This window comes from Arachis hypogaea, chromosome 19, assembly GCF_003086295.3.
Source record: "Arachis hypogaea cultivar Tifrunner chromosome 19, arahy.Tifrunner.gnm2.J5K5, whole genome shotgun sequence".
Taxonomy (NCBI): Eukaryota; Viridiplantae; Streptophyta; class Magnoliopsida; order Fabales; family Fabaceae; genus Arachis; species Arachis hypogaea.
Window position 1 is genome coordinate 81,448,312 of NC_092054.1, and position 137,873 is coordinate 81,586,184.

Consider the following 137,873-nt stretch of genomic DNA (forward strand, 5'->3'; position numbering starts at 1 on the left):
AAGAAGATGATGCCAATGTTAATGACACTCACCTTTGTCACTAACGTTGGACTAAGCCCATATTGGCTACGTTAAAAGTCACGTTAACCCAGTTAACGTGGACTCTAACGTGGAGGAAGCAAGAATCACCAACGTTAGTGACACTCACCTTTGTCATTAACGTTAGATTGAGCCACTATGAGCCACATTAGTTGCCACGTTAATTACATTAACGTGGAAGCTAACGTGGAGAAGAGAGATGATGAGCCAACGTTAGTGACACTCACCTTTGTTACTAACGTTGGAGATGCCTATCAATACCACGTTAGAAGTCACGTTAACCTAGTTAACGTGAACTCTAACGTGGGAAGTAGGGGCGTTCTGAAGCGTTAGTGACAAAGGTAAGTGTCACTAACGCTCTCGAAGATTTGGCAAGCCTACGTTAAAGGCCACGTTAACTATTCTAACGTGAACTCTAACGTAGGGAGAAAGGGGTACTCTCAATGTTATTGAAAAAGGTAAACCCCAGTAATATTTGCGAAGGGCCAAGGGTCAACGTTAGTGGTCACATTAGTGCCACTAACGTTGAAGTTAATGTGGACCACTTTGGGTTAGGAACGTTAGTAAAAAAGGTGATTGTCACTAACATTCTCAACCCCACATTTTCACTTAACGTTAACACCACTAACGCCCTAAGCTAAAGTCCCTGCCTACTTCACACTTTCTCTGCAAGTAAAGCTGAGCCCACTGAAGAAGATAACTGCTTCAACTCAAGATCCAAAGGCCCATATTCAAGAATTGAAGAGCCAACTAGAAGATTAGAAGAATAGTATAAATAGGGAGAGCTTTGAACTAGAAAGAAGCTTTTGGGTATTATTAGAATTACTCTCCGTATTTTACTTTCTCTGCACTTCTAGTTTAACTTTCAGAATGTACTCTCCATCTTTGCTTTCCATTCCCAGAGCTATGAACAACTAAACCCCTTTCATTGGGTTAGGGAGCTCTGTTGTAATTTGATCGATCCATAATAGTTTTCATTATTCTTCTTCTTTCTTTTCTCTTGATTTTACTAGAAAGCTTTCAATCTTCATCCAATTGAGTAGTTATCTTGGAAAAGAAGCTATTCATACTTAGATCTCTTCTGAACCTTGGAAAAGGGATGAAGAGATCATGCTAGAAATGTTTTCTCATGTTGGACCAAATTGGGGTTTGGACGGATATGGTGACATATAATTCTCCCAATACTTTGATTTGGAAATACATGTGGTATAATCAGTGACCACACTTCATCTCTTATCATGAGCAATTAGACCAAGGAATTGGCTATTGATTTGATTTGAGAGATTGAATTACCAAGGAATTGGAATTCAATCACTTAAGATTGCCAAGGAGATCAATGAATGCATTGATTGAGGAAGAGATGAAAATGAACTTGATCCGGAGAATGCAACATCTCCTAAGCCCAATGAATTCCCCATTTCTGATCTTACCCATTCTCTTTACTTTATGCCATTTACCTTTATGCTAAACTTCCCTTCCCCATTTAAGATTCTACAATTTACTTCCCGTCATTTATTTTCTGCTATTTACTTTTCGGCATTTAATTTCCTGCAATTCTCAACTCACTTTCTGCTTAGCTCAACTAGAACATTCTTCCAATTAAAGTTGCTTGACCAATCAATCCCTGTGGGATTCGACCTCACTCTACTGTGAGTTTTTACTTGACGACAATTCGGTATACTTGCCGAGGGAGATTTGTTAAGGGACAAGTTTCCGTGCATCAAGTTTATAACGCCGTTGCCGGGGATTGATTTTGTATCAATAATGATTAAATTGGTGGATAACTAGATTGAGAATTTGTTTTTATTTTGTTTGATTTAAGTTCATTTGAGTAATTTACTTTCTGTTTAGCTATTTTCTTCCCTTTCCCTTACCCATTTTCTTAGTTGTTTACAATTCAGTCACTAACCCACTAACTGTTTGATATATTGCATCACTCACACTAACAGCATTTCTGTAGAAGTTACTGTCTGCACCTATCCTTCTTGCTTGTGCCTTGTTGGTTGTATGACAGGTAGAAGAAGCGGAGCTTCAACTTCCTTTGATTCTGAACCTGAGAGGACCTTCCTTAGATTAAGGAGGGAAGCAATAGGCTCGTAACTATGGTAGAGAAGGTCCAGCGCATCAGGCTGGGCAAGAGAGAAGAGTTCTGGTTCTTACATCAACCCAAACCCAGGAAACTGTGGGAGTAGCATCCAAAGGCCAACCATACATGCCAACAACTTTGAACTAAAGCCACAGCTCATCACCCTTGTTCAGAATAATTGTTCATTCGGAGGAAGTGTCCAAGATGATCCCAATCAACATCTAACCACCTTCCTGAGGATATGCAATACTGCGAAGTCTAATGGTGTTCATCTTGACAGACTACTTCTGTTTCCCTTCTCGCTCAAGGACAAAGCATCTAAATGGCTGGAATCCTTTCCGAAGGAGAGTTTAGCAACCTTGGAAGATGTGGTGAACAAGTTCTTGGCAAGATTCTATCCTCCTCAACGGATCAACAGGTTGAGAGCTGATGTACAAACATTCAGGCAACAGGATGGTGAGACTCTATATGAAGCATGGGAGAGGTTTAAAGACCTGACAAGAAAATGCCCGCCAGATATGTTCAATGAATGGGTACAGTTGCACATTTTCTATGAAGGCCTTTCGTATGAATCAAAGAAGGCAGTAGACCACTCATCCGAGGGATCTCTGAACAAGAAGAAGACCATTGAAGAAGCCATAGATGTCATTGAGACTGTAGCAGAGAATGACTACTTCTATGCTTCTGAAAGAGGCAACACTAGAGGAGTGATGGAGTTGAACAATGTGGATGCACTGCTAGCTCAAAACAAGACGATTACCAAGCAATTAGCTGACCTCACCAAGAAGATGGAGAGGAATCAAGTAGCAGCAATCACCACTTCAGCAGCAACCCAAGAAGGAGTGAATGAAGAAGCAGAGGGTGATCAGGAACAAGCCAACTATATTGGGAATTCACCTAGGCAGAATCATGACCCATACTCCAAAACGTATAATCCTAGTTGGAGGAACCACCCAAACTTTAGGTGGGGAAATCAACAAGACCAAGGCCAAGATCAGAGACGCCACAATCCCAACAACAATAAAACTCACCAACACTCCACACAGAGGTCATACCAACACCCACCCAACAACACTTCTCAACATCCATACCAAAGTCAAAATGGCCCTTCTCATCCTTCCAATCTCAACTCTCCATCATCGGAAGAAAGACTATCAAGGATTGAGACTCTACTTGAAGGCATATGCAAGGAGATTCAAGATAACAAGGTGTTGAAAGAGGAGGTGCGAGCCAATATCAAGAATCAGGGAGACACCATCAAGAGGCTGGAATTTCAAGTGGGATACCTATCTGAGAAGATTCCCAAACCTACTGATAGCTTCCCAAGTGACACAGAGAAAAATCCGAGAGGTGAAGCAAAGAAAGTCAGATGGGAAGATTGCAAGATGGTTACTATAAGTGATATGAAGACTGAGGAAGAGCCGAACAAACCATCAGAACAACCTGAAGATACATCAGCAGGAAAGCAGGAAGAGAATCATCAAGAAACCACAATTACACAGAAGGAGCTGCTGAGACCCTATACACCCTTTTCCCAATTACTCAATGGTGGTGTAGAGAAGAGAATATACTCAAGGTTTCTTGACATATTTGTATCTCTCTATGTAAACATACCATTCATCAAGGCCCTCCAACAAATGCCCTCATACATTAAGTACATGAAAGAGCTGCTGACTAGGAAAAGCTCACTCAAGGGAGGACAAACCATATTGATGAATAAGGAGTGCAGTGCTCTCATTCAACTAGAGCTGCCTATAAAAAGGAAGGACCCAGGGAGTTTTCACATCCCCTGTGCCATAGGAGAAACAATGTTTGATAAAGGACTCTGTGATCTGGGAGCAAGCATCAACTTAATGCCTTTATCCCTTATGAAGAGGCTGCGAATCAATGAGCTGATGCCCACAGACGTAATCATCAGGCTGGCGGACAAAACTTAAAAACAAGCAATAAGAGTGGTTGAAAACGTGCTGGGGAAGGTTGGGAACTACTTCCTTCCGACAAACTTTGTCATATTGGAAATAGAAGAAAGTCATCTTCACCCAATCATATTGGGAAGACCATTCTTAGCTACAGACAGAGCGCTCATAGATGTGGAGCGAGGAGAGCTAATACTGAGGGTACATGACGAACAACTCACCTTCAATGTCTTCAAACCCTCACAAGAAGCAAGTCAAGAAGGCAAGGAACTAAGGACAGAGCATGACAGAGCAATGGTGGGAGAAATAAGCATTGAGGCACAAGCTGTACACTCAGGAATTCCTTTGGGTGATGAACAAAATAATCAGCAGCTGTCACAGCTAGAGGAAACTCAAGTGGAGCCAAAACCACCAGAATCATATGGGACCAGCAACAAAATCCCCCTAGGAAAAGAGACCACAAAGAGTAGGATAACAGCAAAAGAAACAAAGAAGAAGATACCAAGGAGATGGAGGAACAAAAAAATCCCTACAGAAGATTTCTCTCCAGGGGATAAAGTGATCTCAGCTTACTTCCTAGATATCCCACCTCATCTCCCCACCATCCCATCTCAGTTACCTAAGGTTTTCACCATCAACAAAGTTCTCTCCCTAGAACATGTAGAGATCATTGATGAAGCCAATGGATATAGGTTTACTGCAAGAGGGGAAGATTTGAGACATTACCAACCACCCTGACAAAGGAAAAACGTCAAGCTAGTGACGCTAAAGAAGCGCTTCATGGGAGGCAACCCATGTTTTACATGCTTTTAAAGTAGTTAATAAAGCAAGGTTCATGGATCGCAAATCAACTTTGACATATCCTTGAATAAATCCTTTTATGCAACATATAGTGAAGAACAAGTTTGGTGTTCCAAGCACACTAAGAGGACATGAATGCAACTCATAGCATGTCACTCTTAGCACCTTGAACAAATCATCGTACACCACATTGCCACAAACTAAGTTTGGTGTCACCAAGGTTGCATACATGGAAATTTAATTAGTTAGTTGGTTTGCATTTGTGAATAGCACTTAGTAGTTAACAACAAAAACTTTAAAAAGTAGTTATTCTCTTCTTTTTAAATTTTGCCGCCACTTTCCACAAGTTTTCTTTTAGTCATATTTCTTTTATTTTGTAGGAGAATTGATGGAACAATTGAAAGGTTCGGCCACCACAAAAAGAGAAGACTATACATGTGTTTCCAGGGGGATTGCATTGGAAATTGTTGCCATGCAACATTGAAAGGAGAACAAGCTTGGAAACTGAACCAACCCCATCATAAAGTTGATGATCCTTGTGCTCATCCCATGTAAAACCCCATCTGTCCATCACACAACCACCCCATCAATCCACACCTTTCATTTACTCATCATTTTCTTATATAAGTGACTCCTAGTCCGTACTTCCCTTCACATTCCAGCAACAACTTCTTCAAACTTCTCACTCTCGAAGTACAATTCTCCAAGCTACACCCTATCCAAACCCAACCGAATTTCACCACTCATCACTAACCTCAACACCTTTACTTTTCAAAAATCATTCATGGCATCATCAAGCTCCAAGAGGCAAAAGAGAAAGGAACCGGTTGAGAGCAGCCCTTTTGATGAAGGGAAATTCAAAACAGCATTCCATGAACGTGAATTTGAACAGATAAAGCTCAAAAAGATATTGCCTGAGTTAACATTCCAGTTCAACAAAGATGAATGCCCACAGATTCGAGAGAAGATCAAACAAAGGGGTTGGCAAAGGCTCACGAACCCAGAAGCAAAGATAAATGCAAACCTCATCAAAGAATTCTATGCAAATGTGGTCAGAGAAGACAAAACCAAGGCCCCACCTTCAAAAGTTACGTGAGAGGAACAGAGGTGGACTTCAGCCCCAATGCCATAACAAGGGTTCTTCAGCTGAAATCACCACATTTTGATGAGCCCAGTTATCACGTGAGAATAAGTAATGGCCCCGAAAATGATGAACTTGAAGAAATTGTGAATGATATGTGTGTTATAGGATCTGACTGGGAAAGGTATTCAAATAGAAGACCTCGGCTCATCAGGAAAGGAGACCTCATCCCAGAAGCCAAGGGATGGTTTGAACTTGTGAGGAGATCTATCCTCCCAGCTGCAAACAATTATGAGGTCAACGTTACTCGAGCTACTATGGTACACTGCTTAGTAAAGGGTGGAGGCATCAATGTGAACGAAATTATAGCTGAAGGGATTCAAGAATCAGCCAAGAAGAATAATCCAGGTGCTAGACTTTGGTTCCCCAGCACCATCCATAGGCTGTGTACGAAAGCCAAGGTAGTCTTCGAGGACAGCAATCCAACTTGGGTAAACCCTGGAAGGATGGTTACACTCCAGCGTATAACGTATGTGACACCCGCCCAACAACAAAGAAGGCCTCAAATAGGGAGAAGAACACCACAAGAAGAACCTCACCAAGAAGAACCTCAACAGGAATAATATCAGCAAGAAGAGTACTATGATCCAACCAATATAAATCTGGGACACATTCAAGGAGCCATTGAGGACTTGGCAAGGAGATATATGGAAGGGCAAGAGCAACAACTGCACGTTCAATCCCAGAGGATGGATCGTCAAGAAGAACTCCTTTCTAATTGGATGAATCAACAAGGGGAGTGGCAGAAACAGCAAACGAAACATTATTCCCAGCTCACTCAAGCCATCAATCAAGTGACTGAAAGGCAAGAGCGTCAAGATAAACGCCTTCAAGAACTCAACCAACGTCAGCTAGCTCAGACGAAGGCATTCAATGAGTTCAGCGTACTTAATGAAGGACGGCAACTACATAGGGAGGAGTTCAACATAAACACTCAAGCCAAGTTGAACTATATGTCTAGTCATATGCATAATCTACACTCTTCAATCACTAGGTATGATGAGGTCCAAAAAGATCTCACAGAACAAGAGGAAAGGAAGGTGAAACAGCAGAAGGAAACATTGAAAAAGAAGATGGAAGATGCTGGCTTCTGGAAGAAGTTGATTGGAAAAAGCAAGGGAAGTGGGAGTGCAAGCACTCAAGAAAAACACAAGGAGGACAAACAGGAGGGAGAGCATGAACAACCCCATGAGTAAAAGGTGGTGGAGTTCCCTCATTGTTCCATCTTTGTTTTTCAAGTCTTTTAAATAAGGAAAATCATGTATGAAATAGAACATGCTTCCATAGTAGCTTAGGAATTTTCAATTCTGTCTTTAAGTTTGTTTTTGCTTAGGTCTATGCTTGCTAGTCAAATTGCCTGCCTTCATTTTCATCTTGCTTATTGTATGCTTGTCCTTTTAAGTCCAAAAAAAAGAAATGTTATGAAAGACCAGAGTGATGTTCAAGTTGTGGAGCAGGTCCTTAAATTTGTGGTGTAGTAATCACTTAGCTAAGTTAGTTCACCAATAAGGTGGGAAGGCAACTATCTGTCCTGAATCATATACTTGAAACACACCCCATGAGACTAGCTAAATAATAAGATCCTAATAAGAAAAAGGAAAAGAACAATAAGAGTTGAAAAAGAAAGAAAAGTTAATAAAGAATAAGGCTAGGCACCAAGGGCTTGAAACTTGAGGGATGTGTCAGTGGTGCTCTTGTACCAAGGATCTGCTTGGATGAATAAGTTCTTAGGAGTGCTTCATCACTTGGTAACTTGGGTTAACTAACCCGGGATTATCAACTGAAAATCCACTATCAAGAGCAACCTTGCTACAGAACATTTAGTAACCCAAAGAGGTGCTAGACACCAAGACCTCAAGGAAAGAAAATAACAAACCATGTGCCTGTGGTGTGCATGTATGGGGGAGAGAGACTTGAGGGAGTAAATCCTTAGGGGTGTTTCAACACCTAGCACCTTGAATCAACTGGTTCAGGAGTGTTGGCTAAAATCTTATCTTAAAGAGTCGCCCCCTTACAGAACACTTAGCCTAAGGATGTAATAAACCTTGGAAAGACAAATGGATCAATAAATAAAAGTCTCAAAGGGTTCAATCAAGTGAGTATTCCAAGGCATGATAAAGGTCTGAAAGCCAGTAAAGGAATGAACCTAAGTTGCTATGCATGAAACCCCATAAAATCAAGAACATAACTTCCACAATAATGATTCATTCATCTTGTCATTTCATTCATCATTCTCTTGTTCCAGTACTTGATTAGGGACAAGCAAGCTTTAAGTTTGGTGTTGTGATGTCAGGGCGTTTTGGCCAGTTTCACTGACCTTTTCTTTATGGTTTTAAGGTAGTTTCATGCAATTTCTTAGGAAATAAGCAAGTTTTGGGTAAATAATCACTTACATCTTGATTCAAGCAAACATTGTGAATTTTACATAATTTCATGAGAATTATGCATGAATTAAAGGACAAATTGAATGATGCATGTCTCATAACTTGGATTAGAGCTTTGATGCACTTTATTGCTTGATTTCAGGATAAAGGAAGCAAGGAAGAACCACGTTAGTAGCCACGTTAGTCTAGCTAACGTGACCACTAACGTCGAATGAAGGCAAGCTCGCAACGTTAATGAGAAAAGTGATTGCCAATAACGCCTTCGTAAGCCATCATAGCCCACGTCAGTTGCCACGTTAACTATGCTAACTTGGCAGCTAACGTGGAAGAGAAGTAGAACTCCAATGTTAGTGGTAAAAGTAAGTGCCACTAACGTTCCAAAAGGGGCAATTGGCCACGTTAAGAGCCACGTTAACTGGTGCGCAGAAATTGTGATTACACTTTGATTATGTAAAATTCATTGCTCTTTCTTTCCCTGGCAATGGCACCAAAAACACGATGCCAATACCATGGTTCACAACTTCGCACGACTAACCAGCAAGTGCACTGGGTCCTCCAAGTAATACCTTACGTGAGTAAGGGTCGAATCCCACGGAGATTGTTGGTATGAAGCAAGCTATGGTCACCTTGTAAATCTTAGTCAGGCGGATATAAAATAGTAATGGGGTTTTCGAAATTAATTAATAAAATAAGGATAGAAATACTTATGTAACTCATTGGTGAGAATTTCAGATAAGCGTATGGAGATGCATTCGTTCCTCTGAACCTCTGCTTTCCTGCTGTCTTCATCCAATCAATCTTACTCCTTTCTATGGCTGGCTTTATGTAAGGGTGTCACCGGTGTCAATGGCTACTTTCGATCTCTCTTGGAAAAATGGTCCAAATGCTCTGTCACAGCACGACTAATCGTCTGGAGGCATCACCCTTGTCGTTGGTTGCATCCTATTCCTCTCTGTGAAAATGGTCCGATGCGCTGTCACTGCATGGCTAATCATCTTGGAGGTTCTCGATCATATTGGAATAGGATTTACTATCCTTTTGCGTCTGTCACTACGCCCAGCACTCGCGAGTTTGGAGTTCATCACAGTCATTCAATCCCAGAGTCCTACTCGAAATACCACAGACAAGGTTTAGACTTTCCGGACCCTCATGAATGCCGCCATCAATCTAGCTTATACCACGAAGATTCTGATTAAGAGATCTAAGAGATACTCATTCAATCTAATATAGAACAGAAGTGGTTGTCAGGCACGCGTTCATAGGGAATGATGATGATTGTCACGTTCATCACATTCAGGTTGAAGTGCGAATGAATATCTTAGAAGCGGAACAAGTGAATTGAATAGAAAACAGTAGTACTTTGCATTAATCTTTGAGGAACAGCAGAGCTCCACACCTTAATCTATGGAGTGTAGAAACTCTACCGTTAAAAATACATAAGTGAAAGGTCCAGGCATGGCCGAATGGCCAGCCCCTCTGATCTAAGAACCAGGCGTCCAAAGATGTCTAATACAATAGTAAAAGGTCCTATTTATAATAAACTAGCTACTAAGGTTTACAGAAGTAAGTAATTGATGCATAAATCCACTTCCGGGGCCCACTTGGTGTGTGCTTGGGCTGAGCTTGAATGTTACACGTGCAGAGGTTATTCCTGGAGTTGAACGCCAGCTTTTGTGCCATTTTGGGCGTTGAACTCCACTTTGCAACTTGTTTCTGGCGCTGGACGCCAGAATTAGGCAGAGAGCTGGAGTTGAACGCCAGTTTTCGTCATCTAAACTTGGGCAAAGTATAGACTATTATATATTGCTGGAAAGCCCTGGATGTCTACCTTCCAATGCAATTAGAAGCGCGCCATTTTAAGTTCTGTAGCTCTAGAAAATCCACTTTGAGTGCAGGGAGGTCAGAATCCAACAGCATCAGGAGTCCTTCTTCAACCTCTGAATCTGATTTTTGCTCAAGTCCCTCAATTTCTGCCAGAAAATAATCCCAGAAAAACACACAAAATCATAGTAAAGTCCAAAAATGTGAATTTAACATAAAAACTAATGAAAACATCCCTAAAAGTAACTAGATCCTACTAAAAACATACTAAAAACAATGCCAAAGAGCGTATAAATTATCCGCTCATCACAACACCAAACTTAAATTGTTGCTTGTCCCCAAGCAACTGAAAATCAAATAGGATAAAAAGAAGAGAATATACTATAAATTCCAAACTATCAATGAAACATAGCTTCAATCATATGAGCGGGACTTATAGCTTTTTGCCTTTTGAATAGTTTTGGCATCTCACTTTTATCCATTGAATTTCAGAATGATTGGCATCTATAGGAACTCAGAGTTCAGATAGTGTTATTGATTCTCCTAGTTCAGTATGATGATTCTTGAACACAGCTATTTTATGAGTCTTGGCCGTGGCCCTAAGCACTTTGTTTTCCAGTATTACCACCGGATACATAAATGCCACAGACACATAATTGGGTGAACCTTTTCAGATTGTGACTCAGCTTTGATAAAGTCCCCAATTAGAGGTGTCCAGGGTTCTTAAGCACACTCTTTTTTTGCTTTGGACCTTGACTTTAACAGCTCAGTCTCAAGTTTTCACTTGACACCTACACGCCACAAGCACATGGTTAGGGACAGCTTAGTTTAGCCGCTTAGGCCAGGATTTTATTCCTTTAGGCCCTCCTATCCACTGATGCTCAAAGCCTTGGGATCCTTTCTATTTGCCCTTGCCTTTTGGTTTTAAGGGTTATTGGCTTTTTGCTCTTGCCTCTTGGTTTTAAGAGCTTTTGGCTTTTTCTGCTTGCTTTTTCTTTTTCTTTCTATTTTTTTTTTCGCCTATAAATTTTTTTTTTCTGCAAGCTTTGTTCTTTGCTGCTTTTTCTTGCTTCAAGAATCATTTTTATGATTTTTCAGATTATCAAATAACATGTCTCCTAGTCATCATTCTTTCAAGAGCCAACATATTTAACATTCTTAAACAACAACTTCAAAAGACATATGCACTGTTCAAGCATACATTTAGAAGACAATAAGCATTGTCACCACATCAATATAATTAAGCTAAGTTCAAGGATAAATTCGAAACTCATGTACTTCTTGTTCTTTTGAATTAAAACATTTTTCATTTAAGAGAGGTGATGGATTCATAGGACATTCATAACTTTAAGACATAGTTACTAACTACTAATGATCATGTAATGAAGACACAAACATAGATAAGCACATAACATAGAAAACGAAAAACAGAAGAAATAAGAACAAGGAATGAATCGACCTTAGTGATGGATGCGTTTCCTTCTTGAGGAACCAATGATGTCCTTGAGCTCTTCTATGTCTCTTCCTTGTCTTTGTTGCTCCTCCTTCATTGCTTTTTGATCTTCTCTAATTTCATGAAGGATGATGGAGTGTTCTTGATGTTCCACCCTTAATTGTCCCATGTTGGAACTTAATTCTTCTAGGGAGGTGTTGATTTGCTCCCAATATTTATGTGGAGGGAAGTGCATCCCCTGAGGTATCTCAGGGATCTCTTGATTTGCAGCCACATGTTCTACCACTGAGCTATAGACCCTTGAGATGAATCTTTCCATCTCCCATGACTCGGAGGTGGAAGCAATTGTCTTCCTTTTCCTCTTTCTTGAGGTTTCTCTAGCCTTAGGTGCCATTAATGGTTATGGAAAAACAAAAAAAGCTATGCTTTTACCACACCAAACTAAGAATGTTGCTCGCCCTCGAGCAAAAGAAGAAAGAATAGAAGAAGAAGAAGAAGATATGGAGGAGATGGAGGGATATGTGTATGGATGTGAGTGGTGAAAGGAAAACAGAAGGGATGACCATCAATGGATAGAGAGAGGGTGAGGTGGGTGGGGATCCTGTGAGATTCACAGATCCTGATATGATCCTGTGGTGTCCACAGATCCTGAGGTGTCAAGGATTTACATCCCTGCACCCATTAGGCATGTAAAATGCCCTTGCACAAAACTCTGGGCGTTCAGCGCCAGGTTGGTGCCCATTTTGGGCGTTCAACGCCCATTTGTTGTCCATTTCTGGCGTTGAACGCCAGAATCATGCTTGTTCTGGGCGTTCAGCGCCAGCTTCTCTCCAGGGTGCAATTCTGGCGTTCAGCGCCCAGATGATGCCCATTTTGGGCGTTCAGCGCCTATATACTGCCCTTTTTGGGTGTTCAGTGCCAGAACCATGCTCTGTTCTGGCGTTGAACGCCAGGCAGATGCTTCCTCCAGGGTGTGATTTTTCTTCTGCTATTTTTGATTCCGTTTTCAATTTTTATATTTATTTTGTGACTCCACATGATCATGAACCTATAAAGACATATAACTAAGAAAAATATAGTTAGATAAATAAAAATTGGGTTGCCTCCCAACAAGCGCTTCTTTAATGTCAATAGCTTGACAGTGGGCTCTCATGGAGCCTTACAGATGTTCAGAGCATTGTTGAAACTCCCCAACACCAAACTTAGAGTTTGGATATGGGAGTTCAACACCAAACTTAGAGTTTGGTTATGGCCTCCCAACACCAAACTTAGAGTCTGACTGTAGGGGCTTTGGTTGACTCTGCTTTGAGGGAAGCTTTTTCTACTTCCTCTCCATGGATGCAGAGAGAAATCCTTGAGTTGTTGATGAGCGGATAATTTATACGCTTTTTGGCATTGTTTTTAGTATATTTTTAGTAGAATCTAGTTACTTTTAGGGATGTTTTTAATAGATTTTATGTTAAATTCACATTTCTGGACTTCACTATGAGTTTGTGTTTTTCTGTGATTTCAGGTATTTTCTGACTGAAATTGAGGGACTTGAGCAAAAATCAGATTCAGAGGTTGAAGAAGGACTGCTGATGCTGTTGGATTCTGACCTCCCTGCACTCAAAGTGGATTTTCTGGAGCTACAGAACTCGAAATGGCGCGCTTCCAATTTCGTTGGAAAGTAGACATCTAGGGCTTTCTAGCAATATATAATAGTTTATACTTTGGCCAAGAATAGACGACGTAAACTGGCGTTCAACGCCAGCTCTCTGCCCAAATCTGGCGTCCAGCGCCAGAAAAGGATCCAAAACCAGAGTTGAACGCCAGAAATGGATCAAAACCTGGCGTTCAACTCCACAAATGGTCTCTGCATGTGGAAAGTTAAGGCTCGACCCAAGCACACACCAAGTGGGCCCCAGAAGTGGATTTATGCATCAATTACTTACTCATGTAAACCCTAGTAGCTAGTTTATTATAAATAGGACCTCTTACTATTGTATTTGACATCTTTGGATTACCTTATGATCCTTTGATCACGTTTTAGGGGGCTGGCCATCTCGGCCATGCCTGGACCTTCACTTATGTATTTTTAACGGTAGAGTTTCTACACTCCATAGATTAAGGTGTGGAGCTCTGCTGTTCCTCAAAGATTAATGCAAAGTACTACTGTTTTCTATTCAATTCATCTTATTTCGCTTCTAAGATACCCATTCGCACCCAAGAACGTGATGAAGGTGATGATTATGTGTGACGCTCATCACCATCTCTCCTATGAACACGTGCCTGACAAACACTTACGTTCTACATGAAATAAGCTAGAATGAATATCTCTTAGATCTCCTAACCGGAATCTTCGTGGCGTAAGCTAGATTGATGGTGGCATTCAAGAGAATCCGGAAGGTCTAAACCTTGTCTGTGGTATTCTGAGTAGGATTCGATGAATGAATGACTGTGACGAGCTCCTAACTCGCGATTGCAGGGCGTTAGTGACAGACACAAAAGGATAGTAAATCCTATTCCAGCATGATCGAGAACCGACAGATAAATAGCCGTGCCGTGACAGGGTGCGTGAGCATATTATTCACTGAGAGGATAAGATGAAGCCATTGGCAAGGGTGATGCCTCCAGACGATTAGCCGTGCCGTGACAGGGCATTGGATCATTTTCCCGAGAGATGACCGAAAGTAGCCATTGGCAGTGGTGATGTATCACATAAAGCCAGCCATGGAAAGGAGTGAGACTGATTGGATGAAGACAGCAGGAAAGCAGAGGTTCAGAGGAACGAAAAGCATCTCCATTCGCTTATCTGAAATTCCTACCAATGATTTACATAAGTACCTCTATCCCTATTTTATTATTTATTATTCGAAAACTCCATAATTATTTTATATCCGCCTGACTGAGATTTACAAGGTGACCATAGCTTGCTTCATACCAACAATCTCCGTGGGATTCGACCCTTACTCACGTAAGGTATTACTTGGACGACCCAGTGCACTTGCTGGTCAGTTGTATCGAAGTTGTGACAAATTATGAATGTGTAATCACGATTACGCGTACCAAGTTGCTCACGTGCCAGGAATAGTTTGAGCCTGGACATCACAATTTCGTGCACCAGTTGTAAACACAAGGTTGTCCTTATTTAATTGAAGGATCAATTCTCCTCTGTCCACATCAATCACAGCTCTTGCTGTGGCTAGGAAAGGTCTTCCTAGGATGATGGATTCATCCTCTTCCTTTCCAGTATCCAGGACTATGAAATCAGCAGGGATGTAAAGGCCTTCAACCTTTACTAACACGTCCTCCACTTGTCCATAAGCCTGTTTTCTTGAATTGTCTGCCATCTCTAATGAGATTTTAGCAGCTTGCATCCCATAGATTCCCAGTTTCTCTATTACAGAGAGGGGCATGAGGTTTATTCCTGAACCAAGGTCACACAGAGCCTTAAAGATCATGGTGCCTATGGTACAAGTTATTATGAACTTTCCAGGATCCTGTCTCTTCTGAGGCAATGTCAGTTGATCCAGATCACTTAGTTCATTGGTGAACAAGGGAGGTTCATCTTCCCAAGTTTCAATACCAAATAATTTGGCATTTAGCTTTATGATTGCACCAAGGAACTTGGTAGCTTGCTCTTCAGTAACATCCTCATTCTCTTCAGAAGAGGAATACTCATCAGAGCTCATGAATGGCATAAGGAGGTTTAATGGAATCTCTATGGTCTCTAGATGAGCCTCAGATTCCTTTGGTTCCTTAGAGGGAAACTCCTTATTGATCAATGGATGTCCCAAGAGGTCTTCCTCCTTGGGATTCACGTCCTCTCCTTCCTCTTTGGGTTTGGCCATTTTGGTCATGTCAATGGCCTTACACTCTCTTTTTGGATTCTCTTCTGTATTGCTTGGGAGAGTACTAGGAGGGATTTCAGTGATCCTTTTACTCAGCTGGCCCACTTGTGCTTCCAAATTTCTAATGGAAGACCTTGTTTCATTCATGAAAGTCACAGTGGCCTTAGATAGATCAGAGACTAAGTTTGCTAAGCTAGATGGATTCTGCTCAGAATTCTCTGTCTGTTGCTGAGTGGATGATGGAAAAGGCTTGCTATTGCTAAACCTGTTTCTTCCACCATTATTAAAGCCTTGTTGAGGCTTTTGATCCTTCCATGAGAAATTTGGATGATTTCTCCATGATGAGTTATAGGTGTTTCCATAAGGTTCACCTAAGTAATTCACCTCTGCTATTGTAGGGTTCTCAGGATCATAAGCTTCTTCTTCAGAAGATGCCTCTTGAGTACTGTTGGATGCAGCTTGCATTCCATTCAGATTCTGGGAAATCATATTGACTTGCTGAGTCAATATTTTATTCTGAGCCAATATGGCATTCAGAGTATCAATTTCAAGAACTCCCTTCTTCATAGGCGTCCCATTACTCACAGGATTCCTCTCAGAAGTGTACATGAACTGGTTATTAGCAACCATGTCAATGAGTTCTTGAGCTTCTGCAGGTGTTTTCTTTAGGTGAATGGATCCACCTGCAGAAGTATCCAATGACATCTTTGCCAATTCAGACAAACCATCATAGAAGATATCCAGGATGGTCCATTCTGAAAGCATGTCAGTAGGACACTTTTTGGTCAGTCCTTTGTATCTCTCCCAAGCTTCATAGAGGGATTCACCTTTTTTCTGTCTGAAGGTCTGAACGTCCACTCTAAGTTTACTAAGCTTTTGAGGAGGAAAGAACTTGGCTAAGAAAGCCGTGACCAACTTATCCCAAGAGTTTAGGCTATCTCTGGGTTGAGAGTCCAACCACACTCTAGCTTTGTCTCTTACAGCAAAAGGGAAAAGCATGAGCCTGTAGACTTCAGGATCTACTCCATTAGTCTTAATAGTATTACAGATCTGCAAGAATTCAGTTAAGAACTGAAAAGGATCTTCAGATGGAAGTCCATGAAACTTGCAGTTCTGCTGCATCAGAGAAACTAATTGAGGTTTCAGCTCAAAGTTGTTTGCTCCAATAGCAGGAATGGAGATGCTTTTTCCATGTAAATTGGAATTAGGTGCAGTAAAGTCACCAAGCATCCTCCTTGCATTATTGTTTTTGGGTTCGGCTGCCATCTCCTTTACTTGTTCGAAATTTTCAATAAGGTTGTCTCTAGATTGTTATAATTTAGCTTCTCTTAGTTTCCTCTTGAGAGTCCTTTCAGATTCTGGATCAGCTTCAACAAGAATGCCTTTTTTCTTGTTCCTGCTCATAAGAAAGAGAAGAGAACAAGAAAAGAAGAGGAATCCTCTATGTCACAGTAAAGAGGTTCCTTATTGTTAGTAGAAGAAGAGAAAAATTCGAACACAGATGGAAGAGGGGGTTCGAATTTGGTGAGTGATGTGAGGAAGAGATGTTAGTAGATGAATAAATAAATAGAATAAGATGAGAGAGAAGGAGAATTTTCGAAAATTATTTTTGAAAAAGAGTTAGTGATTTTCGAAAATAGTTTTTGAAAAATGTTAGTAATTTTCGAAAATTAAGATTTAAAATTGAAATAATTAGTTAATTAAAAAGAAATTTTGAAAAAGAGGGAGATATTTTCGAAAATTAGAGAGAGAGAGTTAGTTAGGTAGTTTTGAAAAAGATAAGAAACAAACAAAAAGTTAGTTAGTTAGTTGAAACAAATTTTTAAAAGATAAGAAGTTAGGAAGTTAGAAGAGATATTTTGAAATCAATTTTTTTGAAAAAGGTGAGATAAGAAGATATTTTTGAAAAGATATGATAGAAATTAGTTTTTGAAAAAGATTTGAATTTTTAAAATCACAATTAATGACTTGATTCACAGGAAATTACAAGATATGATTCTAGAACTTAAAGTTTGAATCTTTCTTAACAAGTAAGTAACAAACTTGAAATTTTTGAATCAAAACATTAATTGATTATGTTATTTTCGAAAATTTGATATAAAAATAAGAAAAAGATTTTTGAAAAATATTTTGGAATTTTCGAAAATAACTAAGAAATTTGAAAAAGATTTGATTTTTGAAAAAGATTTTGAAAAAGATGAGATTTTTAAATTGAAAATTTGATTTGACTCATAAAAACAACTAGATTTTTTTAAAAATTTTTGAAAAAGTCAAATCTAATTTTCGAAATTTTAAGAGAGAAAAAGGGAAAGATATTTTTTTTTTTATTTTTAAATTTTTAATAATGAGAGAGAAAAACAAGAAAAATGATGCAATGCATGAAATTTTTAGATTAAAACAATGAATGCATGCAAGAATGCTATGAATGTCAAGATGAACACAAAGAACACTTTGAATGTCAAGATGAACACCAAGAACATATTTTTGAAAAATTTTTTTTATGCAAGGAAAACATGCAAGACACCAAACTTAGAATTCTTTAATGCTTAGACACTAAGAATTCAAGAATGCATATGAAAAACAAGAAAAGACACAAAACATGCAAATGCAAAGATCAAACAAGAAGACTTACCAAGAACAACTTGAAGATCATGAAGAACACTATGAATGCATGAGAATTTTCGAAAAATGCAAGAGCACATGCAATTGACACCAAACTTATAACATGACTCAAGACTCAAACAAGAAACACAAAATATTTTTTATTTTTATGATTTTATGATTTTTTTGTATTTTTATTTTAAAATTTTCGAAAATCATTTTGAAAAAGAAAAAATAAGGATTCAAAATTTTTCATATGAATTCCAGGAATCTTGTACTCTTTAGTCTAAAGCTCCAATCTGAGGGTTAGACATGGCTTAATAGCCAATCAAGCTTTAGAATGGATTTACATCCATTGAGGTGATTAGTTGAAGACCAATCCCAAAGGAGTTTGGGTATGGCTTTTCAGCCAGATAGGATTCAACATGTTACTATGAAACTCTAGAATTCATTCTTGAAAGTTTTGAAGCCATAGAATAAATTATTTTTGAAAACATTATTTTTATTATATATATATATATATATATATATATTTTTTTTTTTTAAAACAAAAGAAAAATTTTTGAAAGATTTTTGAAAAATTTTTGAAAACTTTTTGAAAAGAAAACGAAAAGAAAGTTACCCAATCTGAGCAACAAGATGAACCGTCAGTTGTCCAAACTCGAACAATCCCCGGCAACGGCGCCAAAAACTTGGTGCACAGAAATTGTGATTACACTTTCATTATGTAAAATTCATTGCTCTTTCTTTCCCTGGCAATGGCACCAAAAACACGATGCCAATACCATGGTTCATAACTTCGCACAACTAACCAGCAAGTGCACTGGGTCGTCCAAGTAATACCTTATGTGAGTAAGGATCGAATCCCACGGAGATTATTGGTATGAAGCAAGCTATGGTCACCTTGTAAATCTCAGTCAGGTGGATATAAAATAGTAATGGGGTTTTCGAAATTAATTAATAAAATAAGGATAGAAATACTTATGTAACTCATTGGTGAGAATTTCAGATAAGCGTATGGAGATGCATTCGTTCCTCTGAACCTCTGCTTTCCTGCTGTCTTTATCCAATCAATCTTACTCCTTTCTATGGCTGGCTTTATGTAAGGATGTCACCGGTGCCAATGGCTACTTTCGATCTCTCTCGGGAAAATGGTCCAAATGCTCTGTCACAGCACGGCTAATCGTCTGGAGGCATCATCCTTGTCGTTGGCACATCCTATTCCTCTCTGTGAAAATGGTCCGATGCGCTGTCACTGCATGGCTAATCATCTTGGAGGTTCTCGATCATACTGGAATAGGATTTACTATCCTTTTGCGTCTGTCACTACGCCCAGCACTCACGAGTTTGGAGTTCGTCACAGTCATTCAATGCCAGAGTCCTACTCGGAATACCACGGACAAGGTTTAGACTTTCCGGACCCTCATGAATGCCGCCATCAATCTAGCTTATACCACGAAGATTCTGATTAAGAGATCTAAGAGATACTCATTCAATCTAATGTAGAATGGAAGTGGTTGTCAGGCATGCGTTCATAGGGAATGATGATGATTGTCACGTTCATCACATTCAGGTTGAAGTGCGAATGAATATCTTAGAAGCGGAACAAGTGAATTGAATAGAAAACAGTAGTACTTTGCATTAATCTTTGAGGAACAGCAGAGCTCCACACCTTAATCTATGGAGTGTAGAAACTCTACCGTTAAAAATACATAAGTGAAAGGTCCAGGCATGGCCGAATGGCCAGCCCCTCTGATCTAAGAACTAGGCGTCCAAAGATGTCTAATACAATAGTAAAAGGTCCTATTTATAATAAACTAGCTACTAGGGTTTACAGAAGTAAGTAATTGATGCATAAATCCACTTCCGGGGCCCACTTGGTGTGTTCTTGGGCTGAGCTTGAATGTTACACGTGCAGAGGTTATTCCTGGAGTTGAACGCCAGCTTTTGTGCCATTTTGGGCGTTGAACTCCACTTTGCAACTTGTTTCTGGCGCTGCACGCCAGAATTGGACAGAGAGCTGGCGTTGAACGCCAGTTTGCGTCGTCTAAACTTGGGTAAAGTATGAACTATTATATATTGGTGAAAAGCCCTGGATGTCTACTTTCCAATGCAATTGGAAGCGCGCCATTTTGGGTTCTGTAGCTCCAGAAAATCCACTTTGAGTGCAGGGAGGTCAGAATCCAACAGCATCAGCAGTCCTTCTTCAACCTCTGAATCTGATTTTTGCTCAAGTCCCTCAATTTCAGCCAGAAAATACCTGAAATCACAAAAAAACACACAAACTCATAGTAAAGTCTAGAAATGTGAATTTAACATAAAAACTAATGAAAACATCCCTAAAAGTAACTAGATCCTACAAAAAACATACTAAAAACAATGCCAAAAAGCGTATAAATTATCCGCTCATCATTAACTTAGTTAACGTGAGCTCTAACGTGGAAGAAGAAGATGACGCCAACATTAGTGACACTCACCTTTGTCACTAACGTTGGACTAAGCCCATATTGGCAACGTTAAAAGCCATGTTAACCCAGTTAACGTGGACTCTAACGTGGAGGGAGCAAGAATCACCAACGTTAGTGACACTCACCTTTGTCACTAAAGTTGGATTGAGCCACTATGAGGCACATTAGTTGCCACGTTAATTACATTAACGTGGAAGTTAATGTGGAGAAGAGGGATGATGAGCCAACGTTAGTGACACTCACCTTTGTCACTAACGTTGGAGATGGCTATCAATACCACGTTAGAAGTCACGTTAACCTAGTTAACGTGAACTCTAACGTGGGAAGTAGGGGCGTTCTGAAGCGTTAGTGACAAAGGTAAGTGTCACTAATGCTCTCGAAGATTTGGCAAGCCTACGTTAAAGGCCACGTTAACTATTCTAACGTGAAATCTAACGTAGGGAGAAAGGGGTACTCTCAACGTTATTGAAAAAGGTAAACCCCTGTAATATTTGTGAAGGGCCAAGGGTCAACGTTAGTGGCACCACTAACGTTGAAGTTAATGTGGACCACTTTGGGTTAGGAACGTTAGTGAAAAAGGTGATTGTCACTAACGTTCTCAACCCCACATTTTCACTTAACGTTAACACCACTAACGCCCTAAGCTAAAGTCCCTACCTACTTCACACTTTCTTTGCAAGTAAAGCTGAGCCCACCGAAGAAGATAACTGCTTCAACTCAAGATCCAAAGGCCCATATTCAAGAATTGAAGAGCCAACTAGAAGATTAAGAGAATAGTATAAATAGGGAGAGCTTTGAACTAGAAAGAAGCTTTTGGGCATTATTAGAATTACTCCCTGTATTTTACTTTCTCTGCACTTCTAGTTTAACTTTCAGAATGTACTCTCCATCTTTGCTTTCCATTCCCAGAGCTATGAACAACTAAACCCCTTTCATTGGGTTAGGGAGCTCTGTTGTAATTTGATCGATCAATAATAGTTTTCATTATTCTTCTTCTTTCTTTTCTCTTGATTTTACTAGAAAGCTTTCAATCTTCATCCAATTGAGTAGTTATCTTGGAAAAGAAGCTATTCATACTTGGATCTCTTCTGAACCTTGGAAAAGGGATGAAGAGATCATGCTAGAAATGTTTTCTCATGTTGGACCAAATTGGGGTTTGGGCGGATATGGTGACATATAATTCTCCCAATACTTTGATTTGGAAATACATGTGGTATAATCAGTGACCATACTTCATCTCTTCTCATGAGCAATTAGACCAAGGAATTGGCTATTGATCTGATTTGAGAGATTGAATTACTAAGGAATTGGAATTCAATCACTTAAGATTGCCAAGGAGATCAATGAATGCATTGATTGAGGAAGAGATGAAAATAAACTTGATCCGGAGAATGCAACATCTCCTAAGCACAATGAATTCCCCATTTCTGATCTTACCCATTCTCTTTACTTATTGCCATTTACTTTCATGCTAAACTTCCCTTCCCCATTTAAGATTCTGCAATTTACTTCCCGTCATTTATTTTCTACTATTTACTTTCCCGCCATTTAATTTCCTGCAATTCTCAACTCACTTTTTGCTTAGCTCAACTAGAACGTTCTTCCAATTAAAGTTGCTTGACCAATCAATCCCTGTGGGATTCGACCTCACTCTACTGTGAGTTTTTACTTGACGACAATTTGGTATACTTGCCGAGCTTGCCTTATTCGTGAAATAGTTCTTTCAATCTCAGGATCGAATACTGGCAAGCTTGGATCAGGAAGTAAACGTGTCATCTAACGAAAGAAACATGCAGCTCATAGTAGCAAAATAAAATAAAATGCAAGTAAATAAATTCCAATTAATAACTTTAGCACTCTATTGCAACTCCTCGGCAACGGCACCAAAAATTGATGTGGCGGAAATTGGTGAGTTAAGAAATTAATATAAGAGATACGTTGCAAGTACAGTTCTTAACCAACCAGAAATCCGCTTATCAATTTAGAAGGTTGTCATAAAATTTAATTTAAAATACTGGGAGTATGAGTCCCAGGTCGTCTCCCAATGAGTTGCAGAAAGGTGTGCTATTTTATTAATCAGATGTTTTCAAAAAATAGTTTGAGTTGAATAATAGGAAATTAAATTAGAGAATTTGTGTAATTTTAAATAAAAGCCTTGCCTGGGAGTAGATTAGTTGGAAGCCCTATTCTTGTTGGAGTACTCTCAAGATTAATTGATAATTGAGGGTTGTTCTGTTTAGTTATCCCTTACTAGGTAAGGGAAAGTCAAACAAGTTGGAAAGCTATTTCTATTCACAAGTCCCAATCCGCTCAATTGAAAAGGATTGGTGTCAGTGACTAGAGGGCAAACTAACAATAAACCCAATTACAATTTTTCTTTTAAGCATTCCAACTTAAGATCTTCCTTTCAATCAACTCCTATCCAAGTTATGGAACTACTCGCTCATTGTGAATGTAGAATTCATAACATAGGAAAGGGAAATATAGAAAGACATGATAAATAATAATCAATGGGATCAAATAAAAATAAAGATAGTTCTTGTATTAATAAACTCTAAAAATAATTCAATAATAATTCTAAATAAACAAAGGACATGGAAGAGTAAGAGATAGGTAAAGAAAACAAACTAGAATGACGAAGTCTTGCTGAGGTAATAACTCTTCTCAATATCCCAATTCGAAAAGTAATCAAAATAAAATCCTAAGAACTATGAATGTGTAGAGAGAAAACCTAGAGGAGGAGTAAAACTAGATCTAAAACTGAGAATTGTCTGTAATGAATTGTTGTTTTTGTTTCTGCATGTTCCTTGGCTCTAGTCTGCTTTTCTGGGCCAAAAATTGGGTCAAAACAGGGCCCAAAATCGCCCCCAGCGAATTCTGTAGATTCTCAGATCGCGCATGTCATGCGATCGCGTCATTCATGCGGACGCGTCATTCGGCGTTTTGGCTTGCCACGCATGCACGTCATCCATGCCTCCGCGTCACTTGTGCAGTTCCAATCCGCGCGGTTGCGTGAGCCATGCGTCCGCGTCACTGCGATTTCCTCTATGTCGCGCGGTCGCATAAGCCATGCGTCCGCGTCATTTCTCGCTGGTCATCTCCTTGATTTCTTGTGTTCCTTCCATTTTTGCAAGCTTTCTTTCCAATCTCCAAGTCATTCATGCCCTATAAAGCCTAAAGCACTTAACACACAGATCACGACATCTAATGGAATGAAGGAGAATTAAAATACATAATTTGAAGTCTTTAGGAAGCAAATATTCAATCATGTAATAATTTTAGGAAGGAAATATAAATGCATGCCAATCATATGAATAAGTGGGTAAAGAATTGATAAAACCTTACAATTAAGCACAATATAAACCATAAAATAGTGGTTTATCAGTAACCCGTAGGCGGACCATTTTCACTGAGAGAACGGACGGTAGCCATTGACAACGGTGATCCCCCAACATACAGCTTGCCATGGAAGGGAGTACGCATGGTTGGAAGAAGGTAATAGGAAAGCAGAGGTTCAGAAGCAACAAAGCATCTCCATACGCTTATCTGAAATCTCACCAATGAATTACATAAGTATTTCTATCTTATTTTCTGTTTTAATTATATTTTAATTATCAATACTTCATAACCATTGGAATCCACCTGACTGAGATTTACAAGGATGACCATAGCTTGCTTCAAGCTAACAATCTCCGTGGGATCGACCCTTACTCACGTAAAGTATTACTTGGACGACCCATTGCACTTGCTGGTTAGTTGCATCGGAGTTGTGAAAAGTGTGAATCACAATTTCGTGCACCAGCGTGCCACTTGAAGGACCAGGCATGGCACGCCAGTTCTATTATCCAAAGAAGAAGAACCAAGCATACATAGTGGGCATGGCATGCCAGACCCTGGGCGTGCCACGCTAGTTTAACTTTTCAGAGAAGAGAAGAAGAAGAAAAAGTGCTGGGTGTGCTACTTGGGTTCGAAGGCGTGGAACGCCAAGCGTACACCAACACTTAAGAAGACCCTGGGCGTGCCACTTGGGCTCGAAGGTGTGGCAAGCCAGGGATATCAGCACATGGGGAGTGCCACTTGAAGACTTAGGCGTGGCGCACCAAGCCAAATTGGAGGCTAGGCATGGCACGCCACTTCAACGCCATCCAAGCGCCAGCCTGGAAGGTCACGTTTATTGAGTCTCTTTTCCCTCCAAATTGTATTTTTCTTTATTCTAGTGCTAGGAGTAGTATAAATAACCCCTGAAAGTACTGAAAACGGGGTTAAGCAATTAGTGAATTAGATTGTTGAGTAGAGTTTTAGTTAGATTTACTTTTCACTTCATCATCTCTTCCATCTCTTGTACTTTTTTCTAAGCTATGAGTAGCTAAATTCCCTCTCATTGAGAGAGGGAGCTTGGTGCACGAAATTGTGATCATCAATGGTGCCAACAACTTGGTATGCACATTTGCAATCTCAACTCTTTATCACAACTCCGCACAACTAACCAGCAAGTGCACTGGGTCGTCCAAGTAATAAACCTTACGTGAGTAAGGGTCGATCCCACAGAGATTGTCGGCTTGAAGCAAGCTATGGTCATCTTGAAAATCTCAGTCAGGTGGATTCAAATGGTTATGGAGAATAGATAATTAAAAGATGAATAAAACATAAAATAAAGATAGAGATACTTATGTAATTCATTGGTAGGAATTTCAGATAAGCGTATGAAAATGCTTTGTTCCTCCTAAACTTCTGCTTTCCTATTGCCTTCTTCCAATCATTCATACTCCTTTCCATGGCAAGCTTTATGTTTGGCATCACTGTTGTCAATGGCTACTTCCCGTCCTCTCAGTGAAAATGTTCCAAATGCGCTGTCACTGCACGGCTAATCATCTGTCGGTTCTCGATCATGTTGGAATAGGATCCATTGATCCTTTTGCGTCTCTCACTACGCCCAACACTCGCGAGTTTGAAGCTCGTCACAGTCATCCCTTCCCAGATCCTACTCAGAATACCACAGACAAGGTTTAGACTTTCTGGACCTCAGGAATGGCCACCAATAATTCTAGCCTATACCACGTAGGTTCTAATCTTAGATTAGAAACCCAAGAGATACACATTCAAGCTTGTTTGCATGTAGAACGGAAGTGGTTGTCAGGCACGCGTTCATGGGCGAGAATGGTGATGAGTGTCACATAATCATCACATTCATCATGGGCGAATGAATATCTTGGAGAAGAAATAGACTTGAGTTGAATAGAAAAACAATAGTACTTTGCATTAATATGAGGAACAACAGAGCTCCACACCTTAATCTATGATGTGTAGAAACTCTACTGTTGAAAATACATAAGAACAAAAGGTCTAGGCATGGCCGAATGGCCAGCCTCCAAGGTCTAAAGACTAAACATCCAAAGATTATTCTTTGGTGTGTAAAAGTATGAAAATACAATAGCAAAAGGTCCTATTTGTAGAAAACTAGTAACCTAGGGTTTACAGAAATGAGTAAATGATGCAGAATCCACTTCCGGGCCCACTTGGTGTGTGCTTGGGCTGAGTATTGAAGCTTTCACGTATAAAGACTTTTCTTGAAGTTAAACGCCAACTTTTGTGCCATTTTCGGCATTTAACTCTAGCTTTTATGCCAGTTCTGGCGTTTTGACGCCAGAATTTCTATGCTGACTTGGAACGCCAGTTTGGGCCATCAAATCTCCGGCAAAGTATGGACTATTATATATTGCTGGAAAGCCCAGGAAGTCTACCTTCCAAACCAATTGAGAGCACGCCAATTAGATTTCTGTAGCTCCAGAAAATCCACTTCGAGTGTAGGGAGGTCAGAATCCAACAGCATCTGCAGTCCTTTTTCAGCCTCTGAATCAGATTTTTGCTCAGGTCCCTCAATTTCAGCCAGAAAATACCTGAAATCACAGAAAAATACACAAACTCATAGTAAAGTCCAGAAATAAAAACATAATAAAAATTAACTAAAACATACTAAAAACATACTAAAAACAATGCCAAAAAGCGTATAAATTATCCGCTCATCACAACGCTAAACTTAAATTGTTGCTTGTCCCCAAGCAACTGAAAATCAAATAGGATAAAAAGAATAGAATATACAATGAATTCCAAAAACATCTATGAAGATCAGTTTTAATTAGATGAGCGGGGCTATTAGCCTTTTGCTTCTGAACAGTTTTGGCATCTCACTTTATCCTTTTGGAGTTCAGAATGATTGGCATCTATAGGAACTCAGAATTCATATGGTGTTATTGATTCTCCTAGTTTAGTATGTTGATTCTTCAACACAACTACTTTATGAGTCTTGGCCGTGACCCTAAGCATTTTGTTTTCCAGTATTACACTACAAGAAAAACACCCATTCAGGTACACTTGAAAAGTGTAGCCAAAAGTGAAAAAAATGATGCCTTAGGCTACGGCTACGCTTTCTAGGCTACGGCTACGCTTTTTGGGGTGATTCCTATTCGGCCGTTGCCTATTCTCAAAGGCTACGCTTTTCTGCACCAAGGGCTACGCTTTTGGCGTTTGGGAATAGGGTGCGCTTTTTAAATGATGCTGTCCAAGACCAAAGGCTACGCTTTTCAGCTTCTATTTTTGCCAAAATAGGCTACGCTTTTCAACGCTACTGCATCACCTGTAAAGCATAGCCACATTGTATACCATTGCTACTTTTTATAAGTGTAGCCTTAGGTCCTTTATTTTATTTTATTTTTTTTGTATACTATAGCTACTATATATAAGTGTAGCCTTAGGTCTCTTATTGTTTTTATTTTATTTTATGTATATATATATATAACTTTTTTCTAAAACCGAATATTTAATAATATAATTATATATATAATCCTATATTTTTAATTAAATTAGTGAAACATAAAATAAAAATAAATACATAATAATACTATGTAATTATTCTTTAAATAATAAAAATTATCCTTAAACAAGATTTAGGTTGCCATAATAAATTAGTAGCCATAAAATCTTCTATTTAGGAAAAATAAATTATTTCTCTAAAAATAAATTACTTTAAACATAAGATCTTTTATCTGGGAATAATACAAATTAGCAGCCATCATTCTAGCTAGTAAAGAAACATCCCTTGTCACTTCAGGAGTCACTCTCTGATTACCCGCTCATTTATCCCTATGTTCTTCATTTATCATGGAAGTAGCTCATTCCTGCTATCATCTCATCTTGTGGTGTTGGAGGAGTTCTCCTGATTTCGTCCGCTCAAAATGCAGCTTGAATCTACACAAACAAAAGTTACATAAGAAGCTTATCAGAGATATAACTGCAGAACAACTTCAAACACAGATGATTAATAAAAATGCTTCACCATGTAAGAAAATGAATCTTGGAATTACTTTAGTTGTCTTTGTTTCTTTTTTTAATTCTTCAATTGTAACAAGCTCCTTGGAAGAATCTAAGATAAGCAACGTTACTTACCAGCTATAAGAAAATAATTGGAAGAACCCTTATAGCTATTGTAGTCACAAAAACCTAATAGCTATCACATAATGCACCTTTATATTATCCTCTAATATTTATGGAGTTTTTATTCATCTATCCTCAAATTAAACTAAATAATTAAATTATATAAATTATAATATTCAAATAAATATGTTAAATGAAAAATATATAAATTGAATCAAATCAGACAAATTTAAAGTGGTAAAGAATAAATTTTATAATTGTGGTTAGATATGTATCACCCTAAAATTAATAAGTTACCATCAACAATTACATATATCATGAACAGATTCAAATGTTGCAATCGCGGCTTCTACGTGTCCAGTGCATTCTAGAGCGCGATCAACTCCTCCATCGGTCATTTCAACAATCACCTATTCAGCAATCAAAATGAAAAGTCTATTAAAAAAATACCAGAAGAATTTAATTTTCATATACTGTCAGTGATTCCAAAACTTTTGGCTTCCAAGAAATTTTTAACAAGGCAAAAGTTTAATGAGGAATTTAATTTAACTGCATATGTTACACTGAATGTTAAAAATTGTGAGCAATAATGGAACCTACCCTGTTCCTGTCTGCTAGAAAGTATATCAACTCTAATGATTCTTGATGCACCAGCAAGCCTTGCCCCTTCAGCAGCCTAAACATGAACATCAATCAACAAGGAAAAGAAAAAAAGCTATCAAATCACTCAAATACAATGCAAAGTATAATGGATTAGTAAAGAAACATACAACAAGACCAACTGCTCCCAATCCAAAGACAACAACAGTAGAACCGGGCTTCTGTTTTGCCACATTTAAGGTTGCACCAAGTCCTACAAACATCAACAAATCTAACATTAAAAAAAGGTACAATTATCTAGGTTGTTTACTAACTCTATATATTTACATAGCCAATCCTAGCCAGTGGGATAAGACTTTGTGCAAGGATCAAAGTTGGTTACTAATTAAGTAGTAATTGTGGTTAGTACCTGTGCAGATTCCACAACTGAGAACACAAACTTTGTCAAGTGGAGCAGCAAGGTTGATCTTGATAACACACTTAGCATGTGAGATAGTGTATTCACTGAATGTGGAAGTTCCAAGGAAGTGGTAAATGGGTTTTCCATCTTTGGAGAATCTTGATTTTAAATAGGATAAATCATTGGATTCATCCAATTATTAAGTAATGTTGCACTTGATACCATTGTCTATATTCTTAATTGAATAAATTCTTAAGAGTATATTTTCAGTACTTTAAGTTCACAAATTAAGAAAGAAAAAGAAATCACCAAATTTGCTTTCTATTTTGCATTGCTGAAATGTACTTGTCCTGTTCTAATGGAAAAGATCAGATAGCATATGAATTACCAATTTACTTTAAGTGCGAAAATTGTAATTTCATATCTAAAGCTGCGAAAATTGAATTAGTTAAAAGAGAGTGAAGAGGAGGTACCCTGTCACAAATCACAATTTTGTCTCTCTCTTCATGGTCAAGAGCACCTTGTATCGAAGTAACCTCATAACCTATATCGATAAGTGACTTGTGCAGTATTTTTGCACTCTGTCTCGTGCGCACGAATATGATGGTTTGGCCCACATTTTCTCCTAATTCGAATATGTAATCTTTTATCACCTCAATCTGCAACTCATCAGGGTAATGCACTTTATACTGCTTCACAGCATCTAAAGAAAGCTCTTATTTCTTAACAAAAAGTTTATTATGGTCCTTTTTAACTATCATCTCAACAAAGTTCTTGACAATGTCATTGAATGTATACCCAAATATTTGAACTAAATGCATAGAAATTACATCTAGGCCAATAAATCAATTCATGTAATGATGCAATGATTCAGATCATTAACGTGAAGATGCAATGGCATAGTACATTTAAGTAGATGCAATTGTTCAGCTGCACAAATAAGAAGTTTCTCAAATATCAAGGAACAATTATATTTTCCTTCAACACAACTTGCAACCTAATTAAAGCAATCAATTAGGATATACGTTTCATCTTTATATCTAAAGAAATTCTCGAATGGATTGAACTTTGTATACATGCATGCAGACTATAAGAGAGGCAGTTCAACAAACCTGGCAGCTAGAATTGAATTTTTCTATTTCTTTCATTATCCTCAAGGAATCATCCTTAAAACCATCCTGCAACAATGCAATTCATAGTTGTTTAGGAAATTCATAGTTCATAGAGTCAAGTGATTTACTAGTGCTCTCACCCTCTATATCCTCCACATAAGCAGAGAAGCATCACAATTTCAAGTTACAATTCTAAACTACAATGAAACTTTAAATCCTAACTAAAAGCAATCGCATTACATTTAATCAGAATCCAACATTTACCTCAGCAAGCAGTTGATCAGCCTCATCAAAGACAAGAATCGTCAATCTGGTCACATCCAATTTCTTGAAAGAAATCCACTTCTTCATGGTGCCAGCTTGCCAGGAGTCCCAATAAAAATCATTTGGCATAGCAACAAAACAAGCCATGGCAAGGTGTCTGGCACAATAATGCAGAAGCAACAAAACAAGACATGCCAAGGTATCTGGCACACTAATGCAGAAGCGAAGCTTACTCCCCATATCTGTGTAGTTCATCTCCGAATTTACCTGCCAGCATTTGGCATCCTATGCCTCCATCGTCTTCTAGACCTCCCTAACAGCAGCCTGTGGATTTCTCATCCAGAGATAGTATTAGAAGCTTGCGACTCTCCTTAAACATGCTGCGTTATAGAAAAAAAATTGTTTTTTCCTTAACACAGCATCTAGTGATTAAAGCAATAAATTTAGCCATATACTCAACCATTCAAAAAAATGCTCATTATCAGATTGCACAAGCAGCAGCAGATTCAAAGGAGAAAGGAACCAGAATGCGCAGAGGCAAGAAGAACGAGTAGACGCGGATAGAAATAAATAAATAGTATGCATTTTCATCAACAATACATGGCTTGTTCATCAATTCACATTTCACAATTGCATATAAACCAGATTATTATACCAAACCCCCCAAATTAAAAACCCTAAAATTGGAACTCTAAACCACCCAAATTTCAGTTACAAACGGAAATCTATAGAATACCTTCTCGACGATGTGAGCGCAGAGAGGACGAGCTGAGCGCAGAGACGATGATGGTGAGGGCGCAGCTGACAATCAATTCAGGAGGGCGCAGGTGACGGCGAGTGGCGAAGTCGTGAGTGGTGCGGAGATCAGTGCAGGAGGGTTCACGACGGTAGTATGGGCAGCGCGCGACGATCAGTGCAGGAGGGTTCACGACGGTGTGAGCTTCACGATCTTCACGACGGTGTGGCACTGAGTGGTGAGTGGGGACTGGGGTGTGATGATCTTCACGACGGTGAGGCTTCACGCTCTTCGCGCGGTGCAGGAGGCAGGGTTTCCTTCTCGAGGTGCAAGAGCGCAGGAGGGTTTTCTTCTCTAGTGAAAGGGTGACTTCAATTCTGATCTTTGGAGGGAATGAAAATTTTCACTAAGTGTTAGCTTACAGTGTGTGTGCTTTATACCGGGAAAAAGTTAAGAGAAGAGGGAAAAATTTACTAAGTGTCAAATTTTTTTCCCTAGATACATTAGCCATCACTTTTAAAACGCACCCAAAACTTAATAAATAGGCTACTTTCTAAAAGTGTCCCCTTTGATACGAAAAGTGAATCTATAGATATCAAACTATGGCTATGCTTTATAAGTGATTTCTAAAATACCTAAGGCTATACATTTTAAATGATGCCACAATTGTGTATCATTTTCTCTTATAAAAAGGCAGCATGGAGAAAAGCGTAGCCTATTCATAGAATAGGCTACGCTTTTCAAATGTAGCTTAAAAAAGTGTAGCTGAATGGGCATTTTTCTTGAAGTGTTACTGATAAACCATTATTTTATGGTTTATATTGTGCTTAATTGTAACAGGAGACTAACAGGATTAATGAAGAAGCATGAGATAATTCATAAAGTTGCAACAGCTTACCATCCCCAAACTAATGGGCAAGCCGAGGTGTCAAACAGAGAAATTAAGCGTATCTTGGAAAAGATAGTAAAGCCTCATAGAAAAGACTGGAGCACCAGGCTACAAGATGCACTCTGGGCATATAGAACAGCATATAAGACACCCATTGGGATGAGCCCTTTCCGCTTGGTTTATGGAAAAGCTTGTCATCTCCTAGTTGAAGTAGAACACAGAGCTTTTTGGGTAGTTAAGGAGTGCAACATGGGAATTGAGAAAGCCGGAGCTGAAAGGAAGTTGCAACTGCAGGAACTGGAGAGCCTTCGCCTAGAGGCTTATGAAAACTCCAGAATATACAAGGAAAAGATGAAGGCTGTACATGATCAAAACATCAAGAAGAAAGAGTTCCAACCTGGGAATTTAGTCCTCCTTTACAAATCTCGACTAAGGCTCATGCCAGGTAAGTTGAGATCAAGATGGGAAGGTCCATGATGAGATATTTTGGTGGAGAAACGAATCTCTCCCAAAACACCCAAATCTAACCGGCAAGTGCAACGGGTCGCATCAAGTAATAAAAACTCACGGGAGTGAGGTCGATCCCACAGGGATTGAAGGATTGAGCAATTTTAGCTTATTGGTTAATTTAGTCAAGCGAATCAATATTTGGTTGAGTGTTTTGTGATGTGCAGAAATTAAATTGCATGGAAGTAAAGAGAACAGGGAATTAAAGTGCTGAATCTTAAAGAACAAGAAATTAAATAGCAGAAACTTAGAATGCAAGAAATATAAATAGCAGAATCTTAAAGTGCAAGAAATGTAAATTGTAAGGGAAGTAGATGAGAAGAAAGTAACAGAAATGGAAATTAAATTGCAGTAAATAAAGCAAAGAGATCCAAGGATGAGATTGAAACAGAATTTCTTCAATTCTCCAACCCAAGATCCAAGACAATTGTAATTGAAATTGAAAGCAATAAAACTGAGAGGAAGAGAAGTGAATTCTCCTTCCCCAAGACAAAGAAATTAAAGTTCACTCAATCCAAAAGCTCTCCGAAAACTATTATGAAAATTCCAAAAGGAAAGCTCCCGAAAACTTAAATTCTATCCTATTTATACACTTTCTTCAAATGATCTTCAAGCCTTGAGTTGGGCCTTTGCTCTTGGTGGAATTGGGTTGAAAGAGGCCTTGGTTGATTGCTCTTGAAGTTTGGAGAAGAACCAAAGTGAACCAATTGAACCGGGTTGGAGTTTTGCAAAAGTTGGACCAAAAGTTGGAGCAAAAGTTAGGGGTCTAACTTTTGCTCCAACTTTTCATAGCAGCCCACAAAATTTGCTGATATGAACGTTGGTGCCAACGTTAGGGGTCTAACTTTGACCCTAACGTTGGCCTTGCCTTGTGTGCTTGTGGCGCCAACGTTAGCCACCAAGTTAGGGGGCTAACGTTGGCGCAAACTTTTGCTCCTCCTTGTGATTTTCATGTGGCAACGTTAGCCTCAAAGTTAGGGGGCTAACATTGGCGCAAACTTTTCATGCCCAGGGAGGATTTCTTCATGCCAACGTTAGCCTCAAAGTTAGGGGGCTAACGTTGGCGCAAACTTTTGGTGCCCAGGGGTAAATTTCATGTGCCAACGTTAGCCTCAAAGTTAGCGGGCTAACGTTGGCGCAAACTTTTGGTACCCAGGGAATGATTTTCAAGTTCCAACGTTAGCCTCCAAGTTAGGGGGCTAACGTTGGGGCTAACTTTTCAACCAAAAGTTTGTGCAAAAGTTTGATGCTAACTTTAGGTCCAGCTTTTTGCTTCCTGGTTCAATTTCACTTATTCCATTGTCTTCTCTTTACTCCTAGCTATTCCTTCTTACTTCAACCTTTCTCCAAGCTTTCTTCACCTATAATCAATCAACCAACTCATCAAAGCTATGCTCATAATCATGAGATATTCATTCTATCATAATATGCAACAATTTTAGCATAAAACGTCATGAAATGGCATGAATTTATACATGGTTGATTCAATCAAAGGGAAACATGAAAATCTACTCAATTAGCTTGCTTATGGTTCAAGAAAGTGCATAATTCTAATGAAAACAAAAGAAAAAGACTAGTTAAAATAGGCTAAGATGACTTGTCATCACAACACCAAACTTAAAGCTTGCTTGTCCCCAAGCAAGAAAAGATTTATTGAGAAGAAAGAATAAGATGGAAGAGGATGTTCATGCTAGCAGAGTATTATTGATAGTTCATGGGATTTTGTATGGATATGCAAATACTCACTTCTTATTGACTCCTAGGCCTAGAAAATCTCCTTCAAGCTTCAAGTGACATACTGCTATGACCTCTCATTATTCCTTTATCCTTGGCTATTACTTTGTTCATAAGCTTTATTTGAGTGTCATGTGTAGCAAGTTCATTTTCTTTTCTTTATACTTGACACCTTATTCACCATAGACACTTGGCTCACATTCCTTCTTAAAACATTGATGCCCAGCACCTCTTTGGGTTACTAAATGCCTTGTAGTTAGGTTGCTCTTGATAGTGGACTTTCAGCTGATGATCCCGGATTAGTTAACCCAAGTCACCGAGTGTTGAGGCACTCCTAAGAGCTTACTAATCCAAGCAGATCCTAGTACAAAGACATCACAGGCATATATTTTAAAGTTCAAGCTATTGGTGTCCAGCTTTGTTTCTTTTTGTTTCCTTTTGTTCTGCCACTTTTTGGCTATCTTTTTTTTTCTTTCCTTCTTTTTGTTTTTCTTTCTAACCAAGGAATTTTTTTTTATTTAATTGAGATTCATAGACAGTAGGCCACTCTTTACTTAGAAGGAGATATCCTGGCTCTTTATTCACTAAAAGTGAGCTATTATACAATCACACACATACCACCACTTACTTTTATTCTACTTCTATCTAACAGAGACTATCTTGCTTCACATTTAAACTTTTTCTTTTATTGAACTTAAAGATGCAGGGGACAAAACATGCTTCTTGTCAAGTGAAAGTAAACACACAAGCACACACTTAGACTAGCTTATTTATTTTAAAAGAAACAAACATGATGCAAAGACTTATAAAGAACTGCTTAAAGATGCAAAGATAACTTAGAACAGATAGATTTTATAATGATGAATAAGGAGCAAGTCCACCTTTCATTTGTCATTCTTTTTCTTTCTCCTTTCATACACTTGGCTGCTATTGTTCCCACCACCCGTGTTTGGTGCCTGTTGATCTTGCCAAAAGCCAGCCTTATTCATAGCCTCCTCTACTCTATCTTCAAGTCTCATAGCTCTGCTTACTTCTACCTCACTTCTCTTTTTGAAGAATTCATCAAAGGTTGGGAACGCCGGATCCATGTTGTGCAAATGTTCTCCAATATAGTTCAATTTGATTTGGCTATTGATGTTGTAATCGGCTTGTACTTCATACCTTGCATCTTGGAGTGTTGTGAACTCTTTGAAAGCCTTCAAATTTTCAGCTTGCATTTGTTCCAACTTCCCAAAAGTAGATTCATGAGATTGAAAAGCATGTTCTTCTTGCATCACAAGGAATCTTGACTCGAATTCACTTTGTTTGTTCATTATTCTTAGCTCCCTTTCTTCTTGTGCTTGTTGGTTCTTCATGTACAGAGAATGGTATTCCTCTTGCCTTTCTTGGATTCTCGTGTACTGTTGAGACAATCTTCCTATTGCTTCTTGCATTTGAGTCATATCCATATTACCATGTGGGAAAAAGTGTGGCTGTTCCTCCTCCTCTTCTGGCTCTTCTTCTATGTGTGGCTCATCTTCTTCCATTGGTTCTTCTCTTTCCCTTCCTCCATGTGGTCTTCGGCCTTGATGTGCTTCAAGGGGCATCATCATTCGTTCAATGGTTATGGGCATGCCTTGGCTTATCCACATTGGATTCTCCTCTTCCATTGGAACCTTAGCCTTTGCACACAACCTCCAAATGGTACTCGGATAGTACAACCAAGATCCGGCCAAATTCTTTTCAGCCAGCTTTTGAATGTCTTTTGCAAGGATTTCATGAACTCTTATCTCTCCTCCCACAATGATGCAATGCAGCATCACGGCTCTCTCCCTGTTAACTTCTGAGGTGTTTACTGTGCCCAGAATTGATCTTTTCATCAACTCATACCATCCTTTTGCTTCCGGAGTGAGGTTACATCTCTTCAGGAACTTGTATCTGTTCTTGTTATCTCCTTCCCACTCTGAGTTCTCAAAACAAATGTCTCTCGCAATCTCCTCATAATCCTGATCCTCATTCAATCTTTGTTGGTATCCCGGTTCATCAAAGCGGACTGACTTTAGTTTCAAGACTTTCTTGATTGCATCCGGGCTAAAGTCTACTTCCACCCCCCGCACATAGCTCTTGTACGTTGGGGGCTCACGCATGTCAAGCCTTGGGACATTTGCATAGAACTCTCTTATGATATTGGCATTGATTCGGGTGGCTGGTGATGCAAGTTCCTCCCACCTCCTCTTCCGGATTTTGTTCTTCATTTCTTGACATCCATCCTCCGGCAACAAGAATGGAATTTCAGGATAGATTCTTTTCTCGTTCATCCATTGAATTTGCATTTGGTGAAACCAAGACTTGAACCTCCGTTGGTCATATTCATGTGTGTCTTCCTCCACTATGGGATCTTTTCCTTTTCTTCGTTTGGTTCTTGAGGAGGATGCCATGGTCACTTGGTCGGTTGAGAAGGAGTGTGAAGAATGTTGGAGAGTTTGATGTGTGTTTGGAGCAAAAAGAAATTGAGACCGGACTTGCTATGACAAGAAATGATGAAGAGAAGTTTAAGTGGTTGGAGTTTAATGTTGAGGAGTGATTCGGTCAGGTGCATGGCTTGAAGGTGGTATGCTTTTAAATGAGCAATGAAGGGTTGGGATGCAATTAGACTTATGGAGATCAAAGGTATGCATGTAAGGATGAATGAAGACAAAGTTTGCTCCTTCCCTTGCCTTTGCCGTGATCATTCTCAAGGAGTGGCAGATTTCTTTTTCGAGGCATGTGATGGGATTTTGTCTTCATGCTAAGCTTTCCTTTGTCTTGTCTTTTTCTTTGAAGATTCTTTGACCTCCTAGTCACCACAACAAGACAACATACATTAGTCTTATCCACCCGTAGCAAGAGTGTTCTTTTTATTAATACTATGTGAACCATAAATTCTTATGTCATTTGAACCGTGACACTCTCTCTTGAAGACACCAAACTTAATGTTTGGTCATATATAAAGAAAATAAGTATCTTCCTCCAATTAGTGAGATTCAAATGTTAAATGTTCATAAGAATTGTTTTCATCATACTTTCTCTTTTTTTTTTTTTTTTCATGAAGGATCAATTGTATCCCTAAATCGGTGCATCAAGGTTTGATGAACATCAAACTTGTTTCTTGTCAAAGGGTACATCACAATTAATGCCTTCATTACCGGAAAAGAATTTTTTCATTTATAAGATTTTGAAAAACAACAATTGTATGATTATTGATGCATGATTTTCTACTTTTCATGAAGCTATGTAGACACCAAACTTAGTGTTCGGCCATATGCTTTGTCAAGATACTCCAAACATGCAAAATGGAATTATTTGTAACATTGGTTTAGTGTGCTTGAAAGCACACCAAACTTAGCATATGTTTCAAAATAGTGCATGCAGTCAATGGACATATTCATGAAAAGAGAAAAGAATTCATGCTCAATTGATCATAACTTATTGAATTTAAAATGACATGAATCTTAAAGCATGGGTTGCCTCCCATGGAGCGCTCTTTTATTGTCATTAGCTTGACATGGGAGCTTTCTTTTATGGTGGTTGGTGCTTGTAGGGCCTCAATTTGTCTCCTCTGACCGTGATCCTCTTCTTTGTTCTCTGGTGTTCAATTTCAGCATGCTCTAATGATAGTATGTTGCTGACAGTGTAGTAATCCTCGGTTTGTTGATTTGCCCCCAGCTGTTGATATATCAGTTGCACTTTGTCACCTTTGCAAAGCCCCTCTGTTGGAATCTTTCTGTTCTTCCAACCCCTTTTTGCTTTGTTTCTGCGTTTCATCTTTCCTTTTGTTGTTCTTTCTTTTCTGGCCGTAGGTTTTCCTTGGGGACCTCTCTTCTCAATGGCCAATACTCTAATATCCTCTTGGGCTTTTTCATCAGTCTGCACAATTCTTAGCATTGGGATGTTGTTGTGACTTTCCTGGTCATTTTTCATATAGTCTTTCTTCTCCTTGCTAAATTGTGCCTCTGGTAATACCTTTAGAGTGACACTCTGGTCATGCATCCTGAGAGTTAATTCCCCTTCCTCTACGTCTATGATAGCTCTAGCAGTGGCCAAGAATGGCCTTCCCAGTATAACAGAGTCACCATCATCATCGTTTGATTCTAGAACCACAAAATCAGTAGGGTATATAAAACTGTCCACCTTGACCAAAAGATTTTCAATTACACCCCTGGGGTATACCATTGACTTGTCTACCAGCTCCAGAGACATTTGCACTGGTTTGACCTCCTCTATATGCAGCTTTTTCACCAAGGAAGATGGTATTAAGTTAATACTTGCTCTGAGATCGCACATTGCTTTAGTGATGGTCAATTCCCCAATGGTGCAAGGCAACAGGAAGCTCCCTGGGTCCTCAAGCTTGGGAGGAAGCCCCTTTTGAATCAAGGCCCTGCATTCCTCAGTAATCATTATGGTTTCTTTCTCATCCCAGCTTCTTTTCTTGTTGACAAGCTCCTTCAAGAATTTGGAGTATAGAGGCATTTGCTCAAGTGCTTCAGCCAAGGGAATATTGATTTTCAGCTTCTTAAAAATCTCAAGGAATTTGTGAAAATGCTGGTCTTTAACCTCTTTGTTAAACCTCTGGGGATATGGCAGTGGAGGTGTGGTGCTCTTTCCTATTTGCTGCTGTCCCTGAGCTACTTCCTTTGAGCTATGTGGCTGGTTGTCCTTCTCTTTAAGTTTCTCAGTGCTTTTGTTTGGCATCACAACTTGCTCTTTGGCCTCATCTGCCTTTGGTTGCTTCTCATCCTCCGTTGGTTCTTTGATGTTCTCTGCTTGCTTCCTTGTAGTGTCATTGTTGCTTATCAATGTTCTCCCACTCCTTAATTGTATTGCCTTGCATTCCTCCTTGGGATTTGGGATTGTGTCACTGGGCAGTGAGTTTGAAGGTCTCTCAAGAGATACTTGCTTGGAGAGTTGCCCCATCTGTCTCTCTAGGCTCTTCAGGGAAGCTTCCTGATTCTTGGTTAGCATTTCCTGGTGTTTCAACATTTTGTCTATCATTGCCTCCAAGTGAGTGATTCTTTGGGCTTCAGGTGATACTTGAGGTGGGTTATGAGATGTGGATGGTGGATGGTAGGCATTTTGGTTGGTGGGTTGGTTATTAGATTGGTACTGGTTGAGGTTGGGGTAGTTATTTTGAGGTTTTCTGTAGGGGTTTTGGCTAGTCTGCTGCTGGTTGTGGTTTTGGTTGCATCTTGGGTTGTGTTGGTTTGAGTTCCTCTGCCATGGTTGTTGGTTTTGGGTATGGTTATCTCCCCATCTGAGGTTTGGGTGGTTCTTCCAGGATGGATTGTATGTATCACCATACACTTCATTTGGTCCTTGGTTGTGCATATACTGTACTTGCTCTTGTTGTTGTTCTTCTTGAGTTTCTTCACTCTGTCCCCATGTGGTAGATGGTTGGCCAGTGTTAACTGCTGCAACTTGGAGACTATCAATCCTCTTGGCCATTTGCTCAAATTGTTGTTGAATTTGCTGCTGCATCATCTTGTTTTGAGCTAGGATTGAATCCACTCCTTCTAGCTCCATTACTCCTCTCCTTTGTGATGGTTGGCGGCCTCTTTGATGAGCAAAGAAATATTGGTTGTTGGACACCATATCAATGAGTTCTTGAGCTTCTTCTGCAGTTTTCATGAGTTGCAAGGAACCTCCAGCTGAATCATCCAAAGCTTCCTGGGATTTCAGTGTCAAGCCTTCGTAGAAGTTTTGAAGCTTCTCCCACTCATTAAACATGGCAGGGGGACATTTCCTGATTAGAGCCTTGTACCTCTCCCATGCCTCATAGATGGGTTCGGCCTCCATTTGTGTAAATGTTTGTACCTCAGCCTTTAACCTTATAATCCTCTGAGGTGGATAAGATTTTGCAAGGAACTTGGTTACCAAATCATCCCAGTTGTTGATGCTGTCCCTTGGAAAAGATTCCAACCATTGAGTGGCCTTGTCCCTGAGAGAAAATGGGAATAGCATCAGCTTGTAACTGTCAGGGGGCACTCCATTAGTTTTGACAGTGTTGCATATCCTCAAGAAAGTGGATAAATGTTGGTGTGGGTCCTCAAGTGGTCCTCCACCAAACGAGCAATTGTTCTGAACCAAAGTGATGAGTTGTGGCTTGAGTTCAAAATTGTTAGCATTGACATTTGGAGCCAAGATGCTGCTCCCACAATGTCTAGGATTTGCAAAGGTATAGGAAGCCAAAACTCTACTCTGGGGTGGGTTGCCATTGTTGTTGTCTTCTCCACCTGGTGGATTGGTTAAATGTTCCTCCATCTCTTGGAATTCTTCGTCTGATTCCTGTTCTCCAACAATATTTTTCCCTCTTTCAGCTCTTCTTAACCTCCTGAGAGTTCTTTCGTCTTGTTCATGAAAATTGGGTATGGTTCTTCTTGTACCTGACATACAAGCAGAGCATGAGAAATGCACAAAACCAGTGACACTTCAATCTACTGCTAGATTGAAGTGTTAGTTAGTTTAAGCAAAAAATCAAACAGTTAGTGGGTTAATCGAAATTAGAGAAAAATAAAGAGAAAATGCTTGATCTAGATCACCACCTCACTTAATCATTGTCAATCTAATCAATCCCCGGCAACGGCGCCAAAAACTTGATGAGATATTTTGGTGGAGAAACGAATCTTTCCCAAAACACCCAAATCTAACCGGCAAGTGCACCGGGTCGCATCAAGTAATAAAAACTCACGGGAGTGAGGTCGATCCCACAGGGATTGAAGGATTGAGCAATTTTAGCTTAGTGGTTAATTTAGTCAAGCGAATCAATATTTGGTTGAGTGTTTTGTGATGTGCAGAAATTAAATTGCATGGAAGTAAAGAGAACAGGGAATTAAAGTGCTGAATCTTAAAGAACAAGAAATTAAATAGCAGAAACTTAGAATGCAAGAAATGTAAATAGCGGAATCTTAAAGTGCAAGAAATGTAAACGACTGGAATTGTAAAGGGAATTGGGGATTGGATTTGCAGAATTTAAACAAGGAAAAGTTGAATTGCATTAAACAGAAGAGGAAAAGGGAATTGGGATTGAATCGGATCCGAAACAGAAGAGTAAATGAACATATAAAACAATAAACAGAGAATTGAAATGGGAAATCAGATCTCAGGACCCAGAGACTAGAAAACCAAGTCTAGATCTCAATGCCTTCCTAGATCCAATAAGAACAATTGCAAGGGAATTGTAAATTGTAAGGAAAGTAGATGAGAAGAAAGTAACAAAAATGGAAATTAAATTGCAGTAAATAAAGCAGAGAGATCCAAGGATGAGATTGAAACAGAATTTCTTCAATTCTCCAACCCAAGATCCAAGACAATTGTAATTGAAATTGAAAGCAATAAAACTGAGAGAAAGAGAAGTGAATTCTCCTTCCCCAAGACAAAGAAATTAAAGTTCACTCAATCCAAAAGCTCTCCGAAAACTATTATGAAAATTCCAAAAGGAAAGCTCCCGAAAACTTAAATTCTATCCTATTTATACACTTTCTTCAAATGATCTTCAAGCCTTGAGTTGGGCCTTTGCTCTTGGTGGAATTGGGTTGAAAGAGGCCTTGGTTGATTGCTCTTGAAGTTTGCAGAAGAACCAAAGTGAACCAATTGAACCGGGTTGGAGTTTTGCAAAAGTTGGACCAAAAGTTGGAGCAAAAGTTAGGGGTCTAACTTTTGCTCCAACTTTTCATAGCAGCCCACAAAATTTGCTGATATGAACGTTGGTGCCAACGTTAGGGGTCTAACTTTGACCCTAACGTTGGCCTTGTCTTGTGTGCTTGTGGCGCCAACGTTAGCCACCAAGTTAGGGGGCTAACGTTGGCGCAAACTTTTGCTCCTCCTTGTGATTTTCATGTGCCAACGTTAGCCTCAAAGTTAGGGGGCTAACGTTGGCGCAAACTTTTGATGCCCAGGGAGGATTTCTTCATGCCAACGTTAGCCTCAAAGTTAGGGGGCTAACGTTGGCGCAAACTTTTGGTGCCCAGGGGTAAATTTCATGTGCCAACGTTAGCCTCAAAGTTAGGGGGCTAACGTTGGCGCAAACTTTTGGTACCCAGGGAATGATTTTCAAGTTCCAACGTTAGCCTCCAAGTTAGGGGGCTAACGTTGGGGCTAACTTTTCAACTAAAAGTTTGTGCAAAAGTTTAATGCTAACTTTAGGTCCAGCTTTTTGCTTCCTGGTTCAATTTCACTTATTCCATTGTCTTCTCTTTACTCCTAGCTATTCCTTCTTACTTCAACCTTTCTCCAAGCTTTCTTCACCTATAATCAATCAACCAACTCATCAAAGCTATGCTCATAATCATGAGATATTCATTCTATCATAATATGCAACAATTTTAGCATAAAACGTCATGAAATGGCATGAATTTATACATGGTTGATTCAATCAAAGGGAAACATGAAAATCTACTCAATTAGCTTGCTTATGGTTCAAGAAAGTGCATAATTCTAATGAAAACAAAAGAAAAAGACTAGTTAAAATAGGCTAAGATGACTTGTCATCAGTCCATATAGAGTGGAGAAGGCCGAACCGTACGGAGTTTATCACCTAAGCCATCCTTCAAGCTCTGAACTTATTAAGGTTAGTGGACAACGCCTGAAGCTATACCATGGTGAGAAGATGCAGAGAAACAAGGAGCTTGAGATCTTCCTCTTGGAAGATCCCCACATAGCAGAAGATTGAGCTAGTGGAGCGTCCAACTTACGGACGTTAAAGCAATATGCTAGGTGGGAGACAACCCACCATGGTATGATCATTCTTTTCTTTATTTTTAGTTTTTCCTATTCAATAACTCTTCTCTTTATCAGTGCATTTCGTGCATTTACATCTGCATATAAAAAGAAAAAAAATTTTTTTTGCTACGCGACGCGATCACATCAGCGACGTGTCCGCGTCACAGGGAGAGTAAAGAAAAATAAAAATGAACAGAAAGTTACGCTGGAGTGTGGCTGGAGGCGTGCCAATGGCACAAATCAACCCACGCGACCGCGTCGCTGACGCGTTCGCGTCGCTTGGGAATCATGGCCTCCCACACGACCGCGTGCCCCACGTGGCCACGTCGCATGCGCCGCACAGCTCAACCTGAAATTGCCACATATCTTATCTTTCTCTCCTCCAAATCCTAATTTTCTTTTTCCCTCCTTATTTCTTCCTTCTCCCTTCCCCCCTCTATCTCACCTTTCACTCTCTATCTCTCTCACCTCCATTAAGAAGGTTTTATTTTCTTCTTCCCTCCTTCTTTTTCTATCATTCTTATTATTTTATATGTATTTTCTTTTCTTTTCTTTTTCTTATCATTATTCATATTTTCTTTCTTTTTCTTTTCCTTTTTACATGGTGTTAGAAAATTTTTAATTATGTATTTTGAGTCATTATCCCTCATTATATGCTTGTGGATTGTTGCAAATTGTTTGACAATTATTTTTATTCTATTTAAGGGATTGCTTGCATGTTCACCTTCATATTTTCTATACCTTATTCAACATGCATGCTATGTGTTTGTTAAAAAGCTCAAATGGCATTATGCACTTCTCTATGTTGTTATACTATTCAATGCTTGCTTTTCACAACATTCCTTTACTATTGTATTAATTGAATTTAATTGTCAATACAAACGTGATAGTTCGTTACAAAGTATTGCTTGGTTTATGCTACTCATGCCCTTTGCCGGCATGCCAATAAACACCTTGCAGTCACTTGTCTTTCTATGCACTAGCTATTTTCCATTGTTGGCTTTTCACATGTACTCGAGAGCATGTGTTAATGTCATCTACATCCTAATGTGCACCCATCACCACTCTTCCGTTCTCTTCCTTGCTATATATCTATTTGAATTTAATTTACTTTCTCCTCTCTTTTCAGGATGGCCACCAAGAAAGGAAAGGAGAAAGCGACTCCTAAACCCCCAGCGAGAAGAGGCACTAAAAGAGCATTAGTGGCAGAGCCCTCTTCAACCGCAGTCAAGCCCTCAACAAAAAGAGTTAAGAGGATAATAAAGGTTGATGAAAAAGAGAAACCCTTTCCAGCAAAGGACACTGCGCGATTTCCCAATCGCTACTGTGAGCAGATGTTCCTTATCCTGGCAGAAAGGAACTATAACAATGAATACCTTCTTATCCTCCCGTCCAATATTGCTACCTTTGTTGAGCCGCAAATTGAACGAAGACAATGGGGTTTCCTACGGAGCCAGCCGGGGCAGGTCAATCTTTCTTGGGTAGTTGAGTTCTACTCTAACTTCTACATGCCAACCCTGCAGTCTGTTTATGTCCGGCAGAAGCAAGTCCCCATCACAGAAGAGGCCATTTAGCAAGCTCTGAGTCTTCCCCCTATTCCAGAAGGAATGGACGCCTTCCAAGAAGCCGCACTTAAGCGCCAGAGGTACCAATTTGACTGGGACTCTGTTCTCGGAGTTATCGCATTACCTGGCAGCCGTTGGATCTACGGATACCACCGTACCCGCCCTAAGAGAATCTTGGCTTCAGCACTTACCTTGGAGGCTCGTGTATGGGCACAGATCATGTCCCATTACATCTTTTCGAGCACTCATGAGTCCTCCTTCACTGCGGACATGGCTATTCTACTTTGGTGCATCCTTACAGACCAACCTCTGAATCTCTCAAGACATATCCGGAATACTATGGTACACGTACAAATTGCGGGCAACTTACCTTTCCCCGCCTTGGTCTCAGATCTTGTCTCAGCAGCCGGAGTCTCCTACAAAGCTGGGGACACCAAAGCCGTGCTTCCACGGGATGATCAGTATGTCCCTAACGGGAAATACCTCAGACTCCCAGCAGCCACTACAAGCCTTCCTACTACTCCAGTTGAAGATAATCCTTCTTCAACACCACAAGCACCTACAACTGATGAATTGCTCCAGCAGATAATCGAAAGGTTGGATCGGCAAGAACAGAAAGCAAAGATGAGAGAGTGCCGTAACGAGCGCCGATTCAAACACCTCAAGGAGCTACTCAAGGGACACTTCAGGGACTCGGATACCCCGGACTCCACTTCTTTTACTAGCACAGGGAGCCATGACGGTCCCGATTGTGGAAATACTGCTACCAGCCCACCCTTGTTCCTGACAGACGGCACCGAGGACGGTGCAAAGCCTTAAGTGTGGGGAGGTCGGTCAGTACCTGACTTTCGGAGGTAATTTCTTTTTCCTAGCACCAATAATTAGGATATTTTAGTTAGATTTTCTTTCTTTTATAGAATAGAATAAATTGCATAGGTTATGATAGTTGCATGCATGTTCTACTTGATTGAAAAGACAATAAGTTTCTTTTAAGACTCTATCTTTGGAACAAAATTTCTCTAATTTTTCAAAATTTTATGATAAATTTGCTTGAGTTGTATTTAGAACATGATATTTGAGCTAAAGAACACACAACCTGTGAAAGATTTGAGCCTTTTTGTATGGTTACATTATTTAACTATAATTATTTCATTCTTGTGTGTTTACTTCTCTATGATTGTAATCTATATTTTGTTTTATCTTATATGTCCAATATTTATTATATTTGCATTCTTGCACATGATTGAGGCCATTATTTGTTTAAACTCACTTATCCAAATTAAGCCTACCCTTTTCAATTACCTTTGTTAACCACTTTGCGCCTTTAAATCCCATTTGTTCTATATTTTACCACATTACTAACCTTAAGCTGAGAAACAATTGTATATCCCAAATTGAATCTTTGGTTAGCTTAAGATAGAATTGTGTGTGCTAGTTAAGTATGGGAAATTGTGGGAACAAAAGTTGTTAAGGGAATGTGTCATGAGAATTTAATGGGAATTTGGATACCTACTCATGTGAAACTATAAGAATTAAAAATCTATGTGCATTGATAAGCTATATTTATTTTAATGTTAAAAAAAAAAGAAAGAAAAATTTATATATATATATATAAGGGGACAAAATTACCCCAATGTTAAATTCAGAATTCAAAAGATCAATGCACATATGATAAAATCAAATACAAAGTTGACACATGAGTATGGATTGAAAAAGGGAATTCTGGGTAGCTAGGTATGAACTTTAATATTACATTAAAAATATACGAGTTGGGTTGAAGCTTGGGTTAATTAAAGATTCAATTTATTAGCTCACTTGACCAAATGTATACCCCTGCCTGTACCTTAGCCCCATTACAACCTTGAAAAGACCTCATGATGTTTGCATTGGAATATTAACTGTTGTTGATTGGTTCGGAGAAGAACAAAAGTTAGAAAGCATGATTAGAGAAGGATAGAGTGATTACCCTATACACTAGAGATAAGAGCGTACATACATTATCAGTGAGGGTTCAATGCTTGAATTTTCATGTTCCCTGCTTTCATGAGCTATCTTCTTGCACTTTTTTCTGTTTTATTGTATACTGATAGAATTAGTGTAATTTGATTTGTAATTGTTTTGAAGAGCTTATTTACTTTTGATCAAGTGGGCAAGAATCATATAGTTGCATTTATTTATATATATTTATAGGCTTGCATTGCATTTCATGAGTTTCTACATGTTCATACTTATTTCCTTATCTCCTTCAATTAAGCATGAGGACATGCTAATGTTTAAGTGTGGGGAGGTTGATAAACCACTATTTTATGGTTTATATTGTGCTTAATTGCGTGGTTTTATCATGATCCTTACCCACTTATTCATTAAATTAGCATGAAATTATAATTCCTTCCTAAATTTATAACATGTTTGAAAACTGCTTCATAGAGACTTTAATTATGTAATTTTTATTCTCCATTATTCCATTCGATGCCGTGATCTGTGTGTTGAGTGTTTCAGACTTTATAGGGCATAAATGAGTTGGAGATTGGAAAGGAAGCTAGGAAAAATGGAAGGAACACAAGAATTTGAAGAGATAACCAGCGAGAAGTGACGCGGTCGCATGGCTCACACGACCACGCGAAGGAGAGCAAAATCGCAGTATCGCGGCCGCATGGCTCACGCGGCCGTGCGGATTGGAAAAGCTCAAGCGACGCGGTAGCGTGGACGACGCGAACGCGTGGCAAGAAAAAGCGCGAATGACGCGTCCGCATGGATGACGCGATTACGTGACGTGTGCGATCTGCATAATCTGTAGGATTTACTAGGGGCGATTTTGGACCTTATTTTGACCCAATTTTCGGCCCGGAACAGCAGACTAGAGCCAGAGAATATGCAGAAACAAAGGACAACATTCATTCTACACAGTTTTGAGTTTTTAGATCTAGTTTTACTCCTTTAGGTTTCTCTCTCTAGGTTTAAGAATTTCAATTTTCAATTGGTCTTAGCATTGGAACATTGAGAAGAGTTATTTCCTCATCAAGACTTCGTCATTCTAGTTCGTTCTCTTAACTTGGTTTTATTCTTCCATGTTCTTTGCTTTGTTCAACTTTGTCATTTGAATACTTTCATGATTTTAATTTATTTCTTCCAATTTAATTTTTTTTCCATTCCAATAATCATGTCTTCTTTTAATTCCCTTTCATGTGTTATGGATTTATTATTTAAAATGAGTGAGTTGTTCCCCCACTTGATAGGGAGTTGATTGAAAGGAACTCTTGAGTTGGAAGGATTGAAAGAAAAATTGTAATTGGGTTAACTGTTGGATTGTTATCTAATCACTAACACCAATCCCTTTGAACTAAGTGGGTTGCAACTCGTGAACAGATCTAGCATTCCAACTTGTTTGACTTTCCCTTACCTAGTAAAGGATAACTAAACAGAACAACCATTAATTATAAATTAATCTTGAAATCATCCCATCAATGATAGAGATTCCAACTAATCAACTCCCAGTCAAGGCTTCTATTCATATTATTTGAATTTTCTCAATTTAATTTTCCACCTACTTAACTCAACTTCTTGGAACATCTGATTAATAAAATAGCACACTTTTCTGCAACTCGTTGGAAGACGACCTGGGACTTAAACTCCCAGTAATTTTTAATTTAAACTCTCTATGATATATTTCTAAATTGATAGGTAGATTTTCGATGAGTTAAGAACTATACTTGCAACGTAACTATTTTAATAATTTTAATTCGCCAACTTCTGTGTCTCATCAGTTACCACTGGATACATAAATGCCACAGACACATAACTGGATGAACCTTTTCAGATTGTGACTCAGCTTTGCTAGAGTCCCAAATTAGAGGTGTCCAGAGCTCTTAAGCACACTCTTCATGCTTTGGACCACGACTTTAACCGCTCAGTCTCAAGTTTTCACTTAACACCTTCACGCCACAAGCAAATGGTTAGGGACAGCTTGGTTTAGTCGCTTAGGCCAGGATTTTATTCCTGTGGGCCCTCCTATCCACTGATGCTCAAAGCCTTGGATCCTTTTTATTTTACCCTTGCCTTTTGGTTTAAAGGGCTATTGGCTTTTTCTTCTTGCTTTTTTTTCTTTCTTTTTCTTTCTTTTTCTTTTTTTTCTTTTTTTTTTGCAAGCCCTTTTTTATTCACTATTTTTTCTTGCTTTAAGAATCATTTTTATGATTTTTCAGATCATCAATAACATTTATCCTTTTTCATTATTCTTTCAAGAGCCAACATTTTTAACATTCATAAATAACAATATCAAAAATATGCACTGTTCAAGCATTCATTCAGAAGAACAAAAAGTATTGCCACCACATCAAAATAATTAAACTATTTAAAATTCAAAATTCATGTACTTCTTTTCATTTTTGCAATTAAAAACATTTTTCATTTAAGAAAGGTGATGGATTCATATTCATAGCTTTAAGGCATAGACACTTAAACACTAGTGATCATGTAATAAGACACAAACATAAATAAACATAAAGCATAAAAATTCAAAAAACAGAAAATAAAGTTCTAGAGGATGTCAATGAGGATGTCTTTCTCTATGTCAATTCCAGCTGAATTGCAAAGGTGACAAATGAGATAAGGGAAGGCTAACCTTGCCAAAGTAGAAGACTTGTCCGCCACCTTGTAAAGTTCTAGAGATATAACCTCATGAACTTCTACTTCCTCTCCAATCATGATGCTATCGATCATGATAGCCCGGTCTATAGTAACTTCAGACTGGTTGCTAGTGGGAATGATTGAGCGTTAGATGAACTCCAACCATCCCCTAGCGACGGGCTTGAGGTCATGCCTTCTTAGTTGAACTGGCTTCCCTCTTGAATCTCTCTTCCATTGAGCGCCCTCTTCACAAATGTCTATGAGGACTTGGTCCAACCTTTGATCAATGTTGACCCTTCTAGTGTAGGGGTGTGCATTTCCTTGCAACATTGGCAAGTTGAATGCCAACCTTACATTTTCCGGACTAAAATCTAAGTATTTCCCCCGAACCATTGTAAGCCAATTCTTTAGATCCGGGTTCACACTTTGATCATGGTTCTTGGTGATCCATGCATTAGTATAAAACTCTTGAACCATTAAGATTTTGACTTGTTGAATGGGACTGGTGAGAACTTCCCAACCTCTTCTTCGAATCTTATGTCGGATCCCCGGATATTCACCCTTTTTGAGCTTGAAAGGGACCTCGGGAATCACTTTCTTCTTTGCCACAACTTCATAGAAGTGGTCTTGATGCACCCTTGAGATGAATCTCTCCATCTCTCATGACTCAGAGGTGGAAGCTTTTGCCTTCCCTTTCCTCTTTCTAGAGGTTTCTCCGGCCTTTGGTGCCATAAATGGTTATGGAAAAACAAAAAGCAACACTTTTACCACACCAAACTTAAAAGGTTTGCTCATCCTCGAGCAAAAGAAGAATGAAAAGAGTAGAGGAAGAAAAAATAGAGGAGATGGAGGGGGTTAGTGTTTCGGCCATGGGGGAGAAGTAGTGTTTAAGGTGTGTAAAAATGAAGGGGTGAAGATGGGTTTATATAGGAGTGGGGAGAGGGTAAGGTTCGGCCATGTATGGGTGGGTTTCGGAGGGAAAGTGGTTTGAATTTGAATGGTGAGGTAGGTGGGGTTTATGATGGATGGATGTGGATTGGTGAAGGGTTTTTGGAGAAGAGGGTAGGATTTGATAGGTGAGGGGTTTTTGGGAAGAGGTATTGAGTTGATTGGTGAAGGGTATTTGGGGAAGAGTATTATGAAATGGTGTGAAGAAGAGAGAGCGTGAGTTGAGGTTGGTAGGGATCCTGTGGGGTCCACAGATCCTGAGGTGTCATGGATTTCTCATCCCTGCACCAATTAGGCGTGCAAAACACCCTCTGCTGCCAATCCTGGTGTTAAACGCCAGGTTGCTGCCCATTTCTGGCGTTTAACGCCAGCTTCTTACCCTTTTCTGGCGTTAAACGCCAGTCTCGTGCCTATTTCTGGCGTTAAACGCCCAGAATGGTACCAGACTGGGCGTTTAACGCCCATTCTACTACCCTTACTGGCGTTTAAACGCCAGTAGGCTTCTCCTCCAGGGTGTGATATTTTTCATTCTATTTTTCAGTTTGTTTTTGCTTTTTCAATTGTTTTTGTGACTTCTCATGATCATCAACTTATAGAAAACATAAAATAACAATGGAAAATAGAAATTTAACATAGATAAGTAAAATTAGGTTGCCTCCCAACAAGCGCTTCTTTAATGTCAGTAGCTTGACAGTGGGCTCTCATGGAGCCTCACAGGTACTCATAGCATGATGATGGCCTCTCAACACCAAACATAGAGTTTGGTTGTGGCCTCCCAACACCAAACTTAGAGTTTGAATGTGGGGGTTTTGTTTGACTCTGCATTGAGAGAAGCTTTTCATGCTTCCTCTCCATGGTTACAGATGGAGATCCTTGAGCCTTAAACACAAGGGAGTCCTCATTCACTTGAAGGACCAGTTCTCCTCTGTCAACATCAATCACAGCTTTTGCTGTGGCTAGGAAGGGTCTGCCAAGGATAATGGATTCATCCATACACTTCCTAGTGTCTAGAATTATGAAATCAGCAGGGATGTAGTGGCCTTCAACCTTTACCAAGACATCCTCTACAAGTCCATAAGCCTGTTTTCTTGAATTGTCTGTCATCTCTGGTGAGATTCTTGCAGCTTGTACCTCAAGGATTCCTAGCTTCTCCATTACAAAGAGAGGCATGAGGTTTATACCTGACCCTAGGTCACACAGAGCCTTCTCAAGGGTCATGGTGCCTATGGTACAAGGTATTGAGAACTTTCCAGGATCCTGTCTCTTTTGAGGTAATCTCTACCTAGTCAAGTCATCCAGTTCTTTGGTGAGCAAAGGGAGTTCATCATCCCAAGTCTCATTACCAAATAACTTGGCATTTAACTTCATGATTGCACCAAGGTACTTAGCAACTTGCTCTTCAGAAACATCTTCATCCTCTTCAGAGGAAGAATACTCATCAGAGCTCATGAATGGCAGAAGTAAATTTAATGGAATCTCTATGGTCTCTGTATGAGCCTCAGATTCCCATGGTTCCTCATTAGGAAACTCCTTGGAGGCCAGTGGACGTTGATGAGCGGATAATTTATACGCTTTTTGGCATTGTTTTTAGTATGTTTTTAGTATATTTTAATTAGTTTTTATTATATTTTTATTAGTTTTTAAATAAAAATCACTCTTCTGGACTTTACTATGAGTTTGTGTGTTTTTCTGTGATTTCAGGTATTTTCTGGCTGAAATTGAGGGACCTGAGCAAATTTCTAATTCAGAGGCTGAAAAAGGACTGCAGATGCTGTTGGATTCTGACCTCCCTGCACTAAAAGTGGATTTTCTGGAGCTATAGAAGCCCAATTGGTGCGCTCTCAATTGCGTTGGAAAGTAGACATCCTGATCTTTCCAGCAATATATAATAGTTCATACTTTGCCCGAGATTTGATGGCCCAAACAGGCGTTCCAAGTCAGCTCAAGAATTCTGGCGTTTAACTCCAAAACTGGCACGAAAGCTGGAGTTAAATGCCCAAACTGGCACAAAAGCTGGCGTTTAACTCCAAGAAAAGTCTCTACACGAAAATGCTTTAATGCTCAGCCCAAGCACACACCAAGTGGGCTCGGAGGAAGATTTCTGCATTAATTACTAATTTCTGTAACCCTAGGCTACTAATTCTCTATAAATAGGACCTTTTGCTATTGTATTTTGATATATACTTTTGATTTTTGAGAGTCTTATGCACGTTTGGAGGCTGGCCTCATGGCCATGCTTGAACCTTGTTCTTATGTATTTTCAATGGTGGAGTTTCTACACACCATAGATTAAGGTCTGGAGCTCTGCTGTTCTTCATGAATTAATACAAAGTACTATTGTTCTTCTATTCAATTCAGCTTATTCTTGTTCTAAGATATCACTTGTTCTTCAACTTGATGAATGTGATGATCCGTGACACTCATCATCATTCTCACCTATGAACGTGTGCCTGACAACCACCTCCGTTCTACCTTCGATTGAGTGTGTATCTCTTGGATTCCTTAATCAGAATCTTCGTGGTATAAGCTAAAATCCATTGGCGGCCATTCTTGAGAATTCGGAAAGTCTAAACCTTGTCTGTGGTATTCCGAGTAGGATTCAAGGATTGAATGACTATGACGAGCTTCAAACTCGCGAGTGTTGGGCGTTAGTGACAGACGCAAAAGAATCACTGGATTCTATTCCGACATGATCGAGAACCGACAGATGATTAGCCGTGCTGTGACAGAGTGCGTTGAACATTTTCACTGAGAGAACGGGATTGTAGCCATTGACAACGGTGATGCCCAACATACAGCTTGCCATGGAAAGGAGTATGAATGATTGGAAGAAGGAAATAGGAAAGCAGAGGTTCAAGGGGAACAAAGCATCTTCATACGCTTATCTGAAATCCACTAATGAATTACATAAGTATCTATATCTTTATTTTATGTTTTATTCATCTTTTAATTATCAATCCTCCATCACCATTTGAATCTGCCTGAGTGAGATTTACAGGATGACCATAGCTTGCTTCAAGCCGACAGTCTCCGTGGGATCGACCCTTACTCACGTAAGGTTTATTACTTGGACGACCCAGTGCACTTGCTGGTTAGTTGTGCGGAATTGTGACAAAGTGTGATTCACGTTTGAAAGCTCCAAGTCTTTGGTGCCATTGTTGATGATCAACAATTTCGCATTTGTTTCCGGTAACAACCGTGCCAAGTTTGGTCCGGCAACAACACCAAGTTTTTGGCACCGTTGCCGGGGATTGTTCGAGTTTGGGCAACTGACGGTTCATCTTGTGGCTTAGATTAGGTACTTTTCAGAATTTTTAAGAATGAATTCTAGAGTTTCAAGGTGATGTTCTTATCATCACAAAAGCTGATTGATTCTCATCAATTTAGCTATTGAATGTAATGTCCTGCTGAAGCTTGGCCAAACATGTCTAATCTTTTTAGACTGAAGCTTTAGACTAACATTGCATGATTCCTGGATTTCTTATTAAAAGTTTTGATTCTCTTTATTTTCTTTTCCATATAAGTTTCGAAAATCACAAAAAATTTTTTTTATAAAATCATAAAAATAAAAAATATTTTATGTTCCTTGTTTGAGTCTAGTATTAATTTTTATGTTTGGTGTCAATTTCATGTTTTTATTCTTCTTGCATTTTTTGAATTTATACATATTGTTCTTCATTGATCTTCAAGTTGTTCTTGATGATTTCATTGCTTTGGTCTTCAAATTCTCTTGTTTTGTATGTTTTGTTGTTTCTTACATGCATTTTTACATTGTTATAGTCCTTAGTATACAAACTTTTAAGTTTGGTGTCTTGCATGTATTATTTATTTGATCTTAGTTGCATTTTTATTGATTCCCATCATCAAAAATTCAAAAATATTTTTTTAAACTATGTCTTTTCAAGTCAATAATACAGAGAATTGAAGATTCAGAACATTCAGCAGAGGAATCAAACAGAAAAAGCCGGGCGTTCAAAACGCCCAGTGAAGAAGGAAAACTGGCGTTTAAATGCCAGCTAGGGTACCTGGCTGGGCGTTTAACGCCCAAAAAGGTAGAGATTTGGGCGTTAAACGCCATAATGGGCACCATTCTGGGCATTTAACGCCAGGATGACACTAGAGGGAAGAATTTGTTTTTAATTCACATTTTTTTCAAGTTTTCATAATTTTTCAAAATCAAATCTTTTTCAAATCATATCTTTTCAATCATATCTCTTTCAAAATCAATTTCTTTCCATTTTATATTAATTTTTACTATTTTCAAAAATCCTTGCTATAATTAAAGATTTACTTCAAAATTTTCAAGTTGTTACTTGCCTATTAAGAAAGGATCAAACTTTAAATTTTAGAATCATATCTTTTAATTTCTTGTTAGTCGAGTGATCAACTTTAATTTTAAAAACTTTCTTTTTCTAAATTGATTTTCAGTCATATCTTTTCAATCACATCTTTTTCAAAATTAATTTTCAATCATATCTTTTTAATTTCTGATTTCAAAATCTTTTTCAAAAATCACTTGATTTCTTTCTCAATCTTAGTTTTCGAAAACCAATTACCAAATTTTCAAAATCTCTTACTTTAATTTCGAAAATTTCTTCCCCTCTTCTCACATCCTTCTATTTGAAGGACTAACACTCCTCCTCAAGGTACAATTCGAACTCCCTCCTTCTTTATATGTTCGAATTCTCTTCTATCTACCTCCTCCTTCTATTCTTCTTTCCCTCTGACACCTCAAGGAATCTCTATACTGTGACATAGAGGATTCCCTACTTTCTTGTTCTCTTCTCTTTCATATGAGAAGGAACAAAGATAAAGGCATACTTGTTCAAGCTAATCCTGAACCTGAAAGGACCTTGAAGAGAAAGCTAAGAGAAGCTAAAGAACAATTCTCTTTAGAGGGCCTAACAGAGCTTTTCAAGGAAGAAGAAACCATGGCAGCCGAAAACAATAATGCCAACAATGCAAGGAAGGTGCTTGGTGACTTTACTGCACCTACTCCCGATTTCTATGGGAGAAGCATCTCTATCCCTGCCATTGGAGCAAACAACGTTGAGCTTAAGCCTCAATTAGTTTCTCTAATGCAACAGAATTGCAAGTTTCATGGACTTCCATTGGAAGATCCTCATCAGTTCTTAGCTGAATTCTTACAAATCTGTGACACTGTCAAGACCAATGGGGTTGACCCTGAAGTCTATAGACTTATGCTCTTTCCTTTTGCTGTAAGAGACAGAGCTAGAACATGGTTGGATTCACAACCTAAGGAAAGCCTGAACTCTTGGGAAAAGGTAGTCAATGCCTTCTTGGCAAAGTTTTTTCCACCTCAAAAATTGAGTAAGCTTAGAGTGGAAGTCCAAACCTTTAGACAGAAGGATGGTGAATCCCTCTGTGTAGCTTGGGAGAGATACAAGCAATTGATCAGAAGGTGCCCTTCTGACATGCTTTCAGAATGGAGCATCATAGGAATCTTCTATGATGGTCTGTCTGAACTATCCAAGATGTCATTGGATAGCTCTGCTGGAGGATCTGTTCATCTGAAGAAGACGCCTGCAGAAGCTCAAGAACTCATTGAAATGGTTGCAAATAACCAATTCATGTACACCTCTAAAAGGAATCATGTGAATAATGGGTCAACTCAGAAGAAAGGAGTTCTTGAGATTGATACTCTGAATGCCATACTGGCTCAGAATAAAATATTGACCCAACAAGTCAAGAGTCTGTCTGGAATGCAAGCAGCAACAGGCAGTACTAAGGAAGCTTCCTCTGAAGAAGAAGCTTATGATCCTGAGAACCCAGCAATGGAAGAGGTAAATTACATGGGAGAACCCTATGGAAACACCTATAATCCTTCATGGAAAAATCATCCAAATCTCTCATAGAAGGATCAACAGAGACCTCAACAAGGTTTCAACAACAACAATGGTGGAAGAAACAGGTTTAGTAATGGCAAGCCTTTTCCATCACCTTCTCAGCAACAGACAGAGTATTCTAAGCAAAGCCCCTCTGACTTAACAACCATTGTCTCTGATCTAATCAAAACCACTCAAAGTTTCATGACTGAAACAAGGTCCTCTATTAGAAATTTGGAGGCATAATTGGGTCAGCTGAGTAAGAAAATTACTGAACTCCCTCCTAGCACTCTCCCTAGCAATACAGAAGAGAATCCAAAAAGAGAGTGCAAGGCCATAACCATATCCCACATGGCCGAACATGGAGAGGAGGAAGAGGCAGTGATTCTCACTGAGGAAGACCTCAATGGACGTCCACTGAGCTCCATGGAGTTCCTTATAGAGGAACCATGGGAATCTGAGGCTCATACTGAGACCATAGAGATTCCATTAAATTTACTTTTGCCATTCATGAGCTCTGATGAGTATTCTTCCTCTGAAGAGGATGAAGATGTCACTGAAGAGTAAGTTGCTAAGTACCTTGGAGCAATCATGAAGCTAAATGCCAAGTTGTTTGGTAATGAGACTTGGGAGAATGAACCTCCATTGCTCATCAAAGAACTGGATGACTTGACTAGGTAGAGATTACCTCAAAAGAGACAGGACCCTGGAAAGTTCTCAATCCCTTGAACCATAGGCACCATGACCTTTGAGAAGGCTCTGTGTGACCTAGGGTCAAGCATAAACCTTATGCCTCTCTCTGTAATGGAGAAGCTAGGGATCATTGAGGTACAAGCTACAAAAATCTCACTAGAGATGGCAGACAATTCAAAGAAACAGGCTTATGGACTTGTAGAGGATGTCTTGGTAAAGGTTGAAGACCATTACATCCCTGCTGATTTCATAATCCTAGAAACTGGGAAGTGTATGGATGAATCCATCATCCTTGGCAGACCCTTCCTAGCCATAGCAAAGGCTGTGATTGATGTTGACAGAGGAGAATTGATCATTCAAGTGAATGAAGACTCCCTTGTGTTTAAAGCTCAAGGATATCCCTCTGTAACCATGGAGAGGAAGCATGAAGAGCTTCTCTCAATACAGAGTCAAATAGAGCCCCCACAGTCAACTTCTAAGTTTGGTGTTGGGAGGCCACAACCAAACTCTAAGTTTGGTGTTGAACCCCTACATTCAAACTCTAAGTTTGGTGATGAGAGGTTCCAACATTGCTCTGAACATCTGTGAGGCTCCATGAGAGCCGCTGTCAAGCTATTGACATTAAAGAAGCGCTTGTTGGGAGGCAACCCAATCTTTACTTATCTATGTTAAATTTCTATTTTCTATTGTTATTTTATGTTTTCTGTAGGTTGATGATCATGTGAAGTCACAAAAATAATTTAAAAAGCAAAAACAAAGTGAAAAATAGAATGAAAAACAGAACACCCTGGAGGAGATAGTTACTGGCGTTTAAACGCTAGCAAGGGTAGCAGAATGGGCGTTAAACGCCCAGTCTGGCACCATTCTGGGCGTTTAACGCCAGAAAAGGGCACCAGACTGGTGTTTAACGCCAGGAATGGGCAAAAAGCTGGCGTTAAATGCCAGAAATGGGCAGCAGCCTGGCGTTTAACGCCAGGATTGGCAGCAAGGGGCGTTTTGCACGCCACATGGTGCAGAGATGAGAAATCCTTGACACCTCAGGATCTGTGGACCCTACAGGATCCCCACCTACCCCACCACTCTCTCTCTTCTTCAACCATACACCAATCACCTCAATACCTCTTCCCCAAAAACCCCTCACCTATCAAATCCCACCATTCTCTTCACCACTCACATCCATCCTTCATAAAACCCCACCTACCTCACAATCCAAATTCAAACCACTTTCCCTCCTAAACCCACCCATAATGGCCGAACCATACATACCCCTCTCACTCCTATATAAACCCATCTTCACTCCTTCATTTTCACACAACCTAAACACCACTTCTCCCCCTTGGCTAAAACACAAAGCCCACTCCATCTCCTCTATTTCTTCTTCTTCTACTCTCTTCTTTCTTCTTTTGCTCGAGGACGTGCAACCTTCTAAGTTTGGTGTGGTAAAATCTAAAGCTTTTTGTTTTTTCATAACCATTTATGGCACCAAAGGCCGGAGAAACCTCTAGAAAGAGGAAAGGGAAGGCAAAAGCTTCCACCTCCAAGTCATGGGAGATGGAGAGATTCCTCTCAAGGGTGCATCAAGACCACTTCTATGAAGTTGTGGCCAAGAAGAAAGTGATCCCCGAGGTCCCTTTCAAACTCAAAAAGAATGAGCATTCGGAGATCCGACATGAGATCCGAAGAAGAGTTTGGGAAGTTCTCACCAACCCCATTCAACAAATCGGAATCTTAATGGTTCAAGAGTTCTATGCCAATGCATGGATCACCAAGAACCATGATCAAAGTGTGAACCCGGACCCTAAGAATTGGCTTACAATGGTTCGGGGGAATTACTTAGATTTTAGTCCGGAAAATGTAAGGTTGGCATTCAACTTGCCTATGATGCAAGAAGATGCACACCCATACACAAGAAGGGTCAACTTTAATCAAAGGTTGGACCAAGTCCTCATGGACATATGTGAAGAGGGCGCTCAATGGAAGAGTGATTCAAGAGGAAAGCTGGTTCAACTAAGAAGGCATGACCTCATGCCCGTGGCTAGGGGATGGTTGGAGTTCATCCAACGCTCAATCATTCCCACTAGCAACCGGTCCGAAGCTACTATAGACCGGGCTATCATAATACATAGCATCATGATTGGAGAGGAATCGGAAGTTCATGAGGTTATATCCCAAGAACTCTACAAGCTGGCGGACAAGTCCTCTCCTTTGGCTAGGTTAGCCTTCCCTTATCTCATTTGTCACCTTTGCAATTGGGTTGGAATTGACATAGAGGGAAACATTCTCATTGATGAGGACAAACCCATCACTAAGAAAAGGATGGAGCAAACAAGAGAACCTCATCAAGAGCATGAGGAAATTACTCATCATGAAATCCCTGAGATACCTCAAGGGATGCATCTTCCTCCACAAAACTATTGGGAGCAAATCAACACCTCCCTAGGAGAATTGAGTTCCAACATGGGACAACTAAGGATGGAGCACCAAGAGCATTCCATCCTCCTCCATGAAATTAGAGAAGATCAAAGAACCATGAGAGAAGAGAAACAAAGGCAAGGAAGAGACTTTGAGGAGCTCAAGCACTCCATAAGATCTTCAAGAGGAAGAACAAGCCGCCATCACTAAGGTGGACCCGTTCTTTAATTTCCTTGTTCTTTATTTTCTGTTTTTCGAAAATTATGCTTTATGTTTATCTATGTTTGTGTCTTTATTACATTATCATTAGTGTCTTAGTGTCTATGCCTTAAAGCTATGAAAATGAATCCATCACCTTTCTTAAATGAAAAATGTTTTTAATTGAAAAAGAAAAAGAAGTGCATGAATTTCAAATTTTAAAACAGTTTAATTATCTTGATGTGGTGGCAATACTATTGTTTTTCTGAATGAATGCTTGAACAGTGCATATTTTTTAATTTGATTGTTTATGAATGTTAAAATTGTTGGCTCTTGAAAGAATGAAAGGAAAAGGAGAAATGTTATCTGATGATCTGAAAAATCATAAAATTGATTCTTGAAGCATGAAAAAGCAGTGAAAAGCTTGCAAAAAAAAAAAAGCAAGCAGAAAAAGCCAATACCCCTTTAAACCAAAAGGCAAGGTTGATAAAAAGGATCCAAGGCTTTGAGCATCAGTGGATAGGAGGGCCCACAGGAATAAAATCCTGGCCTAAGCGGCTAAACCAAGCTGTCCCTAACCATGTGCTTGTGGCGTGAAGGTGTCAAGTGAAAACTTGAGACTTAGCGGTTAAAGTCAAGGTCCAAAGCAAAAAGAAAAGTGTGTTTAAGAACCCTGGACACCTCTAATTGGGGACTCTATCAAAGCTGAGTCACAATCTGAAAAGGTTCACCCCGTTATGTGTCTGTGGCATTTATGTATCCGGTGGTAATACTGGAAAACAAAGTGCTTAGGGCCACGGCCAAGACTCATAAAGTAGCTGTGTTCAAGAACCAACATACTTAACTAGGAGAATCAATCACACTATCTGGATTCTGAGTTCCTATAGATGCCAATCATTCTGAACTTCAAGGGATAAAGTGAGATGCCAAAACTGTTCAGAAGCAAAAATCTAAAAGCCCCGCTCATCTAATTAATATTGATCTTCATAGATGTTTTTGGAATTCATTGTATATTCTCTTCTTTTTTATCCTATTTGATTTTCAGTTGCTTGGGGACAAGCAACAATTTAAGTTTGGTGTTGTGATGAGCGGATAATTTATACGCTTTTTGGCATTGTTTTTAGTATGTTTTTAGTATATTTTAATTAGTTTTTATTATATTTTTATTAGTTTTTAAATAAAAATCACTCTTCAGGACTTTACTATGAGTTTGTGTGTTTTTTTGTGATTTCAGGTATTTTCTGGCTGAAATTGAGGGACCTGAGTAAAAATCTGATTCAGAGGCTGAAAAAGGACTGCAGATGTTGTTGGATTCTGACATCCCTTCACTCAAAGTGGATTTTCTGGAGCTATAGAAGTCTAATTGGCACGATCTCAATTGCGTTGGAAAGTAGACGTCCAGGGCTTTCCAGCAATATATAATAGTCTATACTTTTCTCGGGATTTGATGTCCCAAACAGGCGTTCCAAGTCAGCTCAAGAATTCTGGCGTTTAACTCCAAAACTGGCACAAAAGCTGGAGTTAAACGCCCAAACTGGCACAAAAGCTGGCATTTAACTCCAAGAAAAGTCTCTACAAAAAAATGCTTCAATGCTCAGCCCAAGCACACATCAAGTGGGCCCGGAAAAAGATTTCTGCATTAATTACTGATTTCTGTAACCCTAGGCTACTAGTTCTCTATAAATAGGACCTTTTGCTATTGTATTTTGATATATACTTTTGATCTTTGAGAGTCTTATGCACATTTGGAGGCTGGCCTCACGGCCATGCCTGAACCTTGTTCTTATGTATTTTCAACGGTGGAGTTTCTACACACCATAGATTAAGGTGTGGAGCTCTGATGTTCTTCATGAATTAATACAAAGTACTATTGTCCTTCTATTCAATTCAGCTTATTCTTGTTCTAAGATATCACTTGTTCTTCAACATGATGAATGTGATGATCCGTGACACTCATCATCATTCTCACCTATGAACGTGTGCCTAACAACCACCTCTGTTCTACCTTCGATTGAGTGTGTATCTCTTGGATTCCTTAATCAGAATCTTCGTGGTATAAGCTAGAATCCATTGGCGGCCATTCTTGAGAATCCGGAAAGTCTAAACCTTGTCTGTGGTATTCCGAGTAGGATTCAAGGATTGAATGACTGCGACGAGCTTCAAACTCGCGAGTGTTGGCCGTTAGTGACAGACGCAAAAGAATCACTGGATTCTATTCCGACATGATCGAGAACCGACAGATGATTAGCCGTGCTGTGACAGAGTGCATTGAACATTTTCACTGAGAGGACGGGATTGTAGGCATTGACAACGGTGATGCCCAACATACAGCTTGCCATGGAAAGGAGTATGAATGATTTGAAGAAGGCAATAGGATAGCAGAGGTTCAAGGGGAACAAAACATCTTCATAAGCTTATCTGAAATCCACCAACGAATTACATAAGTATCTCTATCTTTATTTTATGTTTTATTCATCTTTTAATTATCAATCCTCCATCACCATTTGAATCTGCCTGACTGAGATTTACAAGATGACCATAGCTTGCTTCAAGCCGACAGTCTCCATGGGATCGACCCTTACTCACGTAAGGTTTATTATTTGGACGACCCAGTGCACTTGCTGGTTAGTTGTACGGAATTGTGACAAAGTGTGATTCACGTTTGAAAGCTCCAAGTCTTTGGCGCCATTGTTGATGATCACAATTTCGTGCACCAGACGTCCATTGAGGTCTTCCTTAGTGGAAATCACTGCCTCTTCCTCCTCTCCAGGTTCGGCCGTGTGGGTAATGTTGATGGCCTTGCACTCTCTTTTTGGATTCTCTTCTGTATTACCTGGGAGAGTACTAGGAGGGAGTTCAGTGATTTTCTTACTCAGCTGACCCACTTGTGCCTCCAAATTTCTAATGGAGGATCTTGTTTTAGTCATGAAAGTTTGAGTGGTTTTAATTAGATCAGAGACTATGGTTGCTAAGTCAGAATGGCTCTACTTAAAATTCTCTGTCTGTTGCTGAGAAGATGATGGAAAAGGCTTGCTATTGCTAAACCTATTTCTTCCACCATTATTGTTGTTGAAGCCTTGTTGAGGCCTCTGTTGATCCTTCTATGAGAGGTTTGGATGATTTCTCCATGAAGGATTATAGGTGTTTCCATAGGGTTCTCCCATGTAATTCACCTTTTCCATTGCTGGGTTCTCAGGATCATAAGCTTCTTCTTCAGATGAAGCTTCATTGGTACTGCCTGTTGCTGCTTGCATTTCAGACAGACTTTGAGAAATCATATTGACTTGTTGATTCAATATTTTGTTCTGAGCCAATATGGCATTCAGAGTATCAATCTCAAGAACTCCTTTCTTCTGATTTGTCCCATTATTCACAGGATTCCTTTCAGAAGTATACATGAATTGGTTATTTGCAACCATTTCAATGAGTTCCTGAGCTTCTGCAGGCGTCTTCTTCAGATGAAGAGATCCTCCAGCAGAGCTGTCCAATGACATCTTGGGCAGTTTAGATAGACCATCATAGAAAATACCTATGATGCTCCATTCTGAAAGCATGTTAGAAGGACACCTTCTGATCAATTGCTTGTATCTTTCCCAGGCTTCATAGAGGGATTCACCTTCCTTTTGTCTGAAGGTTTAGACTTCCACTCTAAGCTTGCTCAATTTTTGAGGTGGAAAGAATTTTGCCAATAAGGAATTGACTAGCTTTTCCCAAGAGTTCAGGCTTTCTTTAGGTTGTGAATCCAACTGGTGTGCGAAATCGTGATCATTGCTTCCTTGGTAACGGCGCTAAAAACTCAATACGCACGTTCATGATCTTAATTCTATTTCACAACTTCGTACAACTAACCAGCAAGTGCACTGGGTCGTCCAAGTAATAAACCTTACGTGAGTAAGGGTCGATCCCACAGAGATTGTTGGTATTAAGCAAGCTATGGTCACCTTGTAAATCTCAGTCAGGCAGATATTAAAAGGTTATGGAGTTTTCGAATAATAATAATAATTAAACAGAAAATAAAGATAGAGATACTTATGTAATTCATTAGTCAGAATTTCAGATAAGTGTATAGAGATACTTTCGTTCCTCTGAACCTCTGCTTTCCTGCTACCTTCATCCAATCAATCCTACTCCCTTCCATGGCAAGCTTTGTGTAGGGCATCACCGTTGTCAATATCTACTTCCCATCCTCTCTGTGAAAATGGTCTGATGCGTTGTCACTGCATAGCTAATCATCTGGAGGTTCTCGATCACACTGGAATAGGATTCACCCTCCTTTTGCGTCTGTCACTACGCCCGATACTCGTGAGTTTGAAGTTCATCACAACCATCCCTTCCCGGATCCTACTCGGAATACCACAGACAAGGTTTAGACTTTTCAGATCTCAGGAATGGCCATCCATGGGTTCTAACTTATACCACGAACATTCTAATATCTCGGACTTGGTCCTTTGTATTAGATATCCAAGAGATACTCATTCTAGCTTGTTTGCATGTAGAACGGAAGTGTTTGTCAGGCACGCGTTCATAGGTGAGAATGATTATAAGCGTCACATAATCATCACATTCATCATGTTCTTGGGTGCGAATGGATATCTTAGAATAGGAATAAGCTTGAAATGAATAGAAAAACAGTAGTACTTTGTATTAATTCATGAGGAACAGCAGAGCTCCACACCTTAATCTATGGAGTGTAGAAACTCTACCGTTGAAAATACATAAGTGATAATGGTCCAGGCATGGCCGAATGGCCAGCCCCTATGAAAGTCTAAGATAGCATAAAACTAATCAAAGATGATCCGAAGATGTAAATACAATAGTAAAAAGTCCTATTTATACTAAACTAGTTACTAGGGTTTACAGAAATGAGTAAATGATGCAAAAATCCACTTCTGGGGCCCACTTGGTGTGTGCTTGGGCTGAGCATTGAGCTTTACACGTGCAGAGGCTTCTCTTGGAGTTGAACGCCAGTTTGTAACCTGTTTCTGGCGTTTGACTCCACTTTGCAATCTGTTTCTGGCATTTAACTCCAGAATGCAGCATGGAACTGGCGTTGAATGCCAGTTTGCGTCATCTAAACTCGGGCAAAGTATGGACTATTATATATTGCTGGAAATCCCTGGATGTCTACTTTCCAACGCAATTGAGAGCGTGCCATTTGGTGTTCTGTAGCTCCAGAAAATCCACTTTGAGTGCAGGGAGGTCAGAATCCCACAACATCTGCAGTCCTTTTTCAGCCTGAATCAGATTTTTGCTTAGGTCCCTCAATTTCAGCCAGAAATTACCTGAAATCCCAGAAAAATACACAAACTCATAGTAAAGTCCAGAAATGTGAATTTTAATTAAAAACTAATAAAAATATACTAAAAGCTAACTAAATCATTCTAAAAACTATGTAAAAACAATGCCAAAAAGCGTATAAATTATCCGCTCATCACAACACCAAACTTAAATTGTTGCTTGTCCCCAAGGAACTGAAAATCAAATAGGATAAAAAGAAGAGAATATACTATAAATTCCAAAATATCAATGAAACTTAGCTCCAATCAGATGAGCGGGACTTGTAGCTTTTTGACTCTTGAATAGTTTTGGCATCTCACTTTATCCATTGAGGTTCAGAATTATTGGTATCTATAGGAACTTAGAATTCAGATAGTATTATTGATTCTCCTAGTTCAGTATGTTGATTCTTGAACACAGCTACTTTATGAGTCTTGGCCGTGGCCCTAAGCACTTTGTTTTCCAGTATTACCACCGAATACATAAATGCCATAGACACATAACTGGGTGAACCTTTTCAAATTGTGACTCAGCTTTACTAAAGTCCCCAATTAGATGTGTCCAGGGTTCTTAAGCACACTCTTCTTTTTGCTTTGGACCTTGACTTTAACCGCTCAGTCTCAAGTTTTCACTTAACACCTTCACACGAAAAGCACATGGTTAGGGATAGCTTGGTTTAGCCGCTTAGGCCAGGATTTTATTCCTTTAGGCCCTCCTATCCACTAATGCTCAAAGCCTTGGATCCTTTTTTATTACCTTTGCCTTTTGGTTTTAAGGGCTATTGGCTTTTTGCTCTTGCCTTTTGGTTTAAAGAGCTTTTGGCTTTTTCTGCTTGCTTTTTCTTTTTCTTTTTCTCTTTTTTTTTCGCTAATTTTTTTTTCTGCAAGCTTTTGTATTCACTGCTTTTTCTTGCTTCAAGAATCATTTTTATGATTTTTCAGATTATCAAATAACATGTCTCCTTTTTCCTTATTCTTCAAGAGCCAACATATTTAACATTCATAAACATCAACTTCAAAAGACATATGCACTGTTCAAGCATTCATTCAGAAAACAAAAAGTATTGTCACCTCATCAAAATAATTAAACTAGTTTCAAGGATGAATTCGAAACCATATACTTCTTGTTCTTTTGTAATTAAAACATTTTTCATTCAAGAGAGGTGATGGATTCATATTCATAACTTTAAGGCATATACACTTCGACACTAGTGATCATATAGTAAAGACACAAACATAAATAAAACATAAAGCTCAAAAATAGAAAAACAGAAAATAAATAGACAAGAAGATTAAGGAATGAGTCCACCTTAGTGAGGGTGGCGTCTTCCTCTTCTTGAAAAACCAATGGTGCTTTTGAGCTCCTCTATGTCTCTTCCTTGTCTTTGTTGCTCCTCCCTCATAGCTCTTTGATCTTCTCTAATTTCATGGAGGATGATAGAGTGCTCTTGATGCTCCACCCTTAGTTGTCCCATGTTGGAACTTAATTCTCCTAGGGAAGTGTTGATTTGTTCCCAATAATTCTGTGGAGGAAAGCGCATCCCCCGAGGCATCTCAGGGATTTCATGGTGAGGAATTTCCTCATGTTCATGTTGAGGTCCATGATCTCTTGTTTGCTCTATCCTTTTCTTAGTGATGAGCTTTTGAGATGGATCTCTCCATCTCCCATGACTCAGAGGTGGAAGCTTTTGCCTTCTCTTTCCTCTTTCTAGAGGTTTCTCTGGCCTTAGGTGTCATAAATGGTTATGGAAAACCAAAAAGCAACGCTTTTACCACACCAAACTTAGAAGGTTTGCTCGTCCTCGAGCAAAAGAAGAGAAGAGGGAGTAGAAGAAGAAGAAAATAGATGAGATGGAGAGGTGTGAGTGGTTCGGCCAAGGGGGTTTTAGGTGGTTATGATGTGTGAAAAGGAAAGAGTGATGGTTGGAATTTGAGTGGGTGGGTGTAGGTGGGTTGTATGATGGTTTTGGAGGAGTAGTGGAGGTGATTGGTGGAGGTTATTTGGGGAAGAGAGTTATGAAAAGGTGTGAAGGGGAGAGAAGAAGTGGTGGGGATCCTGTGGGGTCCACAGATCATATGGGAATCCTGTGGGGTCTACAGATCCTGAGGTGTCAAGGATTTTTCATCCCTGCACCTTTTAGACGTGTAAAATGCCCTATACATGCAATCCTGGCATTTAACGCCAGACTGCTACCTGTTTCTGGCGTTAAACACCACTTCCATGCTCTGTTCTGGCGTTTAACGCCAGGTAGATGCTTGTTTCTGGCATTAAACGCCAGCTTGGTGCCTGTTTCTGGCGTTAAACGTCAGACAGGTGCTTGTTTCTGGCGTTTAAACGCCAGACTGTTCTCCTCCAGGGTGTGCTATTTTTCATTCTATTTTTCATTTTGTATTTGATTTTTCAGTAGTTTTTGTGACTTCACATGATTATCAACCTAAAGAAAACATAAAATAACACTAGAAAATAAATAAACATAATTAGATAACATTGGGTTGCCTCCCAACAAGCGCTTCTTTAATGTCAATAGCTTGACACTGAGCTCTCATGGAGCCTCACAGATGTTCAGAGCACGGTTGGAACCTCCCAACACCAAATTTAGAGTTTGAATGTGGGGGTTCAACACCAAACTTAGAGTTTGGTTGTGGCCTCCCAACACCAAACTTAGAGTTTGACTATGGGGGCTTTGGTTGACTCTGCAGTAAAAGAAGCTTTTCATGCTTCCTCTCCATGGTTACAGAAGGAGATCCTTGAGTTTTAAACACAAGGTTTTCCTCATTCAGTTGAAGGATCAATTCTCCTCTGTCCACATCAATCACAGCTCTTGCTGTAGCTAGGAAGGGTCTTCCAAGGATGATGGATTCATCCTCATCCTTCCCAGTGTCTAGGATTATGAAATCAGCAGGGATGTAAAGGCCTTTAACCTTTACTAGCACGTCCTCTACTTGTCCATAAGCCTGTTTTCTTGAGTTGTCTGCCATCTCTAATGAGATTCTGGCAGCTTGCACCTCAAAGATTCCCAGTTTCTCCATCACAGAGAGTGGCATGAGGTTTATCCCTGATCCAAGGTCACATAGAGCCTTCTCAAAGGTCATGGTGCCTAAGATACAAGGTATTAAGAACTTTCCAGGATCCTGTTTCTTCTGAGGCAATCTCAGTTGATCCAGATCACTTAGTTCATTGATGAGCAATGGAGGTTCATCTTCCCAAGTTTCATTACCAAATAATTTGGCATTCAACTTCATGATTGCACCAAGGTACTTGGCAACTTGCTCTTCAGTAACATCTTCATTCTCTTCAGAAGAAGAATACTCATCAGAGCTCATGAATGGCATAAGGAGGTTCAATGGAATCTCTATGGTCTCTAGATGAGCCTCAGATTCCTTTGGTTCCTCAGAGGAAAACTCCTTGTTAATCACTGGACGTCCCAGGAGGTCTTCCTCACTGGGATTCACGTCCTCTCCCTCCCTTGTAGGTTCGGCCATGATGGTTAAATCAATGGCCTTGCACTCTCTTTTTCGATTCTCTTCAGTATTGCTTGGGAGAGTACTAGTAGGAGTTTCAGTAACTCTTTTACTCAGCTGGCCCACTTGTGCCTCCAGATTTCTAATGGAGGACCTTGTTTCATTCATGAAACTTAAAGTGGCCTTAGATAGATCAGAGACTATATTTGCCACACTAGATGGATTCTGCTCAGAACTCTCTGTCTTTTGCTGAGTGGATGATGGAAAAGGTTTGCTATTGCTAAACCTGTTTCTTCCACCATTGTTAAAGCCTTGTTGAGGCTTTTGTTGATCCTTCCATGAGAGATTTGGGTGATTTCTCCATGAGGGATTATAGGTATTTCCATAGGGTTCTCCCATGTAATTCACCTCTGCTATTGCAGGGTTCTCACGATCATAAGCTTCTTCTACAGAAGACGCCTCTATAGTACTGTTGGATGATTCCTTCAATCCATTCAGACTCTGAGAGATCATATTGACTTACTGAGTCAATATTTTATTCTGAGCCAATATGGCATTCAGAGTATCAATTTCAAGAACTCCCTTCTTCATAGGCGTCCCATTATTCACAGGATTCCTTTCAGAAGTGTACATGAACTGGTTATTTGCAACCATGTCAATGAGTTCTTGAGCTTCTGCAGGCATTTTCTTTAGGTGAATGGATCCACCTGCAGAATGGTCCAGTGACATCTTTGATAATTCAGACAGACCATCGTAGAATATATCTAGGATGGTCCATTCTGAAAGCATGTCAGAAGGACACTTTTTGGTCAGTTCCTTATATCTCTCCCAAGCTTCATAGAGGGATTCACCTTCCTTCTGTCTGAAGGTTTGGACATCCACTCTAAGCTTACTAAGCTTTTGAGGAGGAAAGAACTTGGCTAAGAAAGCCTTGACCAGCTTATCCCAAGAGTTCAGGCTATCATTAGGTTGAGAGTCCAACCATACTCTAGCTCTGTCTCTTACAGCAAATGGGAAAAGCATAAGCCTGTAGACCTCGGGATCAACCCCATTGGTCTTAACAGTGTCACAGATCTGCAAGAATTCAGTTAAGAACTGAAAAGGATCTTCTGATGGGAGTCCATGAAACTTGCAATTCTGTTGCATTAGAGAAACTAATTGAGGTTTAAGCTCAAAATTGTTTGCTCCAATGGCAGGGATTGAGATGCTTCTTCCATGTAAAGTGGAATTTGGTGCAGTAAAGTCACCAAGCATCTTCCTTGCATTGTTATTATTTTCGGCCATGTTGTCTTCTTTCTCGAAAATTTCTGTCAAATTTTTTCCAGAGAGTTGTGCTTTAGCTTCCCTTAGCTTCCTCTTCAGAGTCCTTTTAGGTTCAGGATCAGCTTCAACAAGAATGTTCTTATCCTTGTTCCTACTCATATGAAAAAGAAGATAACACAAAAGAAAATATGGAATCCTCTATGTCACAGTATTGAGATTCCTTTATGTGAGTATAAAAAGAGAAGAATGTAAGAAGGAGAAGAGATAAACTCGAACAAAGAAAAGAATATGGTGTTCGAATTTTGAGATGAAGAGAAGTGTTAGTAAATAAATAAATAAATAAATAATTAGAAGGAGATGAGAGAGAGGGAATTTCGAAAATTAATTAAATTAAAATTAAAATTTAAAGTTAAATTTTGAAAATTAAAATTGAAATCAAATTAAATTAAATTTTTAAAACAATTAATTAATTAAAAAGGAATTTTTTTTTTTGAAAAAGAGGGAAGGGATTTTTGAAAATTAGAGAGAGAATTAGTTAGGTAGTTTTGAAAAAGATATGATTGAAACAAAAAGATAAGATTGATTGAAAAAAAGATTTGAAAATCAATTTTAAAAGATAAGAGGTTAGAAAAGAAGTTAGAAAAGATTTTGAAATTGATTTTGAAAAAGATGTGATTGAAATTTATTTTGAGAAAGATTTGAAAAAGAAATTTAAAAAGATTTGATTTTGAAAATTAAAGTTGATTACTTGACTAACAAGAAACTAAAAAGATATGATTCTAGAGTTTAAAGATTGAATCTTTCTTAATAGGCAAGTAACAACTTAATATTTTTGAATCAATCACATTAATTGTTAGTATTAAATTCGAAAATATGGAATAAAAATAAGAAAAATATTTTTGAAAATCATTTTGGAATTTTCAAAAATTATGAAAGGAAAAATGAGAAAGATTTGATTTTTTTGAAAGAGAATTGAAAAAGATAGAGTTTTTAAAATGAAAATTTGATTTGACTCATAAGAAACCACTAAATTTTAAAATTTTTTTAAAAAGTCAACTAAAATTTTCGAATTTGATGAGAAGAAAAGGGAAAGATTTTTATTTTTTTGATTTTTAAATTTTTAATAATGAGAGAGAAAAACAACCCAAAGACTCAATGCATGAAAATTTTGGATTAAAACATGTGATGCATGCAAGAACACTATGAATATCAAGATGAACACCAAGAACACTTTGAATGTCGAGATGAACACCAAGAACTTATTTTTGAAAAATTTTCAAGAAAAGAAAAAATGCAACACACCAAACTTAAAAATTTTTATTCTTTAGACATTAACAAATTGAAAATGCATATGAAAAACAAAAAAAGACACAAAAAAAGAAAATATGAAGATCAAACAAGAAGACTGGCCAAGAACAACTTGAAGATCATGAAGAATGTAATTCATGAGATTTTCGAAAATAATTTTTTTTTTGAAAATTAAAAAGATGCAATTGACACCAAACTTAAAACTTGACTCTAGACTCAAACAAGAAACATCAAATTTTTGGTTTTTATGATTTTATTAATTTTTTTATTTTTCGAAAATTAATTGGCAAAAACGAAAAAGAAGAAATTATTTTTTTTTTGTATTTTTCGAAAATAAGAAATAAAAAGCTTAAAAATAAAATAAAGTTACCTAATCTGAGCAACAAGATGAACCGTCAGTTGTCCAAACTCGAACAATCCCCGGCAACGGCGCTAAAAACTTGGTGTGCGAAATCGTGATCATTGCTTCCTTGGTAACGGTGCTAAAAACTCAATACGCACGTTCATGATCTTAATTCTATTTCACAACTTCGTACAACTAACCAGCAAGTGCACTGGGTCGTCCAAGTTATAAACCTTACGTGAGTAAGGGTCGATCCCACGGAGATTGTTGGTATGAAGTAAGCTATGGTCACCTTGTAAATCTCAGTCAGGCGGATATTAAAAGGTTATGTAGTTTTCGAATAATAATAATAATTAAACAGAAAATAAAGATAGAGATACTTATGTAATTCATCAATGAGAATTTCAGATAAGTGTATAGAGATGCTTTCGTTCCTCTGAACCTCTGTTTTCCTGCTGCCTTCATCCAATCAATCCTACTCCCTTCCATGGCAAGCTTTATGTAGGGCATCACCGTTGTCAATGGCTACTTTCCATCCTCTCTGTGAAAATGGTCCGATGCGCTGTCACTGCATGGCTAATCATCTGGAGGTTCTCGATCACACTGGAATAGGATTCACCCTCCTTTTGCGTCTGTCACTACGCCCAGTACTCGCGAGTTTGAAGTTCGTCACAGCCATCCCTTTCCGGATCCTACTCGGAATATCATAGACAAGGTTTAGACTTTCCGAATCTCAGGAATGGCCATCCATGGGTTCTATTTTATACCACGAAGATTCTAATATCTTGGACTCGGTCCTCTGTATTAGATATCCAAGAGATACTCATTCTAGCTTGTTTGCATGTAGAACGGAAGTGTTTGTCAGGCATGCGCTCATAGGTGAGAATGATGATGAGCGTCACATAATCATCACATTCATCATGTTCTTGGGTGCGAATGGATATCTTAGAATAGGAATAAGCTTGAATTGAATAGAAAAACAGTAGTACTTTGTATTATTTCGTGAGGAACAGCAGAGCTCTACACCTTAATCCATGGAGTGTAGAAACTCTACCGTTGAAAATACATAAGTCTAAGATGGCATAAAACTAATCAAAGATGATCCGAAGATGTAAATACAATAGTAAAAAGTTTTATTTATACTAAACTAGTTATCAGGGTTTACAGAAATGAGTAAATGATGCAAAAATCCACTTCTGGGGCCCACTTGGTGTGTGCTTGGGCTGAGTATTGAGCTTTACACGTGTAGAGGCTTCTCTTGGAGTTGAACACCAGTTTGTAACCTATTTTTGGCGTTTAACTCCACTTTGCAACCTGTTTCTGGCGTTTAACTCCAGAATGCAGCATGGAACTGGAGTTGAACGCCAGTTTGCGTCGTCTAAACTCGGGCAAAGTATGGACTATTATATATTACTGGAAAGTCCTGGATGTCTAGTTTCCAAAGCAATTGAGAGCGCGCCATTTGGAGTTATGTAGCTCCAGAAAATCCACTTTGAGTGCAGGGAGGTCAGAATCCAACAGCATCTGCAGTCCTTTTTCAGCCTGAATCAGATTTTTGCTCAGGTCCCTCAATTTCAGCCAGAAATTACCTAAAATCACAGAAAAATACACAAACTCAAAGTAAAGTCCAGAAATGTGAATTTTAATTAAAAACTAATAAAAATAAACTAAAAACTAACTAAATCATACTAAAAACTATGTAAAAATAATGCCAAAAAGCGATTTATCCGCTCATCACCAACCATGTTCTATCTCTGTCTCTTACAACAAAAGGAAAAAGCATAAGCTTGTAGACCTCGGGATCAACCCCATTGGTCTTGACAGTGTCACAGGTTTGCAAGAATTCAGCTAAGAACTGATGAGGTTCTTCCAATGGAAGTCCATGAAACTTGCAATTCTGTTGCATTAGAGAAACTAATTGAGGCTTAAGCTCAAAGTTGTTTGCTCCAATGGCAGGGATTGAGATGCTTCTCCCGTAGAAGTCAGGGGTAGGTGCAGTAAAGTCACCAAGCACCTTCCTTGCATTGTTGGCATTGTTGTTGTTTTCGGCTGCCATGGCTTCTTCTTGTTTGAAAAGTTCTGTTAGGTCCTCTATAGAGAGTTGTACTTTAGCTTCTTTTAGATTTCTCTTCAAGGTCCTTTCAGGTTGAAGTTCAGCTTCAACAAGAATGCCTTTGTTCTTGCTCCTGCTCATATGAAAAGAGAGGAGAAGAAGATATGGAATCCTCTATGTCACAGTATAGAGATTCCTTGAGGTGTCAGAGGTAAAGAAGAATAGAAGGATGAGGTAGAGAAGAGAGAATTTGAACATATCAAGAGGGATAGAGTTCGAATTGTACATTGAGGAGGAGTGTTAGTCCATAAATAGAAGGATGTGAGAAGAGGGGAAGAATTTTTGAAAATAAAGTAAAAAGATTTTGAAATAATTAAGAAAAATTCTGAAAATTTGGTAAATGATTTTTGAAAACTAAGATTGGGAAAGAAATTAAGTGATTTTTTAAAAAAAAAGATTTTGAAATTAGAAATTAAAAAGAAATGATTGAAACTTAATTTTGAAAAAGATGTGATTGAAAAGACATGATTGAGAAGATATGATTGAGAACCAAATTTAAAAGAAGAAAGTTTTTAAAATTAAAGTTGATTACTTGACCAACAAGAAATTAAAAGATATGATTCTAGAATTAAAACTTTTGATCCTTTCTTAATAGGCAAGTAATAACTTGAAAATTTTGAATTAAATCACTAATTGTAGTAAGGATTTTCGAAAATAGTAATAAATAAAAAAAATTGAAAAGAAATTGATTTTGAAAAGATATGATTTGAAAAAAATTTGATTTTGAAAAATTATGAAAATTTGAAAAAGATTTGAATTAAAAACAAAATCTTCCCTCTAGTGTCCTCCTGGCATTAAACGCCCAGAATGGCATCCATTCTGGCGTTTAACGCCCAAAATGCTACCTTTTTGGGCGTTTAACGCCCAGCTAGGTACCCTGGTTGGCGTTTAAATGCCAGTTTTCCTTCTTCATTGGGCGTTTTGAATGCCCAGCTTTTTCCCTGTAATTCCTCTGCTGCATGTTCTGAATCTTCAATTCTCTGTATTATTGACATGAAAAGACACAATTTTTAAATTATTTTGAATTTTTTAATGATGAGAAACAATAAAAAATGCAACTAAGATCAAATAAACAATGCATGCAAGACACCAAACTGAGAAGTTTGTATACTAAGGACTATAACAATTTAAAAATGCATGTAAGAAACAACAAAAGACACAAAATAAGAGAAATTAAAGATCAGAGTACTGGAATCATCAAGAACAACTTGAAGATCAATGAAGAACATATGCAAGAAGAATAAAGACATGCAATTGACACCAAACTTAAGATTAGACACTAGACTCAAACAAGAAACATAAAATATTTTTGATTTTATAAATTTTATAATTTTTTTGTGATTTTTCGAAAATTATATGGAAAAGAAGAATAAAGAGATTCAAAATTTTTAATAAGAATTCCAGGAATCATGCAATGTTAGTCTAAAACTCTGGTCCAGGAATTAGACATAGGTTACTAGCCAGCCAAGCTTTTAGTGAAAGCTTCGGTCCAAAACACTAGACATGGCCAATGGCCAGCTAAGCTTTAGCAAATCATTATGTTCAACAGCAAGATTGATAGAAATCAACAAGCTCTTGTGATGATAAGTTGAAACCTCGGTCCAAAAGATTAGACATGGCTTCACAGCCAGCCAGATTTCAACAGATCATCATGAAACTCTAGAATTCATTCTTAAAAACTCTGAAGAACAGAATAGAAATAATTTTTTTTTTTGAAATTTTTTGAAAATTGAAAAGTAATAAGCTTAAACATAAAATAAAATTACCTAATCTAAGCAACAAGATGAACCGTCAGTTGTCCAAACTCGAACAATCCCCGACAACGGCGCCAAAAACTTGGTGCACGAAATTGTGATCATCAATGGCGCCAACAACTTGGTACGCACATTTGCAATCTCAACTCTTTATCACAACTCCGCACAACTAACCAGCAAGTGCACTGGGTCGTCCAAGTAATAAACCTTACGTGAGTAAGGGTCGATCCCACGGAGATTGTCGGCTTGAAGCAAGCTATGGTCATCTTGTAAATCTCAGTCAGGCGGATTCAAATGGTTATGGAGAATAGATAATTAAAAGATGAATAAAACATAAAATAAAGATAGAGATACTTATGTAATTCATTGGTAGGAATTTCAGATAAGCGTATGAAGATGCTTTGTTCCTCCTAAACTTCTGCTTTCCTATTGCCTTCTTCCAATCATTCATACTCCTTTCCATGGAAAGCTTTAAGTTGGGCATTACCGTTGTCAATGGCTACTTCCCGTCCTCTCAGTGAAAATGTTCCAAATGCGTTGTCACCGCACGGCTAATCATCTGTCGGTTCTCGATCATGTTGGAATAGGATCCATTGATCCTTTTGCGTCTGTCACTACGCCCAACACTCGCGAGTTTGAAGCTCGTCACAGTCATCCCTTCCCAGATCCTACTCAGAATACCACAGACAAGTTTTACACTTTTTGGACCTCAGGAATGGCCACCAATAATTCTAACCTATACCATGAAGGTTTTAATCTTAGATTAGAAAGCCAAGAGATACACATTCAAGCTTGTTTGCATGTAGAATGGAAGTGGTTGTCAGGCACAAGTTCATGGGTGAGAATGGTGATGAGTGTCACATAATCATCACATTCATCATGTTCTTGAGTGCGAATGAATATCTTGGAGAAGAAATAGACTTGAGTTGAATAGAAAAACAATAGTACTTTGCATTAATTCATGAGGAACAGCAGAGCTCCACAAAAGGTCTAGGCATGGCCGAATGGCCAGCCTCCAAGGTCTAAAGACTAAACGTCCAAAGATTATTCTTTAGTGTGTAAAAGTATGAAAATACAATAGCAAAAGGTCCTATTTGTAGAAAACTAGTAACCTAGGGTTTACAGAAATGAGTAAATGATGCAGAATCCACTTCCGGGCCCACTTGGTGTGTGCTTGGGCTGAGTATTGAAGCTTTCATGTGTAGAGACTTTTCTTGGAGTTAAACGCCAGCTTTTGTGCCAGTTTGGGCGTTCAACTCCATCTTTTATCCCAATTCTGCCGTTTTGACGCCAGAATTTCTATGCTGACTTGGGACGCTGGTTTGGGCCATCAAATCTCGAGCAAAGTATAGACTATTATATATTGCTGGAAAGCCCAGGTGTCTACTTTCCAAGGCAATTGAGAGCGTAGAAATTGGGCATCTGTAGCTCCAGAAAATCCACTTCGAGTGCTAGGAGGTCAGAATCCAACAGCATTTGCAGTCCTTTTTCAGCCTCTGAATCAGATTATTGCTCAGGTCCCTTAATTTCAGCCAGAAAATACCTAATATCATAGAAAAACACATAAACTCATAGTAAAGTCCAGAAATGTGATTTTTATTTAAAAACTAATAAAAACATAATAAAAATTAACTAAAACATACTAAAAACATACTAAAGCAATGCCAAAAAGCGTATAAATTATCCGCTCATTAGAGCTCTGTTGTACTTGATGGATTAATGATAGTTAACTTCTTCTTCTCTTCATCTTCTCTTTGATTTGCTAGAAGGAATTGCGTTTTAATGTTAGTGTTCAATTATCTTGGGAAAGAGATTAAATGCAAAATGGTTCCATGGGAACCTTGGAAAAGGAAACATGAAACCAAGCTAGAAATCCCTTCTCACACTTGAGTTGGATCTGGGTTTTGGTGTTTGGATATGGTGACATATAATCCTCCCTCTACTTGGACCTATGATGATGTGTGGTATAATCAGGGACCAAGCATATCTCTCTTCATGAGCAATTAGACCAAGGAATTGGCTATTGATCAAGATCTGAGAGATTGAATCACCAAGGGATTGGGGTTCAATCAATCATGATTACCAATAGGTCAATGAGTTGCATGATTGAAGATGATATGAACTGGATTTAATCCCAAGAGAACAACATCTCCTGATCTCAATGAATTCCCCCTATTCTTATCTTCCACTTTCTTTATAAGTTTCTTTACATTCTGTCAAATCCCCATTCCCATTTACAATTAAGTCATTTATATTTCTGCACTTTACATTATTTTCATTTCCTTTTCTGCACTTTACTGCTTCTCTTTACTTTTGAGTCATTTATGTTTCTGCCCAGTTAGAATTCTGCAATCACAATCTATTTTGCTTAGCTTAACTAATTCACCAATTGATTAAAATTGCTCAAATCTACCAATCTCTGTGGATACGATCCCACTCCAATGTGGGTTATTACTTGACGATAATTTTTGGTGCACTTGCCAAAAGAACGGATTCATCATTTTTATATGGGGTGTGAATTCTAGTCATCAAGTTTTATGGCGCTGTTGTTGGGGATTGGTTTGAATTTGACAATGATTAAATTGATTGGAGAGCTAGATTAAGCATTTTAATTACCTTGTTATTTCTTTTCCAATCTTTTAATTTTTTTCTGTTCTATTTTATTTTAATTTTACTTTGGATTTCAGTTACTCATTGTTCATATTTCCATTCTTCTAACTATTTGATTAATTGCATCAACCAAGCTAACCACTAATCTTAACAAGAGTGATTCCTTCACTTGTCCCATGCTTGCTATTTGTGGAATGTATGACAGGTAGAAAAGGAGAAACTTCATCCTCCTTCGATAGTGAACCTGAGAGGACCTTCCTTAGATTAAGGAGGGAAGCAAGAGGCAAAGGCATAGTGGGAGAGGAAGTAGTGGAGGAAGATCTGGAAGCTACTATGGAAGAAGAAGTGCAAAACCATGTTAGAGTGGATGCTGGTAATCATATTGGGCAAGAAAGGAGAGTCTTAGGCTCCTACATCAACCCAAATCTAGGAAACTGTGGCAGCAGCATTCTCAAACCAACAATCCATGCTAACAACTTTGAGTTGAAACCTCAACTCATCACACTTGTCCAGAATAATTGTTCATATGGGGGGGAGCCCAGGAGGACCTAATCCAATATCTCACTACATTCTTGAGGATTTGTGACACTGTAAAGTCCAATAGTGTACACCCTAACACCTACAAGCTACTTTTGTTCCCTTTTTCACTCAGAGATAAGGCAGCAAAGTGGTTGGAAGCATTTTCCAAAGAGAGCTTAACAACTTGGGATGAGGTTGTAAACAAATTTCTAGCAAGATTCTACCCTCCGCAGAGAGTTAATAGACTGAGAGTTGAGGTGCAGACCTTCAGGCAGCAAGATGGTGAAACACTTTTTGAGGCTTGGGAGAGGCTCAAAGACTTGACAAAGAAGTTCCCTCCGGATATGTTCAATGAATGGGTTCAATATCACATCTTCTATGAAGGGCTATCATATGAAGCAAAGAAGGCTGTGGACCACTCTTTAGGGGGTTCACTCAACAAGAAGAAAACCATTGAGAAGACATAGATGTTATAGAGACTGTAGCTAAAATTGAATACTTCTATGCTTCAGAAAGGACTCAAAAGAGAGGAGTGCTGGAGCTAAATTCTATGGATGCCTTGTTAGCACAAAATAGGATGATTGCAGCATAACTAGCAGCCCTAACAAAGAAGATGGTGACTGGCCAAGTGTCAACTGTCCAAGCTCAAGCACCACCACTGGAAGAAGATACCCCAAAAATTGAAAGTGAATGGGAGCAGGCAAATTATGTGAACAATTCTTCTAGACCACCATTTGACCCAAACTCCAAGACATATAACTCAAGTTGGAAGAACCACCCAAACTTTGGGTGGGGAAACCAACAAAGCCACAACCAAGACCATAAGAAACCATACCAATCCATCCAATACAACAACCATAATCCCAACCATCAATCAGGCAACAATAGACCCTACCATATGATGTGTGGAAAATGATCCAACACAAAACTCACTGGCAAGTGTACCGGGTCGCATCAAGTAATAATAACTCACATGAGTGAGGTCGATCCCACAGGGATTGAAGGATTGAGCAATTTTAGTTAGGTGGTTGATTTAGTCAAGCGAACAAGTGTTGATTTGAGTGATTTGTATCCAACAGGAGCTGAATTGCATGAAATTTAAAGGGAGAGGGATAATTGACAAGAATTTAAAGTGCAGAAGAATTAAAAGAGCTGAATCTTAAGGTGCAAGTAATGTAAATTGCCGAAACTTAGATTGCAAGAAATGTAAATAACTGAAACTTAAAGTGCAAGAAATGTAAATGGCTTGAATCATAAAAGGACTTGGGCATTGGGATTGCAGAAGTTAAACAAGCAAAAGTAAATGACAATTAATAAAGAAGTAGAAGGTGAATTTAGATGCAACAGATCTAAACAAGAAAGGAAGAATTGCTTAAGAAACCAAACAGAAAGCAAAATGCAGCTAAATTGTAATAGCAAAAGGGAAATTTAAGATCTCAGAGGTGGAGGAGACTAGAAAACAAGTCTAGATCTCAAGTCCTTCCTTGATCCAACAAGAGAATGATTGCAGAAAAATAAAAGACAGCTTGCAGAAGAAGTAAAGATGAAAAAAGTAGGGAAACTTAGATCCAAATCACAATTCCTTCAATTATGCAGTAAAATAAACAGAAAGAGATCTCAAGGTGAGATTCAAACAGAATTTCTTCAATTCTTCACCCAAGACTCCAAACAAAGAGTAGAAAATGCAGAAGCAAGAACAAAGAAGAAGAGAGATCAATTCTCCTTCCCAATTCCCAAACTCCCAAAGCTAGAAAATTGGAAATTCCAAAGTAAGCAAAAAGATTAGCTAAAAAAATGAAAAGAAGGTCCTCTATAACTCAAACTAGCTTCTATTTATACACTTCCTATTTTTGGATTTTAGAATTTAGAGTGAGCTTTTTAATTTTGTGAAGAATTGGATTTTATTTCATTTTTGGACTCAAAATTGAGTCATGGTGCACTCCCAGGGGACGGCTCAGTTGGAAAAACAAACTGAGCGCCCAAACTTGTCTTTTGCTTGCCCAATTTGTGCGCGTCCAGCCTTATTAATGTTGCACTTCAATAGAGCTCAGTTAGAAAATTGAACTGAGCTCTATGTCTTGCCTTGGGTGTGTCCAGCGCGCGTTCTAGCCCCCTTGGCTTGCAATTTTGTTGCGCATGACATGCTCCTTGGTGTGCTTCCTAGCGTGCCAATGTGTGGGGAGTGGGGGAGAGTAGCGCTCAGTTGGGAAAGCAATTTGAGCTCCCCATTGTAGCACCTGGTTGTGGGCTTCATGCTTCCAAGTTCGATCCTTGGTGGAAGCAAATTGGTGTTGATTTCCTTGGAAGAGTGGAGCGCTCCTTCCTTGCCTTTCATGAGGCTCCCTAGTTCGAACCTTGGGGGAGCCATTTTGGCTCACTTTCTTTGCACAAAGAGTAGCGCTCCTCCCTTATTCTCCATGGAACTCCCAGTTTTGAATCCTTGCCAAATCATTTTGGCTTATTGTCCTTACAAGCATGGTAGCGTGAGGTTCCTTGTTCGAACCTTGGGGAAGGCTTTTTGGCCAAATTTTCTTGTTTTCCTTGCAAGGAGCGTTCCTTGCTTCCCTTGGGTCATGAGTTCAAAACTTTGTGGCTTCATTCCTTGAAATTTTGCTTTGAATTTATTCTTGAAGGAGCCCGATAAAGCTCACTTAGTGAACTGAGCTTTATGTCCTTGCCTTGCTTTCTTTGATGCTCAGTTCATTAAGTTAATTGAGATTTGTGCCTTGCTTCCTCCTTTTCTTCTTTGTGAAGCTCGGTTCACTCACCCAACCTAGCTTTCCTTCTTTCTCAATGATGCCACGCTTTCTCTTCTCCTTTGGCTACGCTTCTTGTTTCCTTTGGGGCATGCTCCTTAGGCCACGCTTTTCTTATTTTTTTTTCTTTTCTTCACCTACAAGCAATCAAAACAACCAATCAAAGTATCACCAAATTCACAAGATTTAAAGTTCATTCATAATTCAATTAATTTTAGCTTAAACCTCATGATTTTGTATCAATTAAACTGTGGTTGATTGATTCAACAAAACCATGCAATTCCACTCCAAATTACTTACTTACAATGGAAGAAAGTGCATAAAACCTAATGAAACAAGTGAAAATTGCTTGAAAAGCTAGCATAAAATGACTTGTCATCACAACACCAAACTTAAAACTTGCTTGTCCCCAAGCAAGCACTAATCATAAGAGAAAATGAAATAAAACAGAGAAGTATGCATGTTCTTATTTAGCAGATAGTTGAATTTGGTTCATGGGATTTTATGTAGACAATGGTGGCTCATTTATTATTTGTTGTTACATAAGATATGTTTCTTCAAAGATTCACTAAGGTTGCTGATATAATGCTTCACTTTTTGCTTAATCCCTTGCTAGCTTTTCCTTCTTTATTTTTGCTTAGAGCTTATTGTTCATTGAAGGCTTGGTGGCAAATGTTGCAGTAGCCTTTGGCTTAGTTTTGCTCAACATTTCTTCACCACAGACACATGGCTCACATTTTCTTCCTAGGATCATTGATGCCCAACATCTCTTTGGATTACTAAATGTTTTGTAGCTAGGTTGCTCTTTATTGTGAACTTTCAGTTGGCAATCCCAAATCAGTTGATCTAAGTGGCCAAGTTTTGAAATACTCCTTAGAACTTACTTGTCCAAGCATATCCTAGTACAAAAACACCACAAGCATGTGTCCTAGGGTCCAAGCTATTGGTGTCTAGCCTTATTGTTTATTTCTTTGCCACTTTTTGGCTTTTCTCTTTCTTTTTCTTTCTGTTTTGATTCATTTTCAAGTGAATTCCAATAATACAAGGCTTCATAGCAGCAAACTAGGTTAGGCTTCAAAGAACATGTCATTATGCAGCATTTATTTTGTGAGCTAACAATTCAATCAAACATATACCACCACTAACTTTCATTCTAACTTTTGCAACATTGAACAATTACTTTTCTAATTCAACCATTTTTTTTCTTTTATTCAATCAGCAAGGAAACAAAGCAAAATACTCAAACTGATGAAAGATGACAAGATTATGCAGATAGCTTTCTTTAGCATGTACTTCTACTTGCACTAAATGAACATTCTAGCCAGACATAAAGGAATCTCTGAATTAAAACATTTCACAACAACAAGGATCAAGTGTAAAAACAACCTGTTGGGTTGCAGCTTTTCATTCTTCCTTCTGTTGTGCCCCTTCTGAGTCATAATGCAGACGTTATTTAATTTGTTGACTGTTTTCCTGCATACTCCTCAAAAGTTACTTGCTTTTCAAGCCCTTTAGGTATCCGGTTAGTATGCAAAGCTTATTTGTGGGCTTTTGAACTTACTTTGGTGTGTGAACACCAAACTTAGTTCCTTGCCAGTGTTTCTCATGCAGTAAATTAACCATATGTGAAATCCTTTTTCCTTGCTAAAGGTAATAAGACTAAAAACTATGAAACAGCAGATTGGTTAACTAGTTTATCTGATTGCTTGAGGCTAGCATTATGCAGAAGGTGAGAATGTGTTTTATGATGAAGTTTTGGTAGAACACCAAACTTAGAATCCTTCATTCTCCCTTAGATTATTTTGGTTTGCAACACCAAACTTAGCTTCTTGCAATATAGATAAAACTAATTGACCTTTTTATTAAAATAGCTCTGTGATGCCAGGGCATTTTGGCCAGTTTCACTGACCTTTTCTTTACTATTTTTAGGGTAGTTTCATGCATTTCCTTAGAAAATAAGCTAGTTTTGGGTAGATATTCACTTACATCTTGATTCAAGCATACATTGTGCACTTTACATGATTTCATGAGAATTTTGCATGAATTTAATGACAAATTGGATGTTGTATTTCCCATGACATGAACTAGAACTTTGATGCACTCTATTGCTTGATTTCAGGACAAAGGAAGCAAGGAAGAACCACATTAGCAGCCACATTAATCTAATTAACGTAACTCCTAACGTGGAATGGGAGTAACTTGCAAAATTAAAGAGAAAAGTAATCGCCAATAACGCTCTCGAAGCCATCATTGCCCACGTTAAGAGTCACGTTAACTAAGTTAACGTGAACTCTAACGTGGAGGAAAGGAAATGGAGCCAACATTAGTGACACTTACCTTTGTCACTAATGTTGGACCAAGCTCATAAGTGGCCACGTTAAGAGCCACGTTAACTTAGTTAACGTGGCCTCTAACGTTAAGAAGTAAAGGGGAAGCCAACGTTAGTGACATTCAACTTTGTCACTAACGTTGGCCAAGTCACAAAAAGCCACGTTAACTTCCACGTTAACCTAGTTAACGTGGAAGCTAACGTGAAGAAAGTAGGTGATCGACAACGTTAGTGACACCAAACATTGTCACTAACGTTGGGATTAACCCACACAAGCCCCAATAAGCCACATTAACTCCTACGTTAACCTAGTTAACATGGAAGCTAACGTGAAGAAGGAAGGTGATCGCCAACGTTAGTGACACCTAACATTGTCACTAATGTTGGAAGGAGCCCACACAAGCCACAATGAGCCACGTTAACTCCCATGTTAACTTAGTTAACGTGGAAGCTAACGTGAGGAGGAGAGATGATGAGCCAACGTTAGTGACATTCACCTTTGTCACTAACATTGGAGATGGCTAGCACAGCCACATTAAAGGCCACGTTAACCTAGTTAACGTGGACTCTAACATGGGAGCTAGGGGCACATTGGAACGTTAGTGACAAAGGTAAGTGTCACTAACGTTCTCGAAGGTTGGCAAGCCTACGTTAAGGAGCCACGTTAACTAAGTTAACGTGGACTCTAACGTAGGGAAGGAGGAGGCTTCTCAACGTTATTGGGAAAGGTAAGTCCCAATAACGTGTGCGAAGGACAAAGAGGCAATGTTAGTGGCAACGTTTGTGCCACTAACGTTGAGGTTAACGTAGCTCTTACTTGGGTGAGGAACGTTAGTGAAAAAGGTGATTGTCACTAACGTTCTCGAACCCATATTTTCACTGAACGTTAACACCACTAATGTCCTGAGCTAAAGTCTTTGCCCACTTCACACTTTCTCTCTGCAAGTAAAGCCAAGCCCAATGAAGAAGATAACTGCTTCAAACTCAAGATCCAAAGGCCCATACCCAAGAGTTGAAGAGCCAACTAGAAGATCAGAAGAGTAGTATATATAGGAGTAGCTTTGAATTAAAAAGGGAGTTGGAAAATATAGGGAGCCTCTTGGCATAGAACTACTCTCTGTATTTTACTTTCTCTGCACTTCTAGTTTCTTCATGTATTCTCCATCTTTGTTTTCATTTTCCAGAGCTATGAACAACTAAACCCCTTTCATTGGGTTGGGGAGCTCTGTTATAATTTGATGGATCAATACTAGTTTTCATTATTCTTCTTCTATCTTTTCTCTTGATTTTACTTGAAAGCTTTCGAGCTTCATCCAATTGGGTAGTTGATGCCAGGGCATTTTGGCTAGTTTCACTAACCTTTTCTTTACTGTTTTTAGGGTAGTTTCATGCATTTCCTTAGAAAATAAGCTAGTTTTGGGTAGATATTCACTTACATCTTGATTCAAGAATACATTGTGCACTTTACATGATTTCATGAGGATTTTGCATGAATTTAATGACAAATTGGATGTTGTATTTTCCATGACTTGGACTAGAACTTTGATGCACTCTATTGCTTGATTTCAGGACAAAGGAAGCAAGGAAGAACCACGTTAGCAGCCACGTTAATCTAATTAACGTAACTCCTAACGTGGAATGGGAGTAACTTGCAAAGTTAATGAGAAAAGTAATCGCCAATAACGCTCTCGAAGCCATCATTGCCCACGTTAAGAGTCACAATAACTAAGTTAACGTGAACTCTAACCTGGAGGAAAGGAAATGGAGCCAACGTTAGTGACACTTACCTTTGTCACTAACGTTGGACCAAGCTCATAAGTGGCCACGTTAAGAGCCACGTTAACTTAGTTAACGTGGCCTCTAACATTAAGAAGTAAAGGGGAAGCCAACGTTAGTGACATTCAACTTTGTCACTAACGTTGGCCAAGTCACAAAAAGCCACGTTAACTTCCACGTTAACCTAGTTAACGTGGAAGCTAACGTGAAGAAAGTAGGTGATCGACAACGTTAGTGACACCAAACATTGTCACTAACGTTGGGATTAACCCACACAAGCCCCAATAAGCCACGTTAACTCCCATGTTAACCTAGTTAACGTGGAAGCTAACGTGAAGAAGGAAGGTGATCGCCAACGTTAGTGACACCTAACATTATCACTAATGTTGGAAGGAGCCCATACAAGCCACAATGAGCCACGTTAACTCCCACGTTATCTTAGTTAACGTGGAAGCTAACGTGAGGAGGAGAGATGATGAGCCAACGTTAGTGACATTCACATTTGTCACTAACGTTGGAGATGGCTAGCATAGCCACGTTAAAGGCCACGTTAACCTAGTTAACGTGGACTCTAACGTGGGAGCTAGGGGCACATTGGAACGTTAGTGACAAAGGTAAGTGTCACTAACGTTCTCGAAGGTTGGCAAGCCTACGTTAAGGAGCCACGTTAACTAAGTTAACGTGGACTCTAACGTAGGGAAGGAGGAGGCTTCTCAACGTTATTGGGAAAGGTAAGTCCCAATAACGTGTGCGAAGGACAAAGAGGCAACGTTAGTGGCAACGTTTGTGCCACTAACGTTGAGGTTAACGTGGCTCTTACTTGGGTGAGGAACGTTAGTGAAAAAGGTGATTGTCACTAACGTTCTCGAACCCATATTTTCACTGAACGTTAACACCAATAACGTCCTGAGCTAAAGTCTCTGCCCACTTCAAACTTTCTCTCTGCAAGTAAAGCCAAGCCCAATGAAGAAGATAACTGCTTCAAACTCAATATCGAAAGGCCCATATCCAAGACTTGAAGAGCCAACTAGAAGATCAGAAGAGTAGCATATATAGGAGTAGCTTTGAATTAAAAAGGGAGTTAGAAAATATAGGGAGCCTCTTGGCATAGAACTACTCTCTATATTTTACTTTCTCTGCACTTCTAGTTTCATCATGTATTCTCCATCTTTGTTTTCATTTTCCAGAGCTATGAACAACTAAACCCCTTTCATTGGGTAAGGGAGCTCTGTTGTAATTTGATGGATCAATACTAGTTTTCATTATTCTTCTTCTATCTTTTCTCTTGATTTTACTTGAAAGCTTTCGAGCTTCATCCAATTGGGTAGTTGATGCCAGGGCATTTTGGCCAGTTTCACTAACCTTTTCTTTACTGTTTTTAGGGTAGTTTCATGCATTTCCTTAGAAAATAAGCTAGTTTTGGGTAGATATTCACTTACATCTTGATTCAAGCATACATTGTGCACTTTACATGATTTCATGAGGATTTTGCATGAATTTAATGACAAATTGGATGTTGTATTTCCCATGACTTGGACTAGAACTTTGATGCACTCTATTGCTTGATTTCAGGACAAAGGAAGCAAGGAAGAACCACGTTAGCAGCCACGTTAATCTAATTAACGTAACTCCTAACGTGGAATGCGAGTAACTTGCAAAGTTAATGAGAAAAGTAATCGCCAATAACGCTCTCGAAGCCATCATTGCCCACGTTAAGAGTCACAATAACTAAGTTAACGTGAACTCTAACGTGGAGGAAAGGAAATGGAGCCAACGTTAGTGACACTTACCTTTGTCACTAACGTTGGACCAAGCTCATAAGTGGCCACGTTAAGAGCCACGTTAACTTAGTTAACGTGGCCTCTAACGTTAAGAAGTAAAGGGGAAGCCAACGTTAGTGACATTCAACTTTGTCACTAACGTTGGCCAAGTCACAAAAAGCCACGTTAACTTCCACGTTAACCTAGTTAACGTGGAAGCTAACGTGAAGAAAGTAGGTGATCGACAAAGTTAGCGACACCAAACATTGTCACTAACGTTGGGATTAACCCACACAAGCCCCAATAAGCCACGTTAACTCCCATGTTAACCTAGTTAACGTGGAAGCTAACGTGAAGAAGGAAGGTGATCGCCAACGTTAGTGACACCTAACATTGTCACTAATGTTGGAAGGAGCCCACACAAGCCACAATGAGCCACGTTAACTCCCACGTTAACTTAGTTAACGTGGAAGCTAACGTGAGGAGGAGAGATGATGAGCCAACGTTAGTGACATTCACATTTGTCACTAACGTTGGAGATGGCTAGCATAGCCACGTTAAAGGCCACGTTAACCTAGTTAACGTGGACTCTAACGTGGGAGCTAGGGGCACATTGGAACGTTAGTGACAAAGGTAAGTGTCACTAACGTTCTCGAAGGTTGGCAAGCCTACGTTAAGGAGCCACGTTAACTAAGTTAACGTGGACTCTAACGTAGGGAAGGAGGAGGCTTCTCAACGTTATTGGGAAAGGTAAGTCCCAATAACGTGTGCGAAGGACAAAGAGGCAACGTTAGTGGCAACGTTTGTGCCACTAACGTTCAGGTTAACGTGGCTCTTACTTGGGTGAGTAACGTTAGTGAAAAAGGTGATTGTCACTAACATTCTCGAACCCATATTTTCACTGAACGTTAACACCACTAACGTCCTGAGCTAAAGTCTCTGCCCACTTGACACTTTCTCTCTGCAAGTAAAGCCAAGCCCAATGAAGAAGATAACTACTTCAAACTCAATATCAAAAGGCCCATACCCAAGACTTGAAGAGCCAACTAGAAGATCAGAAGAGTAGTATATATAGGAGTAGCTTTGAATTAAAAAGGGAGTTAGAAAATATAGGGAGCCTCTTGGCATAGAACTACTCTCTGTATTTTACTTTCTCTGCACTTCTAGTTTCATCATGTATTCTCCATCTTTGTTTTCATTTTCCAGAGCTATGAACAACTAAACCCCTTTCATTGGGTAAGGGAGCTCTGTTGTAATTTGATGGATCAATACTAGTTTTCATTATTCTTCTTCTATCTTTTCTCTTGATTTTACTTGAAAGCTTTCGAGCTTCATCCAATTGGATAGTTGATGCCAGGGCATTTTGGCCAGTTTCACTAACCTTTTCTTTACTGTTTTTAGGGTAGTTTCATGCATTTCCTTAGAAAATAAGCTAGTTTTGGGTAGATATTCACTTACATCTTGAATCAAGCATACATTGTGCACTTTACATGATTTCATGAGGATTTTGCATGAATTTAATGACAAATTGGATGTTGTATTTCCAATGACTTGGACTAGAACTTGGATGCACTCTATTGCTTGATTTCAGGACAAAGGAAGCAAGGAAGAACCACGTTAGCAGCCACGTTAATCTAATTAACGTAACTCCTAACGTGGAATGGGAGTAACTTGCAAAGTTAATGAGAAAAGTAATCGCCAATAACGCTCTCGAAGCCATCATTGCCCACCTTAAGAGTCATGTTAACTAAGTTAACGTGAACTCTAACGTGGAGGAAAGGAAATGGAGCCAACGTTAGTGACACTTACCTTTGTCACTAATGTTGGACCAAGCTCATAAGTGGCCACGTTAAGAGCCACGTTAACTTAGTTAACGTGGCCTCTAACGTTAAGAAGTAAAGGGGAAGCCAACGTTAGTGACATTCAACTTTGTCACTAACGTTGGCCAAGTCACAAAAAGCCACGTTAACTTCCACGTTAACCTAGTTAACGTGGAAGCTAACGTGAAGAAAGTAGGTGATCGACAACGTTAGTGACACCAAACATTGTCACTAACATTGGGATTAACCCAAACAAGCCCCAATAAGCCACGTTAACTCCCATGTTAACCTAGTTAACGTGGAAGCTAACGTGAAGAAGGAAGGTGATCGCCGGCGTTAGTGACACCTAACATTGTCACTAATGTTGGAAGGAGCCCACACAAGCCACAATGAGCCACGTTAACTCCCACGTTAACTGAAGCTAACGTGAGGAGGAGAGATGATGAGCCAACGTTAGTGACATTCACCTTTGTCACTAACGTTGGAGATGGCTAGCATAGCCACGTTAAAGGCCACGTTAACCTAGTTAACGTGGACTCTAACGTGGGAGCTAGGGGCACATTGGAACGTTAGTGACAAAGGTAAGTGTCACTAACGTTCTCGAAGGTTGGCAAGCCTACGTTAAGGAGCCACGTTAACTAAGTTAACGTGGACTCTAACGTAGGGAAGGAGGAGGCTTCTCAACGTTATTGGGAAAGGTAAGTCCCAATAACGTGTGCGAAGGACAAAGAGGCAACGTTAGTGGCAACGTTTGTGCCACTAACGTTGAGGTTAACGTGGCTCTTACTTGGGTGAGGAACGTTAGTGAAAAAGGTGATTGTCACTAACGTTCTCGAACCCATATTTTCACTGAACGTTAACACCACTAACGTCCTGAGATAAAGTCTCTTCCCACTTCAAACTTTCTCTCTGCAAGTAAAGCCAAGCCCAATGAAGAAGATAACTTCTTCAAACTCAATATCGAAAGGCCCATACCCAAGACTTGAAGAGCCAACTAGAAGATCAGAAGAGTAGCATATATAGGAGTAGCTTTGAATTAAAAAGGGAGTTAGAAAATATAGGGAGCCTCTTGGCATAGAACTACTCTCTGTATTTTACTTTCTCTGCACTTCTAGTTTCATCATGTATTCTCCATCTTTGTTTTCATTTTCCAGAGCTATGAACAACTAAACCCCTTTCATTGGGTTAGGGAGCTCTGTTGTAATTTGATGGATCAATACTAGTTTTCATTATTCTTCTTCTATCTTTTCTCTTGATTTTACTTGAAAGCTTTCGAGCTTCATCCAATTGGGTAGTTATCTTGGAAAACAAGCTATTCAAACTTGGATCTCTTCTGAACCTTGAAAGAGGAATGAAGAGATCATGCTAGAAATGCTTTCTCATGCTGGACCAAATTGGGTTTGGATGGATATGTGACTATAATCCTCTCAACACTTGATTTGGGAAATGCATGTGGTATAATCAGTGACCATACTTCATCTCTTCTCATGAGCAATTGACCAAGGAATTGGCTATTGATCAAGATTTGAGAGATTGAATTACAAGGAATTGTAATTCGGTCACTTAAAATTGCCAGGGAGATCAATGAGTGCATTGATTGAGGAAGAGATGAAAATGAAATTGATCCGGAGAATGCAACACCTCCTGAGCCCAATGAACTCCCCATTTCTGATCTTACCCATTCTCTTTAATTTCTGTCATTTACTTTTATGAGCAATTACCCCATTCCCATTTAAGATTCTGCAATTTACTTTCCGTCATCTACATTCAGCTCTTTATTTCTAGCATTTACTTTTCTGTTATTTACTTTCCCGCCATTTAATTTTCTGCAATTTTCAACCCAAATTCTAATTCGCTCAACTAGAATATTCCTCTAATTAAAGTTGCTTGATCAATCAATCCCTGTGGGAATCGACCTCACTCTATTGTGAGTTTTTACTTGACGACAAATTCGGTACACTTGCCGAAGGAAATTTGTTATGAGACAAGTTTTTCGTGCATCAAGTTTATGGCGCCGTTGCCGGGGATTGATTATGCATCAACAATGATTAAATTGGAAGATAACTAGATTGAGAATTTTTGTTTTGTTTGTTTTAATTTTCTATTCGAGTAATTTACTTTCAGTTTTAGTTAATTTCTTCCCTTCCCCCTACTTTTTCGTTTTTAGTTATTTACCATTCATTTCACTAACCCACTAATTGTTTGATATGTTGCATCACTCACACTAACAGTCATTCTGACAGAAATAGTTTCTGGATCTATTTTCCTTGCTTGTACTTGTTGGTTGTATGGCAGGAAGAAGAAGCGAGGCTTCAACTTCCTTTGATTCTGAACCTGAGAGGACCTTCTATAGATTAAGGAGGGAAGCAAGAGGAAAAAGAGTAGTTGGCGTCGAGGAAGAGGAGGAATACTTTGAACCAAACATGGAAGACAACATGGAAAACCATCATGAAGAAGAGGCTCACAACCATGGCGGAGGAGGTCGAGAAAATCATGCTGGGGAGGATAGAAGAGTTTTAGGCTCTTACATCAATCCAAACCCAGGAAACTATGGAAGTAGCATTCAAAAGCCAACCATCCATGCCAACAATTTTGAACTAAAACCACAGCTCATCACCCTTGTTCAGAACAACTGTTCGTTAGGAGGAAGTGTCCAAGAAGACCCCAATCAACATCTAACCACCTTCTTGAGAATATGTGACACAGTGAAGTCTAATGGTGTTCTTCCTGACGCCTATAGACTACTCTTATTTCCATTCTCACTCAAGGATAAGGCAGCCAAGTGGCTGGAGTCTTTCCCAAAGGAGAGCTTGACAACCTGGGAAGATGTGGTGAACAAATTCTTAGCAAGATTTTACCCTCCTCAACGAATCAATAGGCTGAGAGCTGAGGTCCAAACTTTCAGGCAACAAGATGGTGAGACTCTTTATGAAGCATGGGAGAGGTTTAAGGACCTAACAAGGAGGTGCCCACCAGATATGTTCAACGAATGGGTGCAACTGCACATTTTTTATGAAGGCCTGTCATATGAATCATAGAAGGCAGTAGACCATTCATCCGAAGGATCTTTGAACAAGAAGAAGACCATTGAGGAATCCAAAGATGTCATTGAAACAGTAGCAAAGAATGATTATTTCTATGCTTCTGAAAGAGGCAACACTAGGGGAGTAATGGAGCTAAACAATGTAGATGCTCTGATGGCCCAAAACAAGCTCATTACCCAGCAGCTGGCTGACCTCACCAAGAAGATGGAGAGGAACCAAGTAGCAGCAATCACTACTTCATCAACAACCCAAGAAGGAGTGAATGAAGAAGCAGAGGGTAGTCAGGAGCAAGCCAACTACATTGGGAATTCACCTAGGCAAAACCATGATCCATACTCTAAGACCTATAACCCTGGATGGAGGAATTACCTAAACTTTGGGTGGGGAAATCAACAAGACCAAGGCCTAGATCAAAGACGTTCAAATCCCAACAATAATGCAGCCCACCAACATTTCACATCTAGACCATATCAACACCCCCAAAACAACACCTCTCCACATTCATATCAAAACCAAAATAACTTACCTCATCCTTCCACCTTTAATCCCAATCTACCATCATTTGATGACAAACTCTCAAGGATTGAGAATCTACTTGAAGGCATAGGCAAAGAGATTCAAGACAACAAGGCATTAAAGGAGGAAGTGCGAGCAAATTTTAAGAACCAAGGAGATACAATCAAGAGATTGGAATCTCAAGTGGGGTATCTCTCTGAGCAGATTCCCAAACCCACAAATGGATTCCCAAGTAACACAGAGAAGAATCTGAGAGGTGCAACAAAGAAAGTAAGATGGAAAGATTGCAAGATCGTCACTATAAGTGATAAGGAGACTGAGGACAAGCCAAACAAGTCGGCAGAACAACCTGGAGACACCTCAGCAGAGAAGGAGGAAAAAGATTACCAAGAACCAGAAATCTCAAAACAGGAGCTGCTGAGACTCTATGCACTTTTTCCCCAACTGCTCAATGGTGCTGTGGAGAAGAGAATATACTCAAGGTTTCTAGATTTGTTTACATCTCTGCATGTCAACATACCATTCATCAAGACTATTCAACAAATGCCTGCATACATCAAGTATATGAAGGAGCTACTTCCCAGGAAAAGCTCACTCAAGGGAGGCCAAACTATAGTGATAAACAAGGAGTGCAGTGCCCTCATTCAACCACAGTTGCCTACAAAAAGAAAAGATCCAGGGAGTTTTCATGTCCTCTGTGCCATAGGAGAAACAATATTTGATAAAGCACTCTGCGATTTGGGAGCAAGCATCAACTTAATGCCCTTATCCCTGGTGAAGAGGCTGAAGATTAATGAGATAATGCCCACAGATGTAGTCATCATGCTGGCAGACAAAACTCAAAAATAAGCAATAGGAGTGGTGGAAAATGTGTTAGTAAAGGTTGGGAAATACTTTCTTCCCACAGACTTTGTCATTCTGGACATGGAAGAGAGTCACACTCACCCAATCATATTGGGAAGACCAATCCTAGCTACAGCCAGAGCACTCATAGATGTGGAGCGAGGGGAGATAATATTGAGGATCCATGATGAATGACTTAGCTTTAATATCTTCAAACTCTCACAAGAATCAGACCAAGAGAACAAAGAACCAAGCAAAGATCATAATGAGATGCTGACAGAGGAAGCAAGCACTGAAGCACAACCAGCACATCTGGGAAAGCCCTTGGTTGATGAACAAGGAAATAAGCAGTTGTCACAGCTCAAGGAAAAGCTGGAGGAACCTAAACCACCAGAGACATGTAAAGACAACAATAAAATTCCCTTAGAAGAAGAAGTCACAAAGAGCAAGGCAACATCAAAAGGGAAAAAGAAGAAGGTACCAAGGGGGTGGAGGAACAAGAAGATCCCTACAGAGGACTTCTCTCCAGGGGATAAAGTGATCTCAGCTTACTTCCCAGATATCCCCCCTAATCTCCCCACTGTACCATCTCAGTTACCTAAGGTTTTCACTATCAACAGAGTTCTCTCCTTGGAACATGTAGAGATCATTGATACAACCAATGGATATAAGTCCACAGCAAGAGGGGAGGACTTTAAGCATTTCCAACCACCCTGATGAGGGAGAAACGTCAAGCTAGTGACGCTAAAGAAGCGCTTCATGGGAGGCAACCCATGTTTTATATGCTTTTAGAAAATAGTGAATAAGTCGATACTCATGAATTCCAACCCAGACTTGACAAACACTTGGTGAAATCCTTAATAGGCAGTATATAGTGAAGAACAAGTTTGGTGTTCAAAGCAGGCCAAGAAAGCATGAATGCAACTGAGAGCATGCTAGTCTTGGAGCTTTGAACAGAATTTTTCATCACAGTGCTCCAAACTAAGTTTGGTGTCACCCCATGGTGCCGCCAATGTGCATATAAGGATACACAGTTAGTTAGTTAGTTGGAATTCATGAATAAACAAAATATTTTCTTATTTTTTTTATTCTAGCCGTAACGTTTAACTTGTTTTTTTATGATATTAATTCTTACTTTTCTTATTTGATCTTTATAGGGAAAATGAGAGGAGCATTGAAGGAGATTGATTGGACAATTAAATGAGAAAGGTTCGGCCACTTCATGAAGAGGAACTACACACTTATCTCAAGAAGGAATGCATTGGAAAATGTTGCTGATGCCAGGGTATCTTGGTCAATTTCACTGACCTTTTCTTTACTATTTTTAGGGTAGTTTCATGCATTTCTTTAGGAAATAAGCTAGTTTTGGGTAGATATTCACCTACACCTTGATTCAAGCATACATTGTGCATTTTACATTATTTCATGAGGATTTTGCATGAATTTAGTGACAAATTGTATGCTGCATTACCCATGACTTGGACTAGAACTTTGATGCACTCTGTTGCTTGATTTCAGGACCAAATGAAGCAAGGAAAGGGAGGTAACTTGCAAGGTTAATAAGAAAAGTGATTGCCAATAACACTCTCAAAGCCATCATTGCCCACGTTAAGAGTCACGTTAACTAAGTTAACGTGCACTCTAACGTGGAAAAGGGAAGTTGAGTCAACGTTAGTAACACTTAACATTCTCACTAATGTTGGCAAACACTCATAAGTGGCCACGTTAGAGCCCATGTTAACCTAGTTAACGTGGCCTTTAACGTTAAAGGGGGAAGAGATGCCAACGTTAGTGACATTCAACATTGTCACTAACGTTGGCCTAAGGATGCAACACACAACGTTAACTTCCACATTAACTTGGTTAACGTGGGAGCTAACATAAGAAGTGAGAGTTGTCGACAACGTTAGTGACACTCGACATCGTCACTAACGTTGGAAGCAACCACACAACCCCCAAGGAGCCACGTTAACTTAGTTAACGTGGAAGCTAACGATGAGGAATGAATGATGAGCCAGCGTTAGTGACACTCAACATTGTCACTAACGTTGGGATGGCTAAGAATGGCCACGTTAGAAGCCACGTTAACCTAGTTAACGTGGACTCTAACGTGAGATCTAGGGGCACATTGGAACGTTAGTGACAATGTTGAGTGTCACTAACGTTCTCGAAGTTTGGCAAGGCCACGTTAGAAGCCACGTTAACCTAGTTAACGTGGGCTTTAACGTGAAGCAAAAAGGGGCACACTGGAACGTTAGTGACAATGTTGAGTGTCACTAACGTTCTCGAAGATTGGCAAGCTCACGTTAGAAGCCACGTTAACCTAGTTAACGTGGGCTCTAACGTGACGCAAAGGGGTACATTGGAACGTTAGTGAAAATGTTAAGTGTCACTAACGTTCTCGAACTTATAGTTTCACTAAATGTTAACACCCCTAATGCCCTGAGCTAAAGTCTCTGCCCACTTAGCACTTTCTCTCTGCAAGTAAAGCCAAGCCCAAATGAAGAAAAGAACTGCTTCAAACTCAAGATCCAAAGGCCCAAGACTTGAAGAGCAAACTAGAAGCTGAGAAGAGTAGTATATATAGGAGTAGCTTTGAATTGTTAAAGGAGTTCTGGAGGCTGGAAAAAGAGAACTACTCTCTGTATTTTACCTTCTCTGCATTTTCTAGTTTTATGATGTATTCTCCATATTTGTTTTTATTTTCAAGAGCTATGAACAACTAAACCCCTTTCATTGGGTTAGGGAGCTCTGTTGTAATTTGATAGATCAATACTAATTTTCATTATTCTTCTTCTATCTTTTCTCTTGATTTTACTTGAAAGCTTTCGATCTTCATCCCATTGAGTAGTTATCTTAGAAAAGAAGCTATTCAAACTTGGATCTCTTTTGAACCTTGAAAGAGGAATGAAGAGATCAAGCTAGAAATGCTTTCTCATGTTGGACCAAATAGGGTTTGGATGGGTATGTGACTATAACCCTCTCAATACTTGATTTGGGAAATGCATGTGGTATAATCAGTGACCATACTTCATCTCTTCTCATGAGCAATTGACCAAGGAATTGGCTATTGATCAAGATTTGAGAGATTGAATTGCAAGAAATTGTAATTCAATCAATTAAAATTGCCAAGGAGATCAATGAGTGCATTGATTGAGGACGAGATGAAAATGAACTTGATCCGGAGAATTGCAACATCTTCTAAGCCCAATGAACTCCCCATCTCTGATCTTAGCCATTCTCTTTAATTTCTGCCATTTACTTTTATGAGCAAATCCCCCATTCCCATTTACAAATTCTGCAATTTATTTTCAGTCATTTACTTCCAGTCCTTTAATTCTAGCATTTACTTTTCTGTTATTTACATTCCCGCCATGTTATTTTCTGCAACTCTCAACCCAAATTCTGGATTCGCTCAACTAGAACATTCTTCTAATTAAGGTTGCTTGATCAATCAATCCCTGTGGGATTCGACCTCACTCTATTGTGAGTTTTTACTTGACGATAAATTCGGTACACTTGCCGAAGGGAGATTTGTTGAGAGACAAGTTTCCACCCGTATCAAGTTTATGGCGCCGTTGCCGGGGATTGATTATGCATCAACAATGATTAAATTGGAAGATCACTAGATTAAGCATTTTTATTTTTCTGAATTTCATTTTTTGTTTGAGTGATTTACTTTTTGTTTTAGTTAAACTTCTTCCCTTCCCCCTCTACTCTTTTGTTTTTCTTTGTTATTTTCAATTCTGTTTGCTAACCCACTAACTGTTTGATATATTACATCACCCACAACTAACAGTAATTCTGACACAAATACTTTCTGCACCTATCTTTTCTTGCTTGCACTTGATGGTTGTATGACAGGGAGAAGAAGCGGGGCTTCAACTTCCTTCGATTCTGAACCTGAGAGGACCTTCCTTAGATTAAAGAGGGAGGCAAGAGGAAAGAAAGTGGTTGGTACTGAGGAAGAAGAGGAATTCTTTGAAACAAACATGGAAGACAACATGGAAAACCATCATGAAGAAGAGGATCACAACCATGGGGGAGGAGGTAGAGCAAATCATGCTGGGGAGGATAGAAGAGTTTTGGGCTCTTACATCAATCCAAACCCAGGCAATTGTGGAAGTAGCATCCAAAAGCCAACAATCTATGCCAACAACTTTGAACTTAAACGACAGCTCATCACCTTTGTTCAGAACAACTGTTCGTTTGGAGGAGGTGTTCAAGAAGACCCCAATCAACATTTGACCACCTTCCTGAGAATATGTGACACAGTGAAGTCTAATAGTGTTCATCCTGATGCCTATAGACTGCTCCTATTTCCATTCTCACTTAGGGACAAAGCAGCCAAGTGGCTGGAATCTTTCCCAAGGGAAAGCTTGACAACTTGGGAAGACGTGGTGAATAAATTCTTAGCAGGATTTTACCCTCCTCAACAAATCAATAGGCTGAGAACTGAGGTCCAAACTTTCAGGCAACAAGATGGTGAGACTCTATATGAAGCATGGGAGAGGTTCAAGGACTTAACAAGGAGGTGTCCACCTGACATGTTCAACGAATGGGTGCAGCTGCACATTTTCTACGAAGGACTCTCTTTTGAGTCAAAGAAGGCCATAGACCATTCATCCGGAGGATCTTTGAACAAGAAGAAGACTATTGAGGAAGCCATAGATGTTATTGAAACAGTAGCAGAGAACGACTACTTCTATGCTTCCGAAAGAGGGAACACAAGAGGAGTAATGGAGCTAAACAATGTAGATGCTCTGTTAGCCCAAAACAAACTCATTACCCAGCAGCTGGCTGACCTCACCAAGAAGATGGAGATGAACCAAGTAGCAGCAATCTCCACTTCATCAACAACCCAAGAAGGAGTGAATGAAGAAGCAGAGGGGAGTCAGGAGCAAGCCAACTACATTGGGAATTCACCAAGGAAAAACTATGATCCATACTCCAAGACCTACAACCCTGTATGGAGAAACCACCCAAACTTTGGGTGGGGAAGTGAGCAAGATCAAAACCAAGACCAGAGACGTTACAACTCCAACAACAATGAAGCTCACCAGCAATTCACACAGAGGACATCTCAACACCCCCACAACAACACTTCTCCACACACCTATCAAAACCAAAATAGCACATCTGCTCCGAATCACTAATCAATTGATGACAAGCTCTCTAAGATTGAAGCCTTACTTGAAGGAATATGCCAAGAGATTCAAGAAAATAAGGTGTTCAAAGAGGAGGTGTGAGCCAATATTAAGAACCAGGGAGAGACCATCAGGAAGCTGGAATTCCAGGTGGGATATTTAGCTGCGAAGATTCCCGAACCTACTGATAGCTTCCCAAGTGACACGGAGAAAAACCCCAAAGGAGAAGCAAAGAAAGTAAGATGGGAAGATTGCAAAATGGTCACTGCGAGTGATCAAGAGACTGAAGACAAGCAAGGCAAACTTTGCAAACAACCTGAAGACAACTCAACAAAGGAGGAGGATAGAGATCGCCAAGAACCAGAAATCTCACAACAAGAGCTGCTGAAACTCTATGCACCCTTCCCTCAACTGCTCAATGGTGCTGTGGGAAAGAGAATATACTCAAGGTTCCTAGGCTTGTTTGCATCTCTACATGTAAACATACCATTCATCAAGGCAATTCAACAAATGCCTGCATTCATCAAGTATATGAAGGAACTTCTTCCCAGGAAAATCTCACTCAAAGGAGGCCAGACTATAGTGATGAACAAGGACTGTAGTGCCCTTATTCAACCTGAGTTGCCCACAAAAAGAAGAGACACAGGGAGTTTTCACATCCCTTGTGCCATAGGTGAAACTATGTTCGATAGAGCACTATGTGATTTGGGGGCCAGCATCAACTTACTGCCCTTATTCCTGGCAAAGAGGCTGCAGATCAATAAGATAATACCCACAGATGTAATCATCAGACTGGCTGATAAAACTCAAAAGCAAGCAATAGGAGTGGTGGAAAATGTATTGCTAAAGGTTGGGAAATACTTTCTCCCAACAGACTTTGTCATCCTGGACATGGAAGAGAGTCACACTCATCCAATCATATTGGGAAGACAATTCCTAGCTACGGCCAGAGCACTTATCGATGTAGAGAAAGGGGAGCTAATATTGAGAATCCATGATGAACGACTCAGCTTCAATGTTTTCAAACTCTCACAAGAAATAGATCAAGAGGACAAGGAACTAAGCACAAATGATAATGAGACACTGAAGGAGGAAACAAGCACTGAAGCACAGCCAGTTCATTCTGAGATCCCCTTAATAGATAAACAAGGAAAACAGCAATTGCCACAGCTCAAGGAAAAGTTAGAGGAACCTAAACCTCTAGAGGCAGGTGAAGACAGCATCACAACTCCTTGGAAAAAAGAGGTCACCAAGGGGAAGGCAACTTCAAAAGAAATAAAGAAGAAGGTACCAAGGAGATGGAGGAACAAGAAGATCCCTACGGAAGACTTCTCTCCAGGGGATAGAGTTGTCTCAGCTTACTTCCCAGATATTCCCCCTAATCTCCCTACTGTACCATCTCAGTTACCTAAGGTCTTCACTATCAACAGAGTTTTTTCCGTGGAACATGTGGAGATCATTGATCCAACCAATGGATATAATTCCACAGCAAGAGGGGAGGACTTTAAGCACTACCAACCACCCTGATGAGGGAAAAACGTCAAGCTAGTGACGCTAAAGAAGCGCTTCATGGGAGGCAACCCATGTTTTATATGTTTTTAAAATAATGAATAAATCAATGTTTATGAATTTCAACCCAAACTTGACAAACACTTGGTGAAATCTTTATCATGCAGTATATAGTGAAGAACAAGTTTGGTGTTCAAAGCAAACCAAGATGCATGCTAGTCTTGGGAGCTTTGAACAAAACCTTTCATCACATTGCTTCAAACTAAGTTTGGTGTCACCCCATGGTGCCACCAAAATGCATAAGGATACACAAGTAGTTAGTTAGTTGAAATTCATAAATAAACAAAATCTTTTTCTTCTATTTATTATTCTAGCCGCAGAGTTTGATTTTTATGATATTAATTTTCTTATTTTAAATCTTTGTAGGAAAGGAAAAGAAGCATAAAAAGGGATTGATTGGACAATTAAATGGGGGAGATTTCGCCACTTAATGAAGAGCACTACACACATGTCTTAAGAGGGAACGCATGGGGAAACGCTGCCATGCAACATTGGAGAAAGAAGACCTTGAAGACCGAACCAATCACTCTCATTAAGTGATGATCTTTGACCTTCCTTCATACACAACCCTAACCGTCCATCAAGCAACAATCCTTGCAATCCACACCTTCCATCCACTCATGACCTCCCTATATAAGTGAACCTTAGTGCATGATCATTCCTCACACTCAAATTCCCACTCTCCACACTTTATACTTTCGGCTTGCTCAAACCCCTTCATCACACTCAGTCCTAGCCAACCTATTCCTCATCTCTCCATATCCTCCAACCTCCACCTCAAAACAGCAACTCAATTCATGGCATCATCAAGCTCAAAGAGGCAAAAGAGGAAGGAACCCATGGAGAGTGTTCCTTTCGATGAGAAAAAATTCAAAATTGCCTTTCATGGACGTGAATTCGAACGGATAAGGGCGAGAAAGATATTGCCAGGGTTAATCTTCCAAATCAATGCAGATGAGTCACCACAAATTCTGGAGAAAATCGAACAGAGAGGGTGGCAATTGCTCACAAGTCCAGAGGGGAAGATCAATGGAAACCTCATCAAAGAATTTTATGCAAATGTAGTAAGAGAGGATAAAACCAAGGCCTCAACCTTCAAAAGTTACGTAAGAGGAAAAGAGGTGGACTTCAGCCCAAATGCCATAACAAGAGTTCTTCACCTGAAATCACCTCGTTTTGATGAGGAAAGTTATCAGGCAAGGATAAGTAGAAGCCCTGATAATAATGAGCTCTGAGAGATAGTGGCAGACATTTGTGTTATAGCAGCTGACTGGGAGAGGTACACAGATGAGAGACCCAAGTTCATCAAGAGAGGAGACCTGAGCCCTGAAGCCAAGGGGTGGTTTGAACTTGTGAGGAGGTCCATTCTACCAGCTGCAAATAATTCAGAGGTAAACATCAATCAAGCTACTATGGTGCATTGCTTAATACAGGGTGGGGAAATCAATGTGAATGAGCTCATCGCCGAGGGGATTCAAGATTCGGCTGAGAAGGTTGATTCAGGTGCCAGGCTTTGGTACCCCAGCACCATTCTCCGCTTATGCAACAAGGCCAAGGTAGTATTTGAGGACAGCAATCCAGACTGGGTGAACCCAGGGAGGCCAGTTACACTCGAGCGATTGGTTTATACTACACCTGCTCAACAACAAAGAAGACCACAAATAGGAAAACCAAAAGCAAAAGAAAGAGTTCACCAAGAGGAACCTCATCAGGAAGAATATCAACAAGGAGAGTATTCTAATCCGGCCAACTTGAATATGAGTCACCTTCTAAGAGCCATTGAGGATTTGGGGATAAGACATATGGAAGGACAAGAGCAAATACTGAACCTTCAAACCAACTGGCTGAGCCAACAGAAAACATGGCAAAAGCAACAAATAGAGCAGCAGCAAGAACACTACTCCAGGCTCACTCAAACCATCAACCAAGTGAATGAGAGGCAAGAGCTTCAAGAGAAGCACTTGCAAGAACTCAACCAGCGGGAGATAGCCCAAATGAAAACTTTCAATGAGTTCAGTGTACTCAATGAAGGAAGGCAACTACATAGGGAGGAGTTCTATGTGAACACTCAAGCCAAGTTGAACTACATGACTAGTAATATGCATCAGCTACACTATGCCATCCCTACATATGATGAGGTCCAAAAAGATTTAGTAGAACAAGAAGAGAGGAAGGTGAAATAGCAAAAGAAGATACTCAAGAAGAAGATGGAAGATGGTGGTTTCTGGAAGAAGCTGCTTGGAAAAGGCATAGGAAGTGGGAGCACAAGCACTCAAGAGAGACACAATGAGGACAAGCAAGGATGGGAGCATGGGCATCCACATGAATGAAAGGTGGTGGAGTTCTTTCTAGTCCATCATTTTCTATGCTTTAAATAAGGAAGATCTTGTATGAAATAGAACCTGCTTCCATGTTATGTTTAAACTTTTTAAATTCTGTCTTTTAAGTTTTCTTTCTGAATAGGTCCATGATTTCTGGTTTAAATGTCACTGCATCTTTCCCTTATTTACTTGTAAGATTGTCCATTTTAAATCAAATGAAGAAGAGAATGTTTATGTTTTTTTAAAAGACCAGAGTAGAGTTCATAATGTGGAAGTGCATTCATGAATATTTGGGGTAGTCATAAGTTAGCTAAGTTAGTTCAACCACAAGGCTAGGAGGACAACTATCTATCCTGAATACTTGACTTTGGATATACCCATGAGACTAAGTTAATAACAAGATCCTAATAAGAGAAAAGGGAAAGAACAACGGAAGTGAAAAACAAAAGAAAAAGAGTAAGCAATAAGGCTAGGCACCAATGGTTTGGACCTTGAGACAAGTGTCTGTGGTACTCCTGTGTGAGGGATCTACTTGGATGAATAAGCTCTCAGGGGTGCTTTATCACTTGGTAACTTGGGTTAACTAACCCGGGATTATCAGCTGAAAATCCACTATCAAGAGTAACCGTCACTACAGAGCATTTAGTAACCCAAAGAGGTGCTTGACACCAAGGTCTCAAGAAAAGAAAATAAATAAACTATATGCCTGTGGTGTGTATGTATGGGGGAGAGACTTGAGGGAGTAAGTCCTTAGGGGTGCTTCAACACCTAGCACCTTGAACCAACTGGTTCGGGAGTGTTGGCTGAAAGCTTATCTTAAAGAGTTTCCCCCTTATAGAGCACTTAGCCTAAATAACACAAATAACCCTTGAAATAACAATAAAAGGATCAATGAATAAAAGTCTCATGGGATATAAACAAAGTAAGTGTTTAGGGACATGATAAAAGTCTGAAAGCTAGTAATGGAATGAACCTAAGTTACTATGTATGAAACTACCATAAAATCAGTAACATGACTTCCTCAAGAATGACTCATTTCTCTGGATATTCCATTCATCATTCTCTTGTTCCAGTACTTGCTTAGGGACAAGCAAGCTTTAAGTTTGGTGTTGTGATGCCAGGGCATCTTGGCCAGTTTCACTGACCTTTTCTTTACTGTTTTTAGGGTAGTTTGATGCATTTCTTTAGGAAATAAGCTAGTTTTGGGTAGATATTCACCTACACCTTGATTCAAGCATACATTGTCCATTTTACATTATTTCATGAGGATTTTGCATGAATTTAGTGACAAATTGTATGCTGCATTACCCATTACTTGGACTAGAACATTTATGCACTCTGTTGCTTGATTTCAGGACCAAAGGAAGCAAGGAAAGGGAGGTAACTTGCAAGGTTAATGAGAAAAGTGATTGCCAATAACACTCTCAAAGCCATCATTGCCCACGTTAAGAGTCACGTTAACTAAGTTAACGTGCACTCTAACGTGGAGAAGGGAAGTTGAGCCAACGTTAGTGACACTTAACATTGTCACTAACGTTGGCAAACATTCATAAGTGGCCACGTTAGAGCCCACGTTAACCTAGTTAACGTGGCCTCTAACGTTAAAGGGGGAAGAGAAGCCAACGTTAGTGACATTCAACATTGTCACTAACGTTGGCCTAAGGATGCAACACACAACGTTAACTTCCACGTTAACTTGGTTAACGTGGGAGCTAACGTAAGAAGTGAGAGTTGTCGACAACGTTAGTGACACTCAACATCGTCACTAACGTTGGAAGCAACCACACAACCCCCAAGGAGCCACGTTAACTTCCACGTTAACTTAGTTAACGTGGAAGCTAATGATGAGGAATGAATGATGAGCCAACGTTAGTGACACTCAACATTGTCACTAACGTTGGGATGGCTAAGAATGGCCACGTCAGAAGCCACGTTAACCTAGTTAACGTGGAATCTAACGTGAGATCTAGGGGCACATTGGAACGTTAGTGACAATGTTGAGTGTCACTAACGTTCTCGAAGTTTGGCAAGGCCACGTTAGAAGCCACGTTAACCTAGTTAACGTGGGCTTTAACGTGAAGCAAAAAGCAGCACACTGGAACGCTAGTGACAATGTTGAGTGTCACTAACGTTCTCGAAGGTTGGCAAGGCCACGTTAGAAGCCACGTTAACCTAGTTAACGTGGGCTCTAACGTGAGGCAAAGGGGTACATTGGAACGTTAGTGAAAATGTTAAGTGTCACTCAACATTGTCACTGCTTCAAACTCAAGATCCAAAGGCCCAAGAATTGAAGAGCAAAATAGAAGCTGAGAAGAGTAGTATATATAGGAGTAGCTTTGAATTGTTAAAGGAGTTCTGGAGGCTGGAAAAAGAGAACTACTCTCTGTATTTTACCTTCTCTGCATTTTCTAGTTTTATGATGTATTCTCCATCTTTGTTTTCATTTTCAAGAGCTATGAACAACTAAACCCCTTTCATTGGGTTAGGGAGCTCTGTTGTAATTTGATGGATCAATACTAATTTTCATTATTCTTCTTCTATCTTTTCTCTTGATTTTACTTGAAAGCTTTCGATCTTCATCCCATTGAGTAGTTATCTTGGAAAAGAAGCTATTCAAACTTGGATCTCTTTTGAACCTTGAAAGAGGAAAGAAGAGATCAAGCTAGAAATGCTTTCTCATGTTGGACCAAATTGGGTTTGGATGGGTATGTGACTATAACCCTCTCAATACTTGATTTGGGAAATGCATGTGGTATAATCAGTGACCATACTTCATCTCTTCTCATGAGCAATTGACCAAGGAATTGGCTATTGATCAAGACTTGAGAGATTGAATTGCAAGAAATTGTAATTCAATCAATTAAGATTGCCAAGGAGATCAATGAGTGCATTGATTGAGGAAGAGATGAAAATGAGCTTGATCCGGAGAATTGCAACATCTCCTAAGCCCAATGAACTCCCCATCTCTGATCTTACCCATTCTCTTTAATTTCTGCCATTTACTTTTATGAGCGAATCCCCCATTCCCATTTACAAATTCTGCAATTTATTTTAAGTCATTTACTTCCAGTCCTTTAATTCTAGCATTTACTTTTCTGTTATTTACATTCCCGCCATGTTATTTTCTGCAACTCTCAACCCAAATTCTGGATTCGCTCAACTAGAACATTCTTCTAATTAAAGTTGCTTGATCAATCAATCCCTGTGGGATTCGACCTCGCTCTATTGTGAGTTTTTACTTGACGACAAATTCGGTACACTTGCCGAAGGGAGATTTGTTGAGAGACAAGTTTCCACCCGCATCAGTTGCCATGCAACATTGAAGAAAGGAGACTCTTGAAGACCGAACCAATAACCCTCATAAAGTGATGATCCTTGTCCTTTCTCCATGCACAACCCCAACCGTCCATCAAGCAACCATTCCATCAATCCACACCCTCCACTCACTCATAATCTTCCTATATAAATGAGTCCTAGTGCATACTTACCCCTCACATTCAAATTCCCACTCTCCACACTTCACACTTTCGACATCCAAAACCCCTTCATCACACCTCGTCTTAACCAACCAAATTCCGCATCTATCCTTACCTTCCAATCCCCTCAAACAGCAACTCAAATTCATGGCATCATCAAGTTCCAAGAGGCAAAAGAGGAAGGAACCAATGGAGAACATTCCTTTCGATGAGAAGAGATTCAAAACTGCCTTCCATGAACAAGAATTTGAAAGGATCAAGATCAAGAAGATACTGCCTGAGTTAACATTCCAAATCAATGAAGACGAGTGCCCACAGATTCGGGAGAAAATTGAACAAAGAGGGTGGCAAAGGCTCACTTATCCAGAGGGGAAGATCAATGCAAACCTCATCAAAGAGTTCTACGTAATTGTGGTTAGAGAAGACAAAACCAGGGCCCCAACCTTCAAAAGCTATGTAAGAGGAAAGGAGGTAGACTTCATCCCAAATGCTATAACAAGAACTCTTCACTTGAAATCACCACATTTTGATGAGCCCAGTTATCATGCAAGGATAAGTAAGAGCCCTGACAATGATGAGCTCACAGAAATCGTGACTGACATCTGTGTCATAGCAGCTGATTGGGAGAGGTATGCAGATGGAAGACCCCGGTTCATCAAGAGGGGAGACCTTAGCCCGGAAGCCAAAGGGTAGTTTGAACTCGTAAGGAGGTCCATCCTCCCAGCTGCAAATAATTCAGAGGTCAATATTAATCGAGCGACTATGGTACATTGCCTAGTACAGGGTGGAGAAATCAATGTGCATGAACTCATAGCTAAGGGGATTCAAGAGTCAGCTGAGAAGGCTGATTCGGGTGCCAGTCTTTGGTACCCTAGCACTATTCTCAGACTATGTACAAAGGCTAAGGTGGTCTTCGAGGATAGTAATCCAGACTGGGTGAACCCTGGGAGGCTAGTTACAATCCAGCGTCTTGTCTATACTACACCTGCTCAGTAACAAAGAAGGCCACAAATAGGGAAGCTAAAAGCGAAAGAAGGAGCCCACCAAGAGGATCCTCATCAAGAAGAATATCAACAAGAAGAGCATCATGACCCAGCCAACTTGAATATGAATCACCTTCTAAGGGCCACTGAAGATCTAGGGATGAGAAATATGGAAGGACAAGAGCAAATACTAAACCTTCAGTCCAACTGGATGAGCCAACAAGAAGAGTGGCAGAAACAACAAATGGAGCAGCAACAAGAACAATACTCCCAGCTCACTCAAGCCATCCACCAAGTTACTAAGAGGCAAGAACGTCAAGATAAGCATTTGCAGGAACTCAATCAGTGGCAAATAGCTCAGATGAAAGCATTCAATGAGTTCACTGTACTTAATGAAGGACGGCAACTACATAGGGAGGAGTTCAACGTAAACACTCAAACCAAGTTGAACTACATGTCTAGTAATATGCATCATCTCCACTATGCCATCCCTACATATGATGAGGTCCAAAAAGATTTTGTAGAACAAGAAGAGAGGAAGGTGAAACGGCAGAAGGAAACACTCAAGAAGAAGATGGAAGATGGTGGTTTCTGCAAGAAGCTGATTGGAAAAAGCAAAAGGAGTGGGAGTACGAGCAATCAAGAGGGACACAAGGAGGACAAGCAAGGAGGAGAGCATGGGCAACCACATGAGTAAAAGGTGGTGGAGTTCCTTCTTTGGTCCATCTTTCTCTATGCTTTAAATAAGGAAGATCTTGTATGAAATAGAACATGCTTCCATAGTAGTTTGAACCTTTTTAAATTCTGTCTTTTAAGTTTTTTTTGAATAGGTCTATGTTTGCTAGTCTTTATGTTACTGCATCATCTTCTTACTAACTTGTATGCTTGTCCCTTTGAATCAAATGAAAAAAAATAAAGAATGAGTGTTTCAAAAGACCAGAAAGGAGTTCATACTATGGAGTAAGTTCATGAGTTTTTGGTGAGATCATAAGTTAGCTAAGTTGGTTCAACCACAAGGTGGGAAGACAACTATCTGTCATGAATACTATGCTTTGAATACACCCCATGAGACTAGCTAAATAAGAAGATCCTAATAAGAAAAAGGGAAAGAACAAATAAAGGTTGAAAAATAAAAGAAAAAAGAGTAAGCAATAAGGCTAGGCACCAATGGTTTTAATCTTGAAGCATGTGTCTGTGGTGCTCCTGTGTGAGGGATCTACTTGAATGAATAAGCTCTTAGGGGTGCCTTATCACTTGGTAACTTGGGTTAACTAACTCGGGATTATCAGCTGAAAGTCCACTATCAAGAGTAACCTTCACTACAGAGCATTTAGTAACCCAAAGACGTGCTGGACACCAAGGTCTCAAGAAAAGAAAATAAATAAACTATATGCCTGTGGTGTGTATGTATGGGGGAAAGAGACTTGAGGGAGTAAGTCCATAGGGGAGTCTTAACACCTAGCACCTTGAACCAACTGGTTCGGGAGTGTTGGCTGAAAGCTTATATTAAAGAGTCGCCCCCTTACAGAGCACTTAGCCTAAGAACACAAGTAAGCCCTAAAATAACAATAAAAGGATCAATGAATAAAAGTCTCATGGGATGCAATCACAGTGAGTATTCTAGGACATGATAAAGGTCTGAAAGCCAGTAAAGGAATGAATCTAAGTTGCTATGCATGAAACCACCATAAAACCAGGGACATGACCTCCACAAGAATGACTTATTTCTCTTGGCATTCCATTCATCATTCTCTTGTTCCAGTACTTGGTTAGGGACAAGTAAGCTTTAAGTTTGGTGTTGTGATGCCAGGGAATTTTGGCCAGTTTCATTGACCTTTTCTTTACTGTTTTTAGGGTAGTTTCATGCATTTCCTTAGAAAATAAGGTAGTTTTGGGTAGATATTCACTTACATCTTGATTCAAGCATACATTGTGCACTTTACATGATTTCATGAGGATTTTGCATGAATTTAATGACAAATTGGATGTTGTATTTCCCATGACTTGTACTAGAACTTTGATGCACTCTATTGCTTGATTTCAGGACAAAGGAAGCAAGGAAGAACCACGTTAGCAGCCACGTTAATCTAATTAACGTAACTCCTAAAGTGGAATGGGAGTAACTTGCAAAGTTAATGAGAAAAGTAATCGCCAATAACGCTCTCGAAGCCATCATTGCCTACGTTAAGAGTCACGTTAACTAAGTTAACGTGAACTCTAACGTGGAGGAAAGGAAATGGAGCCAACGTTAGTGACACTTACCTTTGTCACTAACGTTGGACCAAGCTCATAAGTGGCCATGTTAAGAGCCACGTTAACTTAGTTAACGTGACCTCTAACGTTAAAAAGTAAAGGGGAAGCCAACGTTAGTGACATTCAACTTTGTCAGTAACGTTGGCCAAGTCACAATAAGCCACGTTAAATTCCATGTTAACCTAGTTAACGTGGAAGCTAACGTGAAAAAAGTAGGTGATCGACAACGTTAGTGACACCAAACATTGTCACTAACGTTGGGATTAACCCACACAAGCCCCAATAAGCCACGTTAACTCCAACGTTAACCTAGTTAACGTGGAAGCTAACGTGAAGAAGGAAGGTGATCGCCAACGTTAGTAACACCTAACATTGTCACTAATGTTGGAAGGAGCCCACAAAAGCCACAATGAGCCACGTTAACTCCCACGTTAACTTAGTTAACGTGGAAGCTAACGTGAGGAGGAGAGATGATGAGCCAACGTTAGTGACATTCACCTTTGTCACTAACGTTGGAGATGGCTAGCACAGCCACGTTAAAGGCCACGTTAACCTAGTTAACGTGGACTCTAACGTGGGAGCTAGGGGCACATTGGAACGTTAGTGACAAAGGTAAGTGTCACTAACGTTCTCGAAGGTTGGCAAGCCTACATTAAGGAGCCACGTTAACTAAGTTAACGTGGACTCTAACGTAGGGAAGGAAGAGGCTTCTCAACGTTATTGGGAAAGGTAAGTCCCAATAACGTGTGCGAAGGACAAGGAGGCAACGTTAGTGGCAACGTTTGTGCCACTAACGTTGAGGTTAACGTGGCTCTTACTTGGGTGAGGAATGTTAGTGAAAAAGGTGATTGTCACTAACGTTCTCGAACCCATATTTTCACTGAACGTTAACACCACTAACGTCCTGAGCTAAAGTCTCTGCCCACTTCACACTTTCTCTCTGCAAGTAAAGCCAAGCCCAATGAAGAAGATAACTGCTTCAAACTCAAGATCCAAAGGCCCATACCCAAGAGTTGAAGAGCCAACTAGAAGATCAGAAGAGTAGTATATATAGGAGTAGCTTTGAATTAAAAAGGGAGTTGGAAAATATAGGGAGCCTCTTGGCATAGAACTACTCTCTGTATTTTACTTTCTCTACACTTCTAGTTTCATCATGTATTCTCCATCATTGTTTTCATTTTCCAGAGCTATGAACAACTAAACCCCTTTCATTGGGTTAGGGAGCTCTGTTGTAATTTGATGGATCAATACTAGTTTTCATTATTCTTCTTCTATCTTTTCTCTTGATTTTACTTGAAAGCTTTCGATCTTCATCCAATTGGGTAGTTATCTCGGAAAACAAGCTATTCAAACTTGGATCTCTTCTGAACTTTGAAAGAGGAATGAAGAGATCATGCTAGAAATGCTTTCTCATGCTGGACCAAATTGGGTTTGGATGGATATGTGACTATAATCCTCTCAACACTTGATTTGGGAAATGCATGTGGTATAGTCAGTGACCATACTTCATCTCTTCTCATGAGCAATTGACCAAGGAATTGGCTATTGATCAAGATTTGAGAGATTGAATTACAAGAAATTATAATTCGATCACTTAATATTGCCAAGGAGATCAATGAGTGCATTGATTGAGGAAGAGATGAAAATGAAATTGATCCGGCGAATGCAACACCTCCTGAGCCCAATGAACTCCCCATTTCTGATCTTACCCGTTCTCTTTAATTTCTGTCGTTTACTTTTATGAGCAATTACCCCATTCCCATTTAAGATTCTGCAATTTACTTTCCGTCATCTACATTCAGCTCTTTATTTCTAGCATTTACTTTTCTGTTATTTACTTTCCCGCCATTTAATTTTCTACAATTCTCAACCCAAATTCTGATTCGCTCAACTAGAACATTCCTCTAATTAAAGTTGCTTGATCAATCAATCCCTGTGGGATTCGACCTCACTCTATTGTGAGTTTTTACTTGACGACAAATTCGGTACACTTGCCGAAGGAAATTTGTTATGAGACAAGTTTTTCGTGCATCAGTAGTTATCTTGGAAAAGAAGCTATTCAAACTTGGATCTCTTCTGAACCTTGAAAGAGGAATGAAGAGATCATGCTAGAAATGCTTTCTCATGCTTGACTAAATTGGGTTTGGATGGATTTGTGACTATAATCCTCTCAACACTTGATTTGGGAAATGCATGTGGTATAATCAGTGACCATACTTCATCTCTTCTCATGAGCAATTGACCAAGGAATTGCCTATTGATCAAGATTTGAGAGATTGAATTACAAGGAATTGTAATTCGATCACTTAAGATTGCCAAAGAGATCAATGAGTGCATTGATTGAGGAAGAGATAAAAATAAAATTGATCCAGAGAATGCAACACCTCCTGAGCCCAATGAACTCCCCATTTCTGATCTTACCCATTCTCTTTAATTTCTGTCCTTTACTTTTATGAGCAATTACCCCATTCTCATTTAAGATTCTACAATTTACTTTCCGTCATCTACATTCAGCTCTTTATTTCTAGCATTTACTTTTCTGTTATTTACTTTCCCGCCATTTAATTTTCTACAATTCTCAACCAAAATTTTGATTCACTCAACTAGAACATTCCTCTAATTAAAGTTGCTTGATCAATCAATCCCTGTGGGATTTGACCTCACTCTATTGAGAGTTTTTACTTGACGACAAATTTGGTACACTTGCCGAAGGAAATTTGTTATGAGACAAGTTTTTCGTGTATCAAGTTTATGGCACCGTTGCCGGGGATTGATTGTGCATCAACAATGATTAAATTGGAAGAGTAACTAGATTGAGCATTTTTGTTTTGTTTGATTTAATTTTCCGTTAGAGTAATTTACTTTCAGTTTTAGTTAATTTCTTCCCTTCCCCCTACTTTTTCGTTTTTAGTTATTTACCATTCATTTCACTAACCCACTAACTGTTTGATATATTGCATCACTCGCACTAACAGTCATTCTGATAGAAATACTTTCTGTATCTATTTTCCTTGCTTGTACTTGTTGGTTGTATGACAGGGAAAAGAAGCAGGGCTTCAACTTCCTTTGATTCTGAACCTGAGAGGACCTTCTTTAGATTAAGGAGGGAAGCAAGAGGAAAAAGAGTGGTTGGTGTCGAGGAAGAGGAGGAATACTTTGAACCAAACATGGAAGACAACATGGAAAACCATCATGAAGAAGAGGCTCACAACCATGGCGGAGGAGGTCAAGCAAATCATGCTGGGGAGGATAGAAGAGTTTTAGGCTCTTACATCAATCCAAACCCAGGAAACTGTGGAAGTAGCATTCAAAAGCCAACCATCTATGCCAACAATTTTGAACTAAAACCACAGCTCATCACCCTTGTTCAGAACAACTGTTCGTTCGGAGGAAGTGTCCAAGAAGACCCCAATCAACATCTAACCACCTTCCTGAGAATATGTGACACAGTGAAGTCTAATGGTGTTCATTCTGACGCCTATAGACTGCTCTTATTTCCATTCTCACTCAAGGATAAGGCAACCAAATGGCTGGAGTCTTTCCCGAAGGAGAGCTTGACAACCTGGGATGATGTGGTGAACAAATTCTTAGCAAGATTTTACCCTCCTCAACGAATCAATAGGATAAGAGCTGAGGTCCAAACTTTCAGGCAACAAGATGGTGAGACTCTTTATGAAGCATGGGAGAGGTTTAAGGACCTAACAAGGAGGTGCCCACCAGATATATTCAACGAATGGGTGCAGCTGCACATTTTCTATGAAGGCCTGTCATATGAATCAAAGAAGGCAGTAGACCATTCATCCGGAGGATCTTTGTACAAGAAGAAGACCATTGAGGAAGCCATAGATGTCATTGAAACAGTATCAGAGAATGATTATTTCTATGCTTCTGAAAGAGGCAACACTAGGGGAGTAATGGAGCTAAACAATGTAGATGCTCTGCTGGCCCAAAACAAGCTCATTACCTAGCAGCTGGCTGACCTCACCAAGAGGATGGAGAGGAACCAAGTAGCAGCAATCACTATTTCATCAACAACCCAAGAAGGAGTGAATGAAGAAGCAGAGGGTAGTCAGGAGCAAGCCAACTACATTGGGAATTCACCTAGGCAAAACCATGATCCATACTCTAAGACCTATAACCCTGGATGGAGGAATCACCCAAACTTTGGGTGGAGAAATCAACAAGACCAAGGCCTAGATTAAAGATGTTCAAATCCCAACAACAATGCAGCCCACCAACATTTCACATCTAGACCATATCAACACCCCCATAAAAACACCTCTCCACATTCATATCAAAACCAAAATAACTTACCTCATCCTTCTACCTCTAATCCCAATCTACCATCATTTGATGACAGACTCTCAAGGATTGAGAATCTACTTGAAGGCATAGGCAAAGAGATTCAAGACAACAAGGCATTCAAGGAGGAAGTGCGAGCAAATTTTAAGAACCAAGGAGATACAATCAAGAGATTGGAATCTCAAGTGGGGTATCTATCTGAGCAGATTCCCAAACCCACAGATGGATTCCCAAGTGACACAGAGAAGAATACAAGAGGTGAAACAAAGAAAGTAAGATGGGAAGATTGTAAGATGGTCACTATAAGTGATAAGGAGACTGAGGACAAGCCAAACAAGTCGGCAGAACAACCTAGAGACACCTCAGCAGAGAAGGAGGAAAAAGATTACCAAGAACCAGAAATCTCAAAATAGGAGCTGCTGAGACTCTATGCACCTTTTCCCCAACTGCTCAATGGTGCTGTGGAGAAGAGAATATACTCAAGGTTTCTAGATTTGTTTGCATCTCTGCATGTCAACATACCATTCATCAAGACTATTCAACAAATGTCTGCATACATCAAGTATATGAAGGAGCTGCTTCCCAAGAAAAGCTCACTCAAGGGAGGCCAAACTATAGTGATGAACAAGGAGTGCATTGCCCTCATTCAACCACAGTTGCCTACAAAATGAAAAGATCCAGGGTGTTTTCATGTCCCCTGTGCCATAGCAGAAACAATGTTTGATAAAAAACTCTGCGATTTGGGAGCAAGCATCAACTTAATGCCCTTATCCCTGGTGAAGAGGCTAAAGATCAATGAGATAATGCCCACAGATGTAGTCATCAGGCTGGCAGACAAAACTCAAAAACAAGCAATAGGAGTGGTGGAAAATGTGTTGGTAAAGGTTGGGAAATACTTTCTTCCCACAGACTTTGTCATTCTGGACATGGAAGAGAGTCACACTCACCCAATCATATTGGGAAGACCATTCCTAGCTACAGCCAGAGCATTCATAGATGTGGAGCGAGGGGAGCTAATAATGAGGATCCATGATGAACGAATCAGCTTTAATGTCTTCAAACTCTCACAAGAATCAGACCAAGAGAACAAAGAACCAAGCAAAGATCATAATGAGATGCTGACAGAGGAAGCAAGCACAGAAGCACAACCAGCCCATCTGGGAAAGCCCTTGGTTGATGAACAAGGAAATAAGCAGTTGTCACAGCTCAAGGAAAAGCTGGAGGAACCTAAACCACCAGAGACATGTGAAGACAACAACAAAATTCCCTTAGAAGAAGAAGTCACAAAGAGCAAGGAAACATCAAAAGGGACAAAGAAGAAGGTACCAAGGGGGTGGAGGAACAAGAAGATCCCTACAGAGGACTTCTCTCCAGGGGATAAAGTGATCTCAGCTTACTTTTCAGATATCCCCCCTAATCTCCCCACTGTACCATCTCAGTTACCTAAGGTCTTCACTATCAACAGAGTTGTCTCCTTGGAACATGTAGAGATCATTGATACAACCAATGGATATAAGTCCACAGCAAGAGGGGAGGACTTTAAGCATTACCAACCACCCTGATGAGGGAGAAACGTCAAGCTAGTGACGCTAAAGAAGCGCTTCATGGGAGGCAACCCATGTTTTATATGCTTTTAGAAAATAGTGAATAAGTCAATATTCATGAATTCTAACCCAGACTTGACAAACACTTGGTGAAATCCTTAATAGGCAGTATATAGTGAAGAACAAGTTTGGTGTTCAAAGCAGGCCAAGAAAGCATGAATGCAACTGAGAGCATTGATGCCAAGGCATCTTAGGCTAGTTTCACTAGCATTTTTTTGATAGTTTTAGATGTTTTATGCATTTTCTTGAGCTTAAAGTAACCAAGAATGGTTAAAAGAAGAACAAAGCAATGAACCATCCAAACAGTATGATTTTGATGCAAATTCCATGAGTTTTTAGTTATATTACTTGAATGCTATGAATGGAAGATTTCTCATGAAATTTTGCAAGACTTTGATGCAATTGTTTGGATGATTTCAGGGAAGAAGAGGCTAGGCAAGGAAGCAACAAAGTCAATAAAGGAAGCTTGAATATCACATGTGGAGTTTAAGTTCCAGTTTAAGCCTAAACTGGAGCTTAAACGCCAGAATCATGAAGGCTAAGAAATGCTGAAACTGAAGTTTAACCTCTAGTTTAACCTTAAACTGGAGGTTAAACGCCAGAATGAAAGTCTCACCAAAGAAGCATTCCACGTTTAACCTCCAGTTTAACCTTAAACTGGAGGTTAAACGCCAGAATGAGAATGCCAATCAGGAAGCATTTCCACGTTTAACCTCCAGTTTAACCTTAAACTGGAGGTTAAACACCAGAAATGGGAAGTGCACCAGGGAGCCAGTTCCACGTTTAAGCTCCAGTTTGACCTTAAACTGGAGCTTAAACGTGTTCGACCAAGTTTTCTCCTCCAGGGTTGCTTTCTCCATTTCCACGTTTAAGCTCCAGTTTAACCTTAAACTGGAGCTTAAACGTGTTCGACACCTCCAGGGCTACCTTTCTCAGCTTCCACGTTTAAGCTCCAGTTTAACCTTAAACTGGAGCTTAAACGTGTTCGACCTCCAGGATGCCTTCTTCCATTTCCACGTTTAAGCTCCAGTTTAACCTTAAACTGGAGCTTAAACGTGTTCGACCTCCAGGGCTGCCTTTTCTATCTCCACGTTTAAGCTTCAGTTTAACCTTAAACTGAAGCTTAAACGTGTTCGACTAAGTTACCCTCCAGGGCTGCCTTCTTCCATTTCCACGTTTAAGCTTCAGTTTAACCTTAAACTGAAGCTTAAACGTGCTTCCACAAAAGGCATCACTGGAAGTGTCTGGCGTTTAAGCTACAGTTTAAGCTTAAACTGCAACTTAAACGCCACTCTTGGAAAAGGTTTCTGGGCCAACAATATTGCGGTTTAAGTTAGTATTTGAGCACAAACATTAACTTAAACTTACTCTGGTATGAAACCCAATTGAATATCATGGTTTATGGGATTGGGCCTGAAGGATTGATGAGTCTGAAAGTTCAATTTATTGAGTCATGTGTCATTATTTGATTATCACTAAGTTGGCTCAATGAATGTTACAGATTTTGGATCAACAGCCTCATCAAGATTATGGATCATAAACCCAAGGCAAAAGGAAAGCAGGGAGAGGCCTCAAAGCCCAAGAAACACAACAGAAGCTCAATATAGAAAGTGTATAAATAGGATAGAATTTAAGTTAGGAAGGACTTTTACTTTTTCATTTGGCTAGTTTTCATATCTTTGTAATTGAATTCAGAGCTATGACTCACTAAACCCCTTTCATTGGGTTAGGGAGCTCTATTGTAATTCAATGAATCAATAATAGTTTATCTTCTTCTTCAATCTTTTCTCTTGAATTTTGTTAGAAAGCTTCTCGATCTAATTCCATTGGGTAGTTGTCTTGGGAAAGAAACTACCCATAATTGGAATCCTTCGGAACCTTGGGAAAGGAATGGAGGATTCATGCTAGAGAAGCTTTCTCGCAGTGAATTGGATTGGGGTTTGGATGGATATTGTGACATGTAATCCTACCAAATTGTGGTTCATGAAACTGTGTGGTATAATCAGTGATCGAGCATCATCTCTTCTTATGAACATTTAAACCAAGGGATTGGGAATTTGTTCGTTTTTAGAGAGAATTGGTGAGCCAAGGGATTGGGATCCAATCATATAAGATTGCCAAGCAAAATTCAATGAACGCATTGGTTGAGGAAGAGATAAACATGTTTTGATTCGGAGATCTCAATATCTCCTATAACCCAATGAATTCCCCATTTCTGATTTCCACTTTCTCTTTACATTCTGCAACTCAATTCATGCAATCACCCCCATTCCCTTTTAATTTCAGCAATTTAGCTTCTGCTCTTTAATTCATGCAATTTAAGATTCCGCCATTTAAATTTCTTGTCATTTACGTTTCCCGCCAATTTTACATTCCGCAATTCTCATCTAAATCTTGATTCCGCTCAACTAGAACACACTTCTAATCCGAATTGCTCACTCAACCAATCCTTGTGGGATTCGACCTCACTCTATTATGAGTTTTACTTGACGATAACCGGTGCACTTGCCGGAAGGAATTTTGCCGATCGTGCAATTTCCTAAATCGTAGCATAACAAGTTTATGCGCATCAAGTTTATGGCGCCGTTGCCGGGGATTGGTTTTCGATTGACAATTCTCAAATTGGAAGTTAACTAGATTGAGCATTTTTTTTTGTTTTGATTAATTCAGTACAAGTTACTTGTTGAATTTTAATTTCTGCACTCTGTTACATGCTTTCTTTCTTTATGCCTTTAAATTCAAGCAACTAACTCACTGACTCACTAACTGTTTGAATTAATTCCTCAACTGCTCTAACCATACTCTTCCATTAACCAAGAGTATTTCACTTGTTTGTTGCCTGTGCTGTGTTCTTGTATGACAGGTAGGAGAGGAGAGACATCAACTCCTCCATATACCGAACCAGAGAGGACCCTTCATAGACTGAGAAGGGAAGCAAGAGGGAAGAGAGTACTGGGAGAAGAGGAATCTGAAGGAGAATCTGAGGACAATTTTGAGGAAGCTTTAGATCTCAACATGGATAGAGAAGTTCACAACCATGAGAGAGCTGATGGAAACAATGCCATTCCTGAGAGGAGGGTTCTTAGTTCATACATAAACCCAACCTCTGGGAATTGTGGTAGCAGCATCCAGAAACCACCCATTCAGGCCAACAATTTTGAGCTCAAACCACAGCTAATATCACTTGTGGAGAATCATTGTTCATTTAGTGGAAATGCTAATGAAGACCCAAACCAACATCTCACAAAATTCCTGAGAATTTGTGACACTGTGAAGTCCAATGGAGTCCAGGAAGATGCATATAAACTGCTTTTGTTCCCATTTTCACTTAGGGACAAGGCAGCTAAGTGGCTGGAATCATTCCCAAGGGGGAGCCTAACAACCTGGGATGAGGTGGAAAGCAAGTTTCTGGCACGTTTCTACCCCCCACAAAAGGTCAATAGGCTTCGATCTGAGGTTCAGACGTTTAGACAACAAGATGGTGAAACTCTCTACGAGGCATGGGAGAGATTCAAGGATTTGACAAGGAAATGCCCACCAGACATGTTCCATGACTGGGTGCAATTGCATATTTTCTATGATGGACTGACTTATGAATCAAGGAAGGCTGTAGACCATTCATCAGGAGGTTCATTGAACAGGAAAAAAACTGTGGAAGAAGCCATTGAAGTGATTGAGACAGTGGCTGAGAACGAGTACTACTATGCATCAGAGAGACACAACACTAAGGGAGTCATGGAGCTGAACCATGTTGATACAATTCTAGCCCAAAACAAGGTGTTTGCCAAGCAACTAGTAGAGCTCACCAGGAAATTAGAAACAAAACAAGTGGCTGCAATTCACACACAAGATCAAGAGGAAGAAAGCACTGAAGGAGGTGATTGGGAAGAGGCCAATTATGTAGGAAATCAACAAAGGCAACCATATGATCCACATTCCAACACTTACAACCCAGGCTGGAAAAACCACCCAAACTTTGGGTGGGGAAACCAGCAAAACCAATATAACAAGTCCACATACCAAAACTCCAACCAAAGATCATACCAAGCCACACAAAACACTTACTCTCAACCACCATATCATAGCCAAAATAATCAATCTGCTCAACCTAATCCGAACCAACAATTTCAAGATCAATTAAACAGGATAGAAGGAATGCTTGCAACCATGAGTCAAGACATAACCGAATTGAAAGCTTTTAAGGAAGAAGTGAATTCTAACCTGCAAAACCAAGGAGCTGCCATCCAGAAGCTAGAAAATCAAATCGCTTATTTGTCTAAGCAAACCTCTGGGACAAGCGTTTCTCATGCTGCCAAGGCTATTGCAAGGGAAGAATGTAAGGCCATAACCCTCAGAAGCGGAAAGAATCTAAAGGAGATCTCAAAAGAAACCACAGAGGATGAAGCAAAGGAAAATGTGAGAGATAAGGAACAAGGACAATCTTTTACATCGTCTGCAACAAAAGAAAAAGAAAAAGAGGACCTGAAGCCTTATACACCTAAAGCACCATATCCTCAACGTTTGATGAAAAGTGAAAAGGATGGCCAATTCTCCAAGTTCTTGGAGATTTTCAAGAAGCTTCAAATCAACATTCCGTTTGCTAAGGCAATAGAGCAAATGCCACTCTATGCAAAATTCTTAAAGGAATTAATGACCAAGAAAAGAAGCTGGAGAAACGAGGAAACTGTGTTGTTAACTGAAGAATGCAGTGCCATCATCCAGCACAAACTGCCTCAGAAATTGAAGGATCCAGGCAGTTTCCAAATCCCCTGCATCATAGGAGAAGTCATGGTGGAGAAGGCCTTGTGTGACTTAGGGGCCAGTATCAATTTGATGTCTCTAACAATTACGAGAAGAATGAAGATTGAGGAAGCCAAACCAACAAGAATGGCCCTCCAATTGGCAGATCGAACTTTTAAATTCCCTCATGGGATAGTTGAGGATTTGTTGGTGAAGGTGGGAGATTTTATATTTCCTGCCGATTTTGTGGTGTTAGATATGGAGGAAGAAGCCAAAGCTTCAATAATCCTGGGAAGACCCTTCCTGGCTACTGCTGGAGCCATCATAGATGTACAAAAGGGTGAACTCACTCTTAGACTACATGATGAGAAATTGGTGTTTAACGTATTCAAAGCCATGAGCTATCCATCAGAATCACTAAGGGAATGCATGAGGGTGGATGTAGTGGACGTTGCAGTACAAGAAACTTTTGAGGAAACAACAAAGGAAGTGGTAGAGGAGGAGTTCACCAAAGACATAGAAGTTAGTGACATCAAGGCTGCTGAAACAACCATGCCAAACATGCCAGAGATAGTGAAAGAAGAGAAGGAAGCACCAAAACCTGAGCTCAAAGCATTGCCCCCTAATCTCAAGTATGCATACTTGGGTAGTGATGAGAGTCATCCTGTTATCATTAGCTCTGCCTTGAGTCAAGAACAGGAAGAAGAATTGATCAAGGTGCTACAAACTCATCAAGATGCCATTGGATGGACCCTAGCTGATTTGAAGGGGATAAGTTCATCCATATGCATGCATAAAATCTTGTTAGAAGAGGATGCTAGACCATCCATCCAAGCTCAGAGAAGATTGAATCCCGTCATGAAAGAAGTGGTACAAAAGGAGGTCATGAAGTTATGGCAGGCAGGGGTAATCTACCCCATTTCTGATAGCCCATGGGTTAGTCCCATCCATGTAGTTCCCAAAAAAGGTGGCATAACTGTGGTGCCAAATGAGAGGAACGAACTCATACCCACAAGAACTGTCACTGGGTGGAGGATGTGCATAGACTACAGGAAGCTCAATGAAGCCACCAGAAAAGATCATTTCCCACTCCCATTCATGGATCAGATGCTTGAAAGGCTTGCAGGACATGCTTACTATTGCTTCTTGGATGGATACTCAGGCTATAATCAGATAGTAGTTGATCCTAGAGATCAAGAGAAAACATCATTTGTTTGTCCATATGGAGTTTTTGCTTATAGACGCATGCCCTTTGGATTGTGCAATGCACCTGCCACTTTCCAAAGATGCATGCTGTCCATCTTTTCGGACATGATTGAAAAATTTATTGAGGTCTTCATGGATGATTTTTCTGTGTTTGGAGATTCTTTTCCCAGCTGCCTACACCACCTTGCCTTGGTGCTTAAGAGGTGCCAAGAGACTAACCTAGTATTAAACTGGGAAAAATGTCATTTCATGGTCACAGAAGGAATAGTCCTTGGCCACAAAATCTCTAATAGAGGCATGGAGGTGGACAGAGCTAAGGTGGAAATCATTGAAAAACTACCTCCACCAAGTAATGTCAAAGCAGTTAGGAGTTTTTTGGGACACGCTGGGTTTTACAGAAGGTTTATTAGAGACTTTTCTAAAATAGCCAAACCTTTGAGTAACTTGCTTGTCTCTGATACACCCTTTGTATTTGATAAAAATTGCATGCTAGCCTATGAATTTTTGAAGCAAAAACTTTCCTCTGCACCTATCATTGCCCCACCTGATTGGAACTTACCTTTTGAACTGATGTGTGATGCATCAGACCTTGCTATTGGGGCAGTGTTAGGACAAAGGAAAGACAATTTGGTACATGTGATTTATTATGCCAGTAAAGTCTTGAATGCTAACCAAAGGAATTACACAACCACTGAAAAAGAACTCTTGGCAATAGTCTTTGCATTTGACAAATTTAGATCCTATCTCATTGGATCTAAAGTCATTGTCTTCACTGATCATTCAGCTTTAAAATACTTACTTGCTAAACAAGAATCCAAACCAAGACTTATTAGATGGGTTCTTTTGTTGCAGGAATTTGACATTGAAATCAAAGACAAGAAGGGTGTAGAGAACAAGGTGGCAGACCATTTATCAAGGATACCATGTGAAGAAGGAAGCGCACAAAGCACACATATAAATGAGTGCTTTCCTGATGAACAACTCATGGTAATTCACAAAGCACCCTGGTTTGCAGACATAGCAAACTTCAAGGCCACTGGGAGTTGGCCGTTGGAATTTAACAAGCATCAAAGGAAGAAATTGGTAAATGATGCCAAATACTTCATCTGGGACGAACCATACTTGTTCAAAAAATGTTCCGATGGCATACTCAGAAGATGCATATCAGAGGAAGAAGGAAGGGAAGTCTTATGGGACTGCCATGGCTCCACTTATGGAGGACATTTTGCAGGAGAAAGAACAGCAGCTAAGGTGTTGCAGTGTGGTTTTTATTGGCCCACTATCTTCAAAGATGCAAAGGAACTAGTGAAGCACTGCCATGAATGCCAGAAAGCGGGGAACCTGCCAAGAAGAAATGAAATGCCACAACAATTCATTCTGGAACTTGAATTGTTTGATGTATGGGGGATAGATTTCATGGGACCCTTTCCCTCCTCATACTCAAATAATTACATTCTTGTGGCAGTAGACTATGTCTCCAAATGGGTTGAAGCAATAGCAACTCCAACCAATGATAATAAGGTAGTCATGAACTTCCTCAGAAAACACATTTTTTGCCGTTTTGGGGTTCCAAGAGCAATCATCAGTGATGGAGGAAGCCACTTCTGCAACAAACCATTAGAGGCATTGCTTCTAAAATATGGAGTCAAACACAAGGTAGCCACACCATACCATCCACAAACAAGTGGGCAAGCCGAAATATCTAACAGAGAACTCAAAAGGATCCTGGAAAAGACTGTGGGAACTTCAAGGAAGGACTGGTCGATTAAGCTAGATGATGCTCTTTGGGCATATAGGACAGCTTTCAAAACACCAATTGGAATGTCTCCTTACCAACTAGTATACGGAAAAGCTTGCCATTTGCCACTGGAGTTGGAGCACAAGGCATACTGGGCCTTGAAACTTTTGAACTTGGACAGCAAAGCTGCTAGAGAAAGAAGGATGTTGCAAATTCAAGAGTTGGAAGAATTCAGAGCTGAAGCTTATGAGAATGCCAAAATTTACAAAGAAAGAGCAAAGAAGAAGCATGACAGCAACATAGCCCCAAGGAAATTTGAAGAAGGACAAAAAGTATTGCTCTACAATTCTAGGCTGAAGCTATTTCCAGGGAAGCTAAAATCAAGGTGGTCTGGACCATTCCTTGTCACCAAGGTCTCCAAATATGGACAAGTAGAAATCATGGAAGAAAAGTCACAACGAACCTTCATTGTGAACGGTCAAAGACTCAAACATTACTTGGGAGATGTGGAGGAGAAGGACAAGGTTAAATATCACCTCAACTGAGGAAGCTGACCGTCAAGCTAATGACGTTAAAGAAGCGCTTGTTGGGAGGCAACCCAACCTGAGGTAATACCCTTTTGCTGTTTCTTTTATTTGTTTCAATAAAAAAAAAGGTGAAGTAGTTTCTGTGCATTGCAAAGAATTAAGTTTGGTGTTTCACACCAAACAATGAATTCGTGGATCAATAATTCAAAGGGGAATGTGTGACTCTAAGTTTGGTGTTCCACCATAAAGATCAACTGAACACAACAACCTTTGAATTATATGAAAGGAACAACCATTCTAAGCAGTCACAGAAATGCTTAAAACCCTTAGCAGCAACTTCATTCCAGAGAGAACTCAAGGATTCAAAGAACAGAGAAGTAAGTGGGAGACTAAGTTTGGTGTTCACACACCAACTTAAGACTCAGATACTTACCCACACATAATTGAGCTAACCAATCAAGTGCTTGAGAAGCAAGCAACTTCATCACTCTTTGCAGGAAAGGAAACAAGGATCTTAAAACATGAAGCAACAATTAGGAGAAGAAGGAGAAATCAAAGTGTTTCCTGGCAACAAAGAGAAAACAAGGAATTTCACAAGGTGGTATTGTTCCTTGATAATTCTTTAAAAAGGGCAAACAAAAGCATGCTTGTTCTGGTTTAAACTGTAAATGTTGAATCTTTCTGGAATGTGAAGTTTTTAGTATATGAGTGTCTGTTATTGCTTTGAATAAAGTGAATGCCTAGATGTTTGGATATAACTTCACCTTCTTAAACAAGTGCTTGCCATGCTTGTTCTGTTTCCAAAAATAAAAGAAAAGTTTGAACAAAAGTAACTTGGCTAAATTAGTGACAAATCAAGTAGAATTAAGTGGTGGTATGCATGCTTGATTGTTCAGTCAGATCACTGGAAATAGAGTGTAGAATTATCATTTTTTATGTAGAAATTGAAAACTGTCTATGGATCTTGATGAATAAATGTCTTTGGCCATGAAAAAGAAAGAAAAAGAAGAAGAAAAAGCCACTGAAAAAGGGCAACCAAAAAGAAAAAAATTTGAGAAAATAAGCTAGGCACCAATGGTTTGAACTTCTGAGACAAATGCCTGTGGTGTTCATGTATTAAGGATATGCTTGGATGAATAGGTTCTGAGGAGTGTTTCAACACTTGGTAACTTGGGTTAACTAACCCGGGATTATCAACCAAAAGTCCATTATCAAGAGCAACCTAAATACAAAACATTTAGTCACACAAAGAGGTACTGGGCACCAATGTCTCAAGAAGAAATGTGAACTAAAATGCCTGAAGTGGATATGTGTAGTGCACTGATAAGAAAAAGAAAATGCCAAAGGCTTGTGCAACACATGACACCAAGCAAACAAGGAGCAAAGGAGCTCTAAGAAAAAGAAAAGAAAAACAAAGAAGAGAAAAGTGCCAAGGACATAAGAATAACAAGAGGCCATAGCAGTGTTTGATGGATGCAATGAAAAAGTGATGATCTTACTTGATAAGTATGGAAAAGTGATGCTGCAACTTTCTGCATAAAACCCTTCTGATGAACTTCAAATGCTTGCTAATATAGCCAATGTAATTGCTTTCTGTTTCATACTTTCTTCTCAAATAACTCAGGACTTGCTTAGGGACAAGAAAGTATTAAGTTTGGTGTTGTTGATGCCAAGGCATCTTAGGCTAGTTTCACTAGCATTTTTTTGATAGTTTTAGATGTTTTATGCATTTTCTTGAGCTTAAAGTAACCAAGAATGGTTAAAAGAAGAACAAAGCAATGAACCATCCAAACAGTATGATTTTGATGCAAATTCCATGAGTTTTTAGTTATATTACTTGAATGCTATGAATGGAAGATTTCTCATGAAATTTTGCAAGACTTTGATGCAATTGTTTGGATGATTTCAGGGAAGAAGAGGCTAGGCAAGGAAGCAACAAAGTCAATAAAGGAAGCTTGAATATCACATGTGGAGTTTAAGTTCCAGTTTAAGCCTAAACTGGAGCTTAAACGCCAGAATCATGAAGGCTAAGAAATGCTGAAACTGAAGTTTAACCTCCAGTTTAACCTTAAACTGGAGGTTAAACGCCAGAATGAAAGTCTCACCAAAGAAGCATTCCACGTTTAACCTCCAGTTTAACCTTAAACTGGAGGTTAAACGCCAGAATGAGAATGCCAATCAGGAAGCATTTCCACGTTTAACCTCCAGTTTAACCTTAAACTGGAGGTTAAACACCAGAAATGGGAAGTGCACCAGGGAGCCAGTTCCACGTTTAAGCTCCAGTTTGACCTTAAACTGGAGCTTAAACGTGTTCGACCAAGTTTTCTCCTCCAGGGTTGCTTTCTCCATTTCCACGTTTAAGCTCCAGTTTAACCTTAAACTGGAGCTTAAACGTGTTCGACACCTCCAGGGCTACCTTTCTCAGCTTCCACGTTTAAGCTCCAGTTTAACCTTAAACTGGAGCTTAAACGTGTTCGACCTCCAGGATGCCTTCTTCCATTTCCACGTTTAAGCTCCAGTTTAACCTTAAACTGGAGCTTAAACGTGTTCGACCTCCAGGGCTGCCTTTTCTATCTCCACGTTTAAGCTTCAGTTTAACCTTAAACTGAAGCTTAAACGTGTTCGACTAAGTTACCCTCCAGGGCTGCCTTCTTCCATTTCCACGTTTAAGCTTCAGTTTAACCTTAAACTGAAGCTTAAACGTGCTTCCACAAAAGGCATCACTGGAAGTGTCTGGCGTTTAAGCTACAGTTTAAGCTTAAACTGCAACTTAAATGCCACTCTTGGAAAAGGTTTCTGGGCCAACAATATTGCGGTTTAAGTTAGTATTTGAGCACAAACATTAACTTAAACTTACTCTGGTATGAAACCCAATTGAATATCATGGTTTATGGGATTGGGCCTGAAGGATTGATGAGTCTGAAAGTTCAATTTATTGAGTCATGTGTCATTATTTGATTATCACTAAGTTGGCTCAATGAATGTTACAGATTTTGGATCAACAGCCTCATCAAGATTATGGATCATAAACCCAAGGCAAAAGGAAAGCAGGGAGAGGCCTCAAAGCCCAAGAAACACAACAGAAGCTCAATATAGAAAGTGTATAAATAGGATAGAATTTAAGTTAGGAAGGACTTTTACTTTTTCATTTGGCTAGTTTTCATATCTTTGTAATTGAATTCAGAGCTATGACTCACTAAACCCCCTTTCATTGGGTTAGGGAGCTCTATTGTAATTCAATGAATCAATAATAGTTTATCTTCTTCTTCAATCTTTTCTCTTGAATTTTGTTAGAAAGCTTCTCGATCTAATTCCATTGGGTAGTTGTCTTGGGAAAGAAACTACCCATAATTGGAATCCTTCGGAACCTTGGGAAAGGAATGGAGGATTCATGCTAGAGAAGCTTTCTCGCAGTGAATTGGATTGGGGTTTGGATGGATATTGTGACATGTAATCCTACCAAATTGTGGTTCATGAAACTGTGTGGTATAATCAGTGATCGAGCATCATCTCTTCTTATGAACATTTAAACCAAGGGATTGGGAATTTGTTCGTTTTTAGAGAGAATTGGTGAGCCAAGGGATTGGGATCCAATCATATAAGATTGCCAAGCAAAATTCAATGAACGCATTGGTTGAGGAAGAGATAAACATGTTTTGATTCGGAGATCTCAATATCTCCTATAACCCAATGAATTCCCCATTTCTGATTTCCACTTTCTCTTTACATTCTGCAACTCAATTCATGCAATCACCCCCATTCCCTTTTAATTTCAGCAATTTAGCTTCTGCTCTTTAATTCATGCAATTTAAGATTCCGCCATTTAAATTTCTTGTCATTTACGTTTCCCGCCAATTTTACATTCCGCAATTCTCATCTAAATCTTGATTCCGCTCAACTAGAACACACTTCTAATCCGAATTGCTCACTCAACCAATCCTTGTGGGATTCGACCTCACTCTATTATGAGTTTTACTTGACGATAACCGGTGCACTTGCCGGAAGGAATTTTGCCGATCGTGCAATTTCCTAAATCGTAGCATAACAAGTTTATGCGCATCAAGTTTATGGCGCCGTTGCCGGGGATTGGTTTTCGATTGACAATTCTCAAATTGGAAGTTAACTAGATTGAGCATTTTTTTTTGTTTTGATTAATTCAGTACAAGTTACTTGTTGAATTTTAATTTCTGCACTCTGTTACATGCTTTCTTTCTTTATGCCTTTAAATTCAAGCAACTAACTCACTGACTCACTAACTGTTTGAATTAATTCCTCAACTGCTCTAACCATACTCTTCCATTAACCAAGAGTATTTCACTTGTTTGTTGCCTGTGCTGTGTTCTTGTATGACAGGTAGGAGAGGAGAGACATCAACTCCTCCATATACCGAACCAGAGAGGACCCTTCATAGACTGAGAATGGAAGCAAGAGGGAAGAGAGTACTGGGAGAAGAGGAATCTGAAGGAGAATCTGAGGACAATTTTGAGGAAGCTTTAGATCTCAACATGGATAGAGAAGTTCACAACCATGAGAGAGCTGATGGAAACAATGCCATTCCTGAGAGGAGGGTTCTTAGTTCATACATAAACCCAACCTCTGGGAATTGTGGTAGCAGCATCCAGAAACCACCCATTCAGGCCAACAATTTTGAGCTCAAACCACAGCTAATATCACTTGTGGAGAATCATTGTTCATTTAGTGGAAATGCTAATGAAGACCCAAACCAACATCTCAAAAAATTCCTGAGAATTTGTGACACTGTGAAGTCCAATGGAGTCCAGGAAGATGCATATAAACTGCTTTTGTTCCCATTTTCACTTAGGGACAAGGCAGCTAAGTGGCTGGAATCATTCCCAAGGGGGAGCCTAACAACCTGGGATGAGGTGGAAAGCAAGTTTCTGGCACGTTTCTACCCCCCACAAAAGGTCAATAGGCTTCGATCTGAGGTTCAGACGTTTAGACAACAAGATGGTGAAACTCTCTACGAGGCATGGGAGAGATTCAAGGATTTGACAAGGAAATGCCCACCAGACATGTTCCATGACTGGGTGCAATTGCATATTTTCTATGATGGACTGACTTATGAATCAAGGAAGGCTGTAGACCATTCATCAGGAGGTTCATTGAACAGGAAAAAACTGTGGAAGAAGCCATTGAAGTGATTGAGACAGTGGCTGAGAACGAGTACTACTATGCATCAGAGAGACACAACACTAAGGGAGTCATGGAGCTGAACCATGTTGATACAATTCTAGCCCAAAACAAGGTGTTTGCCAAGCAACTAGCAGAGCTCACCAGGAAATTAGAAACAAAACAAGTGGCTGCAATTCACACACAAGATCAAGAGGAAGAAAGCACTGAAGGAGGTGATTGGGAAGAGGCCAATTATGTAGGAAATCAACAAAGGCAACCATATGATCCACATTCCAACACTTACAACCCAGGCTGGAAAAACCACCCAAACTTTGGGTGGGGAAACCAGCAAAACCAATATAACAAGTCCACATACCAAAACTCCAACCAAAGATCATACCAAGCCACACAAAACACTTACTCTCAACCACCATATCATAGCCAAAATAATCAATCTGCTCAACCTAATCCGAACCAACAATTTCAAGATCAATTAAACAGGATAGAAGGAATGCTTGCAACCATGAGTCAAGACATAACCGAATTGAAAGCTTTTAAGGAAGAAGTGAATTCTAACCTGCAAAACCAAGGAGCTGCCATCCAGAAGCTAGAAAATCAAATCGCTTATTTGTCTAAGCAAACCTCTGGGACAAGCGTTTCTCATGCTGCCAAGGCTATTGCAAGGGAAGAATGTAAGGCCATAACCCTCAGAAGCGGAAAGAATCTAAAGGAGATCTCAAAGAAACCACAGAGGATGAAGCAAAGGAAAATGTGAGAGATAAGGAACAAGGACAATCTTTTACATCGTCTGCAACAAAAGAAAAAGAAAAAGAGGACCTGAAGCCTTATACACCTAAAGCACCATATCCTCAACGTTTGATGAAAAGTGAAAAGGATGGCCAATTCTCCAAGTTCTTGGAGATTTTCAAGAAGCTTCAAATCAACATTCCGTTTGCTAAGGCAATAGAGCAAATGCCACTCTATGCAAAATTCTTAAAGGAATTAATGACCAAGAAAAGAAGCTGGAGAAACGAGGAAACTGTGTTGTTAACTGAAGAATGCAGTGCCATCATCCAGCACAAACTGCCTCAGAAATTGAAGGATCCAGGCAGTTTCCAAATCCCCTGCATCATAGGAGAAGTCATGGTGGAGAAGGCCTTGTGTGACTTAGGGGCCAGTATCAATTTGATGTCTCTAACAATTACGAGAAGAATGAAGATTGAGGAAGCCAAACCAACAAGAATGGCCCTCCAATTGGCAGATCGAACTTTTAAATTCCCTCATGGGATAGTTGAGGATTTGTTGGTGAAGGTGGGAGATTTTATATTTCCTGCCGATTTTGTGGTGTTAGATATGGAGGAAGAAGCCAAAGCTTCAATAATCCTGGGAAGACCCTTCCTGGCTACTGCTGGAGCCATCATAGATGTACAAAAGGGTGAACTCACTCTTAGACTACATGATGAGAAATTGGTGTTTAACGTATTCAAGCCATGAGCTATCCATCAGAATCACTAAGGAATGCATGAGGGTGGATGTAGTGGACGTTGCAGTACAAGAAACTTTTGAGAAACAACAAAGGAAGTGGTAGAGGAGGAGTTCACCAAAGACATAGAAGTTAGTGACATCAAGGCTGCTGAAACAACCATGCCAAACATGCCAGAGATAGTGAAAGAAGAGAAGGAAGCACCAAAACCAGAGCTCAAAGCATTGCCCCCTAATCTCAAGTATGCATACTTGGGTAGTGATGAGAGTCATCCTGTTATCATTAGCTCTGCCTTGAGTCAAGAACAGGAAGAAGAATTGATCAAGGTGCTACAAACTCATCAAGATGCCATTGGATGGACCCTAGCTGATTTGAAGGGGATAAGTTCATCCATATGCATGCATAAAATCTTGTTAGAAGAGGATGCTAGACCATCCATCCAAGCTCAGAGAAGATTGAATCCCGTCATGAAAGAAGTGGTACAAAAGGAGGTCATGAAGTTATGGCAGGCAGGGGTAATCTACCCCATTTCTGATAGCCCATGGGTTAGTCCCATCCATGTAGTTCCCAAAAAGGTGGCATAACTGTGGTGCCAAATGAGAGGAACGAACTCATACCCACAAGAACTGTCACTGGGTGGAGGATGTGCATAGACTACAGGAAGCTCAATGAAGCCACCAGAAAAGATCATTTCCCACTCCCATTCATGGATCAGATGCTTGAAAGGCTTGCAGGACATGCTTACTATTGCTTTTGGATGGATACTCAGGCTATAATCAGATAGTAGTTGATCCTAGAGATCAAGAGAAAACATCATTTTTTGTCCATATGGAGTTTTTGCTTATAGACGCATGCCCTTTGGATTGTGCAATGCACCTGCCACTTTCCAAAGATGCATGCTGTCCATCTTTTCGGACATGATTGAAAACTTTATTGAGTCTTCATGGATGATTTTTCTGTGTTTGGAGATTCTTTTCCCAGCTGCCTACACCACCTTGCCTTGGTGCTTAAGAGGTGCCAAGAGACTAACCTAGTATTAAACTGGGAAAATGTCATTTCATGGTCACAGAAGGAATAGTCCTTGGCCACAAAATCTCTAATAGAGGCATGGAGGTGGACAGAGCTAAGGTGGAATCATTGAAAAACTACCTCCACCAAGTAATGTCAAGGCAGTTAGGAGTTTTTTGGGACACGCTGGTTTTACAGAAGGTTTATTAGAGACTTTTCTAAAATAGCCAAACCTTTGAGTAACTTGCTTGTCTCTGATACACCCTTTGTATTTGATAAAAATTGCATGCTAGCCTATGAACTTTTGAAGCAAAAACTTTCCTCTGCACCTATCATTGCCCCACCTGATTGGAACTTACCTTTTGAACTGATGTGTGATGCATCAGACCTTGCTATTGGGGCAGTGTTAGGACAAAGGAAAGACAATTTGGTACATGTGATTTATTATGCCAGTAAAGTCTTGAATGCTAACCAAAGGAATTACACAACCACTGAAAAAGAACTCTTGGCAATAGTCTTTGCATTTGACAAATTTAGATCCTATCTCATTGGATCTAAAGTCATTGTCTTCACTGATCATTCAGCTTTAAAATACTTACTTGCTAAACAAGAATCCAAACCAAGACTTATTAGATGGGTTCTTTTGTTGCAGGAATTTGACATTGAAATCAAAGACAAGAAGGGTGTAGAGAACAAGGTGGCAGACCATTTATCAAGGATACCATGTGAAGAAGGAAGCACACAAAGCACACATATAAATGAGTGCTTTCCTGATGAACAACTCATGGTAATTCACAAAGCACCCTGGTTTGCAGACATAGCAAACTCAAGGCCACTGGGAGTTGCCGTTGGAATTTAACAAGCATCAAAGGAAGAAATTGGTAAATGATGCCAAATACTTCATCTGGGACGAACCATACTTGTTCAAAAAATGTTCCGATGGCATACTCAGAAGATGCATATCAGAGGAAGAAGGAAGGGAAGTCTTATGGGACTGCCATGGCTCCACTTATGGAGGACATTTTGCAGGAGAAAGAACAGCAGCTAAGGTGTTGCAGTGTGGTTTTTATTGGCCCACTATCTTCAAAGATGCAAAGGAACTAGTGAAGCACTGCCATGAATGCCAGAAAGCGGGGAACCTGCCAAGAAGAAATGAAATGCCACAACAATTCATTATGGAACTTGAATTGTTTGATGTATGGGGATAGATTTCATGGGACCCTTTCCCTCCTCATACTCAAATAATTACATTCTTGTGGCAGTAGACTATGTCTCCAAATGGGTTGAAGCAATAGCAACTCCAACCAATGATAATAAGGTAGTCATGAACTTCCTCAGAAAACACATTTTTTGCCGTTTTGGGGTTCCAAGAGCAATCATCAGTGATGGAGGAAGCCACTTCTGCAACAAACCATTAGAGCATTGCTTCTAAAATATGGAGTCAAACACAAGGTAGCCACACCATACCATCCACAAACAAGTGGGCAAGCCGAAATATCTAACAGAGAACTCAAAAGATCCTGGAAAAGACTGTGGGAACTTCAAGGAAGGACTAGTCGATTAAGCTAGATGATGCTCTTTGGGCATATAGGACAGCTTTCAAAACACCAATTGGAATGTCTCCTTACCAACAGTATACGGAAAAGCTTGCCATTTGCCACTGGAGTTGGAGCACAAGGCATACTGGGCCTTGAAACTTTTGAACTTGGACAGCAAAGCTGCTGGAGAAAAAGGATGTTGCAAATTCAAGAGTTGAAGAATTCAGAGCTGAAGCTTATGAGAATGCCAAAATTTACAAAGAAAGAGCAAAGAAGAAGCATGACAGCAACATAGCCCCAAGGAAATTTGAAGAAGGACAAAAAGTATTGCTCTACAATTCTAGGCTGAAGCTATTCCCAGGGAAGCTAAAATCAAGGTGGTCTGGACCATTCCTTGTCACCAAGGTCTCCAATATGGACAAGTAGAAATCATGGAAGAAAAGTCACAACGAACCTTCACTGTGAACGGTCAAAGACTCAAACATTACTTGGGAGATGTGGAGGAGAAAGACAAGGTTAAATATCACCTCAACTGAGGAAGCAACCGTCAAGCTAATGACGTTAAAGAAGCGCTTGTTGGGAGGCAACCCAACCTGAGGTAATACCCTTTGCTGTTTCTTTTATTTGTTTCAATAAAAAGGGTGAAGTAGTTTCTGTGCATTGCAAAGAATTAAGTTTGGTGTTTCACACCAAACAATGAATTCGTGGATCAATAATTCAAAGGGGAATGTGTGACTCTAAGTTTGGTGTTCCACCATAAAGATCAACTGAACACAACAACCTTTGAATTATATGAAAGGAACAACCATTCTAAGCAGTCACAGAAATGCTTAAAATCCTTAGCAGCAACTTCATTCCAAGGAGAACTCAAGGATTCAAAGAACAGAGAAGTAAGTAGGAGACTAAGTTTGGTGTTCACACACCAACTTAAGACTCAGATACTTCCCACACATAGTTGAGCTAACCACTCAAGTGCTTGAGAAGCAAGCAACTTCATCACTCTTTGCAGGAAAGGAAACAAGGATCTTAAAAACATGAAGCAACAACTAGGAGAAGAAGGAGAAATCAAATTGTTCCTGGCAACAAAGAGAAAACAAGAAATTTCACAAGGTGGTGTTGTTCCTTGACAATTCTTTAAAAAGGGCAAACAAAAGCATGCTTGTTCTGGTATAAACTGAAATTGTTGAATCTTTCTGGAATGTGAAGTTTTAGTATGTTTGTCTGTTTAATGCTTTGAATAAAGTGAATGCCTAGATGTTTGGATATAACTTCACCTTCTTAAACAATGCTTGCCATGCTTGTTCTGTTTCCAAAAATAAAAGAAAAGTTTGAACAAAAGTAACTTGGCTCAATTAGTGACAAATCAAGTAGAATTAAGTGGTGGTATGCATGCTTGATTGTTTAGTAAGATCACTGGAAATAAAGTGTAGAATTATCATTTTTTGTAGAATTGAAAACTGTCTATGGATCTTGAGAATAAATGTCTTTGGCCATGAAAAAGAAAGAAAAAGAAGAAGAAAAAGCCACTGAAAAAAAGGGCAACCAAAAAGAAAAAAATTGAGAAAATAAGCTAGGCACCAATGGTTTGAACTTCTGAGACAAATGTCTGTGGTGTTTATGTATTAAGGATATGCTTGGATGAATAGGTTCTGAGGAGTGTTTCAACACTTGGTAACTTGGGTTAACTAACCCAGGATTATCAACCAAAAGTCCATTATCAAGAGCAACCTAAATACAAAACATTTAGTCACACAAAGAGGTGCTGGACACCAATGTCTCAAGAAGAAATGTGAACTAAAATGCCTGGAGTGGATATGTGTAGTGCACTGATAAGAAAAAGAAAATGCCAAAGGCTTGTGCAACACATGACACTAAGCAAACAAGGAGCAAAGGAGCTCTAAGAAAAAGAAAAGAAAAACAAAGAAGAGAAAAGTGCCAAGGACATAAGAATAACAAGAGGCCATAGCAGTGTTTGATGGATGCAATGAAAAAGTGATAATCTTACCTGATAAGAATGAAAAAGTGATGCTGCAACTTTCTGCATAAAACCCTTCTGATGAACTTCAAATGCTTGCTAATATAGCCAATGTAATTGCTTTCTGTTTCATACTTTCTTCTCAAATAACTCAGGACTTGCTTAGGGACAAGCAAGTATTAAGTTTGGTGTTGTGATGCCAAGGCATCTTAGGCTAGTTTCACTAGCATTTTTCTGTTAGTTTTAGTTGTTTTATGCACTTTCTTGAGCTTAAAGTAACCAAGAATGGTTAAAAGAATAACAAAGCAATGAACCATCCAAACAGTATGATTTTTATGCAAATTTCATGAGTTTTTAGTTATATTACTTGAATGCTATGAATGGAAGATTCTCATGAAAATTTGCAAGACTTTGATGCAGTTGTTTGGATGATTTCAGGAAAGAAGAGGCTAGGCAAGGAAGCAACAAAAATCAATAAAGGAAGCTTGAATATCACATGTGGAGTTTAAGTTCCAGTTTAAGCTTAAACTGGAACTTAAACAGCCAAAATCATAAAAGCTGAGGAAAGGGTGAAAGTGGCGTTTAACCTCCAGTTTAACCTTAAACTGGAAGTTAAACGCCAGAAATGGGAAATGCACCAGGGAGCCATTTCCACGTTTAAGCTCCAGTTTAACCTTAAACTGGAGCTTAAACGTGTTCGACCAAGTTTTCTCCTCCAGGGTTGCTTTCTCCATTTCCACGTTTAAGCTCTAGTTTAACCCTAAACTGGAGCTTAAACGTGTTCGACCTCCAGGGGTTGCTTTCTCCGCTTCCACGTTTAAGCTCCAGTTTAACCTTAAACTGGAGCTTAAACGTGTTCGACCTCCAGGATGGCTTTCTCTATTTCCACGTTTAAGCTCCAGTTTAACCTTAAACTGGAGCTTAAACGTGTTCGACCTCCAGGGCTGCTTTTCCTATTTCCACGTTTAAGCTTCAGTTTAACCTTAAACTGAAGCTTAAACGTGTTCGACTACGTTACCCTCCAGGGCTGCCTTCTTCCATTTCCACGTTTAAGCTTCAGTTTAACCTTAAACTGAAGCTTAAACGTGCTTCCACAAAAGGCATCACTGGAAGTGTCTGGCGTTTAAGCTGCAGTTTAAGCTTAAACTGCAACTTAAACGCCACTCTTGGAAAAGGTTTCTGGGCCAAAAATATTGCAGTTTAAGTTAGCATTTGAGCACAAACATTAACTTAAACTTACTCTGGTATGAAACCCAATTGAATATCATGGTTTATGGGATTGGGCCTGAAGGATTGATGAGTCTGGAATTTCAATTTGTTGAGTCATGTGTCATTACTTGATTATCACTAAGTTGGCTCAATGAATGTTACAGAATTTGGATCAGCAGCCTCATCAAGATTATGGATCATAAACCCAAAGCAAAAAGAAAGCAGGGAGAGGCCTCAAAGCCCAAAAAAAACACAACAGAAGCTCAATGAAGAAAGTGTATAAATAGGATAGAATTTAAGTTAGAGGCACTTTATTTTACCTTTTCATTTTGGAAGTTTTCATACTTTTGTAATTGAATTCAGAGCTATGACTCACTAAACCCCCTTTCATTGGGTTAGGGAGCTCTATTGTAATTCAATGAATCAATAATAGTTTTATCTTCTTCTTCAATCTTTTCTCTTGAATTTTGTTAGAAAGCTTCTCGATCTAATTCCATTGGGTAGTTGTCTTGGGAAAGAAACTACCCATAATTGGAATCCTTCGGAACCTTGGGAAAGGAATGGAGGATTCATGCTAGAGAAGCTTTCTCACAGTGAATTGGATTGGGGTTTGGATGGATATTGTGACATGTAATCCTACCAAATTGTGGTTCATGAAACTGTGTGGTATAATCAGTGATCGAGCATCATCTCTTCTTATGAACATTTAAGCCAAGGGATTGGAAATTTGTTTGTTTTTAGAGAGAATTGGTGAACCAAGGGATTGGGATCCAATCATATAAGATTGCCAAGCAAAAATTCAATGAACGCATTGGTTGAGGAAGAGATAAAAATGTTTTGATTCGGAGATCTCAATATCTCCTAAAACCCAATGAATTCCCCATCTCCGATTTCCACTTTCTCTTTACATTCTGCAATTCAATTCATGCAATCACCCCTATTCCCTTTTAATTTCAGCAATTTAGCTTCTCGCTCTTTAATTCATGCAATTTAAGATTCCGCAATTTCAATTTCTTGCCATTTACGTTTCCCGCCAATTTTACATTCCGCAACTCTCATCTAATTCTTGATTCCGCTCAACTAGACACACTTCTAATCCGAATTGCTCATTCAACCAATCCTTGTGGGATTCGACCTCACTCTATTGTGAGTTTTTACTTGACGATAACCGGTGCACTTGCCGGAAGGAATTTTGCCGATTGTGCAATTTCCTAAATCGTAGCATAATAAGTTTATGCGCATCAAGTTTATGTAATCCCTAAAAGAGACCTGACAGAGGTCCAAAAAAGAGGATTACTAGAAATAACTTAGAAGGGACCGACGTGAACAAGTCGGCCCGAAACCAAAAAGTTATAAAAGTAATCTCTAAAAGAGACCTGACAGAGGTCCAAAAAAGAGGATTACTAGAAATAACTTAGAAGGGACCGACATGAAGAAGTCGGCCCGAAACCAAAAAGTTATAAAAGTAATCCATAAAGAAGAGGATTAAATATTAAGAACATACTTCCCTGCAGTTCCTTGAGAAGATGACTCGAGGTTTAAATACTTCGGTTATCAATTTATTTAGGGGTTTATTACTTGTGACAACCAAAAAGTTTGTATGAAAGGACTTTTGAAGGTTTAGAAACTATACTTGCAACGAGGATTTATCCGTAAATTTCTAGACCACGCAAAAGTCCTCTCATCAAAAATGGCGCCATTGCCGAGGAATTGCAAACGTGTGCCTTATTATTGGTTATTGTAAATATTTTATTTTTGCTTGTTTATTTGTTTTTATTTTTGTTTTTATTTTTACTTTTTCTTAAGTTAAGAGGTTATTTGATGCCAGGGCATTTTGGCCAGTTTCACTGACCTTTTCTTTACTGTTTTTAAGGTAGTTTCATGCATTTTCTTGGAAAATAAGCTAGTTTTGGGTAGATATTCACTTACATCTTGATTCAAGCATACATTGTGCACTTTACATGATTTCATGAGAATTTTGCATGAATTATATGATAAATTGGATGATGCATGATCCCATGATTAAGAGCAAGACTTTGATGCACTTTGTTTGATTGATTTCAGGCCAAAAGAAGAAGAGAAGAAGCCACATTAGTGGCTACGTTAGTTACACTAACGTGGGCACTAACGTGGAAGGAAGGAAAGCCCCAACGTTAGTGAGAAGTTTGTGGCATTAACTTTGAAGAAAGGAAATGGAGCCAACGTTAGTGACACTTAACATTATCACTAACGTTGGACCAAGCTCATAAGTGGCCACGTTAGTTGCCTCGTTAACTTAGTTAATGTGGCCTCTAACGTTAAGAAGTAAAGGGGAAGCCAACGTTAGTGACATTCAACTTTATCACTAACGTTGGCCAAGTCACAATAAGCCACATTAACTCCAACGTTAACCTAGTTAACGTGGAAGCTAACGTGAAGAAACAAGGTGGTCGACAACATTAATGACACCAAACATTGTCACTAACGTTGGAAGGAACCCACACAAGCCCCAATAAGCCACGTTAACTCCCACGTTAACCTAGTTAACGTGGAAGCTAACATGAAGAAGGGAGGTGATCGCCAACGTTAGTGACACCCAACATTGTCACTAACGTTGGAATGAGCCCACACAAGCCACTATGAGGCACGATAACTCCCACGTTAACTTAGTTAAATAGTAGTTAACGTGGGCAAAATTCCCACCTGGCAGCCTGACCATGCCTACTTCAAACACGCATAACTTGAGCCACAAAGTTCCAAATGAGCTAAATCCAGTGGCATTGGAAAGTAGGATTCCAGAGCCTTCCAAGCATATATATCACTACATGGTTGAAACTAAATTTGTGGGAGAAAACCTGACCCAAAAGTGCAATGATAAACATGGTATCAACCTGTATTAAGGCCAACTGACCTCTTCACCTTCCAAGAAGTATAACTCGAGTTGTAGAGCTCC

The 137,873-nt window shown here is 39.5% G+C and overlaps 9 non-coding genes across 9 annotated transcripts; 3 read left to right on the forward strand and 6 right to left on the reverse strand.

The window, feature by feature from the left end:
* Positions 1–16,233: 16,233 nt before the first annotated feature.
* LOC112780509 (small nucleolar RNA R71) lies at positions 16,234–16,341 on the forward strand. The gene has a single exon (XR_003191341.1). It is a non-coding gene; the product is annotated as a small nucleolar RNA R71 (small nucleolar RNA).
* A 39,080-nt stretch (positions 16,342–55,421) lies between these two features.
* Positions 55,422–55,529, reverse strand: LOC112780254 (small nucleolar RNA R71). The gene has a single exon (XR_003191104.1). It is a non-coding gene; the product is annotated as a small nucleolar RNA R71 (small nucleolar RNA).
* Positions 55,530–62,785: 7,256 nt separating this feature from the next.
* On the forward strand, positions 62,786–62,893 carry LOC112780534 (small nucleolar RNA R71). The gene has a single exon (XR_003191363.1). It is a non-coding gene; the product is annotated as a small nucleolar RNA R71 (small nucleolar RNA).
* A 5,865-nt stretch (positions 62,894–68,758) lies between these two features.
* On the forward strand, positions 68,759–68,866 carry LOC112782076 (small nucleolar RNA R71). The gene has a single exon (XR_003192817.1). It is a non-coding gene; the product is annotated as a small nucleolar RNA R71 (small nucleolar RNA).
* A 22,336-nt stretch (positions 68,867–91,202) lies between these two features.
* LOC112781574 (small nucleolar RNA R71) lies at positions 91,203–91,309 on the reverse strand. The gene has a single exon (XR_003192344.1). It is a non-coding gene; the product is annotated as a small nucleolar RNA R71 (small nucleolar RNA).
* A 5,865-nt stretch (positions 91,310–97,174) lies between these two features.
* Positions 97,175–97,278, reverse strand: LOC112780926 (small nucleolar RNA R71). Its single transcript, XR_003191732.1, has one exon. It is a non-coding gene; the product is annotated as a small nucleolar RNA R71 (small nucleolar RNA).
* A 14,820-nt stretch (positions 97,279–112,098) lies between these two features.
* LOC112780245 (small nucleolar RNA R71) lies at positions 112,099–112,205 on the reverse strand. Its single transcript, XR_003191096.1, has one exon. It is a non-coding gene; the product is annotated as a small nucleolar RNA R71 (small nucleolar RNA).
* Positions 112,206–117,825: 5,620 nt separating this feature from the next.
* On the reverse strand, positions 117,826–117,929 carry LOC112781970 (small nucleolar RNA R71). Its single transcript, XR_003192716.1, has one exon. It is a non-coding gene; the product is annotated as a small nucleolar RNA R71 (small nucleolar RNA).
* Positions 117,930–127,526: 9,597 nt separating this feature from the next.
* Positions 127,527–127,630, reverse strand: LOC112781971 (small nucleolar RNA R71). The gene has a single exon (XR_003192717.1). It is a non-coding gene; the product is annotated as a small nucleolar RNA R71 (small nucleolar RNA).
* Between the last annotated feature and the right edge of the window lie 10,243 nt (positions 127,631–137,873).